Source organism: Styela clava, chromosome 4, assembly GCF_964204865.1.
Source record: "Styela clava chromosome 4, kaStyClav1.hap1.2, whole genome shotgun sequence".
Lineage (NCBI taxonomy): Eukaryota > Metazoa > Chordata > Ascidiacea > Stolidobranchia > Styelidae > Styela > Styela clava.
Window position 1 is genome coordinate 23,930,907 of NC_135253.1, and position 144,179 is coordinate 24,075,085.

General features: G+C 35.5%; 3 protein-coding genes across 3 annotated transcripts; all 3 read right to left on the minus strand.

The window, feature by feature from the left end:
• Positions 1-3,081: 3,081 nt before the first annotated feature.
• LOC120326634 (uncharacterized) lies at positions 3,082-32,424 on the minus strand. The gene is made up of 3 exons (XM_078112286.1): positions 32,311-32,424; positions 15,270-15,434; positions 3,082-3,512 (listed from the first exon to the last, which is right to left on the minus strand). Exons 1-3 carry the CDS (start codon positions 32,374-32,376, stop codon positions 3,321-3,323), a joined length of 423 nt encoding a protein of 140 aa, XP_077968412.1. The 5' UTR covers positions 32,377-32,424; the 3' UTR covers positions 3,082-3,320.
• A 7,138-nt stretch (positions 32,425-39,562) lies between these two features.
• On the minus strand, positions 39,563-69,762 carry LOC144422144 (uncharacterized). The gene is made up of 4 exons (XM_078111980.1): positions 69,610-69,762; positions 61,858-62,022; positions 40,894-41,058; positions 39,563-39,619 (listed from the first exon to the last, which is right to left on the minus strand). The coding sequence occupies exons 1-4, from the start codon at positions 69,760-69,762 to the stop codon at positions 39,563-39,565; spliced, it is 540 nt and encodes a 179-aa protein (XP_077968106.1).
• A 1,590-nt stretch (positions 69,763-71,352) lies between these two features.
• Positions 71,353-79,340, minus strand: LOC120326635 (uncharacterized). Its single transcript, XM_078111981.1, has 11 exons — positions 79,261-79,340; positions 78,652-78,852; positions 78,231-78,314; positions 77,761-77,949; positions 77,575-77,664; positions 77,209-77,325; positions 76,894-76,992; positions 76,508-76,540; positions 72,712-73,022; positions 72,366-72,530; positions 71,353-72,058 (listed from the first exon to the last, which is right to left on the minus strand). Exons 2-11 carry the CDS (start codon positions 78,848-78,850, stop codon positions 71,861-71,863), a joined length of 1,485 nt encoding a protein of 494 aa, XP_077968107.1. The 5' UTR covers positions 78,851-78,852; positions 79,261-79,340; the 3' UTR covers positions 71,353-71,860.
• Between the last annotated feature and the right edge of the window lie 64,839 nt (positions 79,341-144,179).

Below are 144,179 nucleotides of genomic sequence, written 5' to 3' on the forward strand. Positions count from 1 at the left end.
GAAAATTGCTTTGTCAGTCGTTCTAATTATAATTTTGGAAAAATCGAAGTAGGAAGTCTGACCCTATTTTTGGAATTGTGATAATATTTTCAATGTGCCTCTTTACAAGTTGCTTTGTTATTGTTCGCTGTTTGATTCAAGTGAAATTTATGGTTCCTCGGGACGTCGAAATGACACGGGGTTAGCCTGTTACTGTTACACGACTGTTTTAAACCCTTGTAGATTTGAGTCCGGTTTTGATAACGCCCATTTGCGTTGTTTGATGCATTACTTAAATAGCGTTACTTAAATTAAGTTGTTAACATGTGCTTGAGCTGGACGTCTAAACCAGGAATGTGCAATATTTATTGCAGGAGGGCCAGATACAAGTAATTGGGTGAAGCCGCGGGCCATACCTAGAAACTCCATACCTGCGAAAGGTTTTGAATACGAAAAGTTTTCTCGTAAAAATATTGCTACGGCTCACCCGCTAACGTAAGATTTTCTGCATACGAAACGCCGAAAACCTAACAAATGCGTAGCGATATTTGTTTGTTTTTGGTTAACTTAATGCAGTGCTTATAAAGGATGCCCAATTCGAATTTAATATTCAAATACCGCGATGTTTATAAGAATACCGAATATGGCGCACATATCCCAGCGCCACCGTCCACGTTTTGATTCGAAATATTTTACAAATATTACATTTTTTTGTGATCGAAAACAGCCGTTTGCGGTATTATTTGGTATTTCTCCGTTCTTTCCCTATGTGCGTTTTCTAGTTATCATGCTAGTTCCAACATGTAATTTCTACTTCCGGAACGAATTAATTTTGTAGGTTTCTACTGTAGTTGCGAGCACAACATTTTTATTTTCTTGTTATTGATCTTACGGGATTGTTACGGGGTTACGGGGACATTACGCAGAAATGTTGAGTTAAAATGCATATATTAAAATCTGATGTTCTAATTTATTGTCCGACTTTAAACGAATTCAGTGAGAAAAACGATTTTATAACATTGTGTATTTGGCTAGCTGGTTTCGCTAATATGACAGTGGTACTCAGGTACATTGGTATAGGTTTTGCGACGCAAAGAGATTGGAATTGCTTTCACGTGGCAGATTAACTATAAACAAAATCTCATTACGCGGCCACACGATTCAAAATTGGCACTTCTCCGCGATATGCAGTTTGCACACCCCTGTCTAAACAATGCATATGCTCAAATCAGGGGTTCCCAAGATTTTTTAATAAATTCTTTCCTTTGACTATTTTGAATCTCTTTACTTATTACCATTGCTTATTGTAACTCGTCTATAGGGGAAAATAAAAGCACTACCACACTAAACTACTTTTACACTCTGCAAACGTAAAATACGAAACTGGCAGGAGCTATTTCTTGAGGATATATCGTTTTGTAGCCGGAAGCTAAGCGAAAAAGCCAATGTTCAAAAGATACCCATTGATACCATATTATTGTCTTTTTTCACTTTCTTAGTTTTCGCTTTCGATTGAGACTTTCTTCGGACCTCCTGAATTATGCGCACCAAGATGGCGCACTACCTGAACTCGGGTTGTGTATCAGGTCAGGGTTCAGGTTGTGCGACATCTTGGTGCGCATACTTCAGGAGTACCCTTTCTTCTTTGTATCTCTGTACCAAGTAAACATCATTCTTTCATAAAAAAGTGTGTTTTGGTTCCCTATATCAGAGGTCGGCAAACTTTTGTCGTTCGCGGGCCAAAATAAAGGTTGTTAGTCATTGGTGGGCCGCACACATTTTTAAAAAGTTAAAAACCGAACAGTGGGCCGCTGAAACCCATTTTCTTCACACAGATCAGAAACTAGATTTTGAGCAGCCCACGAAGACTGACCATTTGAATATTTTCAGCGTCATTAAACTATTGGCACCTATCATCAACTTTTCTGCGATTTGTTGCCATTTGTCTAATTATAATTAAATTATAAGCTCATTAAGCAAGTAATTGTGAATTATATACTTATTAGGTTATATCAGGGGTGTGCAAAGTGCGGCCCGCGGGCCAAATGCGGCCCGCGGGGGGAAATCGTGCGGCCCGCGTAGAAGTGCAAATTTTGAAGGGTGTGTGGCCAGCCAAACCTTATTTTTAATTTAGTTTGATCTGTTTCCCTTTGCGCTACAAAGCTTATATTTGAGTCCAATTTATTATCTATGTCTATGACTTTACAACGTTCTAACATCGAAGCGAACAACACAATTCACAAAGCTGTCACTTGCCGAGCAGCGAACATTTACACGAAAATACCGAGCAGACGCTAATGAATTTATTACAACGGGCAATTGAAGATTAGGCAACTGGAAAGCAGTTTGAAAAAATTCAATATTAAGAGAAAAATGAGATACAAAAGCTAAATGAGTTTTGGTTTCAGCCTATCAGTTAATTTTGTTTAAATCTAATCTAGAATAAGATTTGACAGCAAAGTATTTGGAAATGAATCTTGGCGTATTAAACCGAAACCATCTCAACCAAGATAACTTTCCACATTTGAAAAAAGTCATGGCTTCAAACATGGCACTTTTGGGTTACATATTTTTTACTAAAATGGACGTTATATCAAGTTGCTAGCACTTACTTTTAAGCAAATTTGGATAAAAGTAGTTGGGAAAAGAATCCAGCAGCAAATTTCTCATTGATTTTGTTTAAATTGGGTGTGACAATATATTTGAATTATAGTTTTAAGAAATTCATGCGTTTTAACTCATTATTTCTGCAAGAACCTTTTATGATGACGACATGAGTTCAATAACAAAAAGACTCTATTTTGTTCATGCAACTAATAGAAAGCCTGTGTTAAGTGAAGGTGCGGCCCGCGGTTTCACCCAGTTATTGATATTTGGCCCGCCTGCGAAAAAGGTTGCACACCCCTGGGTTATATTATAATTTATTCTACACGTGTCTCAAAATAAATTCTGTTACGTAAGGAATATGATCGCCAAAACTGCTGTTTTGTTACTATAATTCAGTGAAGCGTCACGGGCTGGATTATATTGCGCCGCGGGCCGTAGTTTGCGACCCCTGCCCTATATTTTGCGCCAAGCCGTATATAAATCACACACTCTGTATCTAATTAATTTATGTTAATCAAAATTTCACATCTATTTTAAATGATATGTTTATATGCAAAACAACATTAAGATTTTACACTTATTTCAAATGCAATTCAACTAGAATTTTCATTTAGGACAACGTTTCCACGTTGTCGCTATATAAAAAAGTTGACAACAAAAAAATGTTTCTACGCTAAGATTACCACAAAATCAGCATAAGTAAGTAAAACTCTGAGCAGTCATTCAGAAAAAATTTATCCCAATTCGAGATCAGCACCGGCTTCTGCAATCACTTTTTTGAACCCTTCCAACATATTGTGTTCGAAATTATGAATATTCACCACCAACGTTTTAACCTGACATTGACGAACGATTTCAGTTATTGTTGATATTTCTTCGTCTCCCCAAGTAATAGAAGAATGGTCACATAGATTCAGTTTATTTATCTGCAATATATAAAAAAAAAAACATAGTTAACTTTGGGAAACAAATGAATGATGCTAAATAGCCTGAAACACGTTAACAGGGATAAACGCAATTTCTTATTTCATGAATATTTCTGATTAGTCTGATAATTTTAACCACTTTCTTTGGTTTTCATAGAGCACAATTGTGAGTTGCGTACGGTCAATTTGTTTCAAAAATAATTTTCATGCTAATTTATGAATTTAGGCAAAAAGGTATGTATCCTCAATACAATGTAAGTCGAATTTTATTCATATTTTGCATTTTGTCTCGATTGTTAAATCAATTCATATGATTTTCACGTGGGTTGAGTGGACAATACTCAATCGGAAATATTTTGTTTCTTGAAATAATTTTGAGTCTGCTTGAGTACCTGTGTGGCTACGTGTACTTGCATAAAGCCCTGCTCTGGGCGTAATTAGGAGAACACAAGTAAAAAGATCGCTGCCAGACATTATTACATAGGTCAGACGTTAATTTTTAATCACAAAGCTAATTGATGTAGTGCAGTAGTGCTACTCAACTGGCGGACCGGTCCGAAAACGAACTTTTCGAGTGTTCGAACCGCATGCGCACCTATCTCTTTATTTGAAATCATTGGCCCCACTTTGGATATGTATGTGAATGTTTCCTTTCATTCAATGATCTTATTTTATAATTTGCTCATGATTGCACCTGACTATGGAACGAACTCTAATATACTCTCGTAATAAACCATGTGAATAGTTATAAATTTATTCTAGTGAATAGAATAATCATTAGCCGTCCGAGAAAGGTCGCGTTTATCGTTGTCTAAATATTATTTCTAGAAAGACTGGACCCTAGTAATTTTGAATTTTTTATTCGGATCTTTAGTCCAAAATGGTTGAGTAGCCTTGCCGCAGTAAGCATTAAATTAGCCTAATTCTATTTGGAATAATGTTAATTAAAGAATGATGATCAGTTGTGCTGTAGATTTCATAACTTAGATGCATCTGACAATGTTGATGTCGCAAATTAAAAATCTTGGTCGGGTTTAAATCCAATGTCTTTTTCACCAAAAGTATAATTTAATGACATAGTCAATAACAAACCAACCGATTTCTGGTGGTCAAAAAATAGAAGCTTTTTGAGTATCAGTGGCTCGAATATAATTGACGATTTAATTGGAGTTAAAGCAATATCTGGAACCTAAATAGTTAATAGGTAAAAAGGCGACTCTTGTTTCATGACTTTTGAGTTCAATTTCATTGAAGCGAATCCGAAGTCAGCGGTATTTTGCAGAAAAGAAAAATATTCGTGTTTTTAAATTTTATAGCAAAATTGTCTAATTAGCCATTAACGCAAATTAATATTTTGAAAAATAGAAACCTTATTTCGTGAATTTATAATTATGCTGGACTTAACTATGTTAGCTTCGCGAGTTAAAATTGTCTTGAGTTCTAATCTCATATCAACCACCTCAACTCGGAATGAAATTTAATTAAGCGTGCAATGCTGAGTCAGAAAACACGTATCAGTAATGCTTGTACACTTACAGAGCAGTGCTGCCACTCAGATTACAGTATTTTTAAATGTTAGTATAGTATTTTTAAATTCGAATTGATCAATGGCGCAAAAGACCACTGAAGTTATTAGCGCCATAAAACATAAAACAACAACAACAAGGTATCACCGCTTGAAATATGCTATGTGCGGTTAAATTCCATGATGTAACATTTATTTTAGTACAATGCAATATTGATATTGAGCTTATATATCGGCATTTTCCAATGGAAAATCAAGTGCGGCCTTCTGTACAGGATAGTCTTATGCCACGGAACGTCGTTAAGTAATTTTTTTCTCGCCCGGAACTGCGCCTGAGAACGCCCTATTATGCGATCATTGGCGAAGTGACGGTAATTTAAGAAGTGAATCTGAATCTCAACTTTCCGACTGAAAATAATGAAGAAAATATTACGACTGAAATACGGTGGTTTAAAATACCAAAAATAAACGAAGAACACCTTGAACTTTGACGAGTCTTCGGTAGGTAGAACAAAACTCTAGTTTAATCGCTTTAAATCACTAATTTGATTGATAATTTGGAAGCTCTATCATGGTCCATTGTTAAACGGCAAAATACCGATGTTCTTCCCTTTCTGAATCGTCATCTCACGAAGGAAACAATCGTCGATGCTAAATAAATTAGCTTGTAAAATCGCAGGCCTCTGTTAACTACTTTCTCGATCTAATCAAAATTTAAATATGGGGAGGGGTGATGATCAGGATGATGCACATTAAAGCAGGAATGGGGCAGTTCACTTTGACAGTCTTTTCAATATGCCATGTTTTACTTTTTCTTTCTTACAGAGGGTGAGTAATAAAGTGATTCAAATGGCGCCCCCGTAGTATTCGTACCAAGATGGCGAATAACCTGCTAACCCTAACCTTGTACACATGCTATGTTCAGGTTGTACGTCATCTTGGTACAAATACTACGGGAGCACCATTCAAACATCCATGCAGCATAGCTTTGGCATAGTTAATTTAGTTTAAACGATATTTGGAATGTTTTTTCTGTGGTATTCCAAAACAGTTTAGTATTCGGGAACGGACATCCCAATCATTGACATTTCTCTTTATTAAACCAATCGCTTTTCCTTGCACAACTGCTTCTATGTTTATTATAGATTTTTGATTGCACAGAATAATGCCCCTCGTACAAATAAAACACTGATTAGTCAGAATCGTTTGAATATGCGCTAATCTTTACGATAATATACTGTAGTAAGTCCTAGTATTAAACGAACCGAATCGTACTAATAACAAAATAATTAATTTAAAATGTTGATTTCATAATTGTTTGGGCCTAGCTATGTTGGCATAGCAAGGTAAAAATCCGAATTTTCCGAAACATTAACGCTCTTAAAATAGTTGACAGTTGACATTTATTTGTGATACATGTGATATTATCACGGCCTCTAGTATTTCGCTTGGATTTAGATTGTGTATTTGATATTAAATTCAACTTTGCGACGAATTCATGTTTTTTCACTAAATTTTTAAACTTTTTTAAACAATTGATTACATTTTCCTACACAATAGGTTCTATCTTTAATTGCGCAGAGTTATTCCTATCAAACATATGAAGCGCGCTACGATACGTGACTATTGGAATCGATGGGCGTTGTTTGAGTTTTATCACGTTATTCCATAACTAAGATACCAGTGACGAAAACTGTATATAAACCACAATGAAGATTTTCAAACAACTTTTATTTGATTTATTTTCCGCGAAGAAAGCCATGTACAAGCGGCCACTGATATCTAACAACATGTTAGGGCCACTATTCTAGGAAGGAACGGTTTTTTTCCAATTCAGCCTTGACTGCGCATTTTTAAATAAATGGGATTAAACTCGAGATGTGTATTGGCAGCACAGTCAAGTATTTTAGCTATGATAATGGTTATGGTATTATTTTGTTGGAAAAGAACACAAGAAAACGATGAAATAAAAATGAAATATTAGACGCAATAACATTTAAGATTGATTTCTACAAGTTTTTGGACACACGGTCGCATATTTAGAAAAATATTATATGCGCGTCCTTTAGTGTCACCTCGCGGAAGAGAACTCCAGCAAACGCTTATAAAAAGGCACGAGGGTCGTTTTAGGCCCTAAAATTTAGGGGTTAAATGGTTGACGATATTCAAAAAGAGACCATACGAAATGGCCCCAGGATAATAGGCTAGACAGGGTTTTAACCATCACAAGTTTCACAAATCGAGTTCAAAATCCCATGACCACCATCTCACCAAGGGTGTAACGAATTGGGTAGATTCTTGTTTTTCGAAAAATAGTATTTTCTTATCTACTGTTGGATGTCAGTGGCCGCTTGTACAGAGCCTTGTTAGAAGCAAAAGACACGAGTATGCGTCATATAAAAAACAACTGAGGCACTATAAAATATTTTACCGTAGCCAGGGTGATATGAATATGCTAGTGGTTATCATGCTACTGCTGATAAAAATATAAAGGCATGACAATTATTAAAATGAAGTTACCTTTCAAAATTTGCGATAATCGTGATATTGCCGCGACCTCTAGTATTTTGCGTTGGTATTTTTTGAAGTCACTGTTGCAAATAAATTACGATATTTTTTTTATCTCATGAATATATATTTAAAACTTAGTGACCAGGGATGTTCTTATCGTTTTCGTATAGCATTATATTCGATGTAGCATTATGTGAGTATTCCTCAATTTTGGTTAATCGTAATTTTTGAAGGGCGCATAACATGGGAAGACGCAAATATTTCTGTTCCCCCGCGTAGTTCGAAATCGGTATTTCACATGCAACAGCTTCTGAAACAGGCGTCGCGATCACGCCATTGCCGACATTTGAGTAATGCCAACATTCAAAATGTATTTCTATAATTGTGTTTATCTTAAGTCGTGGTTGAGTCCACTTATAAAATAAGGGCACATTACTTCAATTACTCAATTATACTTCAATTATTCATCTCATATATCATCATATTACAGGTCGAGTGCGGTCCCCTGCATACGAAAAAACTTGTACCACGGCCCGCGGGAACGTCAATAATTAATTTTTATCGCTCGGAACTGTGCGTGAAAACGCACTATTATGCTATCATTGGCGACGTAACGGTAATTAAAGGAGTGAATCTGAAACTCACATTTCCGACTGAAAATGATGAAAAAAATGTTACGATTGAAATACGGTGTTATAAAATACCAAAAATAAACAAAGAACACCATAAACTTTGATGAACCTTCGGTAGGTGAAACAAAACTCTAATTTAAACGCTTTTAATCACTATAATTTGATTGATAACTTGAAAGCTATATCATGGTCCATTCTTAAACGGCAAAATATCTATATTCGTTTCCTGAATCATCATCTCACGAAGAAGGAAACAATCATCGATGCTAAATAAATTAGCTTGTAAAATCGCAGGCCTCTGTTAACGACTTTTTCGATCTAATAAAAATTTAAATAAGGGGTGGTAGAGATGATCAGGATGATACACATTAATTCAGCAATGTGTCAGGAAGCTATATAATAGTACATTCACCCTACCCAGCCGGTCGGGCAAGTGCCATTTTACATGGGTTATTTTTTGTCAGACATTCTTATGCGCGCCGCTATGCGTGAAAATTACCAATAATTTTACGTTTTTTACACGTTTAAAAAATCTCGTTGCAGTCGAAATCATGTTTATCAAAACATCACAGCGCCAGGGATGGTTTGTATGACTGATAATACATGCTAAACCAATAATAAGTCATTATAAAGGAGTTGATGTTATTGATTTCCTGTCGTAGTCGCGTCAACAATTTCACACATATGACAGGCGATTTTGAAATCCACGCTATTTATACGATTCGCACTTTGCGTCACGACTGGAGTCTCTTTTTTCGTGAAATATACGACTCTACTATAGAAAATTGACTGTAAAACACCATTAATACTTTTTAGAGTTGGACTAGGCTAAATAATATTGAGTATATGCCATCCGACGGTGTTGGGTGATTATTGAGTTTGTACGGAGTCCTGCCTGCAAACGGTAGAATACCGATGTTCACTCCCTAAATCGAGAGTCTCCAACTCAAACCATGTCGCGGGCCATTTTTCGGAATTCATTGACCACGCGGGCCGCAAACCAAGAAGTTAGGTACAAAAATGAATATCTAAATGTATCGTGTTAAAACTACACTTGAATCGTACAGCAAACGATACATAAAACATATGCATTTACTTGTGCTGGATATTTGGTTCCGATCTATGGCCTTATTTTGCGTTGTTTTGCTAGTCTTAAGACAGACAGTCTTGCTTTGCAAACTTTTCTTCGGGCACAATAGACTGACCGAAACTCGTTTATTTCGTCACGATGACCATGAGAAATGAATTTAATGTATTTATAATAGGGATGGGCCGAATTTCGGACCCGGACTCGAGTCGAATCCACGCATTTTTTGCACTCGGATACGATTTCGAGTCAACGTTATTTCACCGAGTCTATAATCAATTCTGTTTTCACTAATTTACGCCTATTTTTTGTACTTTTACCTTTATAGATCTCAGTACATACCCTTAAGATTAGATCTGTAACAGTATACTTCGTGTCAGTCGTGTGTATTATAAACACTCCTAATAAAAACGAACACAGATATACAGATAATAGAACGCATGTTGAAAACTATTGATCGCTTATAACACTGATGTCGCCGCCAGTCGTTTTCAAACTATTCATCCTTTTTGGTATACATGCGAACAATAAAATATGTGTTGGCGCAATATTTTTGAGTTTTCGATTCGTGTAAAAATGAAACATGCTCTGGATCAACCCAAGGGGGGATCTCTTTTTTAAATCGAGTATATTACGTGCAATCTTTTCCCTAAAAAGGGAGCCATGGAAAACGTGGAGAATTTGGGAATTTTTACATGCGCTACTAAATTGCAAGCAGATGTTCCAGATTGTATTGATGAGTGGCATCTACCATTTGCGCACGCGACATAGTAAGTTTACGGCCTAGAAGTATCTGGAATTATGGGGAAGCATTGTAGTCAAAAGCTTTTTATTTTTCATATTGACATGTAAGAATTTTGAAGTAGCCGCCTAGAATTAACGGTAGGTGGTGGGCTGGAAATGCAGTTCACAACTAAGGCGCAAAATGACCCACGTTTACGTTTGTATTATGGCCGCCAAATAAGAAGAAAAAAATATATTTCTAAATGGTTCAACAGCTACCTGCGGAATTATTAGGCGAAAAATATGAACTTCGACGTATGTTTGTGAGCGCACGATGCTGTAGCATGGTCAAAAACGTGTTTTTCCGCTTTTCCATTGTGACGTCACGGACTCGGAAAATTCGATTCGAGTCTTTGACCTATTACTCGGATTCGTCGGATCTCTGTAATGCCGGACTCGTCCCATCCCTAATTTATAACTGAATTATAACCATAGAATAAAACATGAACGTGGTAAAGTGGAAAAACAGGGGAAAATTTTTTTGCTTCACTTTTTACAGTTTGTCGGACCGTCCTCTTGATAATAAATGACACGATAAAACTTATTAATAGTTGACATCGTACTATTTTAGTTTTTTGTGGGAAAATCCCAACCATGACGCGGGCCACATGCGGGCCATACATATGGTGCGAAATAAAGTTATTAAAACACCTATGCAGTATAGCTTTGGCTCAGTTAATTATGTTTGAACGATATTTGAAATGTGTTTTCAGTGTTATTCTAGAATAATTAAGTACTCGAGCACGGACATATCTATCATTGACATTTCTCTTCATTGAACCGATCGCTTTTTCCTGTACAACTGGTTCTTATATTAATATTATTTTTATATATCCTGCGCACTTTGCAATGAATGCATTTCGTGCAGCAGAGAGAATAGTAATCACACTTCGTATAATCATAAGTACATTTATCCAGTATATATCACAAATATTAATTGCAATTACAAATGAACCGCATGAGTATGTTTCACCAGAAATTACTAAATAGAGTGTTAAGCATATTAATCAAAACCAATATACTAGTGTTCTTTATTTGGCGTGTGAGTAAAATGTATATTCAGGGAAGCAAGTCTAAAAATAAGAAAATCGTGATACCGGTATGAATAAGCTAAAAAAACAAAAGACTAAAAATTGCGAAATTCATTGCTATTCCGCGCCAAGAATGTGATATTCTTCAAAGTTTGTCGGAAGTGGCACCAGATAGTGATTAGGAAAAGGCAAATCGTGGGTGGGAATGGGCAGCTGACTATCTAAAACGCCATTTAAATCATGAAAACACATTGACGCACTAGATGCATAAACTCAGAAGCGAAACGTGGGTACATAAGAAGTTTCTTCGAACTTTTTCACCCCAATACCGACCCGCTGAAGAGAGTGAAGTCAAGAAAAATAAAGCCCCACATATATAGTGTTCTACCATGTGTTAAGCTGAATTCAGCAATATTGTCAAGCAAAGTCGTATGTCGTACGTAATAAATAGTCGTATGTCAAAATACATTAAATTGCCACATGCATGGTGAAGCAAAAATTTTTGAAGAGCATAGACTTTGGCGCCAAGGAAGAAATCATGCAGAGGATAAGACAAGAAAAATTTCATGCCCTGATTTTATGGAAGCAATGATATTTCAACAACAAAAATGTTGAGATTGTACATTAAGTACAGGAGAAGGTAAACGTGTGGTTTGTTAGCATAATATATGATAGGCTACTATTGTAACTTTTCACAAAGTTTGCAAACAATTTAGGATTCTGCTCAGACTTGCCTTGCTCAGTAAAAACAACATTTGCGCAGTATGAAATTTTCTTAGAGGGAACACTGATTGACATATTTCAATGGAATAGTTAATTTGGTTCTTTCTTTATTATGAATTTTTGATGGTACAAAATAATGCATTTTGTACAAATGAAACACTTAAAGAGTTTGTCTTTAGTCAGAAACGTATAAATATGCGCCAATCGTTACGATATATTACTGTAGAAATTGATATACTTTCTTAGTAATAAGCTTTGTAGGTGTCGATGATATGGCGGTTAGGAATAACAAAAATAATCAATTCAAAATGTTGATTTCATAATTTTATGGGCTCGACTATGTTAGCGTATAGCAAGTTAGAAATCCGAATTTCCCGAAACATTTCAGCTCTCAAAATGAGGCTACCGTAGTATTCGTACCAAAATGGCGCACAACCTGCTTACCCTAACCTGGTACAAATACTATGTTCAGGTTGTGCGCCATCTTGGTACACATACTTCGGGATCATCCTCACAATAGTTGAAATTTATTTGTGATATACGTGGCATTATCACGGCCTGGTTTTTCTCGTCATAGTTTCAGATAATGAAATTTATCGTTTGCGACGAATTCATCCGCTATCTTTTGATATATTTCTCGATGTATTTCGATTGCTTCTCTTTAGACCAGTGGTTCCCAAACTTTTTGTACCATCGCCCCCCTACAGTAGTTTATACAAGTTCATCGCCCCCGGCACTGCGAAAAAAATGTCAAGTCTGAAACGAATATATTACAGACCGAATAACGAGATAAATCATAGTTTATAGTATTTTTTAATGAGATGGATGAGCTTGGTGTTTTTCAGCGAGTTTTTTATAATATCTAAAATTTCCCTGTTTACTGATGGAAAGGCGATTTCGTTGTTTTGATAGCAATGGTAGCACAGCTGAAAACCCCTCATCATATTAGCGGTCGGAAATCTAGGGTTCTATTTCCTCAAAAACCGCCGTGTACTCTTGCCTTATAGCAATTAACTCCCTAAATCCACCCCATTTTACATTTAGGGTTGCCAATCTTTTGCGGATCGCATATACCTTTTGAAAGTTAGAAACGGATCAGCGGGCAAAAACCGCGACCATTCGTGAACTCAACTGAGTCGTCTTATAGAAAAATTATTACAATGACATTTAATGTGACACTGTCTTGGTGCTGCATCACGCTTGATAGCTTTACGACGCCAAGATTGGCAGATTTTCTAAATGGGCATCACTAATCCTAGTTCTAGCTTGATTTTTTGTATTGTTCATTTTCGAAAATAACTGTTCGCACACATATGTATTTACAAACATCGAAATGAATGTTATCGCATGGTTTGTCAAATTTTGATAAAGATTTTTGTTAAGAAGATACACTCTTACAAAAATTAAGCAGTGATGAATCCCTCGAAAAAAATTTTTTTTTTCCTGGGTCAAGCGTCGGGGAACGGTCCATTCAGTGGAGCGTCCCGGTCCTGAATATTTTACTTCGGCCGCCGTATTTTGCCGACCACTGGGATACGGAAACGACCGTATCTTACTGCGAAGACGAGTCCAGCAATCCTTTCGCGTGTGATAATCGCCTACGTGATTCAAACATACGAAAGCACGCACAGTACAGTAATCAAGTGCACGATGCACCGAACAAAAACAGTTTTCTAGAAATCGCGCCCCTCTGTAGCGATATCGCCCACTTTGGGAATCACTGCTTTAGACGACGGGTTGTATGCTCATTGTGAAAGTTCAATTGCGCAAAAAATGCCTATCAAACTAATGCACTGCTTTGTGAATTTCTGACAGTCAGAATTTCGTGAATAAGTGCAAGGTTATCGCAACGCTACGTAACTATAAAATCGCTATGGATGGGCGTAGTTTGGGTTTTATATTGTTATTCCGTAACTAAGATACCTGTGACAAAAATTTTGTAAAAACCACAATAAAGATTTTTATAGGAAACCTATTTAAACCTTTCTCTCCAAACAAAGCCATGTACAAGCAGCCAATGATATCTAACGATATTAAAGGCAACTATTTTAGGAATAAAAACGGGATTCGGCCCAATTCGGTTTAGCCTGCGCATTTATCACCCTGTTTGAGATGGTAGAAATTGGATTTAAACCAGAGATGTGTAACCTGCGTTGGCAACACAGTTGAGTCCCAACACTTTAACTGCTATTCCATCGCGCTTACTTACAAACAAGGGAGGACACCTTGCAGAGCCCGAGTATAATTTGATGGTAAAGATCATCGCTTTTGATACATCGTAACGTTGTTTTTTCGCGAATGATATCGAAACACCGATTAAAATAAAATTTTCAGACCACAGAAACGACCTAAAATACAACTGTTTTAGTGCTCAAGATGTAAAATGATCGCCGACTCCACCACGCATTTTATTGAGTGCAATTCACTAAATTTAATAAAGGTCCTATCAAGTGCTACAACGACCAGGCGTTTCACTGGAATACCGACGTGATTAAAGATCGCTTGGGTGGGGAAAATCAAATATTTTATTATCAACCCGAATAATTCAAATATTTCTATCGATTACCGAATATTTTAAATATATAACAGGAGTCCGTGACGTTAGCCATCCTAATGTTTGTAAGCTACCTTTTCGCCATTTTTTTTCGTACACAAGTACCAATTCTTACGCAACGGCGAATGTCGAAGTTTGGTTTTTATATTTCTGGAAAAATAAGCGTCCACATCGGTGACGTATGTTGAAGACAGTTATCAGGGAGGGAATTCAGGACTCAACTACTTTTATACTGATTTTTATGTTTTGCGTTTGTTGGATCTTTATTATCAGCGTTTGTGAACTAACCGTCCGAATTTTAAGAAGGTTAACAATATTATCTTCACTGGTTCAGGAATGCGGATATTCATGAAGACGATAGTTTACTTTTCTATCTTGTCTGTGTTATTTTTGCATCGAATAACAACAATGCAAAGTCAGCATCGCGTGAATTCTCAATGCTATCTTGAGTCAAAATGCCGGCCAGAATATTATTTCTATCCCTAAGTTTAGCGAAAAATGCAAAGAATATCTTATTATCTTCTTCGACATTTCTTAATCTATGAAACGGCGTCGGCGCGCTTGATGCAAAATTAATATTCAAACGATGGCCAAATAGAACTCCTCAAATTTGACGTTTATGTACGCCAGCAGGAGCAGTAGGTTATTCTGTCGAAATTTAAGGGGTCGTTTCTAAGCAAAGGGGTATAGGTCCCGTGGTACCGGATATTTGAATAGTAAAATTGTAAAAGAATGTAAAAAAGAATATTGTGACGTAACAATGTATCAACACGACACCATGATTCTTGGTTGACAATGCAAGTTCGGCCCCCATATTATGGGGAGTGTCTGCCCCTGCCTACAATTGGTGAATAAAAAAGGCTCATCAGTATAAGACGAAAATAAATAATCGAGATCAATCTCAATTTCACCTTGGCACCACGAGTATTGTTTTTGAATCCTTCCATTGCTTCAGCTGTCAGTCCGCACCAACTCATGTTAACATCTTCGACTTCACATTGTAAAACGACAGATGCGAGATGAGCGACACCTTCCACTCCCAATGTGTCGTTCCAACGGACGTCAAGTTTTTTCAACTGAATATAAATAAGTTTGAAAAATTATGAATAGTTTTGCAGCGATTATAAGGTAGTTGATAGAATATATGTTTCGGAAAAAGATATTATCTCAATTTTTTTCAATTTTATAAATTGTTTTAAATAAACAATTTGAATAACAACCATCCTGGTTTTTGTTCTAATAAGGTAACCGCATCCGTAAAATCAAAATGGTCGAGGGGTGAAATAAATCGCTCTTATGTTGAGTGAAAAACAATTTAATAAAAATCATTCCAAAATAAGACAAATGTCAAAATGAAGTTTTTATTTGCGATATTCATGACATTATATCGGTCTCTTGTATTTTGTTTTGACATATTCAATCTGTAATTGGAAAATATGTCATCTTTTTAGAAATGTGAAGTCAAATGCCTATCAGTTGTTGCTGGATAAGAGCCTTGATTTAAAAATTTTATGACGTAAAAAGTCGTAAGTGAACGTCCGGTGTGAAAATGTTGATAATTTCTTGAAGTCAGAAGTGCTGTGGTTCTGTTTTATCATGATACGACTAGAAAAATTATGGTCGAAAAAAACAAATGGATTATTCATCTAATCATATTGCCGATAGTTATAGCTCTTACAAGCAAAGCAACCCAGCTTTAAAAAATCACGCGAGTTTTACAAATCGGGTTCAAATCCCACGCCCACCATCTCACCCAAGGTGTGACGAATTGGGTAGAGTTTGTCTTTAGTCAGAAACGTATAAATATGCGCCAATCGTTACGATATGTTACATAAGAAATTGATAGACTTTCTCAGTATTAAAAGTTGTCGGCATCGATGACCTAGCGATTAGAGCAGTGGTTCTCAAACTTTTTTTGCTTGCGGCGCACTAAGCAAAAATAAAATAAAATGCGGCACACACACACGGCACAAAATATGCTTTTATACGATGCTTATTTAAACTTTTCGCTTCGAACGAAGTTATGTGACAAGCAGCCACTGATAACGATGTGTGAATTCCAATACTCTAGGATGCAACGGAATCTTTCCAATTCGGCTTTGTCTGCGTATTTTTTCACCTTGAGTGAGATAATAGAAGAATTACAAAAGAGATGTGTAATGGCAACACAGTTGAGTCCAACTCTTTAACTTAGGGGTCGGCAACCCACAGCCCGCGGAGTAAAATAATCCGTCCCGCGATGATTCAAATTTGGCGGCTGCGGATTTTAATCATCATTTAATTTTTTCTACGTTCGAGGATCAGATTTGAGACAAATTTGACAAACCATGTGAAAAAATCTACATCGATGTTTGGAAGTACATATGCGTGGGAACAATTATTTTGAAAACGAACATTACAAAGAACAAGCACAGAACTATTAGTGATGCCAATTTAAAAAATGTTCTAATCTAGGCTTCATCAAATGTGTCACCTGATGTCAAAAATTTATTGAGCGTAATGCAACAAGAAGTGTCACATTAAATGTCATTTTTGTTCTAGTAAAACGACTTGCGTCTTGTACTGTTCGCTCGCTATTTGAAGTATAAAGTTTCAACTTTTGATCTTAGTAAAAAATGTGATTTATCAGACACCCGTTCGATTTTTAAATTTTCCTTTAAAAATATGTTTGGCCCGCCATGAATTGCAACCCGCAATGGTCTGTAGTAAACACAAGCAATGAAACGCTATAGCAGGGGTGTGCAACCTTTTTCGCAGGCGGGCCAAATATCGATAACTGGGTAAACTCGCGGGCCGCACCTTTATTTAACATAGGCTTTCTATAAGTTGCAAGCACAAAATAGTTTCTTTTTGTTATTGATCTCATGTCGTCATCATAGGGGTTCCTTGCAGAAAACGCATAAATATCTTAAAACTGTAATCCAAATATATTGTCACACTCAATTTAAACGAATTCGGTGAGAAATTTGCTGCTTGATTCTTTTTCCGACTACTTTTATCCAAATTTACCTAAATGAAGTGCTAGCAATTTGATATGACGCCCATTTTAGAAAAAAGTATGTAACCGAAAAGTGCCATATTTGAAGCCATGACTTTTTTCAAATTAAAAAAGTTATCTTATTTGAGATGTTTTTGGTATAATACGCCAAGATTCATTCCAAATACTTTGCTGTTAAATATTATTCTAGATTAGATTTCAACAAAATCAACTGATAGGCTGGAACCAAAACTCATTTAACTTTTGTATCTCTTGATATTACATTTTTTCAAACTGCTTTCCAGTTGCCTAATCTTCAATTGTCTGTTCTTACAAATTCATTAGCGTATGCGCCGCATTTTTCTTTCAATTGTTTTCTGCTCGGCAAGTGATAGCTTCTTTGTGAATCGCGTTGTTCCCTTCGCTGTGAAGACGTTATAACGTCATAGGCATAGATGATAAATTGTACTCGAATATAAGCTTTGCAACGCGAAGGGCACCAGATCAAACTAAAAACTAAGTTAGCTTGCCGCACACCATTCAAAATTGGCATTTCTTCGCGGGCCGCACAATTTGTCCTCGCGGGCCGCACTTTGCACACCCCTACGCTATAGCATCGCTAGAAACTGTCCGAAGTATAAATAGCATCGATTTGAAAATGTTGATTCAGACCTCTGAAAAGCTGGTATGAATAACTTGTAACCCAGATAAGAATGACGGCAGATAACACCGTTATAATGACTTTGTGTTGGCTTAGAATGTAATTTTAGTGATCCATTTCATCCATGTTTTGAAAAAAAAAATTCTTGTACCACGCATTGTGGTTCGGTGATAAAATTGTAAACAAGAATAGAACGTAAAAGCATTCGTGAATGTTGCTATGACGACACACATGGGGTTGCTTACGATTTGCTGCGCCAATTGCGGTCGACAATTATTACATTCGCTGCTGTTCGAAGCTTTTATGCAGTAATAATTAGGGAGTGACGTCATCAAATCGTCGAGTGAAGTGTTGAATTGGCAAATTCCGCAAATACATTGTGCTAATGATTTGGTTTCTGCGAGACTAACTACTTATCCTTCTTCTATGCTTTTGTGTCGGCGGATCCGTATGCATATAATGCAAGGATGCTGTAGCAAGAGTACAATTGTGAATTTCTCGGTAACTATTTTAGCTATGATAATGGTTGTGGTATAATTTTGTTGGAAATGAATACAAGAAAACGATCAAATTAAAATGAAATATCAGACGCAATACCATTCAAGGTTGATTTCTACAAGTTTTTGGACACACGGTCGCATATTCTTACATATTGTTAGATGTCAGTAGCTGCTTTTACAGAGCCTTGTTAGAAGCGAAAGACGCGGATAAGACGTGCATGCGTCCTATAAAAAACAACTGAGCGCTTTGAAATATTTTACCGTAGTCAAAATGATATGAATATGCCAGTGGTTATCATGCTACTCCTGATGAAATATAAAGGAATGACAATTATTAAAATGAAGTTACATTTCAAAATTTGCGATAATCGTGATATTGCCACAACCTCCAGTATTTTGCGTTGTTATTTTTTAAAGTCACTGTTGCAAATAATTTACGGTATTTTTTTTATCTCATGAATATATATTTAAAACTTAGTGACCAGGGATGTTCTTATCGTTTTCGTGTAGCGTTATATATTCGATTAGTATTCCTCAATTTTGGTTAATCGTAATTTTTGAAGTGCGCATAACATGCGAAGACGCCAATATTTCTGTAGTCCCCCCCGCGTAGTTCGAAATCGGTATTTCACATGCAACAGCTTTCGAAACAGGCGTCGCGATCACGCCATTGCCGATATTTTCGGCGGACAATGATTTTTTTGTTGCGTCAAGTATTCAACTCATGACCAATACCAACATTCAAAACGTATTTCTATACTTCTATATTTCTATAATTGTGTTTAACTTAATTCGTGGTTGCGTCCACTTATACAATAAGGGCACATTACTTTAATTACTCAATTATACTTTAATTATTCAACTCATATCTTATCATATTCCAGGTCGAGTGCGGTCCCCTGCATACGAGAAAACTCATTCTGCCACTGGAACGTCGATAATTAATTTTTATTGCTCGGAACTGTGCGTGAAAACGCACTATTATGCGATCATTGGCGACGCAACGGTAATTAAAGGAGTGTATCTAAAACTCACATTTCCGACTGAAAATGATGGAAAAAATATTAACACTGAAATACGGTGTTATAAAATACCAAAAATAAACGAAGAACACCATAAACTTTGATGAGCCTTCGGTAGGTGAAACAAAACTCTAGTTGAAACGCTTTAAATCACTATAATTGGATTGATAACTTAAAACTATATCATGGTCCATTCCTAAACGGCAAAATACCAATATTCCCTTCCTGAATCATCATCTCACGAAGAAGGAAACAATCGTCAATGCTAAATAAATTAGCTTGTAAAATCGCAGGCCTCTGTTAACTACTTTTTCGATCTAATCAAAATTTGAATAGGGGGAGGTGGAGATGATCAGGATGATGCACATTAATGTAGGAATGGGCCAGTTTACTTTGACAGACTTTTCAATATGCCATGTTTTACTTTCTCTTACAGAGGGTGTGTAACAGTGTTAACTCTAAGCAAATTATGAGTGCGAAAGTGCTTCGCAGTCGGAAAAAAAAGTGCGAAAGTGCTTTTGCCGATTTTAACAAGTTGGGTGCCCTAGCTTTTCGTATAACCCATTTAAAACCGCATAGATACTCGAAAAAGCGCTCCTCCGGTTAATATTATGAATTAAAGAGAAGCCTTTTCGTTAACCGAGTTCCCTTTAAGCGAATTCATGTTTAATTAATACAAGGGAATTCATCGGCAACGAAATGACATCTGCTAACACCTGCCGCGGACAAAACTTTCATGCAATGTATCACGGTGTCAGTTGCTTACTCGCGTAAACAGCAAAGACTTTCACATTTGTTACTCCTTCCATCTAACAGACACGAGGCAGGCTGGAAACCATAGTAGTTACAGGGTGGATCGTTTGTACAAATCCCCTGCAAAATAATCCCCCCCAAATATAAATAGCAATCAACTAATTAGGGTTAGGTGCGCTGGAAATTCAACTTTTCGATTTATCCCTAAACCTAATCTGATAATTATTAATTTGTGATTTTGAACCACTTTGAAAGTCGCCACCCGCTGTTTTAAAAGATAGGTTAACCTACGTTCCCTCCGAAATATTAGGCAGGATACTCCCCTGTTTTAGGAGATAGGTTGACCTACTTTCCTTTCAAACTTTTTTCTCCGAAGTATTACACAAGATCACTTTGAAAATCCTCCCGTTTCGTGAGCTAGCGTGACCTAATTTCTCATTTACATTTATATTATACTATTTCAGAGCTTACCCAAAGACAAGTAATTTTTAAATGTCGACATGCCTTGGTTGGCGTGTGAGTCAGTTTAAATCGGGCAGAAAACATCATATATTGGCAAAATGTTTAGTAATGTCATGTACTTTCAGCATTCATAAATAGCACTCTTTGTAATGCTGCTGACCTAGTATCAAATATTCGCATCACAACGCCACTTGCGCGAGGTTTCCATATATTTCAATTACACTAATAGGAACGATGACACCAAAGAGTTTTCTTTTGCGAAGGTACACTAAATATAACGAGGGTGATTCTTGAGAAAAACATGAATATAAAAAATAAACGAATGATATGATAGTGGATCCCAAATAATTTTGAGAGTGTATCGAAATACCAATTCATTTGATAAATAATTTTTATTAGACCACATGAACGCTGATATCCTGAAAATTAATGTTGAAAGAGAAATACGCATTCTCAGATATCGGACATCCATTCGCGATATTCAATCGTTCATATGCACAAATCTCACATTGATAGTAATTGCTACCCAAGTTTGTAAAGTTTAGAAACCAACAAACAGAAAATAACTTATCCCGAAACACAATTAAAATTCAGTCAGCAATAAATTCGTCGCCAAGACGATGCCATACAAAACAAAAAGATTTGGTCGCGAGAGTTACGTGAGATGACTGCCGTTGTTTTTTAAGCAGAACGTAAAAAAAATTATAATTAATAAACAGGGGTTAGGACGCCCCTTACACATCGTGTGTATTAAACTTCCCTGGTAAGTACTTTGGTAAGTACTATTATTATCGTACTGTTGGAGTATTTCGGACAATTTCGAATTTAAAATAAATGAAAACCCGACATATAATAAAGGCGCAAAAGGAAAATGAACATTTATTGAAAAAGTTATTATTTAAGAAAAACAACATGATCGTACAATTCTGCCAAAACCTCGATCTTCGCAAGTGAGATGATAAATAAATACTTCCCCGTATTCGATCAATTAACTTTAGCATATCGTTGTTCTGCCAACAATCAGCCGGGTGCAAAATATATTTCCGTCCTGTGATATGCTCACAAATATTCTCGATATTAATATCATACCCTCGCGTATGTACTTTCTATTAGCTCTCTAGTGATCCCTTCTATCCTTGGCCAAGTCATGTTTCGAATATGTGAACATTTTATTCGACCATACATGGCCGGCGGGATGTTAAAATTGTAAACAAGAGAGAGGTAAAATCAATCGCGAATTCCGTTACAATGGCTCGTTTACGAATTGTTGCGCCTGTTATCGTCGAAAATGATTACATTTGTTGTATTTTGAGGCATTTAAGCAGTAATAATTAGGGCATGACATCATCAAAATCGTCAAGTGAGATCTTGAAATTGCAAATTCCGTAAATAAAATTGTGAATTACTCGGTAACGAGTTCAGCTTTAATGAACGTCGGGGTATTGTTTTGTTGAAAATTATTATTAATGTGAGAGCGCCAAAAACATACAGTCCATACCGATGCGAATGCAATTTATATGGTCGCAATTGGTGTGGCGCGGTTATTAATAGTGTAAAATAAATTAAACGAATATCAATTATAACCAAGCCTGTCAGCGTGTTTATTTTCTGTGGGCTGGAATCGTAAAATACCATCTTGAGACAAATTCACTTCTATTATAAAATCTTAATTTTCAGTTATTATCGTTATACAAATAACGTGTGGCAACTTTTTAATTTATCGACCAAAAAACCGCCCCACACTCGTCCAAACGTGTGTCGAGCTTGAACGACAGGATCAGATTTATCGACGACCTTAATTAGGGAAAATATGTATTTTATTGAGTATGCAAAATAAATGTAACAAAACGCATTTTTTGTGATATAACTTTGTATTTTCGGAAACGGGTTGCCGTGAATGGTAAAATTTGATCGAAATTAATCGCAAAAGGTTTTATTTTAAATGTAACAAAACACATTTTGCGATATAACCTTGTATTTTCGAAAACGGGTGTCCTGAAAAGTAAAATATGATCTAAATTAATCGCAAAAATGTTTTATTTTAAATGTAACAAAACACATTTTCGCGATATAACCTTGTATTTTCGGAAACGGGTGTCGTGAAAAGTAAAATATGATTTAAATTAATCGCAAAAATGTTTTATTTTAAATGTAACAAAACACATTTTTCGAGATACAACTGTATTTTCGGATACCGGGTGTCATGAAGAGTAAAATATGATCTGAATTAACCCTAAATAATGTTTCATTCCAAATGTATCATAACGCATTTTTTGCGATATAACTTTGTATTTTCGAAAACGGGGCGTCACGAAAATTATTAATCTAATGTTTTATCTATCGTCTAACTAACGTCTGGAACACATCATTTTTGGAGAGAACTCTAGCCCGCAAACGTCATTTAATTTAAAATAGAGAATGTTTCACGCATTTCAAAACGGAAAATTACCAGTAAGTGGACAGGGATTCAACCCTCTGGATTTAGTATTCTATATCACCGTGTCAGAACTTTCTGAAGATGGAACAAAGAACCCGTCAAACCGCCGCGGAAAAGGGGAGTATTTTTTTGCACTAATAATTAGGGCGTGACAATATCAAAATCGTCAAGAAACTGGTGAATTTGCAAATTCCATAAATAAAATTGTGAATTGCTCGGTAACATTTCAGCTATAATTATCGCCGGGGTATTGTTTTGTTGAAAACACGTTGAAACTTGAGGGAATTAGTTACAATTAGCGCCTGACCTCTATTAGGCACTCATGCACTCGAAAAAAAAAGCACTCGAGCCCAATTTTTTTAGCATTAAGTCGCATACGTAAAATAGCCTGTAAAAGAAGTGCTGTTCATTAACGTCATCTCGTCTTATGACCACCAGAAATGCCTTTATTGCCGAATTATTCAATGACTATTTTAAATCAACATTCAGGATTGGCACAATTTCAGATTTGTGAGTTTATCACCATAGTAAAACATGAGAAAGTTAATTATCGTCCTAATAAATATCTGCATCACGGTATGGACAATAATATTACCATTCGCATAAAATTGGGACGGTAAATTTACAAATCTTGATAGGTAATATTAAAGTCAACGCAAATGTTAATTTGAGTCCTCAATGTCTTCAACAGCTGTTGCCGATGTGAACGAACGGGTAAACCCGAAATATAAAACTTCGATGTCCGCCGACCCACAAGAATCCATATTTGTAAAAAAGAGAGGGCGGGAATATAGATTACCCAAAACCTGGATATCGCCGCCAAAACGATCGGTGACAAGAACAATTAGCGATTACAACCGAATTAACCAGTAAAAAGGCTTTGTTGCCGATTTTTTAATGTTCCACCACGTTTATTCGGTACTCCTTAAAAATATTCGATTCAAAAAAAATATTGAATTTTGCCCACCCGTCCGCATATCAATGAGAAATAGTTGTGTAAATATCGCAAAATTCCGGAAAATGCTACCTCCTTTCAACATTGTGATTACAATAAAATGGTACTTAATGGTATTTTGTGAATTTGGTGATTTTGCAAATCTGTGACATGCTGCTAAAAGTTTCGTCTGATTTGAAAATCGTGCAGTTTGGTCACAATTCATCCAAAGTGACTATAACACGTTACTAACACTTTTATAGTAATTTTGAATTCATCGATATCATTGATAGTCACATGACCACTCTGGTTCAAAGAAACGCACTGCCTAGTATTCCAACATCTGGTACACCCGGGAGCGTTTTTTGCCGGAGAAGCGGAATCAGTGTGCTTGTATAATAATCATATTATAAACAAGAATTTTGCCGTTAATGCAAAAGCTTTATCTCCTATGTCTGCATCTCATAGGTTAGAATTTCGGTAAATAACGTTATGATGTGCAGAATTGAGTTACAAAAGTACTAGTATGTTACTTATTTGTCAACTTAATACTCGAAAATATTTGTTAACTTTGAATTTTTATTCCATTCAAAATCGGAAAAAAGTGCTATTTCTCTTCAAAATCGGAAAAAAGTGCTATTTCGCAGTCCCTAAAAAAAGTTGCGAAAGTGCTTCGCAATTTTCGCAAAAAAGTGCGCTAATAGTGAACACTGGTGTGTAATAAAGTGATTCAAATGGCGCTCCCGTAGTATTCGTACCAAGATGGCGAATAACCTGCTAACCCTAACTTTGTACACATGCTATGTTCAGGTTGTACGTCATCTTGATACAAATACTACGGGAGCACCATTAAAACACCCATGCAGCATAGTTAATTTAGTTAGTTTAAACGATATTCGGAATGTTTTTTCTGTGGTATTTCAGAACAGTTTAGTAGTCGGGAACGGACATCCCTATCATTGACATTTCTCTTTATTAAACCAATCGCTTTTCCTTGCACAACTGCTTCTATGTTTATTATAAATTTTTGATTGCACAGAATAATGCTCCTCATACAAATAAAACACTGATTAGTCAGAATCGTTTGAATATGCGCTAATCTCTACGATATGATACTGTAGTAAGTCCTAGTATTGAACGAACCGAATCGTACTAATAACAAAATAATTAATTCAAAATGTTGATTTCATAATTGTTTGGGCCTAGCTATGTTGGCATAGCAAGGTAAAGATCCGAAGTTTCCGAAACATTACCGCTCTTAAAATAGTTGACAGTTGACATTTATTTGTGATACATGTGATATTATCACGGCCTCTAGTATTTCGCTTGGATTTAGATTGTATATTTGATATTAAATTCAACGTTGCGATGTTTTTTCACTAAATTTTGATAAATTTTTAAATAATTCCATTACATTTTCATACACAATAGGTTTCTATGCCCGATTGAGCATAGTTATTCCTATCAAACATATGAAGCGCGCTACGATACCTGACTATTGGAATCGATGGGCGTTGTTTGAGTTTTATCATGTTATTCCATAACTAAGATACCAGTGACGAAAACTGTATAAAAACCACAATGAAGATTTTCAAACAACTTTTATTTGATTTATTTTCTTCGAAAAAAGCCATGTACAAGCGGCCACTGATATCTAACAACATGTTAGGGCCACTATTCCAGGAAGGAACGGTTTCTTTCCAATTCAGTCTTGACTGCGCATTTTTAAATAAATGGGATTAAACTCGAGATGTGTATTGGCACCACAGTCAAGTGTTTTAGCTATGATAATGGTTGTGGTATTATTTTGTTGGAAAAGAACACAAGAAAACGATCAAATAAAAATGAAATATCAGACGCAATAACATTTAAGATTGATTTCTACAAGTTTTTGGACACACGGTCGCATATTTAGAAAAATATTATATGCGCGTCCTTTAGTGTCACCTCGCGGAAGAGAACTCCAGCAAACGCTTATAAAAAGGCATGAGGGTCGTTTTAGGGCAGTGGTTCTTAAAGTATGGGTCGCGACCCAAACATGGGTCGCGCAAGGTTTAAAAATGGGTTGCGACAAGGTCGTCAATGCAAGGGCAATCTAAGAGGAGAAGGAAGAATTTTCAGCTTTCCCAATATTTCAATTTAGCTTCTAAACTCTGGTATTTAAAAATAATGAAATATAAAATTTCATTCACGGAAAGAACTGTCTTGAGCTCATTGTTACATCACAATTCTGATATGCCAGTCACATGTATTATTTTTATGGTATCGGTAACCATGCACGTCGCTTGTCGTTGTGTTGACCGCGTGGAATGTCGTCTTAGTGGATTAAAATAACCAAAAAAGGGTGTTTTTTGGTAATGTAGATTGTAATAGACGACGCAATGAAAAAGCTCGCTTCTCGACATTAGATTATTCAATATCTAGAGAAAATGTGACTTCATCTCGAGAGATACCAAAGGCCAGCTAGGATGTCGTGTTTGCGATGGACAGCGGGCGCCTTTTCTGCTACAATTCGCGACAAGGCACTTGTGCGAGCGAGGATATTTGGCACTGACGGTTATCAAAACTAAGCTCGCAATCGCCTCGATACCCATGACAACTTGCGTATTGCGTTAAGTAAAATAGAGCTGTGTATTGAAGATATAATGAAAAGGAAATTTTAGTTTCATCAATCTCACTGAGTCAATGGACTGTTTCTAATAAATAGTTGTCTGTATTTGAGTCAAACTGTACTAACATTAAAAACACATTTTGCGTTATTTAGGATTGGGTCGCGAGTATTCATAAAACTCAGATTTGGGTCGCGCTCGGAAAAGTTTAAGAACCACTGTTTTAGGGGTTAAATGGTTGACGATATTCAAAAAGAGACCATACGAAATGGCCCCAGGATAATAGGCTAGACAGGGTTTTAACCATCACAAGTTTCACAAATCGAGTTCAAAATCCCATGACCACCATCTCACCAAGGGTGTAACGAATTGGGTAGATTCTTGTTTTTCGAAAAATAGTATTTTCTTATCTACTGTTGGATGTCAGTGGCCGCTTGTACAGAGCCTTGTTAGAAGCAAAAGACACGAGTATGCGTCATATAAAAAACAACTGAGGCACTATAAAATATTTTACCGTAGCCAGGGTGATATGAATATGCTAGTGGTTATCATGCTACTGCTGATAAAAATATAAAGGCATGACAATTATTAAAATGAAGTTACCTTTCAAAATTTGCGATAATCGTGATATTGCCGCGACCTCTAGTATTTTGCGTTGGTATTTTTTGAAGTCACTGTTGCAAATAAATTACGATATTTTTTTTATCTCATGAATATATATTTAAAACTTAGTGACCAGGGATGTTCTTATCGTTTTCGTATAGCATTATATTCGATGTAGCATTATGTGAGTATTCCTCAATTTTGGTTAATCGTAATTTTTGAAGGGCGCATAACATGGGAAGACGCAAATATTTCTGTTCCCCTGCGTAGTTCGAAATCGGTATTTCACATGCAACAGCTTCTGAAACAGGCGTCGCGATCACGCCATTGCCGACATTTGAGTAATGCCAACATTCAAAATGTATTTCTATAATTATGTTTATCTTAAGTCGTGGTTGAGTCCACTTATAAAATAAGGGCACATTACTTCAATTACTCAATTATACTTCAATTATTCATCTCATATATCATCATATTCCAGGTCGAGTGCGGTCCCCTGCATACGAAAAAACTTGTACCACGGCCCGCGGGAACGTCAATAATTAATTTTTATCGCTCGGAACTGTGCGTGAAAACGCACTATTATGCGATCATTGGCGACGTAACGGTAATTAAAGGAGTGAATCTGAAACTCACATTTCCGACTGAAAATGATGGAAAAAATGTTACGATTGAAATACGGTGTTATAAAATACCAAAAATAAACAAAGAACACCATAAACTTTGATGAGCCTTCGGTAGGTGAAACAAAACTTTAATTTAAACGCTTTTAATCACTATAATTTGATTGATAACTTGAAAGCTATATCATGGTCCATTTTTAAACGGCAAAATATCAATATACGTTTCTTGAATCATCATCTCACGAAGAAGGAAACAATCGTCGATGCTAAATAAATTAGCTTGTAAAATCGCAGGCCTTTGTTAACGACTTTTTCGATCTAATAAAAATTTAAATAAGGGGAGGTGGAGATGATCAGGATGATACACATTAATTCAGCAATGTGTCAGGAAGCTATATAATAGTACATTCACCCTACCCAGCCGGTCGGGCAGGTGCCATTTTACATGGGTTATTTTTTTGTCAGCCCTAAAGTTTCACTCATGGCTTTTTAATAGCGTGTGATAGAGCTCTATTCAGCAATATATGTAAAACGCACTCCTCTGAAAAAAATATTTTTTACGCCAAAATTCCAAAATTTATATTGAACTTGCGAGATTTTGTGTCTAGTAGAAGGTTAATAATTCTTCCTAATAAATTTTTATTTCAACGTTTTCTTGTGTTATTTTCCAACAGAACAACACCAAAATCACTATTATAGCAAGAATGGTTACTCTAAAATTCACGATTGTATTTACAGGATTTTCCAGTTGAAGGCTTCTAATTGACAATTTTGATGACTCACACCTTTATTTATTAGTGCACACGCCCCCCTCAATGCAAAAAATGTTACTTTTTTTGACGGAAATGCGCGTAGAAAGACGTAAACATTCTTATGCGCGCCGCTATGCGTGAAAATTACCAATAATTTTACGTTTTTTACACGTTTAAAAAATCTCGTTGCAGTCGAAATCATGTTTATCAAAACATCACAGTGCCAGGGATGGTTTGTATGACTGATAATACATGCTAATACATGCTACATGCTACATGCTTTTTTTTTTTTTTTTTTTTTTTTGCGGATCAGAGTTTTCCAAAGCTCGGATCAGTGTCTAATGACACGTCATATCCGAGTCATATCGGTATAACGCTTCATAAGCATGCCACTGCGTAAGCAGCAGTCATATGCTTATGGTGGCTTCAGTATTTGCCGCGCCACAGCACGGCACAAACTTCCACCCCGGGGTTCAGTATATGCTGTATGTCACAGCATAACTTTGCCCAGGGCTTCCGTCTGCGCCATGCAGAGCACAGCGCGACTTCCGCCACCACGGCTTCCGTACGTACTGCGTGACGTGCAACACGCACACAGCACGACATCAACCATGAAGCTTCCGATTCATCACATCCGCTAATTGTGAGATGGTATTACGGTTGTTAAAAACGGTCTAAAATGTTGGCATTTGCGGTCAGCAATTATGTTACCGCTCGCGGTGGGTCGAGATTTTTTTCATGGATCAAGACTAAAATTTGCGAAATTCATTGCTATTCCGCGCCAAGAATGTGATATTCTTCAAAGTTTGTCGGAAGTGGCACCAGATAGTGATTAGGAAAAGGCGAATCGTGGGTGGGAATGGGAAGCTGACTATCTAAAACGCCATTTGAATCGTGAAAGCACATTGACGCACTAGATGCATAATCTCAGAAGCAAAACGTGGGTACATAAGAAGGTTCTTCGAACTTTTTCACCCCAATACCGATCGCTGAAGAGAGTGAAGTCAAGAAAAATAAAGCCCCACATATATAGTGTTCTACCATGTGTTAAGCTGAATTCAGCAATATTGTCCCGCAAAGTCGTATGTCGTACGTAATAAATAGTCGTATGCCAAAATACATTAAATTGCCACATGCATGGTGAAGCAAAAATTTTTGAAGAGCATAGACTTTGACGCCAGTGAAGAAATCATGCAGAGGATAAGACAAGAAAAATTTCATGCCCTGATTTTGATGAAAGCAATGATATTTACAGGAGAAGGTAAACGTGTGTTTTGTTAGCATTCCGATAATATATGATAGGCTACTATTGTAACTTTTCACAAAGTTTGCAAACAATTTAGGATTCTGCTCAGACTCAAAATAGCCTTGCTGAGTAAAAACAACATTTGCGCAGTATGAAATTTTCTTAAAGGGAACACTGATTAACATACTTCAAATAAAATAGTTAATTTGGCCCTTTTTTTGTTATTAATTCTTGATTGCGCAGAATAATGCATTTTTTGAAAATGAAACACTTAAAGAATTTGTGTTTAGTTAGAATCGTTTAAAAATGCGCCAATCGTTACGATATGTTACTGCATAAATTGATATACTTTCTTAGTATTAAGCTTTGTCGGTGTCGATGACATAGCGGTTAAGAATAACAAAATGAATTAATTCAAAATGTTCATTTCATAATGTTATGGGCTCAACTATGTTAGCGTATAGCAAGTTAGAAATTCGAATTTCCCGAAACATTACAGCTCTCAAAATGGTGCTACCGTAGTATTCGTACCAAGATGGCGCACAATCTGCTAACCCTAACCTGGTACGAATACTATGTTCAGGTTGTGCGCTATCTTGGTACACATACTTCGGGATCATCCTCACAATAGTTGAAATTTATTTGTGATATACGTGGCATTATCACGGCCTGGTTTTTCTCTTCATAGTCTCAGATAATGAAATTCATCGTTTGCGACGAATTCATGTGTTTATCCACTATCTTTTGATATATTTCTCGATGTATTCCGATTGCTTCTTTTTAGACGACGGGTTGTATGCTCATGGTGAAGGTTCAATTGCGCACAAAAATGCCTATCAAACTGATGCAATGCTTTGTGAATATCAGACATTCAGAATTTCATGAATAAATGCAAAGTTATCGCTACGCTACGTAACTATAAAATCGCTATAGATGGGCGTAGTTTGAGACCACAATAGAGATTTCTATAGGACACCTATTTGAACCTTTCTCTCCGAACAAAGTCATGTACAAGCATCCACTGATATCTAACAATATTTAAAGGTCACTATTTTAGGTAGGAAACGGGATTTTCCCAATTCGACTTTGCCTGCGCATTTTTCACCCTGTTTGAGATGGTTGAAGTTGGATTTAAACCAGATATGTGTAACCTGCGTTGGCAACACAGTTGAACACTTTAACTGCTATTCCATCGCGCTTACTTACAAACAAGGGCGGACACCTTGCAGAGTCCGTAATATGATGGTAAAGATCATCGACTTTACTACATCGTAACGTTTATTTTTCGCGAAAGACATCGAAACACCGATTAAAATAGGATTTTCAGACCACAGAAACAACCTAAAATACAACTGTTTTAGTGCTCAAGATGTAAAATGTTCGCCGACTCCACCACGCATTTTATTGAGTGCAATTCACTAAATTTAATGAAGGTCCTATTAAGTTGCATCAAGAGCTATAACGACCATGCATTTCATCGGAATACCGGAGTGTTTAAAGATAGCTAGGGTGGAGAAAATCAAATATTTTTATCAACCCGAATACTTTCCAAATATTTCTATCGATTACCGAATATTCTAAATATATAACAGGAGATCAGAACGTTAGCCATCCTAATGTTTGTAAGCTAGCTTTCCGTCCGTTTATTTTTTCTTACACAGGTACCAATTCTTACGCAACGGCGGACGTCGAAGTTTGGTTTTTATATTTCTGGCAGAATAGGCGTCCACATCGGTGACGTATGTTGAAGACAATTACCAGGGATGGAATTCAGGATTCAACTACTTTTATTATGATTTTTATGTTTTGCGTTTGTTCGATCTTTATTATCAGCGTTTGTGAAATAACCTTCCGAATTTTGAAAAGGTTAACAATATTATCTTCACTGGCTCAGGAATGCGGATATTCTTGAAGAATGCGTGAATCCTTATTGCTATTTTGAGTCAAAATTTCGGGCAGAATATTATTTCTACCCGTAAGTTTAGCGAAAAATGCAAAGAATATCTTATTATCTTCTTCGACATTTCTCAATCTATGAAACGACGACGATGGCCAAATAGAACTCCTCAAATTTGACGTTTCTGTACGCCAGCAAGAGCAGTAGGTTATTCTGTCGAAATTTATGGGATCGTTTCCATGCAAAGCGGTATAGGTCCCGTGGTACCGGATATTTGAATAGGAAAATTGTAAGAGAATGTCAAAAAGAATATTGTGACGTAACAATGTATCAACACGACACCATGATTCTTGGTTGACAATGCAAGTTCGGCCCCCAAATTATGGGAAGTGTCCGCCCCTGCCTACAATTAGCGAATAAAAAAGGCTCATCAGTATAAGACGAAAATAAATAATCGAGATCAATCTCAATTTCACCTTGGCACCACGAGTATTGTTTTTGAATCCTTCCATTGCTTCAGCTGTCAGTCCGCACCTGCCCATGTTAACATCTTCCACTCCACATTGTAAAACGATAGATGCGAACTGAGAAACACCTTTCACTCCCAATGTGTTGTTCCAACCGACGTCAAGTTTCCTCAACTGAATATAAATTAGTTTGGAAAATCATAAATAGTTTTGCAACGATTATAGGGTAGTTGATAGAATATATGGTTCGGTAAAAGATATTATCTCAATTTTTTCAATTTTATAAATTGATTTAAATAAACAATTCGAATGGCAATCATCCTGGTTTTTGTTCTAAGTAAGTAAGCGCAACCGTAAAATCGAAATGTCACGGGGTTAAATAAATCGTTCTTATGTTGAGTGGGAAACAATTTAACAAAAATCATTCCGAAATAAGACAATTGTCAAAATGAAGTTTTTATTTGCGATATTCATGACATTATATCGGTCTCATGTATTTTGCTTTGACATCTTCAATCTGTAATCGGAAAATATGTCATCTTCTTAGAAATGAGAAGTCAAATGCATATCAGTTGTTGCTGGATAAGAGCCTTGGTTTTGAAATTTTTTATGACGTAAAAAGTCGTAAATGAACGTTTGGTGTGAAAATGTTGTTAATTTCTTGAAGTCAGAAGTGCTGTGGTTCTGTTTGGTCATGAAACGACAAGAAAAAATATGATCGAAAAAAAATAAATCGATTATTCATCTAATCATATTGCCGATAGTTTTAGCTCTCACAAGCAAAGCAACCCAGCTTTACAAAATCACGCGAGTTTTACAAATCGGGTTCAAATCCCACGCCCACCATCTCGCCTAAGGTGTGACGAATTGGGTAGAGTTTGTCTTTAGTCAGAAACGTATAAATATGCGCCAATCGTTACGATATGTTACCTTAGAAAAAATATTATATGCGCGTCCTTTAGTGTCACCTCGCGGAATAGAACTCCAGCAAACGCTTATAAAAAGGCAGGAGGGTCGTTTTAGGGGTTAAATGGTTGACGATATTGAAAAAGAGACCATACGAAATGGCCCCAGGATAATAGGCTAGACAGGGTTTTAACCATCACAAGTTTCACAAATCGAGTTCAAAATCCCATGACCACCATCTCACCGAGGGTGTAACGAATTGGGTGGATTCTTGTTTTTCTAAAAATAGTATCTTCTTACCTATTGTTGGATGTCAGTGGCCGCTTGTACAGAGCCTTGTTAGAAGCAAAAGACACGAGTATGCGTCATATAAAAAACAACTCAGGCACTATAAAATATTTTACCGTAGCCAGGGTGATATGAATATGCCAGTGGTTATCATGCTACTGCTGATAAAAATATAAAGGCATGACAATTATTAAAATGAAGTTACCTTTCAAAATTTGCGATAATCGTGATATTGCCGCGACCTCTAGTATTTTGCGTTGGTATTTTTTGAAGTCACTGTTGCAAATAAATTACGATATTTTTTTTATCTCATGAATATATATTTAAAACTTAGTGACCAGGGATGTTCTTATCGTTTTCGTATAGCATTATATTCGATGTAGCATTATGTAAGTATTCCTCAATTTTGGTTAATCGTAATTTTTGGAGTGCACATAACATGGGAAGACGCAAATATTTCTGTTCCCCTGCGTAGTTCGAAATCGGTATTTCACATGCAACAGCTTCTGAAACAGGCGTCGCGATCACGCCATTGCCGACATTTGAGTAATGCCAACATTCAAAATGTATTTCTATAATTGTGTTTATCTTAAGTCGTGGTTGAGTCCACTTATAAAATAAGGGCACATTACTTCAATTACTCAATTATACTTCAATTATTCATCTCATATATCATCATATTCCAGGTCGAGTGCGGTCCCCTGCATACGAAAAAACTTGTACCACGGCCCGCGGGAACGTCAATAATTAGTTTTTATCGCTCGGAACTGTGCGTGAAAACGCACTATTATGCGATCATTGGCGACGTAACGGTAATTAAAGGAGTGAATCTGAAACTCACATTCCCGACTGAAAATGATGGAAAAAATGTTACGATTGAAATACGATGTTATAAAATACCAAAAATAAACAAAGAACACCATAAACTTTGATGAGCCTTCGGTAGGTGAAACAAAACTCTAATTTAAACGCTTTTAATCACTATAATTTGATTGATAACTTGAAAGCTATATCATGGTCCATTCTTAAACGGCAAAATATCAATATTCGTTTCTTGAATCATCATCTCACGAAGAAGGAAACAATCGTCGATGCTAAATAAATTAGCTTGTAAAATCGCAGGCCTCTGTTAACGACTTTTTCGATCTAATAAAAATTTAAAAAAGGGGAGGTGGAGATGATCAGGATGATACACATTAATTCAGCAATGTGTCAGGAAGCTATATTATAGTACATTCACCCTACCCAGCCGGTCGGGCAAGTGCCATTTTACATGGGTTATTTTTTGTCAGCCCTAAAGTTTCACTCATGGCTTTTTAATAGCGTGTGATAGAGCTCTATTCAGAAATATATGTAAAACGCACTCCTCTGAAAAAAATATTTTTTACGCCAAAATTCCAAAATTTATATTGAACTTGCGAGATTTTGTGTCTAGTAGAAGGTTAATAATTATTCCTAATAAATTCAGAAGAAGCAAGAATGGTTACTCTAAAATTCACGATTGTATTTACAGGATTTTCCAGTTAAAGGCTTCTAATTGACAATTTTGATGACTCACACCTTTATTTATTAGTGCACACGCCCCCCTCAATGCAAAAAATGTTACTTTTTTTGACGGAAATGCGCGTAGAAAGACGTAAACATTCTAATGCGCGCCGCTATGCGTGAAAATTACCAATAATTTTACGTTTTTTACACGTTTAAAAAATCTCGGTGCAGTCGAAATCATGTTTATCAAAACATCACAGCGCCAGGGATGGTTTGTATGACTGATAATACATGCTAAACCAATAATAAGTCATTATAAAGGAGTTAATGTTATTGATTTCCTGTCGTAGTCGCGTCAACAATTTCACACATATGACAGGCGATTTTGAAATCCACGCTATTTATACGATTCGCACTGGAGTCTCTTTTTTCGTGAAATATACGACTCTACTATAGAAAATTGACTGTAAAACACCATTAATACGTTTTAGAGTTGGACTAGGCTAAATAATATTGAGTATATGCCATCCGACGGTGTTGGGTGATTATTGAGTTTGTACGGAGTCCTGCCTGCAAACGGTAAAATACCGATGTTCACTCCCTAAATCGAGGGTCTCCAACTCAAACCATGTCGCGGGCCATTTTTCGGAATTTATTGACCACGCGGGCCGCAAACCAAGAAGTTAAGTACAAAAATGAATATCTAAATGTATCGTGTTAAAATTACACTTGAATCGTACAGCAAACGATACATAAAACATATGCATTTACTTGTGCTGGATATTTGGTTCCGATTTATGGCCTTATTTTGCGTTGTTTTGCTAGTCTTAAGACAGCATGCAAATGCTCGTCCATTAGTCGTGTGCGGATGGCTGACTTGCTAACTTTCATAGTGGAAAAATTACTTGCAAATATAAGAACTGCCAAACATTGCAGGTATGCAACGTGAATGCGCAATTAGCTTTGCGAACCTTTCTTTGGGCACAATGGACTGACCGGAACTCGTTTATTTCGTCACGATGAATATGCAAAATAAAATTAATGTATTTATAATAGGGATGGGCCGAGATTCGGATCCGGACTCGAGTCGAATCCACGAATTTTTTGCCCTCGGATTCGATTTCGAGTCAACGTCATTTCACCGAGTCTATAATCAATTCTGTTTTCACTAATTTACGCCTATTTTTTGTACTTTTATCTCTATAAATCTCAGTACACTAATTGGTTAAAATTTAGGGTTAGATCTGTAACAGTATACTTCGTGTCATTCGTGTGTATTATAAACACTCCTAATAAAAACGACCACAGATATCCAGATAATGGAACGCATGTTGAAAACCAATGATCGCTTATAACACTGATGTCGCCGCAAGTTGTTTCCAAACTATCCATCCTTTTTGGTATACACGCGAACAATAAAATATGTGTTGGCGCAATATTTTTGAGTTTTGGATTCGCGTAAAAATGAAACATGCTTTGGATCAACCCAAGGAGGGATCTCTCTTTTAAATCGAGTTTATTACGTGCAGTCTTTTCTCTAAAAAGGGAGCAATGGAAAACGTGGAGAATTTGGGAATTTTTACATGCGCTACTAAATTGCAAGCAGATGTTCCAAATTGTATTGATGAGTGGCATCTACCATTTGCGCACGCGACATAGTAGAAGTATCTGGAATTATGGGGAAGCATTGTAGTCAAAAGCTTTTTTTTTCATATTGACATGTAAGAATTTCGAAGTAGCCGCCTAGAATTAACGGTAGGTGGTGGGCTGGAAATGCAATCCACAACCAAGGCGCACAATGACCCACGTTTGGTCAAAAACTTGTTTTTCTGCTTTTCTATTGTGACGTCACAGACTCGAAAGGTTACATTCGAGTCTTTGACCTATTACTCGGATTCGTCGAATCTCTGTAATGCAGGACTCGTCCCATCCCTAATTTATAATTGAATTATAACCATAGAATAAAACATGAACGTGGTAAAGTGGAAAAACAGGGGAAAATTTTTTTGCCTCACTTTTTACAGTTTGTCGGACCGTCCTCTTGATGATAAATGACACGATAAAACTTATTAATAGTTGACATCGTACTGTTTTAGTTTTTTGTGGGAAAATCCCAACCATGACGCGGGTCACATGCGGGCCATACATATGGTGCGAAATAAAGTGATTAAAACATCTATGCAGTATAGCTTTGGCTCAGTTAATTATGTTTGAACGATATTCGAAATGTGTTTTTAGTGTTAATCTAGAATAATTAAGTACTCGAGCACGGACATACTTATCATTGACATTTCTCTTCATTGAACCGGTCGCTTTTTCTTGTACAACTGGTTCTTTTTTTAATATTATTTTTATGTATCCCAAGCACTTCGCAATGAATGCATTTCGTGCAGCAGAGAGAATAGTAATCACACTTCGTATAATCGTAAGTTAGTACATTTATCCAGTATTTATCACAAATATTAATTGCAATTACAAATTAACCGCATGAGGATAACTATTGGACTAGGGATACAGGTAATTGAGGCTCGTAGGAAAATCAATGAATTGTGGATCGTTGAATATTCTTTACAATATGGTCTATTTATTCCAAATATACAGCATTGACATCAAGGTTCCCTCTAAGCTGCGCAATAGCGCAGTACCACCAGAACATTTGCGCCGTAAATCTCATTCTCGCGCAGTTGCAACATTCCGTTTTTGAATCGCGGCTCATATTTTCATATGTCATTTTAGTAACGCTTGTCTAAAATTCTTCTATGTTTCACGCGTATTTTGGTGATCATTGATCATTGTGATGTCACACATGTGTCTGTCATGCTCAAGTACCTTGATTTCTGTATGCCAGCGCGGGCCAGTGTCGCATTTTGAAATTTTCATCCCGCGCTATTGATTTCGTGTTGTCGACCCCGCCAAATCCTGTTATTGTCTGCAGTGAAGTTAACACAGATGAAGATAGAATTTTAAATGTATCAAATGTGCCCACTGCTTGTTACAGGAAATTTGCTTGAATCTCAAGATTGGGACATATGAGCTTATACTGAAGGATTATATAATAAGTATGTTTCACCAGAAATTACTAAATAGAGTGTTAAGCATTTTACCCAAAATTTCTTTATTTAGCGCGTGAGTAAAATGTATATTCAAGGAAGCGAGGCTAAAAAAAAGGAAAATCGTGATACTGGTTTGAATGAGCTAAAAAAACAAACTAATAAAATTTGCGAAATTTATTGGTAATCCGCGTCAAGAATGTGATATTCTTCAAAAAGTTTGTCGGAAGTGACACCAAATAGTGATTAGAAAAAGGCAAATCGTGGGTGGGAATGGGAAGCTGACTATCTAAAACGCCATTTAAATCATGAAAGCACATTGACGCACTAGATGCATAAACTCAGAAGCGAAACGTGGGTACATAAGAAGGGTCTTCGAACTTTTTCACCGCATGTCAAAATACAATAAATTGCCACATGCATGGTGAAGCAAAAATTTTTGAAGAGCATAGACTTTGACGCCAAGGAAGAAATCATGCAGAGGATAAGACAAGAAAAATTTCATGCCCTGATTTTGATGGAAGCAATGATATTTCAACAACAAAAATCTTGAGATTGTACATTAAGTACAGGAGAAGGTAAACGCGTGGTTTGTTTGCATTCCGATAATATATGATAGGCTACTATTGTAACTTTTCACAAAGTTTGCAAACAGTTTAGGATTCTGCTCAGCCTTAAAATAGCCTTGCTCAGTAAAAACAACATTTGCGCATTATGAACTTTTCTTAGAGGGAACACTGATTGACATAATTCAATGGAATAGTTAATTTGGTTCTTTCTTTATTATAAACAGAACAATGCATTTTGTACAAATGAAACACTTAAAGAGTTTGTCTTTAGTCAGAAACGTATAAATATGCGCCAATCGTTACGATATGTTACTGTAGAAATTGATATACTTTCTTAGTATTAAGGTTTGTAGGTGTCGGTGACATGGCGGTTAGGAATAACAAAAATAGTCAATTCAAAATGTTGATTTCATAATTTTATGGGCTCGACTATGTTAGCGTATAGCAAGTTGAAATCCGAATTTCCCGAAACATTTCACCTCTCAAAATGGTGCTACCGTGGTATTCGTACCAAAATGGCGCACAATCTGCTTACCCTAACCTGGTACAAATACTATGTTCTGGTTGTGCGCCATCTTGGTACACATACTTCGGGATCATCCTAACAATATTTGAAATTTATTTGTGATATACGTGGCATTATCACGGCCTGGTTTTTCTCTTTATAGAATATCTTTGTGAACTTCTGACAGTCAGAACTTTATGAATAAGTGCAAGGTTATCGCTACGCTACGTAACTATAAAATCGCTATGGATGGGCGTAGTTTGGGTTTTACATTGTTATTCCGTAACTAAGATACCTGTGATGGAAATTTGTAAAAACCACACTGAAGATTTTTATAGGACACTTATTCAAACCTTTCTCTCCGAACAAAGCCATGTACAAGCAGCCAATGATATCTAACGATATTTAATGGCAACTAAATATCTTAACTAAATATCTAAATAACTTATAGGTCACTATTTTAGGAAGAAACGGGATTTTCCCAATTCGGTGTTGCCGGCGCATTTTTCACCCTGTTTGAGATGGTAGAAATTGGATTTAAACCAGAGATGTGTAACCTGCGTTGGCAACACAGTTGAGTCCCACCACTTCAACTGCTATTCCATCGCGCTTACTTACAATCAAGGGCGGACACCTTGCAGAGCCCGAGTATAATTAGATGGTGAAGATCATCGACTTTACTACATCGTAACGTTGTTTTTTCGCGAATGACATCGAAACACCGATTAAAATAAGATTTTCAGACCACAGAAACAACCTAAAATCCAACTGTTTTAGTGCTCAACATGTAAAATGTTCGCCGACTCCACCACGCATTTTGTTGAGTGCAATTTACTAAATTTAATGAAGGTCCTATTAAGTTACATCAAGAGCTATAACGACCATGCATTTCATCGGAATACCGGCGTGTTTGAAGATAGCTAGGGTGGAGAAAATCAAATATTTTTATCAACCCGAATACTTTCCAAATATTTCTATCGATTACCGAATATTCTAAATATATAACAGGAGACCAGAACGTTATCCATCCTAATGTTTGTAAGCTAGCTTTCCGTCCGTTTTCTTTTTCTTACACAGGTACCGATTCTTACGCAACGGCGGATGTCGAAGTTTGGTTTTTAAATTTCTGGCAGAATAGGCGTCCACATCGGTGACGTATGTTGAAGACAATTATCAGGGATGGCATTCAGGATTCAACTACTTTTATTATGATTTTTATGTTTTGCGTTTGTTCGATCTTTATTATCAGCGTTTGTGAAATAACCGTCCGAATTTTGAAAAGGTTAACAATATTATCTTCACTGACTCAGGAATGCGGATATTCATGAAGAATGCGTGAATCGCGTGAATCCTTATTGCTATTTTGAGTCAAAATTCCGGCCAGAAAATTATTTCTACCCGTAAGTTTAGCGAAAAATGCAAAGGATATCTTATTATCTTCTTCGACATTTCTCAATCTATGAAACGGCGACGATGGCCAAATAGAACTCCTCAAATTTGACGTTTCTGTAAGAGCAGTAGGTTATTCTGTCGAAATTTATGGGATCGTTTCCAAGCAAAGCGGTATAGGTCCCGTGGTACCGGATATTTGAATAGTAAACTTGTAAGAGAATGTCAAAAAGAATAGACGTAACAATGTATCAACACGACACCATGATTCTTGGTTGACAATGCAGGTTCGGCCCCCAAACTATGGGAAGTGTCCGCCCCTGCCTACAATTGGTGAATAAAAAAGGCTCATCAGTATAAGACGAAAATAAAAGATCGAGATCAATCTCAATTTCACCTTGGCACCACGAGTATTGTTTTTGAATCCTTCCATTGCTTCAGCTGTCAGTTCGCACTCGCTCATGTTAACATCTTCCACTTCACATTGTAAAACGACAGATGCGAGCTGAGAAACACCTTGCACTCCGAATTCTCTGTTTCCCCCGACGTCAAGTTTCTTCAACTAAATATAAATAAGTTTGGAATATTATAAATAGTTTTGCAGCGATTAGTCAGCGGTAGTTGATAAAATATATGTTTCGGAAAAAGATAATATCTCAATTTTTCAATTTTATAAATTGTTTTAAATAAACAATTTAAAGGGCAATCAACCTGGTTTTTGTTCTAATAAGTAAGCGCATCCGTAAAATCAAAATGGTCACGGGGTTACATGAATCGCTCTTATGTTGAGTGGGAAACAATTTAACAAAAATCATTCTAAAATAAGACAATTGTCAAAATGAAGTTTTTATTCATGACATTATCTCGGTCTCTTGTATTTGACTCTTTGACATCTTCAAACTGTAATCGGAAAATATGCCATCTTCTCAGAAATAAGAAGCCAAATGCATATCAGTTGTTGCTTGATAAGAGCCTTGGTTTGGAAATTTTTTATGACGTGAAAAGTCGTAAGTGAACGTCCGGTGTGAAAATGTTGATCATTTCTAGAAGTTAGAAGGGCTGTGGTTCTGTTTGATCATGATACGACTGGAAAAATTATGGTCGGGAAAAAACAAATCGATTAGTTGTCTAATCATATTGCCGATAGTTTTAGCTCTCACAAGCAAAGCAACCCAGCTTAAAAAATCACTCGAGTTTTACAAATCGGGTTCAAATCCCACGCCCACCATCTCACCTAAGGTGTGACGAATTGGGTAGAGTTTGTCTTTAGTCAGAAACGTATAAATATGCGCCAATCGTTACGATATGTTACGTTAGAAATTGATAGACTTTCTTAGTATTAAAATTTGTCGGCTTCGATGACCTAGCGATTAAAGCAGTGGTTCTCGAACTTTTTTAGCTTGAGGCGCACTAAGCAAAAATATATAAAATACGGCACACTTGTACAAAAAATGCTTTTATACGATGCTTATTTGAACCTTTCGCTCCGAACGAAGTTATGTGATAAGCGGCCACTGATAACGATGTGTGAATTCCAATACTCTAGGATGCAACGAAAGCTTTCCAATTCGGCTTTGTCTGCGCATTTTTTTTACCCTGGGTGAGATGATTGAAGATTTATAAAAGAGATGTATAATGGCAACACAGTTGAACCCCCAACTTAGGGGTCGGCAACCCACGGCCCGCGTAGTAAAATAATCCGGCCCGCGATTATTCAAATTTGGCGGCTGCGGATTTTAATAATAATTTAATTTTTTCTACGTTCGAGGATCAGATTATTGGACACGGAGTGGAATGATATGTGGAGTGGAGTTATGATAGTTTTGTTAAAAAAAATTTTTCTGTAATACGGGAGTTCCAAAACGATTTTTCCTTCTGCTTCGGTGACTTTCGTTCTCTTGAAAACGCGTTCGGTCTGTTTAGTGCTCCGTTTGATGCTAACGTGGAAACGGTTACAGAAAATATTTAAATAGAGTTTCCCAAGATCCAATGCAATGAGGAAATAAAATCCACTTTTTATTCGAATGATGTGTGAATGTTTGATTTGTATAAAAAGTATCTTTTTGAGGGAAATCTCTATCCAAATTTGACAAACCATGCAAAAAAATCTACATCAGTGTTGTACATATGCGTGGGAACAATTATTTTAAAAATGAACATTACAAAGAACAAGCACAGAACTATTAGTGATGCCAATTGAAAAAATGTTCTAATCTAGGCTTCATCAAATGTGTCACCTGATGTCAAACATTTATCGAGCGTAATGCAACAAGAAGTGTCACATTAAATGTCATTTTTGTCCTAGTAAGACGACTTGAGTCTTGTACTGTTCGCTCGCTATTTAAAGTATAAAATTTCAAATTATGATCTTAGTAAAAAATGTGATTTATCAGCCACCCGTTCGATTTTTAAATTTTCTTGAAAAAATATGCGGCCCGCCAAGAATTGCCTCCTTCAATGGTCTGTAGTAAACACAAGCAATGAAACGCTATAGCATCGCCAGAAACTGTCCGAAGTATAAATAGCATCGATTTGAAAATGTTGATTCAGACCTCTGAAAAGCTGGTATGAATAACTTGTGATGAGGAGAATCAGAATAAAAGTATGGCCTAACTCTAACCTGGTACACACACTACGGGAGTACCAAAACCTGAACTGAGATACAAAATGGTTAAAACAAATTTGTCACCTTTTTCGTTTTCTTATATTCTTGAATAACTTGCTTCGAAATAGCTTTATATTGTTCGGTGGAGAAGTATCTCATTAAATATACCACAGAAAAACGGGAAATTCCATATATTAAAGAAGCAGTTAATATGGTTCTTGATAATAATAATTTTTTATTTGACGGAAAGCATTATCTCCAAATCAATGGGACAGCGATGGGAACTAAGATGGCTCCCAAATATGCAAACATATTTATGGCATACTTAGAGTCTGAGATTCTAGAAACAGCGAAGATTAGGCCACAATACTACTATAGATACATCGATGACTGTTTTCTGATCTGGACACACGGCGAAACCGAGCTTATATCTTTTATAAACCATGCGAATTCAATACACCCTTCTATCAAGTTCACATTCGAATACTCAACGGAAAACATTACATTTTTAGACGTAAAAGTCCATATCATAGACAACAAATTGGAAACGGAAATTTACACTAAAGACACGGACTCTCACCAATATCTTTTACCCTCCTCATGCCACCCCAAACATATTACTGCAAACATTCCAAAGGGACTCTTCATAAGAATAAGAAGATCGTGCTCAAATGTCGAATTTTTTGACAAGCATGCCGGAATTATGAAACGCTATCTCATGCAACGAAATTACGAAGAGACTTCTATTGACAAAACAATAAAATTGGTAAAAGAAATGAACAGAGATTACCTTTTAACACCGAAAAGTACAAAACAAGGTCAGCAACTATTGCCATTTATTACCAACTACCACCCAAACCAACCGCACTTTAGAAAAATATTTTCGGACTACCAATATATTCTTGACAACAATGCACGACTAAAAGAGATTTTCCCTCAACCTCCGAAAATTGCATATAGAAAGTGCCCTACATTACGCGATAGACTGGTTAGAGCTAAACTACAACCAGTAATATCACAGAAAGTACAATCTGGTTTTTATAAATGTAATAGAAAAGCATGCACCACCTGTAAATATTCCGAAGAAACAAAAATAAGTACCGGGAACGTGACGGGAGTCCATATAAACATTAACGAAAGGATAAGTTGTAAATCAAATAATGTTATTTATCTAATAAACTGTAAGAAATGTGGGATGCAGTATATCGGCGAGACCGGAAGGTCGTTAAAATATCGTATAACAGAACATCTGAGAAGTATTACGAAAAGGAAATATGATTTAGTAGTGGGAGAACACTTCAACAAACTGGGACATTCAATAAGTGACTTTTCAGTAACTGGAATAAAAAAACTATTCAGAGACCAGGGCTATCGACAAACAGTAGAAGCATACTACATCAACAAATTCGGAACATTGGAACCAAAAGGACTCAATTCACGGGAGAAATAGACTGTAGACTCATCTAAGAATTATTATTTAATAATAATTTTCATTCCAACGTCATATAATATTTAAATTTAACAATCACTCTTTTTCTTAAGTTTATATTATTACTCGCCCCTTGATTGGCGTTTTATTTTACTATTTTCAAGTGTCCCAAGTTTAATTTTAATTATAATTCGAAACCTTGGAGTTATGTGCTTGCGATAATTTTTTTATTTATTTTCTTTTGTCCTACTCGAAATATGCTAGATGGTTAATTTATTCATTTATTATTATGAATTAATATTATATTTTAACGCTATTTAAGATCAAAATTCAGCAATAACTTTTAACCTTTTTTAATTTTGAAATTGGTCCTCACCAGACTAAGCCTTGGTTTATGTTTAAATGTTGGTTTACTTCCTCGTGGTTCTCTAAGTGCCCATAATTTCAATTACATTTAGTTACCCATCATTTTCGTAAATGCAATAATAAAACCCTTTTTTTATTTTATTTTTTTCAATTACATCTGAAATGAGCTCCACTGATATTTGTGGTTCTAATCTTCCCAATCATTACTTCTACGGCTAAATGCAAATTAAATGTTTATGCATTGTTACGTCATACTTGATTTGATATTTCAAATTCATTTAGCAAATTTTCTTTCTTGCCATTGTTGTAAACTGCTTGTCTGAGGAAGTCTGACTCTGGTCGGACGAAACGTTACAGAAATACATTTGTGTTAGTGTGCAGCTGGACTCTTTAATTGAATAGAATAGTCATGTTTATTCCAGCTACAGTATCCTTGCAGTATACGCATACGGATCCACTAGCATAAAGGCATAGGGAAAAGATAGGAAGTTAGTCTCGCGCAACCCAACTCAAATCCAGATAAGAATGACGGCAGATAACACCGTTATAATGACCCTGTATATTGGCTTAGATTTTAGAATGTAATTTTAGTGATCCATTTCATCCATGTTTTAAGAAAAATATTTTCTTGTCACACGCATTGTGGTTGAGTGATAAAATTCTAAATGAAAATAGAACGTAAAAGCATTCATGAAGCTATGATGACACACATGGGGTAACGAATTAGGTAGATTCTTGTCTTTCAGTGGCCGCTTTTACAGAGCCTTCTCAGGAGCGAAAGAACCGAGTAAGCGTCATATAAAAAACAACTGAGGCACCTTGAAATATTTTACCGTAGCCAGGGTGATATGAATATGCCAGTGGTTATCATGCTACTGCCGATAAAATATAAAGGCATGACAATTATTAAAATGAAGTTACATTTCAAAATTTGCGATAATCGTGATATTGCCACGACCTTCAGTATTTTGCGTTGTTAGCTTCTAAATTCACTGTTGCAAATAATTTACGTTATTTTTATATTTCATGAATATATATTTAAAACCCAGTGATCAGGGATGTTCTTATCGTTTTCGTGTAGCGTTATATTCGATTAGTATTCCTCAATTTTAGTTAATCGTAATTTTTGAAGTGCGCATAACATGCGAAGACGCCAATATTTCTGTAGTTCCCCCGCGTAGTTCAAAATCGGTATTTCACATGCAACAGTTTTTGAAACAGGCGTCGCGATCACGCCATTGCCGATATTTTCGGCGGACAATGATTTTTTTGTTGCGTCAAGTATTCAACTCATGACCAATACCAACATTCAAAACGTATTTCTATACTTCTATATTTTAAAAATTGTGTTTAACTTAAATCGTGGTTGCGTCCAATTATAAGATAAAGACACATTACTTTAATTACTCAATTATACTTCAATTCTTCAACTCATATATCATCATATTCCAGGTCGAGTGCGGTACCCTGCATACGAGAAAACTTATTGTGCCACTGGAACGTCGATAATTAATTTTTATCGCTCGGAACTGTGCGTGAAAACGCACTATTATGCGATCATTGGCGACATAACGGTAATTAAAATGAGTGAATCTGAAACTCACATTTCCGACTGAAAATAATGGAGAAAATATTACGACTGAAATACGGTGTTATAAAATACCAAAAATAAACGAAGAACACCATAAACTTTGATGAGCCTTCGGTAGGTGAAACAAAACTCTAGTTTAGACGCTTTAAATAACTATAACTTGATTGATAACTTGAAAGCTATATCATGGTCCATTCTTAAACGGCAAAATACCAATATTCGTTTCTTGAATCATCATCTCACGAAAGAGGAAACAATCGTCGATGCTAAATAACTTAGCTTGTAAAATCGCAGGCCTCTGTTAACGACTTTTTCGATCTAATAAAAATTTAAATAAGGGGAGGGGTGATGATCAGGATGATACACATTAATTCAGCAATGTGTCAGGAAGCTATATTATAGTACATTCACCCTACCCAGCCGGTCGGGCAGGTGCCATTTTACGTGGGTTATTTTTTTTTCAGCCCTAAAGCTTCACTCATGGCTTTTTAATAGCGTGTGATAGAGCTCTATTCAGCAATATATGTAAAACGAAATCCTCTGAAAAATTTTTTTTACGCCAAAATTCCAAAATTTATATTGAACTTGCGAGATTTTGTGTCTAGTAGAAGGTTAATAATTATTCCTATTAAATTATTTTCCAACAGAACAACTGCAGTTTCGATTTATCCGCTCTTGTAACTTGCGCACTGCGCATCGCACACACACACTCGGCGGGTTTCTTGCGCACTGCGCATCGCACACACACACTCGGCGGGTTTCAAAATTCTCTCGCTTTACAAAAATCTAGATCACTATATCAATAATTGATTGATAACTCGCTAATTATACGACATAATTCGCCCAAAATCAATAGGCTTCTGGTCCGAGATAAGATGAATGCACATGCAAAATCTGGAGCAGATTCAATCTCGCTTTCGTGAGATATCGCGTGCATCTAACAGACAGACACACAGACAGACATACATACAGACAAATACCTATCAATATACTTACCGATCTTAAGATCGATAAGTAATAAGTCATTATAAAGGAGTTAATGTTATTGATTTCCTGTCGTAGTCGCGTCAACAATTTCACACATATGACTGGCGATTTTGAAATCCACGCTATTTATACGATTCGCACTTTGCGTCACGGCTGGAGTCTCTTTTTTCGTGAAATATACGACTCTACTATAGAACATTAACTGTAAAACACCATCAATACCTTTTAGAGTTGGACTAGGCTAAATAATACTGAGTATATGCCATCCGACGGTGTTGAGTGATTATTGAGTTTGGACTGTTCTGCCTGCAAACGGTAAAATACCGATGTTCACTCCCTAAATCAAGGGTCTCCAACTCAAACCATGTCTCGGGCCACTTTTTGAAATTTATTGACCACGCGGGCCGCAAACCAAGAAATTAGGTACAAAAATGAATATCTGAATGTATCGTGTTAAAATTACACTTGAATCGTACAGCAAACGATACATAAATATATGCATTTACTTGTGCTGGATATTTGGTTCCGATTTATGGCCTTGTTTTGCGTTGTTTTGCTAGTCTTGAGACAGCATGCGAATGCTCGTCCATTAGTCATGTGCGGAGGGCTGACTTGCTAACTTTCATAGTGGAAAAATTACTTGAAAATATAAGAACTGCCAAACATTGCAGGTATGCAACGTGAATGTGCAAATGTGCTATTAGCTTTGCAAACCTTTCTTCGGGCTCAATGGCCTGACCGAAACTCGTTTATTTCGTCACGATGAACATTCTAAATGAAATTAATGTCGTTATAATTGAATTCTAACCATAGAATAAAACATGAACGTGGTAAAGTGGAATAACAGGGGAAAATTTTTTTGCCTCACTTTTTACAGTTTGTCGGACCGTCCTCTTGATGATAAATGACAGGATACAAATTACTAATAGTTGACATCGTACTATTTTAGTTTTTTTGTGGGAAAATTCCAACCATGACGCGGGCCGCGCGTTGGCGACCCCTGCCCTAAATCATCATCTCACGCAGACGGAAACAATCGTCAATGCTAAATACATTAGCCTCTGAAAATCGCTGGTGAGTTTTTCGATCTTGCGAAAATTTAAATAAAGGAGGGGGGATCAGGGTGGTGCACAATATTTCAGCAGTGTGCATCAGTTCAATTTGACAGACTTCTCATTAGACTTGGCATGTTTTACTTTCACTTACATATGGTGCAAAATGTAGTGATTCAAAAACCCACGCATGCAGTATAGCTTTGGCTCAGTTAATTATGTTTGAACAATATTGGAAATGTGTTTTCAGTGTTATTCTAGAATAATTTAGTATTCGAGCACGGACATAACTATCATTGACATTTCTCTTCATTTAACCGATCGCTTTTTCTTGTACAGAGAGAATAGTAATCACACTTCGTATAATTATAAGTTAGTACATTTATCCAGTATATATCACAAATATTAATTGCAATTACAAATGAACCACATGAGGATAACTATTGGACTAGGCCTAGGGATACAGGTAATTGAGGCTCGTAGGAAAATCAATAAATTGTGGATCGTTAAATATTCTTTACAATATGGACTATTTAGCCCACATTTACAGCATTGACATAATTCAATAGTTAATTTGGTTCTCTCTTTATTATGAATTTTTGATTGCGCAGAATAATGCATTTTGTGCAAATGAAACACTTAAAGAGTTTGTCTTTAGTTAGAATCGTATAAATATGCGCCAATCGTTACGATAGGTTACTGTAGAAATTGATATACTTTCTTAGTATTAAGCTTTGTCGGTGTCGATGACATAGCGGGAATAACAAAAACAATTAATTCACAATGTTGATTTAATGATTTTATCGGCTCAACTATGTTAGCGTGTAGCAAGTTAGAAATCCGAATTTCCCGAAATATTACAGCTCTCAAAATGGTGCTACCGTAGTATTCGTACCAAGATGGCGCACAACCTGCTAATCCCAACCTGGTACAGATGCTATGTTCAGGTTGTGCGTCATCTTGGTACACATACTTCGGGATCACCCCTCAAAATAGTTGAAATTTATTTGTGATATACGTGGCATTATCACGGCCTGGTTTTTTTCTTTATAGTTTCAGATTTTGCATAGTCCCAAAACGACAGATATACAACCAAGGTAAAACAGTAACTATAAATGCAATACAATACGAGCTGTAGACATGCAAATATCATAATGTTATATCTAACGATTCGAAATACAGTATAAAAGAAGACTATTGAATGAATTCAAACTTCAACGTTATAAAGGCGATGTAATCTTAAACTGCCATAACAAGAAATGAAATCCTAAACTGCTACCACCAGAAATGCAATCTTAAACATCTTGCTGAGCTTAGGGGACGATAATAAAATAAATACGTAACACGATAACACGTGAAAGAGAAAATGCGACACGTCGAATACGAGAAAACAACACAGTAATGATGACGACGACGAGATAGCGATAATCATCACGATGACGATGTACAACTGAAGGAATCCTAACTAAACTAAACTTTAGGACCACACGGACTGCCGACAGGCTCTGCAAGGTGTCCGCCCTTGATTGTAAGTAGGCGTAATGGAATAGCAGTTAAAGTGTTGGAATTCGACTGTGTTGCCAACGCAGGTCACACATCTCTGCTTTAAATCCAATTTTTACCATCTCAAACAGGGTGAAAAATGCGCAGGCAAAACCGAATTGGGAAAATCCTGTTTCTTCCTAAAATAGTGACCTTCAAATATCGTTAGATATCATTGCCTGCTTGTACATGGCTTTGTTCGGAGAGAAAGGTTTAAATAAGTGTCCTATAAAAATCTTCAGTGTGCTTTTTACAAAATTTTCGTCACAGGTATCTTAGTTACGAAATAACAATGTAAAATCCAAACTACGGCCATCCATAGCGATTTTATAGTTACGTATCGTAGCGATGACCTCACACTTATTCATGAAATTCTCTGTTTCCCCTGACATCAAGTTTCTTCAACTGAATATAAATTAGTTTGGAAAATTATAAATAGTTTTGCAGCGATTATAGGGTAGTTGATAGAATATATGTTTCGGAAAAAGATAATATCTCGATTTTTTTTATTTTATAAATTGTTTTAAATAAACAATTCAAATGGCAATCATTTTTGTTTTAATTAAGTAAGCGCATCCATAAAATCAAAATGGTCATGGGGTTAAATAAACCGCTTTTATGCTGACAGTGGGAAACAATTTAACAAAAATCATCCTAAAATAAGCCAATTGTCAAAATGAAGTTTTCATTCATGACATTATCTCGGTCTCTTGTATGTTGCTTTGTCATCTCCTTAGAAATAATTGTTGATAACTTCTTAAAGTCAGAAGTGCTTTCTGTTTGATCATATTACGACTAGAAAAATTATGGTTCTTAAAAAAACAAATGGATTATTTGTTTAATCATATTGCCGATAGTTTTGGCTCTCCCAAGCAAAGCAACCCAGCTTTAAAAAATCACGCGAGTTTTACAAATCGGGTTCAAATCCCAAGCCCACCATCTCACCCAAGGTGTGCCAAATTGGGTAGATTCTTGTCTCTCTAAAAAGATTGAAAAGTTTGTCTTTAGTTAGAAACGTATAAATATGCGCCAATCGTTACGACATGTTACGTTAGAAATTGACAGACTTTCTTAGTATCAAACTTTGTCGGTGTCGATGACCTATCGATTAGAGCAGTGGTTCTCAACCTTTTTTTGCTTGCGGCGCACTAAGCAAATAAAAAAATGCGGCACACTTGTACAAAAAATGCTTTTATACGATGCTTATTTAAACCTTTCGCTCCGAACGTTGTGTGACAAGTAGCCACTGATATCTAACGATGTGTGAATTTCAATACTCTAGGATGCAACGGAATCTTTCCAATTCGGCTTTGTCTGCGCATTTTTTTACCCTGGGTGAGATGATAGAAGATTTGAAAAAGAGATGTGTAATGGCAACACAGTTGAGTCCAACTCTCTAACTTAGGGGTCGGCAACCCACGGCCCGCGGAGTAAAATAATCCGGCCCGCGTTTATTCTAATTTAATTGTTTCCACGGTGTGGACTTATAAATGGTTTTGGTATAATGTTGTTGTTGTTCTGTAATACGGGAATTGCAAAACGATTTTTCCTCATGCTTCGCTGACTTTCGTTCTCTTAAAAACGAGTTCAGTCTGTTTAGTACTCCGTTTGATGCTAACGTGGAAACGGTTAAAGAAAATATTCAAATAGAGCTTCTTAAGATCCAATGCAATGAGGAAATAAAATCCACTTTTTATTCGAGATATGTGTGAATGTTTGATTTGTATAAAAATTGTCTTCTTGAGGGAAATCTCTATCCAAATTTGACAAACCAGGCGAAAAAAACTACATCGATGTTTGGAAGCACATATGCGTGGGAACAATTATTTTGAAAATGAACATTACAAAGAACAAGCACAGAACTATTAGTGATGCCAATTGAAAAAATATTTTAATCGAGGCTTCATCAAATGTGTCACCTGATGTCAATAATTTATCGAGCGTAATGCAACAAGAAGTGACACATAAAATTTCATTTTTGTCCTAGTAAGACGAATTGAGTCTTGTACTGTTCGCTCGCTATTTAAAGTATAAAGTAGTTTCAACTTTTGATCTTAGTAAAAATGTGATATATATATCAGTCACCCGTTCGAATTTTATATTTTCCGCAAAAATAGGTTTGGCCCGCCAAGAATTGCAACCCTAAATGGTCTGTAGTAAACACAAGCAATGAAACGCTATAGCATCGCTAGAAACTGCCCAAAGTATGAATAGCATTGGTTTGAAAATGTTGATTCAGACCTCTGAAAAGCTGGTATGATTAACTTGTAACCAAGATAGGAATGAAGGCAGATAACACTGTTATAATGACTTTGTATTGGCTTAGAATGTAATTTTAGTGATTTATTTCATCCATGTTTTAAGAAAAAGATTTTCTTGTCCCACGCCTTGTGGTTGAGTGATAAAATTCTAAATAGGAATAGAACGTAAAAGCATTCATGAAGCTATGACGTCACACATGGGGTGGTTTACGATTTGCTGCGCCGATTGCGGTCGACAATTATTACATTCGCTGCTGTTCGAAGCATTTATGCAGTAATGATTAGGTGGTGACGTCATCAAATCGTCGAGTGAAGTGTTGAATTTGTAAATTCCGCAAATACAATTGTGAATTTCTCTGTAACTATTTAGCTATGATAATGGTTGTGTAATTATTTTGTTGGAAAGGAACACAAGGAAACGATCAAATTAAAATGAAAGATGAGACGCAATAACATTCAAGGTTGATTTCTACAAGTTTTTGGACACACGGTCGTATATTCTCACATATTGTTGGATGTCAGTAGCTGCTTTTACAGAGCCTTGTTAGAAGCGAGAGACACGAGTATGCGTCACATAAAAAACAACTGAGGCACTTTAAAATATTTTGCCGTAGCCAGGGTGATATGAATATACCAGTGGTTATCATGCTACTGCCGATAAAGTATAAAGGCATGACAATTATTAAAATGAAGTTACATTTCAAAATTTGCGATAATCGTGATATTGCCGCGCCCTCTAGTATTCTGCGTTGTTATTTAAGTCACTTTTGCAAATAAATTACGGTATTTTTTTTTTTTATCTCATGAATATATATTTAAAACTTAGTAACCAGGGATGTTCTTATCGTTTTCGTACAGCATTATATCCGATTAGTATTCCTCAATTTTGGTTAATCGTAATTTTTGAAGTGCGCATAACATGCAAAAACGCCAATATTTCTGTTCCCCCGCGTAGTTCGAAATCGGTATTTCACATGCAACAGCTTCTGAAACAGGCGTCACGATCACGCCATTGCTGACATTTTCAGCGGACAATGATTTTTTTGTTGCGTCAAGTATTCAACTCATGAGCAATGCCAACATTCAAAAGGTATTTCTATACTTCTATATTTCTATAATTGTGTTTAACTTAAATCGTGGTTGCGGCCACTTATACAATGAGGGCACATTACTTTAATTACTCAATTATACTTTAATTATTCAACTCATATATCATCTTATTCCAGGTCTTGTGATGCGGTCCCCTGCATACGAAAAACTTATTGTCCCACGGGAACGTCGATAATTAATTTTTATCGCTCGGAACTGTGCGTGAAAACGCAATATTATGCGATCATTGGCGACGTAACGGTAATTAAAGGAGTGAATCTGAAACTCACATTTCCGACTGAAAATGATGGAAAAAATATTACGACTTAAATACGGTGTTATAAAATACCAAAAATAAACGAAGAACACCATAAACTTTGATGAGCCTTCGGTATGTGAAACAAAACTCTAGTTTATACGCTTTAAATCACTATAATTTGATTGATAACTTGAAAGCTATATCATGGTCCATTCTTAACCGGCAAAATATCAATATTCGTTTCCTGAATTGTCATTTCACGAAGAAGGAAACAATCGTCGATGCTAAATAAATTAGCTTGTAAAATCGCAGGCATTTGTTAACGACTTTTCCAATCTAATAAAATTTAAATAAGGGGAGGTGGAGATGATCAGGATGGTACACATTAATGTGTAAGGAAGCTATATTATAGTACATTCACCCTGCCCAGCCGGTCGGTCTAGTGCTATTTTACATGGGATTATTTTTTTGTCAACCATCAGGCCCTAAAGCTTCACTCATGGCTTTTTAATAGCGTGTGATGGAGCTCTATTCAGCAATATATGTAAAACGCACTCCTCTAATAATTATTCCTAATAAATTAATTTTTATTTCAACGTTTTCTTGTGTTATTTTCCAACAGAATAACACCAAAATCACTATTATAGCAAGAATGGTTACTCTAAAATTCACGATTGTATTTACAGAATTTTCAAGTTCAAGGCTTCAATTGACAATTTTGATGACTCACACCTTTAATTATTAGTGCACACGCCCCCCTCAATGCAAAAAAATGTTACTTTTTTTGACGGAAATGCGCGTAGAAAGACGTAAACATTCTAATGCTACGCTACTCGTGAAAATTACCATTAATTTTACGTTTTTTACACGTTTAAAAAATCTCGATACCTCTGTCAAGTATGGTGCAGCCGAAATCATATTTATCAAAGCATCACAGCGCCAAGGATGGTATGTATGACTGAAAATACATGCTAAACCAATAACGATAATATCGGTCAGAGACCGAAGACTTATCGATCGAAAGTTAGGCGATCCCCCAAACAGCGCTCTTACACCATAGTGACACCTTGTGTCCCGTCACTACTCAATTGATAACTCGCTAATTATACGACATAATTCGCCCAAAATCAATAGGCTTCTGGTACGAGATATGATGAATGCACATGCAAAATTTGGAGCGGATTCATTCTCGCTTTTGTGAGATATCGCGTGCATCTAACAGACAGACAAACAAACAAACAAACAGACAAATACCTATCAACATACTTACCGATCTTAAGATCGATAAGTAATAGGAAAATCGTGATACCGGTATGAATAAGCTAAAAAAACAAACTACTAAAATTTGCGAAATTTATTGCTAATCCGCGTCAAGAATGTGATATTCTGCAAAGTTTGTCGAAAGTGACACCAGATAGTGATTAGGAAAAGGCAAATCGTGGGTGGGAATGGGAAGCTGACTATCTAAAATGCCATTTAAATCACGAAAGCACATTGACGCACTAGATGCAATAACTCAGAAGCAAAACGTGGGTACATAAGAAGGTTCTTCACCCCAATACCAACCGCTAAAGAGAGTGAAGTTTTGAAAACCCCGTCAAGAAAAATAAAGTCTCACATAGATAGTGTTCTACCATGTGTTAAGCTGAATTCAGTAATATTGTCCCGCAAAGTAATAAATAGTCGTATGTCAAAGTACATTAAATTGCCGCATGCATGGTGGAAGCAAAAATTTTTGAAGAGCATAGACTTTGACGCCACGGAAGAAATCATGCAGAGGATAAGACAAGCAAAATTTCGTGCCCTGATTTTGATGGAAGCAATGATATTTAAACAACAAAAATGTTAGTATAACGTATAAATATGCGTCAATCGTTACGATATGTTACTGTAGAAATTGATATACTTTCCTAGTATTAAGCTTTGTAGGTGTCGATGATATGGCGGTTAGGAATACCAAAAAAATCAATTCAAAATGTTGATTTCATAATTTTATGGGCTCGACTATGTTAGCGTATAGCAAGTTAGAGATCCAAATTTCCCTAAACATTTCAGCTCTCAAAATGGGGCTACCGTAGTATTCGTACCAAAATGTCACACAACCGGCTTACCCTAACCTGATACAAATACTATGTTCAGGTTGTGCGCCATCTTGGTATACATACTCCGAGATCATCCACACAATAGTTGAAATTTATTTGTGATATACGTGGCATTATCACGGCCTGGTTTTTCTCTTTATAATTTCAGATTTTGTTTTCAGATAATGAAATTCATCGTTCGCGACGAATTCATGTGTTTATCCGTTATCTTTTAATATATTTCTCGATGTATTTCGATTGCTTCTCTTTAGACCAATGGTTCCCAAACTTTTTGTACCATCGCCCCCCTACAGTAGTTTATACAAGTTCATCGCCCCCAAGCACTGCGAAAAAAATGTCAAGTTTGAAACGAATATATTACAGACCGAATAACGAGATAAATCATAGTTTATAGTATTTTTTAATGAGATGGATGAGCTTGGTGTTTTTAGCGAGTTTTTTATAATAACTGAAATTACCCTGTTTACTGATGGAAAGGCGATTTCGTTGTTTTGATAGCAATGGTAGCACAGCTGAAAACCCCTCATCATATTAGCGGTCGGAAATGAAAGAATCTAGGGTTCTATTTCCTCAAAAACCGCCGTGTACTCTTGCCTTATAGCATTTAACTCCCTAAATTCACCCCATTTTACATTTAGGGTTGCCAATCTTTTGCGGGTCGCATATACCTTTTGAAAGTTAAAAACGGAACAGCGGGCAAAAACCGCAACCATTCGTGAACTCAACTCAGTCGTCTTATTAAAAAATTATTACAATGACATTTAATGTGACACTGTCTTGTTGCTGCATCACGCTTGATAGCTTTACGACGCCAAGATTGGCTGATTTTCTAAATGGGCATCACTAATCCTAGTTCTAGCTTGATTTTTTGTATTGTTCATTTTCGAAAATAACTGTTCGCACACATATGTATTTCCAAACATCGAAATGAATGTTATTGCATGGTTTGTCAAATTTTGATAAAGATTTTTGTTAAGAAGATACACTCTTACAAAAATTAAGCAGTGATGAATCCCTCGAAAAAAAAGGAAAAATTTCCCTGGGTCAAGGGTCGGGGAACGGTCCATTCAGTGGAGCGTCCCGGGCCTGATTATTTTACTTCGGCCGCCGTATTTTGCCGACCACTGGAATACGGAAACGACCGTAACTTACTGCGAAGACGAGTCCAGCAATCCTTTCGCGTGTGATAATCGCCTACGTGATTCAAACATACGAAAGCACGCACAGTACAGTAATCAAGTGCACGATGCACCGAACAAAAACAGTTTTCTAGAAATCGCGCCCCTCTGTAGCGTTATTGCCCACCGGGGGGCGATATCGCCCACTTTGGGAATCACTGCTTTAGACGACGGGTTGTATGCTCATTGTGAAGGTTCAGAATTTTTCATAAAATTCTGACAGTCAGAATTTTATGAATAAGTGCAAGGTTATCGCTACGCTACGTAACTATAAAATCGCTATGAATGGGCATAGTTTGGGTTTTACATTGTTATTCCGTAACTAAGATACCAGTGACGAAAATTTTGTAAAGACCACAATAAAAAATTTCTATAGGACACTTATTTAAACCTTTCTCTCCGAACAAAGCCATGTCCAAGCAGTCACTAATATCTAACAATATTTAAAGGTCAGGGAGAAACAGGATTTTCTAAATTCGGTTTTGTCTGCGCATTTTTCAACCTATTTGAGATGGTAGAAATTGGATTTAAACCAGAGATGTGTATGGTGGCCCATCGTTGTCACGCGTAAAATTAAAAAAAAAATGAAAAAATAAAATGAAGAAGCGAAAATAAAAAAATAGTTGTGAAAAAACACAAAAATAATTGAAGAAAAAAGAAATAAAAAAAAAATTAAAAAAAAAAATTAAAAATAAAAATAAAAAAAAAACATGGAAAAAATTAAAAATAAAAACGAAAAAAAAAAAAAAAAATTAAAAAAAAAATGAATAAAAAGAAAATAAAAAGGTTAACAACGATGGTCCGCCTTGTGGCCCATCGTTGTCACGCGTTTTTATTTTTAGAAAATTTGATGCTGCTTGGGACCAACGTTGTCAGGCTTAATCCCACACGCACAAATGTGTTTCCTGGGTTTCTAACTCACTACTGATTTTCATGAGCAATATTCAATAAATTCAACATGAAAGTGTTCTATAAATTCTCCATGCTACAAGTTCAACCATAAGCAATACATTTATAATAATGAAAGAGAATATAGAATTGAATACAAAAATTCGGAAAATTTGTTTTTACGTGTAGAAGGTAATTTAATTGGAAAATGCTGCTTAACTGCTCAGTTGTCTGGACACTCGTTCGATGCCGGTACGGTACCGTCTGACCGTTCCGGTACCCATGCAATCACTCATGAAAGAATGAGAGATACGGATAGTCTCGTAGAATATAGACTACTGAAACACTCTCTGCGCCTGCCCCATACCGTACAGCCGTAACGTACCGATCCAGACAAATGATAAATCGCCCGTGCTCAATCATTTATTTCAATCCATACCTCGACTCACTATATTCTACTAGGATCGAGGTATGGATTGAAATAAATGGTTGAGCACGGGCGATTTATCATTTGTCTTGATCGGTACGTTACGGCTGTACGGTATGGGGCAGGCGCAGAGAGTGTTTCAGTAGTCTATATTCCACGAGACTATCCGTATCTCCCATTCTTCCATACGTGATTGCATGGCTACCGGTATTTGGTAAGACGGTACGGTACCGGCATCGCGAGTGTCCAGACAACTGAGTAGTTAAGCAGCATTCTCCAATTAAATTACCTTCTACACGTAAAAACAAATTTTCCGAATTTTCGTATTCAATTCTATATTCTCTTATCATCATTATAAGTATATTACTTCTTGTTGAATTGTAGCATGGAGAATTTATAGAACATTCATATTAAATATTGCTCAAGAAAATCAGTAGTGAGTTGGAAACCCAGGGAACACATTTGTGCGCGTATGATTATGCCTGACAACGTTGGTCCCAAGCAGAAGCAAATTTTCTAAAAATAAAAACGCGTGACAACGATGGGCCACGAGGCGGACCATCGTTGTCAACCTTTTTATTTTCTTTTTATTCAATTTTTTTTTTTTTTTTTCAATTTTTTTTTATCATTTTTTTTTCAATTATTCTTATGTTTTTTCACACCTATTTTTTTATTTTCGGTTTTTTATTTTTTATTTTTATTTTTAATTTTACGCGTGACAACGATGGGCCACCATAGATGTGTAACCTGCGTTGGCAACACAGTTGAGTCCCACCACTTCAACTGCTATTCCATCGCGCTTACTTACGAACAAGGTCGGACACCTTGCAGAGCCCGAGTATATTTGATGGTAAAGATCATCGCTTTACTACATCGTAACGTTGTTTTTTCGCGAATGACATCGAAACACCGATTAAAATAAGATTTTCAGACCACAGAAACGACCTAAAATATAACCGTTTCAGTGCTCAAGATGTAAAATGATTGCCGACACAACCACGCATTTTATTGAGTGCAATTTACTAAATTTAATAAAGGTCCTATTAAGTTGCATCAAGAGCTACAACGACCATGCGTTTCACCTCAATACCGGCGTGATTAAAGATCGCTAGGGTGGGGAAAATCAAATATTTTTATCAACCCATATAATTCAAATATTTCTATCGATTACCAAATATTTCAAATAAATAACAAGAGTCCAGAACGTTAGCCGCCCTAATGTTTGTAAGCTAGCTTTCCGTCCGTTTTCTTTTTTTTTACACAAGTACCAATTCTTACGCAACGGTGGATGTCAAAGTTTTTGGTTTTTATATTTCTGGCAGAATAAGCGTCCACATCATGTTAAAGACAATTATCAGGAAGGGAATGTAGAGCTCAACTACTTTTATTCTGATTTTTATGTTTTGCGTTTGTTTGATCTGTATTATCAGCGTTTGTGAACTAACCGTCCGAATTTTTAAAAGGCTAACAATATTAGCTTCACTGGCTCAGGAATGCGGATATTCATGAAGACGATAGTTTACTTTTCTATCTTGTCTGAGTTATTTTTGCATTGAATAAAAACTATGCAAAGTCGGCATCGCGTGAATCCTGAATGCTATTTTGAGACTAAATGCTAGCCAGAATAATATTTATATCCCTAAATTTAGCGAAAAATGAATAGAATATCTTATTATCTTCTTCGACATTCCTCAGTCTAGGACAGTGGTTCCCAACCAGGGTCCGCGACACATTAGTGTGCTGCGAAAAGATTTTGGTGTGTCGCAAAAAGATTTCCTTTTTGGATTTATTTCAAGTGATTCCAATTTCCAATCCCTTGGATTCCACAAGAATTACTCATGGCTCTTGCTAACAAACAGAAACGTCAAATTTGAGGAGTCATATTTCAGATATTGTTTTAATTCTAAGTTTTGCATAATGCGCGCCAAGACCGTTTCGTAAAATTGGAAATGTCAACCAAGGTAACAAATTATTGTGCGAAATTTTTCCCAAATTTGACTAGTAGAATTGCCATTATTGCCTATTTATTTAATTATTACTTGAACTCAAAATAACATTTAGGATTCACGCAATGACTTTGCAGGGTTTATATTCACCATTCAATACGAAAATAAAACAGACACAATAAATAGGAAAGTAAAATTATGAGAAGGTCAACTATCGTCTTTATAATTATACGCATTCCGACGTCGGAAATGATAATATTGTTAGCTTAAAATAGGGACAGTTAATTTACAATCGGTGGGGAGAAAGATCAAAACCGGCGTAAAAGATAAAAATCAAAATAAAAATTCACCCTCTAATAGCCGTCTTTAACATATGTCGCCCAGATGAACGCATAGTTAGAAATATAAAACCAAACGTTGCGTAAGAATTAATCCTAATTCTTTTAAAAAAAGACAGGACGAGCGGAAATAGCTCACCAACATTAGAATGCCTATCATTTTGGATGTCCATTGTATTTGTATTAAAAATATCCGATATTCGATAATTCGTTAAAAATATTTGAATTATTCGATTCGGTCAAAATATTTTGCCCATCCTTGCGATCTGTAATCATGCCAGTAATCAGGCAAAACGAGTGGTAGCACAAACACTGACGCAATGAAACTTAATAATAAAACCTTTGTTAAATTTATAGTAAATTGAACTACTTCACGAACGCGTGGTGGAATTGACGATTATTTCATATCTCGAACACAGAAGCGGTTATTTTTCGGATAGTTTCTGCGGTCTGAAAAGTCGAATAAGCGTTTCGACATAGTAAATGCTACGATCTTTGCCATCAAATTATGCTCGGGCCTTGCACGAAATTCATAACGTGAAGAGATTAGTTCATCGGTGAAAATTGTTTATAACAACTTTAAACCTATTTAGTGTTTTTAGCGATAATAATTAATTGTTGTAATGAAATACGGGTTGTTTTCCTCTTTCATTTCCTTTGCTAGTGCTGATAATTACACCATTGAATGATTTTGGCAATGGGAAAAAACATTAAATTGTAACAAAAATAAATTAGGGTGTGCAAAAGTGAGAATACCTGTGATAATAATAAGGCTACACCCAAGGCGAAGGACGAGAAAAAACCAAAGCGTATCGCGTCAAGTATTACCCGTGCGCCGCGCATCTTTCACAATAATGTGAGGTGCTCCGAAGGTGGGTCTCGTGTACATTATTGTAAGAAAACATTGGTGGTATCGGTAACTATTAACCATCCATTTAACATGCAGGATATGTTATATTACCAAGAATAGAATTCCCCTTATCCGATCTTCTATGCTCTTTATTATTTTATAGCTAAATGGCTTCAAGAGTAGGAAATGTTCCTGTTTTGTGATAGGTGTGCCGCGAATATTTAAATAGCTCAATAGTATGCCGCGACATAAAAAGCAAAGCAAAGCGGCATAGGTCCCGTGGTACCCGATATTTGAATAGTAAAATTGTAAGAGATTTACAAAAAAGATTATTGTGACGTAACAATGTATCAACACGACACCATGATTCTTGGTTGACAATGCAAGTTCGGCCCCGAGGGCTTATCAGTATGAGACGAAAATAAATAATCGAGATCAATCTCAATTTCACCTTGGCACCACGAGTATTGTTTTTGAATCCTTCCATTGCTTCAGCTGTCAGTTTGCACCTGCTCATGTTAACATCTTCCACTTCACATTGTAAAACGACAGATGCGAGCTGAGAAACACCTTGCACTCCTAAAGTACTGTTTCCCCCGACGTAAAGTTTTTTCAACTAAATATAAATTAGTTTGAATAATTAAAAAAAGTTTTGCAGCGATTATAGGGTAGTTGATAGAATATATGTTTCGGAAAAAGAGAATATTTCAATTTTTTAAATTGTATAAACAATTCGAATGGCAATCATCCTGGTTTTTGTTCTGATTAAGTAAGCGCATCCGTAAAATCAAAATGGTCACGGGGTTAAATAAATCGCTCTTATGTTGAGTGGGAAACAATTTAACAAAAATCATTAGAAAATAAGACAATCGTCAAAATGAAGTTTTTATTTGCAAAATTCATGACATTATCTCGGTCTCATGTATTTTGCTTTGACATCTTCAATCTGTAATCGGAAAATATGCCATCTTCTTAGAAATAAGAAGTCAAATGCATATCAGTTTTTGCTGAATAAAAGCCTTGGTTTGGAAATTTTTTATGACGTAAAAAGTCGTAAGTGAACGTTTGGTGTGAAATTGTTGATAATTTCTTGAAGTCCGAAGTGATGTGGTTCAGTTTGATCATGATACGACTAGAAAAATTATGGTAAAAAAAAACAAATGGATAATTTGTCTAATCATATTGCCTAATCGATAGTTTTAGCTCTCACAAGCAAAGCAACCCAGCTTTAAAAAATCACTCGAGTTTTACAAATCGGGTTCAAATCCCACGCCCACCATCTCACCTAAGGTGGGACGAATTGGGTAGAGTTTGTCTTTAGTCAGAAACGTATAAATATGCGCCAATCGTTACGATATGTTACCTTAGAAATTGATAGACTTTCTCAGTATTAAAAGTTGTCGGCATCGATGACCTAGCGATTAGAGCAGTGGCTCCCAAACTTTTTTTGCTTGCGGCGCACTATGCAAATAAAAAAAATGCGGCACACTTGTACAAAAAATGCTTTTATACGATGCTTATTTGAACCTTTCGCTCCGAACGTTGTGTGATAAGCAGCCACTGATATTTAACGATGTGTGAATTCCAATACTCTAGGATGCAACGGAATCTTTCCAATTTAGCTTTGTCTGCGCCTTTTTTTACTATGGCTGAGATGATAGAAAATTAAAAAAAAAGAGATGTGTAATGGCAACACAGTTGAGTCCAACTCTCTAACTTAGGGGTCGGCAACCCACGGCCCGCGGAGTAAAATAATCCGGCCCGCGTTTATTCTAATTTAATTTTTTCCACGGTGTGGACTTATAAATGGTTTTGTTATAATGTTGTTGTTATTCCGTATTACGGGAATTGCAAAACGATTTTTCCTCCTGCTTCGCTGACTTTAGTTCTCTTAAAACGAGTTCAGTCTGTTTAGTACTCCGTTTGATGCTAACGTGGAAACGGTTACAGAAAATATTTAAATAGAGCTTCCTAAGATCCAATGCAATGAGGAAATAAAATCCACTTTTTATTCGAGAGATGTGTGAATGTTTGATTTGTATAAAAAGTATCTTTTTGAGGGAAATCTCTATATAAATTTGACAAACCATGCAAAAAAATCCACATCAATGTTTGAAAGTACATATGCGTGGGAACAATTATTTTGAAAACGAACATTACAAAGAACAAGCACAGAACTATTAGTGATGCCAATTTAAAAAATGTTTTAATCTAGGCTTCATCAAATGTGTCACCTGATGTCAAAAATTTATCGAGCGTAATGCAACAAGGAGTGTCAAATTAAATTTGATTTTTGTCTTATTAAGACGACTTGAGTCTTGTACTGTTCGCTCGCTATTCAAAGTATATAGTTTCAACTTATGATCTTGGTAAAAAGTGTGATTTATCAGTCACCCGTTCGATTTTTAGATTTTCTTGAAAATATATGTTCGTCCCGCCAAGAATTGCAACCCTCAATGGTCTGTAGTAAACACAAGCAACGAAACGCTATAGCATCGCCAGAAACTGTCCGAAATATAAATAGCATCGATTTGAAAATGTTGATTCAGACCTCTGAAAACTTGTAACCCAGATAAGAATAACGACAGATAACACCGTTATAATGACTTTGTGTTGGCTTAGCAGGTATTTTAGTGATCCATTTCATTCACGTTTTCAGAAAAAGATTTTCTTGTACAACGCATTGTGGTTGGGTTGTAAAATTGTAAATAGGAATAGAACGTAAAACCATTCGTGAATGTCGCTGTGACGACACTCATTACTTATCGATCTTAAGGTATTTGTCTGTTTGTTTGTCTGTCTGTTAGGTAAACGCGATATCTCACGAAAGCGAGGTTGAATCTTCAAATTTTGCATGTGCATTCATCATATTTCGGATCAGAAGCCAATTGATTTTGGATGAATTTTGTTGTATATTTAGCGAGTTATTAACTAATTAGTGATGAAGATATCTGGATTTTTGCAAAGCGAGAGATTTTTGAGACGCGCTGAATGTGTGTGTGCCAGCGCAAGTTTTCACGCTAGGGAATCAGAGCGAAGGATACACACCACTAGATCGTATCTCGTGATTAATCTTCAAGTATTGTCCATATCCCTCTTGTAACTTTGACGTCGTCGCGATGCGCAAGTTTCCTTCGAGAAATTTTCCACGCTATTGAGTCTAGAGACATACCCATCTATCGGTATCGGCAATATCAGCCAATTTTTCGGTATCGGTAGTGTATCAGTATCGGCTAAATTTAAACCGATATTTCCGATATATTTAGCTTCTGAATATGATCTAGAATGTTTTGAAAATTAGGTTGGAATACTGATCTTGAAATTATTTTTTCTTGGATGGATCTTGAACTATGAGCCATGCATGTCCCCACCCCCGCTAATAGAGACGGGGATCCTATTTCGGCCTATTTCTAACCATTTATCAGCCAAACTGGCTCAATCAATTTGAGTATTTTTGCTGCCAAATTTTTACATTCAAATTTTTAATATTAGATGGTAATTATGGAAAAATATATCAATCGAATATTAGTGGATGTTCCGATGTGTAAAATATAAAATACGACGCTATATTGGTCCACAATCCTGCGCGCGTAACTCAATGTATCAGTTTCATACGATAAGTAGGCTAAACATTTATTTATTTTACCACCAACAGCAGCCAAATCCTATTAGTTTTCTAATTGAACACGAGATTACTAGCGCCACTGCTCAATGCATCTGAATCAATTACCGCATTTGGATCCCAAACATCTACTTCCTAATAAATATATATGTGTGTGATATGTCATTTTTTATTCGGAAATAATGTGCACTATTAATAATGCTCAAAGAGTATTGTTTTAAACCGTCTGTATTGCACACTCGAGGTAATATTTACATAGTATCGGAATATCGGCAATATCAGTCATTTCCGAATATCGGTGTATCGGTATCGGCGTTTTTATGGTATCGGATCGGTATCGGCGACAAAAGTGGTATCGGTACATCTCTAATTGAGTCAGAGCGAAGGATACACGCCGCGAGATCGTATCTCGTTGATTATAATTACTTTTTAAGCAATGTCCATAATCCTCTATCAGGTTCGGGGTTGCAGAATTCCTCACCAAAATATGGCTGTGTTTGGATAGCCGTCGCAACCCGGGTTAGCGCCGTTGTATTTGACACAAAATATAGGATTGGTAAATAGGCGATTGGCTAGAAACTAATCAAAACAATCAAGTTCGGATTTGCAGAATTTTTCGAATCGAAACCGCAGTTTCTGTTTTGGGGATCCCCTAACTTTCGATCGATAAGTCTTCGGTCTAAGACTGATATATTCGTTGGGTTGTTTACGACTTGCTGCGCCAATTACTGTCGACAATTATTACATTCGCTGCTGTTCGAATCTTTTATGCAGTAATAATTAGAGAGTGACGTCATCAAATCGTCGAGTGAAGTGTTGAATTTGCAAATTCCGCAAATGCAGTTGTGAATTTCTCGGTAACTATTTTAGCTATGATAATGGTTGTGTTATTGTTTGTTGGAAAATAACACAAGAAAACGATCAAACTAAAATGAAATATCGGACGCAATAACATTCAAGGTTGATTTCTACAAGTTTTTGAACATAGGTCGCATATTTAGAAAAATTTATACGAGCGTCCTTTAGTGTCACCTCGCGGAATAGAACTCCAGCAAACGCTTTTAAAAGGGCATGAGGGTCGTTTTAGGGGTTAAATGGTTAAACGATAATGAAAAAGAGACCATACGAAATGGCCCCAGTATACTAGGCTAGACAGGTTATTTAACCGTCTCGAGTTTACAAATCGAGTTCAAAATCCCATGCCCACCATCTCACCGAGGGTGTAACGAATTGGGTAGATTATTGTTTTTCTAAAAATAGTATCTTCTTAAATATTGTTGGATGTCAGTGGCCGCTTATTCAGTGCCTTGTTAGCAACAAACGACACAAGTATGCGTCATATAAAAAACAACTGAGGCGCATAATTTGATGACAAAGATCATAGCATTCACTATGCCGAAGCGATTATTGGACTTTTCAGAAAGCAGCAACTATGTAAAAAAGATAACCGTTATTGTGTTCGAGATATGAAATAATCGTCAATTCCACCACGCTTTCTTGAAGTTGAGCAATTTACTAAAGTTAATAAAAGTTTTATTAAATTTCATTGCGTTAGTGTTTTGACAACCACGTGTTTCGCCAGATTACTGATATGTTACTGTAGAAATTGAACTATTTTCTTAGTATTAAAATTTGTCGATGGCGATGACCTAGAGAGGTTGGAGCAACGTACGAATAACAAAAATAATGAATTTGAAATGTTGACTAAAGATGTTGGCGTCACGGGTTAAAGGCCTCAGATGAAAACTCAATGAATGATCTCCACCTCACACAGGGTGTTATTTAATTGAATAATCAGTGTCGAGTCGGGAGAAATGTATCACTTGAAAAATGAAACTCTTTATGTATTATGGGATGCTTGTACACAGCCTTGTTTGCGGAGGTTGTGTTTGAGAATTCTTGAGATCGGCAACGGTAAAAACCTTTCATAAAATAATTACATTTTCGTGCAGTGATGTTACTAATCCTGTCAAATCAACATGGTCGATAAGCCAAAATACAAGTTTTTACGTTGATTGAGAAAGATTTTGATCGTACCATTACAGATCTCACAATAGTTCATATGTTCATGATACACTATGTATAATCACGGCCTCCAATTTTTCACTCTAATAAATTTATATTTTGATTTAGGTATAAAATTGCGTCGAATCCATGTTTTTCTCCACTAAATGTTGATATATTTCTCAAATAATTCGATTACTTTTTCTTACACAATAGGTTCTATGTTTATTGTGAAGGTTCAATTGCGCAGAATAATTCTTATCAAACTAATGCAATCCTTTCACAGTCAGAATTTCATGAATATGTCTGTGGTTATCGCTACGATTCGTTTCCCTTGAAGCATAGCGTCTTCAACTGGATATAAATACATTATGAATAGCTTTGCTGCAAATATACCGCGAATAATAAAAAAGTATTTCGTAGACAAAAAAAAAATGTCGGAATGAAAATACATTTGATGGGTAAAGTGTATAACCAATGTAGATTTAAATATTCATTTGGCAATGGCAATCATTTGAGTCGTATACTTCTATAGTCAGGACTACGAGAAGTTTAAGATGCAATGGCCCCAAGATCGAGCAAACTGTGTTCAGGTTGCAGACCGAAGGGGATCTAGATTTCAAATACACCTCCCACCACTTCACTCGTGGTGTACAATGCGAACTTGAAATGTTCTGCCGATTCAGAAAGATATTTTTTGTAATAATACACAAGAAATACAGTTTAAAAAGTCAAAATATTACAATCAGACAGCCTTTTTAGATTAATTAATTTGATTATTAATTCTAACGCGAACAAAAATTGAATAGTCTTATAATCACGTTTGTAAAAAAGTCTTTGATGCGATGCGAATCCGGAGTTGGCACCAAAGTTATGTTGTAGACCAGGATCGGACACCTGGAGGGCAGTCGCAGTAATCTGGTCTACATTTAAACATAGTTGTTTCCACCTTACAAAATTATCATTTCCGGAAAGTGAGGTAATCAAGCGCGAACAAACGGTTAATAGTTATCGATATTATAACTGTTTTCTTACAATAATGTACACTACAGCGGCTTCCGAGAACCTGCATTATTGTAAAAGATGCGCGGCCACTCAAACGCATGGCCGATGACGCGCTTCGATTTTGCTCGCCTTTCCCCGTTCCACGCCACGCTTTTAAATTAATCACTGGTATTCTCACTTTTGCACAACTTTCGGTAATTCATATTTGGTACAACTTGATATGTTTTACCCATTGCCAAGATCATTTAATAGTGTTATTGTCGGCACTTGCGAGAGAAGGCAAACAAACTGTATTTCATTACAACAATTAATTATCGCTTAAACACTAAATAGGTTCAAAGTTGTTACAAACAATTTTCACCGCTGGACGTATCTTTCCAAGATATGAATTTCGTCCAAGGCCCGAGCATAATTTGATGACAAAGATCATAGGATTTACTATGTCGAAGCGATTTCTGTGTGCTAGCAAAAGCCGTGGGGTAATTCTCGCAAAATTAAAGTGATCGGTTTGGTGACGCGCGAGTTCGTTGTTCAACCAAAGCGGCTAGCTACTGGAAAGATAGTATATTGACATGCTAATACCAAAGAGAATGACCAAAGAGACGGCGCAGTGTTTTTTGGTTGGCAATCCGAGTTCGTCCCAAAAATTATGGAAAGTGTCCGCCTCTGCTGAAGACAAATAAAAATATTCGCGTCCTTAATTTTATGGCAAAAATTTACTGAATAACGTAAAATAATTATTTTGTAAAATAGATCATTATGCGGTAGATTTGGTAGTTTTGCTGGGCCTAACTATGTGGGCTTCGCGAGTTAAAATTATCTCGAGTTCTAATTCCATAGCAACCACCTCGAAGGGTAATTGAATGGAGTGTGAAGGGCCAAATCATAACGTAGCACTGAGTAAGTATCAGTGTTGCTTGTACTCTTGCAAAGCCCTATTATGAGTGGAAGTGAAAAAAAGTCTCGTTCGGAGATGTCGATAATCCGGAGAAGACAAAAGATGGCTGCCAGGCAGAACATATTATATTAGCAATTAATTTTTTTTCACAATGCGAATAGAAACATTACGGCCTTAAAATAAATGTTGATAACACAGTAAGGAATAAATAACCGATGCACTACAAGGCCGGTTATTGACACTTACTCCAAATAAATATTGCAAAATTAGCATAAAACATCAGCCTATTTTCTTCCATATGGAACGTCCTCGCCCCTAGCTGTCGAATTCCGGTTCTGGAAGTCTTGATAGCGGCTAATATTAACGGAATTGGTTACATTCGTTGCATTTATAAGTTTTGTACAGTAATAAATAGAGCGTGAGCAGCGTGAAACCTTCAACATCACCCGGTGCCAAATGATGTATATTATATATACGTCGGTGTCACGGAGAGTGTAAAAAGTCATCGAATTGTATTTGCAATCGTATTAATTGCGAATGCAGGTACATAAAAAAGTAAACTTAGACAATAAAGTTGATCATTTGTATCGTAAATTTCTTTGATAATTTTGTTTGGCTTAACTATGCTGGCGTCGCAAGTTGGAAATCCTGGGTACAAATCCAGTATCCCTCACCTCCCCCAAGTTGTAATTCAACCGAACAGTCAATGTTGAACCCGAAAAATATCTCTGCAGTTTCTTAGTCCGAATGGTATGAATACGCCGGTGGTTATTGTTACGAATTGTGACCTTGGAAAGCGTACGAAGCTTTTGGATTGTTATGCACATTTTGGATCATATGGATTGATGAAAGCTATTTAAATTAATTTACGTTCTTCTGCAAAATAATTCGACGGAAAATAGTAAGCTATTTTTATATTAATCAGAAATTGGGTATTTCTTCGGCTCAATTAAATTATGTCAAAATCAAAATAATTTGTTATTACAGCAGAACCTATTGTATTAGTGTTGTAACTGAAAAGTAGTTTTGCAATAATTATCTTTCTGACGTAGACTTCATAAGCTGAAGCTGTAAAGTGTGTAGATTCGATAAAGGTTGTCATGAGCGTTACAGCTAACTATGTTGCAAGGTAAAAATCGATCGAGTAACCTATGCTGAACTAGATAGATTACGGTTCCTCCCAAAAATGTTGCTCATAACGTATCGATGTCTGCTTGCACCGAGCCTTCTTTAGAGTGAAGATGGGAAAACCCCGCTTGGAGATAATTTGAGTGTAAAAAGATTATTACCTAATATTTTAAATATATTACCGAAGGAACCATTTGACTTTCATAAGAAAAAGCTGATTAGCCGTTAGATTATATTTGCGATTACAGTAGTTCTCACAATCGAAATAAGACAAAGATAGTCACGGACTCTTGTATTTTAATATATTTTACATGATCCAACAGGTCTTAGGGTTCATATACAAGCCTAATACCAACACGGGTCTTTAAACGCGGTTCAGCGATTGAAACGCAATGCATAACTATTGCAGAACAGACAAAACCATTTGCTAAATACTGACAGCGATATATTTTCAGCATTTGAGCAGTCATTATTAAATTGATTACTCGACGCCATTTATAAATAAATTGAAATACAAAATAACTTGGAGCCACATCGTGCTTGATTCATTTTGAACTGAAATGTTTTAGGCATGAAGATAGGAAACAATGCAGAAAATATGTTGATGGTCAAATAATATTGCTTATCTACTCACTCTGCTGTTTCCAGCGTGTTTTTTGAAAATCCTCAAGTGATTTGCTTCCAAATGGCTGTCGGCAAAATTGCACTCCCAAACGTCGTATATCGAACAAACATCGCCATATTGAGAGGAGAGAGTATCTGACATTTTGACCCGTACCTCGAGTTCATGAATCGCCATCTATGAACAATTTACAAAATAGCGAATTAGCATTCAGTCCAAATATTTTTGATTATTCTAAATGTTTCATCAGGAAATGTTTGGCTGGGCTATTAGAAATGTTCAAGTCATATTCAAATTATGCATACGACTACATATCAATGTATATTGTTTGGATTGTTCTCACACTTGCATCCCGAACAGAAATGTGTACTTCAATCACGGATACTCAAAAATACATTTCACTTATCCAAATGAGATATCTATTGTATATACGGTGAAGTATGTCTATCCATTAAAAGTATCTACTGTGTGAAGTATTGAAATATCTTTTATAATGAAGCATGAAATGGCCTTTCGCAACTGGGTGTCGAAACCTTCGCTCTTGCTTTCGCGTGATGGCGGCCTTCAAGCGCTCATATTTGAATTGACACCTTTGAATCTCAGCTGATTTACAATAGCTTCCACTATTTTGTCATAAACTTTGTATATAAGCAAGAAAGTACACGTATTCGCCATTTTGAACATCAATTTTAATATGATCAATTATCAAGATATCCATGACAATTCAATATTAAGATTTAACTGACGTTTGCTCAGTGCCCTCGAAAACTATGATAAAATACATGGTTTTTGGAATGGGCGTTAATTTGTCATTTTTAGAATCTCCTTATCACAATTGCCTATTCCAGCGAAAGCTATGTCCTCTAAGCTAAGCCCGTTTCATTTTACAGGGAAAAACTATTTAAAAGCTTGCAAAAACGTGCAAAACAGTAAAAAACAACTACAAAAATTGAAAATAGGGATAAAACATTCTGGAAATGGGCCTTAATTTGTCATTATCAAAATACCCATCACAGTGGCTTTTTTCAATGAAAACTACGTCATTTATATAACTAAACCAGCATCAGATACTATTCAAGGTAAAACATTGTATGTTGAAGGGCGGAGTGTATATTGCACTAAACCCTTAACAGTAATTCAAATATTTATCTGCCCAGTATAATAAACTTGCTAGATTAACTTGCTCTCATAATTACTTTCTTGCATACCTTTTTTGATCCTTTGCTCCTACTGAGGATTCCGATGTCATACTCATCAAATGAATTTCGATTGTTTGTTACGAACTTATCAACATGAGATTCAACAAACGCAGAAATACCAACAAATACTTTTGCGCTTATCATGCTTGAAAGCTTCCAAGTGAAGTTGTTGATCTGAAGGAAAATTTGAAACATTGATTTTTCAAATCATTCGATTGTCTCATAACATTCTCAACGAAATATAAAAACGACACACAATTATATAAAACTCCAATACGCTTAGTATGATCCTGAAAATATTAAATTAACTAGTTTTTTGGGAGGTTTATATAATTCAAGGAAGTTAGAAGATCCCTATCTATTATTGCTATTGTCAAAAGTTTAGCAAGTCTACTCAACTACTCGGTTTACGTCAATTTCTCTGTTTCATTATGAGAGCACGCAAATCGTTTTGATTATATAAAATTTAAAATCGTAATACCGTTCCGCGTTTGTAAGTATCTGCAAATGCCAGCAAAGCGTCATCACTGCAGTAGCAATGAATATTGACTGATGCAGCAGCAAACGATTGCAGAAGAGAGCTCAATTCTTTCATTCCGTCGCGTGATATTTCGACTTCTGTTTGGGTGAATTCAAAACTTGAAATCTGAAAAATACATTTATTTTAAAATGCTACTACAATCAAGACTAGTGGGCTTAATGGTTCCATTTTTATCAAGAAATACGAGCGCCACATGCGTTGCTTGAAGGTTGGCAGAAAACTTAATTAATAAAAGAAAATATTTGTACGGACAAATTAGAAAGAGCATAAACATAACGAAACAAACCTCCAGCTGAGTATTATTGACATTCTTTCCCAAAATTCCGATTAACTCGCTATCTAGATTGCAACGGGAAAAACGCACGAGATCTAGCTTTTCGCTACGTCGCATTACCGATGCAATCGCTAGCATTCCACTGGGGTTGATTGATGTATTTTCGAAATTGATAACTTTGACGTGATCCTTGATTAAATCAGCATCATTTGCTTCGTATAGAGATGCAAACATTTCCATCAAAGAAAACGAATCCTGTGTTTTTTTGAGTTCCTCGTCCATGCTACGTCTCAAAATGTCCCGTTTTTCGTTTTTTTGGTCAACTGCAAAAAAAAAGGTAAATTTATTTTCTATCCGTTTTGTGCAAATATTTAAATACTCATGTACAAAATTTGGGTGCTTGGATAGATGCTGTCAAAATATATATCAAAAATAGTCAAAAATCATGACAGAGCTTGAAAATTTATTAAATTAGGTTTGATAAAAAAAAAATGAAAGAAACTCACTTTTGAGCAATTGACCAAATTCATCCCTCGCTAGAGTGTCGTTGAGTAGACTTCCACAGTTGAACCTTCGCACTACCGACCAGTGATCAAGATGAAGAGATTGATGCACGAAATCTCCAAACTCTGGTAAATTCATCTCACAAACGTAAAGAGCAGCGAGTATCTCTTGAATCGTCTGGTGACTGAAGAAGAAACGATATTGCCCGTCAAGTAAATTTTGTCTAAACATCGAATTGCCTGGAACTTTAATAACAATGTCTCTGATGGTTTTCGTATCGATGCCACTGTCTTGCAATTCTTTACTTTCAAATACGACGCGTTTTTCTCTCGTACCAGTGAATGCGACTTTTTTCAGTTGGTGAAGGATTTCTGCGATTTTTACCTTCTCGCGTATATGCTCAGATTCGATTAAAATTTGAAGAATGTTCATCATGACACTGGTCATGGTATCCGGTGTGTTGTCAGGATCGTATGACTGAACGATTGCGTTGAACACCAAGAAAACAGGAACAGAAAAGAGAGGGATTAGAAATGGGGCAGTTGAGCTAATCTTATTCCACTGTCGTGGGCCGATATCGCCGAGCAAGGCTACGAATAAATCCTTTGCATCATCAGGGCTTAGTCCTATCAAAGCGTAAATTAGATCAGGTCGAAGTTTCCCAGTTAGTGGGGCAATGCAATGCTCGCGGGAAGACATGACAATTTTAATTCTGGGTAAGAGATGGCCAGAGATTACGTTGGACATCACGGTTGATGTGCTAGCTTTTTCGCCGTGCTTTATTTTTTGATAGGATTTTGGAAGAGTCCACGGTGCCTGATCCAATCCATCAAAGAAGAAAATGACATCTTCTTGATTATCGATGACCCATTGATAACCATACAGAATGGTATTGTCATCCAAGTCAGTAATTAAGTTGCCAAACAGTAGTTCTTGGGCACTGATTGCATCGGAGTCAACAAGATCACGAATATTGACAAAATGAACAAGTTTAAATCGTTTCTTGAACCACTTTTTGAAAAGGCCAGATGCTGAATACCACTTAACAATTAAGCCACTAGAACTGATTACGTCGCGGACCATTCTATTCGTCAAGGTGGTCTTACCGCTGCCTGCTTGACCGACTAGCTCAATATGTCGCACTGTTTTATCATTGAAAGTTTCAATCAGTTCTTGCAATGAAACTCCTACTCCCTCCGTGACATGTTCTTGCAGAGCACTAAACCCAGCTTCCTTCCTGTACTCTGTTTCTTTTGGTGCCATTTCTCCATGGTAAAAACGAGTTATTCTTTTTATTTTTGGATAGACCTCAAACGTCGGTTCCCTGAGATTCTGTTCTTTGTATGCTTCAGTAACTCGTCCAATTGATTGCTTCCAAGCCCTTTTGCAGACAATGTTTTGGAACTTCGATACATGTTTACCTATTAATAATTGGTTGTTTCAATTTCAATATATATCTTGATTTCTAAATTTTCATCGTTATTTTTTAATGTAACCATTACCTACTTTAACTGAACTTGAACAATCTCAATCACAAACTTGAATCACTCAATGGCAAAGAGAATAATTAATTATGAAAATAATATATTTTTCGTATTATCAATCCCGTAAAATGGTTTATACAAAATTAAATTCATGCTTGCATAGTGATAATGCTAAAATACTTGCTATTGAGCAATCGTACGTGTATAAACGTAATACAGAGTGAATTTGCTAAACTTTTGACATAAAATTCACACCTAAAATTATTATATGCAAATGTATCCTCCATATAAAACAGATTTTTTTGCTGTTCTTATGTATAATAATATCTAATCTAGAAGCTCAACACCTAAATTACTTCGCTTACCCTAGTTGAAACCCATTTTTGTATTTTAAAAAAATGAACTTTTCAAATTGAAAATGGTTATAATATGTATTTATTTAACGGGGATGTTGTTTTAATCAAGGCTTAGAGTAAAAATTGTAATTGATAGAGAAGTATGGTATTCCTAGTTATTGTAGCAGGATTTGTATTTGATAGAGGAGTATGGTGTTCTGAGTTATTGTAGCAGGATTTGTATTTGATATGGAAGTATGATGTTCTGAGTTATTGTAGCAGGATTTGCATTTGATAGAGGAGTACGGTGTTCCTAGTTATTGTAGCAGGATTTGTATTTGATAGAGGAGTGCGGTGTTCTGAGTTATTGTAGCAGGATTTGTATTTGATAGGGAGTACGGTGTTCTGCGTTATTGTAGCAGGAACTGTATTTGACAGAGGAGTACGGTGTTCTGCGTTATTGTAGCAGGATATGTATTTGATACAGGATTATGGCGTTTCTAATTATTATAGCAGAATTTTTACTTAATATTGAAAAGATTTCTGAGTTGGGATTAGTGAAAGTGGTATTTGTTAGAGGGGTACGGTGTTATGAGTTATTGTAGCAGGATTTGTATTTGATAGAGGAGTATGGTGTACTGAGTTATTGTAGCAGGATTTGTATTTGATAGAGGAGTATGGTGTACTGAGTTATTGTAGCGGGATTTGTATTTGATAGAGGAGTATGGTGTTTTGAGTTATTGTAGCAGGATTTGCATTCGATAGAGGAGTATGGTGTTTTGAGTTATTGTAGCAGGATTTGTATTTGATAGAGGAGTATGGTGTACTGAGTTATTGTAGCGGGATTTGTATTTGATAGAGGAGTACGGTGTTCTGAGGTATTGAAGCAGGATTTTTACTTAATATTAAAGGGTTTTCTTGGTTGGGATTAGTGAAAGTGGTATTTGATAGAGGAGTATGGTGTTCTTAGTTATTGTAGCAGGATTTGCATTTGATAGAGGAGTATTATGTTCTTAGGTATTGTAGCAGGATTTGTATTCGATAGAGGAGTATGATGTTCTGAGTTATTGTAGCAGGATTTGTATTTGATAGAGGAGTAAGATGTTCTTAGTTATTGTAGCAGGATTTGTATTTGATAGAGGAGTACGGTGTTCTGAGGTATTGAAGCACTATTTCTACTTAATACTGAGGGGTTTTGTGGGTCGGGGTGGGTACAATTTGAACTTGACTAGGGAGCTTTTGTAGCGCAAATAAAATTTAGTTTGATATCAAAAATTAGGGGGCTGTTATAAATGAGCTAAGAATGAGTAAACTTTGATAATGGAAGAAAGAGAGAGGCGGTCTAGTTTGAGGTATTAAACTGAAATTCTGTATACAAAATTTAATCTAGAGGTTCTAAGGATTCCAGTTATAAGTTTGTAACTTTCGTGATAATAAAATTTTACTTTATTATTCAATTATAAAACTTCAGAACGCAATACTCACGTGCTCTGAAAATGCCGAATAAACCTCCAGAGCCTGAAATAAAATATTGATGAATTTCAATTTATATTGACAAATATGACAATGATATGTTTTTAACAAGCTGGTATGTCTTTATTTTTTTATGACATGATTGAGTATATTTATTTAAAGTTTGCATAATTATTCTACTGATTGACTTTCAATTTGAACCAAGGCCGGGAACTTTAAGCCGGTTTTGAGTGAAAGAATTCGAACCTAGGTTTTTATATGTAGTTGATCTGTTTTCCCCCTTTATTGAAACAAAGCGTAAACAAATATGATACCCTCATTCACGAATTACTGCCGGTCGAAAATTGTTGGAAGCGGTATTCATTAATTTACCGTAGCAAAATATGCAAATAACTCACTTGTTTTTTGTTTGCTTCCATGGGTGGAATCCCCCTTATCTTTGGGATACTGATTTATTTCTCTTTTATCGCCATCATCGTCTCTCGGCCCGTCTTGACCTGAATATTACAATTACAATTTATATTTTAAAATATGTTTTTTTAAACTTGAATCGTAATTGAACAAATATAGGTACATTTTAGATTTCAAATTGAGGAAAGCAGAAAATAAAAATAATACCAACTGTCAAAGTTTAGTAGAACTCACAATTATGTTTAAAGTTATACAATAATTCAGAGCATAAGATAAAAGTCCTAACAACTAATATGTATTACATGTTTCGTCATGGTGTCTTGTGCCAGATTTCCTTCTAGTATCATCATGATATTCTTGACTCTGCTGATTTCGGGCCATTTGTTGACTTGTAGATGCTGGGCTCGAATATTCAGCACCTATAGAGGTATAGTACATAGTGATATACTAGGATTAGAATATTTTAACTGACTTAACTACAAGTGAATACTTCAGAAAATAAACACAATACAAAGAAAGTAACTTGAAAGAATACGACTGGAAAGTGCACTGATAGGCAAATGGAATTCTTGTTTTGATACATGACCTCGATTTGATTGGTAATTTGCATTTTTACATGAAATGTAAACAAAAGCATGAAAGTCAAAAAACAATGACGTCATTCTTACCTTCTGGCTCAAATTCTTCATCTTTTTCAAAAAAATAGTCATCAACCAATTTTTCTATTTTTGCAGATAAATTTGACTTTTCAAAAAAATCTGAAATTATAGAAACAATGAATAATTTTTATATTTTGTTTTTTATATTTTTTTTTAACAATCGCTGAAACATAAGAATAAAAAAAAATAGTTCACCAGTTTTTAGTTTCCAAGTATGCAACATTTCAATGCATTTATCTTCAGACGAGTTGTTAGATTCGTCAATGGAACGAACTTTGCTGTGATCTAGGGAGAGACCACTCTTAGATCGAGCAAAACGTTTGAATTGCCTGATATCTGCAAATCTTTCAACGATCGCCTGAAAAACGTCTTCAAGTCTTTCGGCTAATGGAAAATAATTAAAAGTGTTAATTGGCATAAGCTGTATTGTAGTTAATTGCTGATAACACAATCATAGAAATAGTGGTGACACATGCTATAACAAAATTTTTTTTGTTAGCATGACTGTGATAAGAATTGGCTCTACCATGAATTAGTGTACACATTGCGTGGTCATGATATGATTTTTGTGAAATTTTTTCAAGGCTTGTTTAATGATATTTCAAGCCGACAAATATTACAATTTTAATCTGGTTTCAAATTTAGATTTTTTTCGAAGTACCTACCAGGTTCATAAGTTTCCTTTTTCTCCCCCATCTTGAAGTAGTCGATAACAAGTTGTTTTAGCTTCTCATTTGTTGCTCTTGTTCCTGCAAATGTTATTACAACATTGAAATTCGATACAGGATTAAAAATGACCTCAATTAGTGAATTTTTATTTTTTTTGTTTGCGGCCTCTAAATGATCTTACAGAATATTAATAGGCAACGGTAATATTTTATCGAGATTTTATTTAATCGAAATTCCCGAAGGATTTTGAGCAACATGCTCAGTGGTAATCGGGTTCACAATTCTAAGTTATGCAATGTATGAATTTTCAATATTCTTAAATTTAGAAGTATGTCGTTTTGTAGCAAGCGGTCCAAAATTCGAATATAGCAATAAAACAAAGAATTCGGTTTATTGTAAGAAACATTTGTATCAAACCATTTTTCTCTGCCCAATGATGAAGAATTTGAACTTTTTGTTCCTCGTCTGATTCGTAGTTGTTGCTCACAATAATCGATACGACGTCATTGTGATCAAGGACAAGACCAATCTCAGATTTGGCAAATTTTTTGAATTCCCTCATTGGGAATTTTTTTGCGACTTCTGAGAACACATCTTCCCGCCGTTCCTTCTCCATCTCTGTGGTTATAATAAAGTCAACATTCAATTTATAAGAAATTCGAAACGCGATAAGGACCCAAGTATATTTTTTAATATTAATTATAAAATATCTATCAATACCAACTAACATGAATAATGAAAAACATTGTTTATCGTGGTTCCTCTGTGGCAATTAGCGGATTTAATGAAATATCTTAGCGCATCATTCAAAAAATCAAAACAAGTTTTTTGCATGCTTTGATAGATTACAAAAATAAATAAAACGGCGAAGCCTAGAATTTGTTGTCGGTCGTAACAATCAAAGAAAAGAATACAATAAATAATAAAAAATGTAATAAAAAAAAATGGAAATTTTACTTTTAAATTAGTGACTGTTAATATAAACCTGAAGAAATTCCATAATACCACTTTATAAAATATACTCACTAGAGAATATCTTTTTCAGAGAAATATTTCAGTCTCAGCTGTTCTTAGTAATAAGTTTCTATCTAAATTATGAAATTAATTTCTGTAAAATGCAAAATTGGTCGGTGTTAAATAGGGGTCTGTTGGTCGATTGATCGTTATCAATACATTATATAACATTAGTTTAATTGGGATAATGCGATATTGATATATCGTATATTGCCTATCGCAACACATACTTTTTTACTATGGCTTGCTATAACTGTGTGAGCAAACTGCAATTTGAAGTATGGGGAGCAACCATTGAGTAAATAATACTGTGTCGACAGTTCAAATTTTAATAAAATCAAACTTATTTTGTTTCATCGCTGATATTGAATACAAAGCAATATATTACTAAAACACCTTCAATAAAAGATGAGATATTTTCTATATTTGTCCCATGATACTAAATTTGTTTCACAGGGTTTATGTTTGTAGCATTTCTTGCTGTTCTTAGTGCTCATTGATGGAAGTTTTGAAAAACACACAATATTTCGCCAATCTGAAAAGTTGTAACAGGAACATAAAATTGACTTAATTCAACTACAAGCGTCCCGTAATAATATCCACATTGAAACTTACGAACTAAGGAATGTATACAATAAGCATTTCAAAAAACAAAAACATACACGGGAAACAAATTATAAAATCAATTAAACGAGGATTTTCTTTTACGAATCCGTTTGGATATGAGCGTTCCAATGAAAAAAACATTTGCAATAATTGTCACTATAAATCAGGGATGTGGCGTTAGAAATTGGGTCGAAATAGCAATTTAAACAAATCCGAAGCCATGCCCATTTAAGTTCGTATAGCTTAATAGAATCTAACTTGATTCTTTTGAAACATTTTTTGCAAAAATTTCAGAAATATTTTCATATTATTCCTTTTATAAGTCATATGTCGATTAAAAATAAATTATATGGTTGAAAACAACTTTGATACAATTTTAATGGTATAAACCCTATTTGAAAATTCAATATCATTATTACAGGCATAAAATTGACAACAAAGACATAAAACTGATTAAAAATTAAAAGGCGGAGTTGTACGGGCATTTGGAGCTTTTCTTATTGGCTTTGCATTCAAGTGAAATGCAGGTAAAAGCGATGAAATTTATTGCAGTCATTCTGTCTGCGTTGTTACGAAATACTCGAGTAAAACTCAAACAAAGTGTCGTGGTGGTGTTTGCGAAGCAATTAGACTTTGGACATTTACAAGAATTACGATTAATATTGGGCCGCCAGAATGAATGAACGGTACTATGCAAGCACATCAATAATCCAATGATATTTACTAGTAATTATATTGATTTCACCAGTTGCATTTCCAACTCAAATGGGTGCTCAATACAATAAGGTATTCAATATTTCCATACAATGACTTCACAGAAGTCAGCTTGTGGCAAACAAAGTGAAAGATACTACTCGAAAATCCACGTATACTTGTTAAAAGCGGCATGCATGCGACTCTGTGCTGTTGGGAAAAACGTCTTTTACTTGATGTTCTCGGTTTAGACATTAAGAAAACAATGTCGCACCAGTTTCAAAATTTCCGTTCATTTTGCGTTGATCATTCATGAACTAGAGAAATAGTGACCCAAATAGGTACGATTGAATATCTGACAATGCTTGAGTTTATTCAATAAGCGCCGTAGCCAACATTGCAAATATTGTTCAAAAAGACATGGAAATACAAAACAAAGATCAATTTTGCAGTATCGCGTACAATGGGTCATGTATCTCCATATCCACTTATAAATGATGCTATGATCTAATGGCGTGAGTTGACAACTTCTGACTTTTAGAATTTCAATATGTAATGAGAGAACGGATGTGATTGCAATGTGTATATATATATGAATCCAATATTTGCTATGTAAAATTACGAATGTGTATATTATAATATGATATAATATGTATACCAAAATCTAATAAATCTGTCAGAAGTCGAATTAATCAAACATTTGCCGTCAAAAACTAAATTCGCAGGGTAATGAAAAATACTCAAACAAAGTCGAATTGTTACAAAGTCGTTCTTTTCAGAAGATGAAGCTTGAAATTTTTGTAAGATTGTATTGATCTGCCCCGAAACATCCATACAAAGAAACTGCTTACAACTGTATATAAGCAATAGATCTGGAAAATATTTGAACAACGGAATGAAATGTCTGTCTACGTTTCCGTTTCCAGGACCTATCCTCGATGTGACGTTATTTAAATTTTCGTTCACTATTTTAATATATATCTATCATACCTAACGTACCCTTACATACGTACACGTGGTCTGAATGCAATCAAGTAGGTTCCTTGGCAAAGACATTCCTAAACCACACAAGAAGTCAGAAATAAAACAAAATACCATCCTTGAAAATTAAACAAAGTCGACTGAAAAAACATTTGAATTCAATTTATATTCATGCTTCATTAAACATAAAAATTGTTTTTATTTGTATTTTAAAAATAAAATTTCTTCAATATTCAGCCCCATTTATATATAATAGATATTCAGTATTCAATTTTGTTGCTGAGATGTTTCAATGGGATATATGTTAAGCGCTTTTGGGTAATTAAATTTCGTATGAACGGAATCTCATGGAGTCATTTTTGTATTTAAATTTAGCCCAACAAATTCAACGACTTTGAGGGTGAAAATATTCAAAGTTAATTTATATTCTCGTATCACTAAAATTGAAGTTTTTTTGTTTTGTTACAATCATTATGATAAAAACACAATATAATCGTCAAGGGATTCAAAAAAGGTTAATATTATCAACCTTTTCATTACAAGTACACCCATTTAAATATATATATATTAAGTATATATTATCAACAATTTAAGTACAGTCATTCATCAATTTTTGCTTTTACGAAAATATAAAGTGAATATGTACAATTATCATTCGCATTAATATCTAAAAAAGTTAGGACGGAGCTGCTAAACTCACAAACCTCAACAAAAACAGCCAGAAATTAACTTGCGATACGATCCGCATGTGTTTGATACCCACGATCTTTTTCAGTATGACGAGAGCAATAGCTCATTTGTGCCTCAGTTGTGATATGTGCATAGCATGCCTAATAAGAATCTGTCTGCATGAGCAGTGTGCATCTTAAGCATCTTACCATCTACCTGAAGTTAAAAATAAGCACGGGTGTGAATTTTTTTTTTTTGTGGGGAGGGACTTGTCAACGACGGAAACGTAGAATGAAAATGAGAAAGTAATCATACACAAGTTTCTTTCGCACTCTCAATTTTTATTATTAAAAATCGCTTCGAACACGGTTGTATGCGGCCCCGATACCGCCAAAAGACGTGGGAAGATACGAAGTCACAGCCACACGCAACCCCAGCAGGGGTCGGCAACCTTTTGTCGCTCACGGGCCAAAATCAAGGGTTACAAATCTTGGCGGGCCGCACATATTTTTGCAAGAAAGATAAAAACTGAACGGGTGGCCGATGAACCACATTATTTACACAGATCAGAATTGGAAATTTCAGACTTTAAATATCGAACGAACACTGCGACAACTCGTGGACTCAAGAGGTCTTACCATGCATAAGATTCACAACTACCATTAATTGTGACACTGTTTGTTGCATTACGCCTGATAACTTTTCGAAATCAGGTGACACACTGGTTGAAGCCAAAATTTGAACATTTTCTAAATGGGTATCACTAATTCTAGTTCTCCGCACTCAAAATAGGAATAAGAATTATTATTGCAGAACAAGAACAACATAATAACGATCCATAGGTCCACTCTGTGTCCAATAATATGCTCTTCAAGCGCATTATTTTTTACTCCGCGGACCGGATATGGCCCGCGGGCCGTAGTTTGCTGATACCTCTAAACGCAGGCCTGCCCAACCTTTTTCGTCTCGCGGACCACTTTCAAGTGACGAAATTCGTTGCGGGCCGCAGACGTTTGTACCAGCTAAGTCCTGATTTCGGTGTAGGTAATTTACATAATAAATAAAAGGCAAGTTTATTAACATCAAATCAATCAATTTCTTTAATGTTTTCTGGTCACTGAGTAGGGCTGGCAAATTATTCGAATATCTAGTCGAATATTAGAATAGAATATCTGGTAACACGGGGCGTGGACAATGTTTAAATGAGAGTAATGTGCGCCACTGTTGCGGGAATATCAAGTTTAAGTGGGCCGTTTAGTAAAATTTGAAACACCAAAACAATTATTTAACGAAGTAACATTACAAAGATTTTTGGGCGAACAGCCTATATATACTGATTCGGGACCAATATGCAGCAATGCCGTTAAGTCAATTCTATCAGAATTATTGACGGATACGCAGTGACGATATTTCCGAAATCTTATTTGCTTTAAAGTCTTCATACTTTGGTTTCTCGCAATGATTTTTGTGTTTTGTGGTAGTATTGTGGACAGTGGACACTAATTGCTGTTCTCCCCTTTTTTCGCAGCAATGAGCATAGCTCTTACCCTTTCGACTTAATTTGACATTAGCAAATACCTTTTCAAGTTCAAAATGGAACTCTTGCTTACGCTCACTCATTGTCTAAATTGTGGTATGTCCATAAAAACAATATTTCTAAAAACTAGCAGAAACTATTGTAACTGCGTCACAATTTGTCTGGAAATACCGCAAACCCCACCGTTAACAGAAACAGTTCGCACTGAGAGTGAGCGAGTCCGCGACACGAGGTCACGGTGGAACGTAGCTAATTGATACGTCCCAGTAATAACACAGCGAATCGCGAATAATGATAAACATCGTCCCTCCTTTCTTTGTACGCAAAACAAAAACGAATCATTCACGTTTCTATAACAAAATAAGCATGCAACTCAAAAATAAGCACGTTTTTTAGAAATAAGCACATCGTTACTTTATAAGACACGGACTAGAAAATAACCACAAATCTTAGAAATGAGCACGATATGGTAACCTTGATCCTAAGTAATATAATCAAAAACGCGTATATGAAGCGAGATGGGTCAAATTTAGTAATGTCTCAACTCACCACAACATGCATTACTAATTGATCTCCCTAATTTAAAAGTAAGTGAACAAGATATCATGGAATGGTACGGCATCACTTAACAATTGAATTTTTGTTTCAATGTAAAATCCTAAACAATTTGACTCCATGTTTAAAACAAATATTGGTTTGAACTTGCTCTCAGGGGAATTCCCCTAGTACCAAAATAAGATATAAACGTCTGGAAATATATTGCGTGGAACATTTTATAATAGTTCTGAATCCGGGGTATGTAGTATATATTTGGTCATAAACCAAGAATGTAATACACTTGAAAAGATATTGAATACTTTCGAACTGCGCCATTTGAGGGGTAACCATCAAGCCCACAATGTCGCGCCTATTTTTAAATAATTTCAGAACTCGCGATCATAAGATAGATTGGACCCAATAACCATGATTGATTATTTTCTTGAGTTGACTATAAACACAAAAGTATAATAAATCAACGTTTTTATATTTCAGACTCACGGAGAAGTGGAAGTATTCCCTTTTGAATATGAATTTTTCAAAATATGAGCCTCAATTTTTAATCGGAAATATTGTATTTATTTGGTCTTGTTGCAAATTTGTTTTCATGAGATGTCTTATTTTATTTTGGTTTGTCTGAGCTCAGCCTAAATGCTCCCGGTGTATGGAGTATGAAGTTACAATTTATAAATAGTACATAAATCTATTATTAAAAATATACTAGGCTTACGGATAGGGATTTGTTCAAAAAGAATTGTTTTAAAACAATTGTTTTAAATCAAGTTTTTTTGCCTGTTTTGTTCTAAATGGCTGTACTATTTGATTTTTTTGTATTAAATAGGTTGAAGAAAAATGGATGTAAAAACTTGCCAAGCGCTTCTTATTTGCAATAAATCTTTCAAAACGCCACAAATATCGATAGAGGCTCATGCACACCTTCTCAAGCTGTAGTTCAGTGGTTGGCGCAGTAAGACGCAACCGATAAGCCATTACGTGAACGACCCAGCTGCGATGAAACCACGTTGCGAAAATTGAAATGCGATCGAATAAATGAGTTTGTATAACCTTGAAAAACTCACTTCAACCTTAAAAAACGAGGTATATGCTAAGCATAAACTAACCGAACAGTATTAACCGTAACAATGACTTCATTTTATGAGAAAAATGTCAATACATGGCGTCGAAATCCATACTATGGCGTCATAACAGTTTAGTTGTGGCGTCTTTGCATCAGAGGACTCTTACAATTAACATAGGCTTAACATAGGTTTGGGGTCTCTCATCATTCATATCAGTAGATTATCGCCGATATAAGCATATTCTTCATTATTCCAACCCACTCGTTTTGCCGAAAGGCTGCACTTGATCGAAATGCTTTTGTAGTAGGCTCGTGAGCTAATTTTCAGGATTTTCTTACTCAAAACGTCTCTCTGATATCTCGGCTAAACATTCCGGGTAAAATCTTATGACTTTGGTGGAGATATAAAGTGGCGATAAATGTACGCAATAGTGGTAAAAGTGAAAATAAAAAATTTTACTCTCATTTTTGAAATTATAATTCCGGCTGCGTGTGCAGCTGCCAGAATGCAACGTTTTGGCGTAGTTTTGCGGCGATGCAAGAGGTATTTCAATAAACAAATACAAAAAATACAGAAAAAGTTTGATTTAAAACAAGCCCTTGATTTAAAACACGATGTTTTTCAGAATAGATGAAAAACAAAACCCTACTTACGGACGCGTGTAAAAATCACATTGGCCCTGAATGGTGCCTGATGTCATAAGGTAACAATGAAAAATAGAATTCAGCCAATATTTTGTTTTTAACACGATGCTGAGTTGTTTTTATCAGGTCAGCGAGAACGATATGTGTGCAGTACTTTCTACGTTCTACCTTCTACGAGGGACGAAATGTCGGTTCGTTGTAAACTAACAACGTTTTTCAAACTCAAGCAATTATGACCAAAATAGGAAATGAAGAAATAGATTCGATTTATCAATATTCATGGCTGCCAATCATAAACGGCACCATAGATCAGTATAGTTTTTGTGGAATTTACTCGGCGGTTTGACGTAAACACTTTTTATCGGAGACACAAATCAAATTTAGTGAAAGTTCGAAGTTCTCGGTTTCGAAGGGCACCATAAAGACATAGAAAGTTCAAAACGGTATATGACGTTGAAATTCACAAAATAAAACGAATCAAAGCAAATTTGAAATTCATCGAAATTGTTTATTTTTTTTGTGTCCATCTATTCAAATGGAATATTCTATGTTGATTTGAATGAGTCCCGACTAGTAATTGATAACGCACCAAAGCATACATGTCGCTATCTTATTCAACTCTCACTGTGGTCGACGTTAAGACATTAATACACGTATTAAATACTACACTCCGCGTCAAATTTCGTGATTTCACAAACTGTACACCAGTACAATTAAATTAAAATACAGGAACAAATAAAATAAAAGCAAAAATTCCTAAAATAATTCTTGAATCATACTTACAATGTACCAATATAATGATAGGAACGCAAAACACCTCAGCAATCACTTATTCAGTACAATATATAAAAAGTTTACATAAATTTGAAATATTTGATAACATTCCTCTCTCTATTAACACAAATATGGTAATCACTTATTCTAATGGAATCATAAGCTAGAAATCTTTGTCCATCGATTTTAAAATGACTTTGGGAAGCCGACGACAGCATTACAATATGAATACAGAATGTTTTTAAAAACACAAAATATCAGATACCGATAACTACATAAAGTTACATCTACCATTAAGGTAATAAAAATAATATAAATAAACAAGAGAGCTATGCTCAAATATATGGACACGTAGAGTCACATAATTTTGATGACGTCATAGCGAAAAAAGAAGTAATAGCCTTCTGGAGAAAATTTTTATCTTTAACCACTAAAAATTTCAAAGCAATTGGTCCAGTATTCGAAGAGAAAAGCGACTTTTTAAAAACGTGTCAAGCGGTACTGAGTTAGCAGTCAGGCAGCATCTTACCTGTACACTGTAGGCCATATACGGTAATTGATCACAGAACAGTTGTTCCCTTGCAAATTTTATGTTGTTTACACTTTAGGACAGATAATTGATCACAGAACAATTCTTCCCTTTCAAATTTTATGTTGTTTCCAGTAGACTCTCATCAAAATAAACAAATATAGTAGGCTACAAGTGCTACAACGCTTGCATTACTGCACTGGTAGGACCGTGAAAGAATAAGTTACGGTAATTTCATTGTGGTAAGACACCGGTACCGGCACCAGTACCAGTATCGTACTTGCGTACTGAGCTACCAGTGCCGGTTAGCAGTCAGCCAGCATCTTACCTGTACACTGTAGGCCATATACGGTAATTGATCACAGAACAGTTGTTCCCTTGCAAATTTTATGTTATTTACACTTTAGGACAGATAATTGATCACAGAACAATTCTTCCCTTTCAAATTTTATGTTGTTTCCAGTAGACTCTCATCAAAATAAACAAATATAGTAGGCTACAAGTGCTACAACGCTTGCATTACTGCACTGGTAGGACCGTGAAAGAATAGGTTACGGTAATTTCATTGTGGTAAGACACCGGCACCAGTACCAGTATCGTACTTACGTACTGAGCTACGGTACCAGTACTGGTACCGAACCTGTAGGTCTGATATTCCGTTCCGCATACGATAGGCTATAAAACTTGCATTGCAGCATTAGTAATACCGCGGAAGGAATAAGTCAATTTCACTGCGTTACGGCACCGGTATGGCAACTTACCAGTACCGACCTACAGTAGCTGTAGTACTGAGCAAGACAATCGATCGCGAAACCGCTTGAAATAAGTGTAAAACAGTGTTCCCATGAGTAAAAATAAATACCGCGAAATTTTGTATGAAATATCATATCTCATAGGATTCATATGAAATTTAAGAATAAACAAAAGTAATAGCCTTCTAGCGAAAAAATTAATCTTCAACCACTGAAAATTTCAAAGCAATTGGTCCAGTATTCGAAGAGAAAAGCGACTTTTTAAAAACGTGTCAAAGAACAAGAACAACAACAAGAACAACAAGAACAACAACAACATAATATTGAAACGATCGTTATGTCCACTACGTGTCCAACACTACGTGTCCAAAAATAAATGAATTATCCACAGTGAGAAAATGTCAAAAATTTGTACGGTTTGAAATACCTGACATAGAATTTTTATTTCCTACTTGCGTTTGACACCAATGTTACACTTCGGTGTCTTGACATAGTAGCTGCTTCTTAGCACTATTCGTGGTACGTTTCCAGATACAGCCACAAACCTGCAAATGTATTGTGGATTTGACCATCGCATTGAATGAACGTTCTAAGTGGATTTTCTTCTTTAATTGAAAAGGTTTTGAGCGTTCGAATGAAAAATAACGTACAAAATTATATTATAACTCATCGATATGGAGATTCGGTCATGATTTGCAAATTTAAATACATTGACTTGTGAAACAAGTTTGGTGAGTTTGAATAGCATTACACTCGGAAAAATTCTGTAGTCGTGCATCTATCTATAATTATAAACGACATTGCGTAGAATTTAAATGTAACCGTGACTGCTAACAGTTGTCAGCTGAATGTAGCGGAATTAAACGATTTGGACTAATATTTCAGTAACCTTTTCAGTTGATTTTATTTATATGCTCAGCTTCTGGTGATAAGCATATCATTTTAAAATTTAGCTTTTTTTTGGTGGAAAAAAAACTGAGCACAAGGAAAAATTTTGATGAGTTTGACAAAGTCAAAAATGGATATAGATTCACCTAAGATAATTATTTTATCGGAATGAATGATGTTTAATTATTGTTTTTTACTCAACGCATTCTACCAGTAAAGACAGGAACGTGATGTGTTGTATATACATTTGCAGATTTGCTTATAGAATTTTCATACCAAACAAATACAAGTAAATACAATGGAATTTATAACAGTAACTAATGCTGGCGATATTATGAAATACTCGAGCAAAGCTCAAACAAAGTATCGTGGTGGTGTTTGCTTAGTGATTTACTAGAAATATGGTTCACATGGGGCCGTCAGAATAGTAGCGCGATACTATGCAAACACATCAGTAATTCAATAAGATTTTCTGGTAATTAAACACAATATTTCTATAGGATTTCCAACAAAATGTGGTGATACAAACAATATGCCCAAATTATTCGAGACAGTCGCATATTGGCAATGTTTTGATAAATGTCAGCTAATATAAAACATTGGCGATTAAAAAAACACGCTACTGGAAGATCTATGTATACCCTACAACTACGTCATATGATAAATGTGTAATCAAGATAGGTGTCGTCGGTACAAAGGGCGCGGCGTGAAACCTATGTAACAAGTTTGCGTAATTTTTGTTGGTCACTCGTAAATCAGAGATTAAACCGACCTCATTGCCGCAATGAACACGTGGCCATGATTGAGTTAATATAAAGACTGCGATCCACAATCAATTATTTGATAATTCAAAAATCGCAAAACAAAGGCTTCATTCCTTTTAAAATCGCTTACATTTTCGACAATGATATGATGTTATATTTGGCATTGTCGACGTAAATATTGTATAATTATAAATCTTGAAATGTAATTGCAAATTTATATATCGACATCTATAGCTAAATCGGTTATTATCCAATCAATCAACTGCCTGGGTACATCATCAGTTGTATTAAAAAAAATTGCGAATTACATCTATCCAACCTCAAAATATGCAGAAGTCGCAATCACATAAGCGATAATCATACGCCGACGTGTTGAGTGAGCATCATACTTATTTACCGAACAAAAAATAACAGTTTTCGGATATTAGTTCCTAATAAAAAGTCCAATGCACGAAAACTGTATTCAACATTGTTTGACAAGCTAATATTTTTGACAAAGAAGTTTGGGTTTTGACTATTTCCTACGGGAGGATACATTGAACAGGTAAAAGACTTATATAGTAATCTACTTTATGTCCACAAATAAGAAATAACGTTTCATTACAAAACGTAACTCATGTTGCAAATAGCAGAGGAAATTAAAAAATTAAAATGTTAACAAACTCCTTGTGACAATTACAAATATCTGCAATTTTTTTCTTGTGTGAAAGCAAATATTTAGTAACATCAACATCAAACATCAAAAGCACAAACATCAAAAGCACAAACATTTCACTCCATCAATTGCATGTTGAAATTTTAATTAATCTAATAATATAAACATTCTAAAGTATCAAATATAACAATTGTACAATTTCATATACAGCTTATAACCGTGTTTACTGGAGACAATACATAACCTCCAGTTTGTGTAAACTGGAAAACATATTTTGAGTTCGATAAACGGAGTAGTTGAACGACGTTGCTTTGCAGTCAATTACCCAGTCATGCACCCTGTAATAATATCCACACTCACAAACCAAACCTTCTGAACCAGTGGTTATCAAAGGGTGCTTAAAATCTATCTGTCAGCATATACAGTGTGCATCTTGAGCAATATCATGGAAGACACAAAATAGAAGCGGCGTGGGTCAAATTCATAATTGTCAAGTTTTTAAATTGCTCCTGATAACTTTGAAATTCACTAAAAATAAGATATCGGGGAAATGTTTCTGTTATCCATTATAGGCATCGCTCTATTGTTTAACGATTGCCCACATGGACGCTTACACATATAGGCCCAGAGTGAAGTTTACGGGGGCAAATGCACGTGGGTGGAAATGTGCTGTCACCATTCCAAGCAATTTATCGAGAAACCATGTGAAGTACTTGTGTCAAAATCAAGCACAATATGCCGTGCATACATCTTTAGACTTGATTATGCGACTGTTGATACTAATCAACACATTTATATAGAAGAAATTTACAACACTACAACTCTGTATACAATATTACAAAATATCGGGTAATATAAACCTAAAATGCCGTAGCGTGATGCTGTTTGCGTAGCAATTAGACTATGGATATTTAAAAGAATTATGGGTCACATTGGGACACCAAAATACGGGCATGATAATATGTGAACAATCAAAAAATAACTATGCATTGGGCTTTTTTGTGTTTCTATGTTTTCCATTATTGTTTCCTAAAATGGAAACGTGTTTGCAATCGTATATATTGATAATAATACATAAATCTACCCTTTCTGTCAAAAGCCAATAAACTGCTTCGGTAAAATTTTAATGGGAAAATTGGTCTAAACATAAAAATTGCAGATCACGTTTACTCGTCATAACTCTTATAAAATCTTGCAAAGCCAAGATGGCAATAATTAAACGCCGATATGTCAAGTGGAAAGCCATGACATGAGGTATTTTTCACCACATCTGTATAATAAAATAACTACATTACAATATGTAATACAAAGTAACTTTATACTCTTTCAACCCCTCAACAAACTATCCTCAGTTTTATCATATTACTGAGCCGATATATGAATCTGGATGAACAAATTTTGTATTCATTATATAAATTAAAGTTATAGAGATACGAAGAAGGTCGTAAGTTAAAGTCGAATCGTTGTTGGTCAAAGGCCGCATATATTAGCATAATCAAAGATATCATGAAAAAATAATGTTCCATCACATCCCATTATGGAATCGAATACAGGGAGTCTTTGACCCACGACGTTGTTTCGTTTTCGAGACGCAGTGTAACCCAAATTTCAGTGTAAATCGGAACATTATACTGTACAGTACATAAATTACTCTATACATACCGTACTGTATTGTAAAGTATGGTACTGTAATAAAATGTAAAAATAATGCAAAAGTGTACTTTTATTAGAAAAAAACAGAAAACAATTCCATATCACATGATAAAAGCAAATACAGTACAGTATTATCTTTTATATTTTTTATGGAGTGCGTTCGTAACCTCGAAACAGCGTTATGGAGTGCGCGTTCGTAACCTCGAAACAGCGTAAGTCGCGACCGTCGTAACCCGAGGACTCCCTGTATTAATTCGTAAATATGCCAAACGGTGTAAAACACAAATGATCGTATCCCAAACTGTCTCATCGGAGTGTTTTTTTTTTATCAATTTCTAGATATATTTCAGTTTGATACTAGAACATGACCAATCAGAGAGCGTTTTTATACTACCAAAAAATTGAAGTAATTGCTACGATGTGAACGCTTATCGCTGCTTCATTTCCTACTGCCAGCTAAGCGAATAACTTATCGCTGACATTAAATTCCTCTTTCGACATATTCAGCTTCATACACCGTATGAATACATATATGCATGGTCGATATACGACAAATTGAGGCTCGTAGTACATAATATTCGAGAGCCACACAAAAAGTAAAAAATTTTACAAAAGTTTAATGAAACAAAGTTAATTTCTATTTTCCTCTGACTGAACAGTGAAATTATTTCAGTTTTGAAAAAGAGTTCAGGTTAGGGTTAGGCCATAATTTCAAGTACGAATACTACGGGAGTCATTTGGCTGGTCTCCGATATTGTAATAAAACTAAAATGAGGAAAATTTGAATAAATTTATGGCCTAATACACTATGTTCAGGTGTCCCCACATACTACGCCTTTAGACAGCATCACGTAGATTTGTTCAAAGACGTTTTTATGGAGTATTTAGGTTCATCCCAGCTTCTCACGAATAAGGTATGAGAATTTGGACTATCAGACAGGCGTATACTGGCGAAGGTAAAATATTACACATACACAAAGTATGCTTAGAAAACAAGTATTTGAAGAGCATATTTAAAAATAGATTTGTGTTTCTGTCTGTGTTTTATATGGGATATTTTATTATGCTCTAACTGGCTTCAGGCCAAATGTCCCGGAAAATTTATGAACATTTCAAACTTGGCCCCACATGCGTATGACACCGACAAGCCAATTATGTTTAAAGACGACAGTAGCTCATTAGCGCCATTTGTGGAAATATGAGGTTTGTGGGATTTTCTCCTGAGATTTTAAGATATGAGCACCTAAATGAAAAAGAAGCTTTTAGTTCGGTTTAAATTTACTCATAACGTTATAAAACATGCTGCATATACATCTTTGGACTGGCTTATATGCCGATTAATACTAAGAAAATCCATTTATACGCAAAAAAATTACAACAGTTTACTCTGTGTCGGTGATATTACAGGTTATATTAACTCGGCAAAGTGGCGTGATGCTGTTTGCGTAGCATTTAGACTTTGGATATTTACGAGAAGTCTGGGTCACATTAGGACACCAAAGTATGGGTAGGATTACTGTGCAAAGATATCAGTAATTAAATGAGATTTCATGCTATTTAAATCATAGTGTTTTATAGTATTTATTTAACAACAAAATTTCCACGATTATTGTGGAAAACCCACGCCAATAATGCACAAAAGGGACATTTGAAGAAAACACCCCGCCACGTTTTTAAATAAAATAGTAGTAATTACACAGTTAGGGTTAGCAATGATTTGAAAACTCGAATTTAAAGCGAAATCTGCATTCCGAACTCTTTCCCAAACCCTAATTGGATACCTACCAAATTTTTCATTTTGAGCGTTGCAGGGAACGTTTTTTGGCGGGAGGTTTGTACATAAAATCTGATTTCGAACCAGTTTCCTCCTTGAATATCTATTGGTGCTTGAGATTATTCGAAAGATTATAATCCACAACAACTATTCACAACATCAATCTCAACTCCAAGGTTTCCCAGCATGGTTTGCACTGGGCTCTCCAAATATTTTTTTATATGGTCGAAACGTAGGTGGTGGATAGATATATATCAGTTTGATACTAAAACATGACCAATCAGAGAGCGTTTTTATACAACCAAAAAATTGAAGTAATTGCTACGATGTGAACGCTTATCGCTGCTTCATTTCCTACTGGCAACTAAGCGGATAACTTATCGCTGAAATTAAATTCTTCTTTCGACATATTCAGCTTCATACACCGTACGAATACATATATGCATGGTCGATATACGACAAACTGAGGCTCGTAGTACATTATATTCGAGAGCCACACGAAAAGTAAAAAATTTAACAAAAGTATAATGAAACAAAGTTAATTCGTATTTTCCTCTGACTGAACAGTGAAAATATTTCAGTTTTGAAAAATAGTTCAGGTTAGGGTTAAGCTATAATTTCAGGTACAAATACTACGGGAGTCACTTGGATGGTCCCCGATATTGTAATAGAACTAAAATTGGGTAAATTTGAATAAAATTATGGCCTGACATTAACCTGGTGAACATACTATGTTCAGGTGTCCGCACCTACTACGCCTTTAAATAGCATGATATCATGTAGATTTGTTTAAAGCCGTTTTTATGGAGTATTTAGGTTCATCCCGGCTTCTCACGAATAAGGTAAAAGAATTTGGGCTATCAGACAGGCGTATACTGCCGAAGTTAAAATATTACGCATACACGAAGTATGCTTGAAAAACAAGTTTTTAAATAGCATATTTAAAAATAGATTTGTGCTTCTGTCTGTGTTTTAAATGAGATATTTTATTATGCTCTAACTGGCTTCAGGTCAAATGTCCCGGAAAATTTATGAACATCTCAAACTTGGCCCCACATGCGTATGACACCAACAAGCCCATTATGTTTAAAGACGGCAGTAGCTCATTAGCGCCATTTTTGGAAATATGCGATTTGTGGGATTTTCTCCTGTGATTTTAAGATATGAGTACCAAAATGAAGAAGAAGCTTTTTATTAGATTGAAATTTACTCATAACGTTATGAAAATATGCTGCATATACATCTTCGGACTGGCTTATATGCCGATTAATACTAAGCAAATCCATTTATACGCAAAAAAATTACAACAGTATACTGTGTAAGTGTGTCGGTGATATTACAGGTTATATTAACTCGGCAAAGTGGCGTGATGCTGTTTGCGTAGCAATTAGACTTTGAATATTTACGAGAATTCTGGGTCACATTAGGACACCAAAGTATGGGTAAGATTACTGTGCAAATATATCAGTAATTAAATGAGATTTCATGGTATTTAAATCATAGTGTTTTAGAGTATTTATTCAACAACGAAATTTCCAGGATTATTGAAGAAAACCCGCGCATATAATGCAAAAATGTGAGATTTGAAAAAAACACCCCACCACGTGTTTAAATAAAATAGTAGTAATTACACGGTTAGGGTTAGCAATGATTTGAAAACTCGAATTTACAGCAAAATCTGCATTCCGAACTCTTTCCCAAACCCTAGTTGGATAACTACCAATTTTTTTTTATTTTGAGCGTTGCCGGGAACGTTTTTTGGCGGGAGCTTTATACATAAAATCTGATTTCGAACCAGTTCCCTCACTGAATATCTAGCGGTGCTTGATTAATATGAGCATGGTTTGCACTGGGCTCTCCAAATATTTTTTATATGGTTGAAGACGTAGGTGGTAGATAGATATATATCAGTTTGATACTAAAACATGACCAATCAGAGAGCGTTTTTATACAACCAAAAAATTGAAGTAATTGCTACGATGTGAACGCTTATCGCTGCTTCATTTCCTACTGGCAACTAAGCGGATAACTTATCGCTGAAATTAAATTCCTCTTTCGACATATTCAGCTTCATACACCGTACGAATACATATAAGCATGGTGGATATACGACAAACTGAGGCTCGTAGTACATTATATTCGAGAGCCACACGAAAAGTAAAAAATTTAACAAAAGTATAATGAAACAAAGTTAATTCGTATTTCCCTCTGACTGAACAGTGAAAATATTTCAGTTTTGAAAAAGAGTTCAGGTTAGGGTTAAGCCATAATTTCAGGTACAAATACTACGGGAGTCACTTGGCTGGTCCCCGATATTGTAATAGAACTAAAATTGGGTAAATTTGAATAAAATTATGGCCTGACATTAACCTGGTGAACATACTATGTTCAGGTGTCCGCACCTACTACGCCTTTAAATGGCATGATATCATGTAGATTTGTTTAAAGACGTTTTTATGGGGTATTTAGGTTCATCCCAGCTTCTCACGAATAAGGTAAAAGAATTTGGGCTATCAGACAGGCGTATACTGCCGAAGTTAAAATATTACGCATACACGAAGTATGCTTGAAAAACAAGTTTTTAAATAGCATATTTAAAAATAGATTTGTGCTTCTGTCTGTGTTTTAAATGGGATATTTTATTATGCTCTAACTGGCTTCAGGCCAAATGTCCCGGAAAATTTATGAACATCTCAAACTTGGCCCCACATGCGTATGACACCAACAAGCCCATTATGTTTAAAGACGACAGTAGCTCATTAGCGCCATTTTTGGAAATATGCGGTTTGTGGGATTTTCTCCTGTGATTTTAAGATATGAGTACCAAAATGAAGAAGAAGCTTTTTATTAGGTTGAAATTTACTCATAACGTTATAAAAATATGCTGCATATACATCTTTGGACTGACTTATATGCCGATTAATACTAAGCAAATCCATTTATACGCAAAAAAATTGCAACAGTATACTGTGTAAGTGTGTCGGTGATATTACAGGTTATATTAACTCGGCAAAGTGGCGTGATGCTGTTTGCGTAGCAATTAGACTTTGAATATTTACGAGAAGTCTGGGTCACATTAGGACACCAAAGTATGGGTAAGATTACTGTGCAAAGATATCAGTAATTAAATGAGATTTCATGGTATTTAAATCATAGTGTTTTAGAGTATTTATTCAACAACGAAATTTCCAGGATTATTGAAGAAAACCCGCGCCAATAATGCAAAAATGTGAGATTTGAAAAAAACACCCCGCCACGTTTTTAAATAAAATAGTAGTAATTACACAGTTAGGGTTAGCAATGATTTGAAAACTCGAATTTACCGCAAAATCTGCATTCCGAACTCTTTCCCAAACCCTAGTTGGATAACTACCAACTTTTTTTTATTTTGAGCGTTGCCGGGAACGTTTTTTGGCGGGAGCTTTATACATAAAATCTGATTTCGAACCAGTTCCCTCACTGAGGATCTAGCGGTGCTTGATTAATATTAGCATGGTTTGCACTGGGCTCCCCAAATATTTTTTATATGGTTGAAGACGTAGGTGGTCGGATGTTTTTCAATACAGATGTCTTGTTTTTGTAGTTTTATTGTTTCGTAAACGTGTTGATCCCATATATTGATATTTATTCATAAATCTACTTTATCTGTCGAAAGACATAGCAAATATAGCAAAACAAAGACAGCAACGACCGCTAACATGAAAGATTTTTAATTCATATATATGTGTATAAAAAATTATCCACTTTAAAATATTTATTATAAAGTAACTCAATACTCCCCTGAGCTTTATATTCACAACTAATCTTTCTTTAGAAAACGAGAGCAATGAAAATTCAATGAGGCAATAGCAATCTGCCAAAGTTATCAACATTTACATTGAAAGTACATTAAGTCAAAAATGACGAATTTATTGTGCTGTACCATTCTTAAGGGTATCCAAAAAGACAAAGTATTCATCCCATCAAGTATCAATTTATATTTGCTTATTAATCAGAAACTTGAAAATAAATACCTAAATACTTGTCCAGCATACCATAAGTGACCAATAAGCTTGTTAAAACTACAAAATATTGTGTTTGAAATTTACAGCCTAGCAATCTGAATAAACCATACATTCCATCAAGTATTTCGTAATTGCAAATCAAATTGAATTCCTGTCAACAATTGTTTAGCATTCGATGAGTGTCTTTTTTATCAGTTACGTCATATGGTTTGTTTGTGAATAATAATGTTACTATCCCCAACCTAACGCTATATTCTATTTGACTATTACAAGAATATTTTTGGAAAATGTTAAGTTTGTCTCGCAATTTACCTTAAAGATATTTCTAGCCTCTCAAGTTAACTAATTTGTCCGAGTCAATTTTAAAATTGCTGCATTTTTTGAACTTTCGAGCCCTTAATAATACTCTGTAATAATATTCAGACTGAAACTCACAAAACATATCTTCTGAGCAAAAAAAAAATCGAACTAACTCGGAACATGCTCCACTTACGATTGACACCCGTTTTAGTTTATAGTTGGTAGCTGTTCAACAGCGCTAATTGTGGTAATAATATGAGGAACTTTAGGAATATAATCCACATCCAAGACACATAAATCGATTAAGTTCAGGTGACAAATTAGGAATCTATGTTTCAAACCGAATTAGGGAAGATGGAGTCATCATTACAAAAATGAAAAAAAAGAATAAATCGTCAAAATATTACAGGGCATTGTGTGCATATGAATTATTACTTATCGATTTTAATCGGTAAGTATGTTGATAGGTATTTGTCCGTCTGTCTGTCTGTTAGATGCACGCGATATCTTACAAAAACAAGATTGAATCTGCTCCAGATTTTTCATGTGCATTCATCATATCTCGGACCAGTAGCCTATTGATTTTGGGCGAATTATATTGTATAATTAGCGAGTTATTAATTAATTAGTGATGGAACACAAGGTGTCACTATGGAGTAAGAGCGCTGTTTTGGGGTATCCCCTAACTTTTGATCGATAAGTCCTCGGTCTCTGACCGATATTCTAGTTATTGTCTTGTTGAAAAAATGTCTCGTTGAACAATTTTGCACGACTAATATTTCAAATAAAATTTAAAAATTACCATTCATGAAGATGTTAGCATATTAAGTTTTTCGATGGGTTTTATTTTGGTTGATATTTATATCACAACAACAGCATCATTCAGTACGCCGTACTTGTGAATCCTGATTAATAAATTATTGATATTTAGAATCGTTTTATAGTCACTTTTTTGCATTTTTTATCACTCAAATATAAGGAAGATAGATCGCTCTTAAACGGTTGCGCCATGGGTTTGTATAAACATTAATGATACTATTCCGACACCCAATACCACATTCTATTACTCAAATAATTTGGAAAAAAGTTGGTAGGTTTACCCTATATGAATTCAATACTTCTAGAATGTGTGTATTGGGACAGAGCCAAAAACTAATTTGTACTATAATCCAGTAATTACACATACTCCATGTATAATCTAAATCATATCTTCTGAAAAATCAACTCAAAATATGCTCCACATGCGCTTGACATTTACGGTGCATTTTGATTTAGTAGCTCATTATTTATTATTCACAGTGATAAAAAGTCATAAAATAGTACGCTTTAATTTTTTTTGTAAATTACTAAGAATCTATGCTCCTGTTTTCAACACAAATATAGTTTTCTAAAACAGTTTGAATTGAATTAAAAAATTTCAAAACAATTGCTTAAAAAAATTTTTTTATTCTTATTAATAAAGTTCACATTTTTGGCATTTTCAAGCACGAGTTGTCTATTCGTCTTAGACACATTTTCAAAATTTTCACACATTTTAAAAATAGGAAACCTAACAAAGATGAGCAGACTCGTAAACAATATCTTTCACTGCCACACATGCACGCTGTAATACTTCACACTGAAACTCGCAAACTTAAAAACTGTAAGCTATTAATATTCTGTAACTATAGCAAAATATGCCCTACCTTCTTTCGACACCTGCGGTACATTTTAGTAGCTTGACGTCGTATCAGCTCGCTAGTGCTATACGTGGCGATCTATGCACAAATTACAATCCTCTATACATAGCTAAAAGTAGGCAGTGAGTTCATCTGAATATAATATTGTAAGGTCACATCTATATCAATGGATATCATTAAATCATGGTGTAAAGATTAAATTTGTTAAACCACGCGCAATCTTCAATGAAAATATAGTTTCGCGTCCCATCGCGTTGTATAGATGTTGTAAGCGGATTTTCACCTCCAATACAATTGGGATTCGAGCGTGGGAATGGAGAAAAATTCGTAATAGTTCATATACTGTAAATCAGGAATGGAGATTGGGTCATTTATGAGAAAGTTAAGTTCTTTAATTTTGAAACGAATTGATAGACTTGTTAAAAAGCAATAAATTATAAAGAAATAGGTACTTCTGAGCCTGTCCACACTTATAAAAAACACTGAGTAGAATCAAAAATGTTATCTTAACTGTTGGCGATTGTCAGCTGAATACAGTGGAATCACATTAATATGGAACAATATTTCAGTAACCTATTCAGTTATTATTGTCAAGCGTCACTTTTTCCTTTTAAAAAATAAGTTTTCATCACATCCCATTATGGAATCGATAATAGCTTCGTAAATATGCCAAACGGTATAGAACACAAATGATCGTATCCCAAACTGTCTCATCGGATTATTTTTTTTATCAATTTCTAGATATATTTCAGTTTGATACCAAAACATGACCAATCAGAGAGCGTTTCTATACAACCAAAAAATTGAAGTAATTGCTACGATGTGAACGCTCATCGCAGCTTCACTTCCTACTGGCAACTGAGCGGATAACTCATCGCTGAAATTAAATTCCTCTTTCGACATATTCATCTTTATACACCGTACGAGAAAATATATGCATGGTTGATATACGACAAATTGAGGCTCGTAGTACATAATATTCGAGAGCCACACAAAAAGTAAAAAATTTAACAAAAGTTTAATGAAACAAAGTTAATTTGTATTTCCCTCTGACTGAACAGTGAAATTATTTCAGTTTCGAAAAAGAGTTCAGGTTAGGGTTAGGCCATAATTTCAGATACAAATACTACGGGAGTCACTTGGCTGGTCCCCGATATTGTAATAGAACTAAAATGAGGAAACTTTGAATAGGATTATGGCCTGGTACCTGGTAAACATACTATGTTCAGGTGTCCGCACATACTACGCCTTTGAAGAGCATGATATCATGTAGATTTGTCCAAAGACGTTTTATGGAGTATTTAGGTTCATCCCAGCTTCTCACGAATAAGGTATAAATATTTAGGCTATCAGACAGGCGTATACTGCCGAAGTTGAAATATTACACATACACAAATTATGCTTGAAAAACAGGTTTTTGAATATTTTATTGTGCTCTAACTGGCTTCAGGCCAAATGGCCCGGAAAAGGTATGAACATCTCAAAGTTGGCCCCACATGCGTATGAAACCAACAAGCCCATTTCGTTTAAAGACTGAATTAGCTCATTAGCGCCATTTGTGGAAATATGAGGTTTGTGGAATTCTCACTTGTGATTTTAAGATATGAGCACCTAAATGAGGAAGAAGCTTTTAATTAGGTTTAAATTTACTCATAACTTTATAAAAATATGCTGCATATACATCTTTGGACTGGCTTATATGCCGAATAAAACTAAGCAAATCCATTTATACGCGAGAAAATTACAACAATATATTCTGAGTCGGTGATATTACAGGTTATATTAACTCGGCAAAGTGGCGTGATGCTGTTTGCGTAGCAATTAGACTTTGGATATTTACGAAAAGTCTGGGTCACATTAGGACATCAAAGTATGGGTAGGATTACTGTGCAAAATATCAGTAATTAAATGAGATTTCATGGTATTTAAATCAAAGTGTTTTATAGTATTCATTTAGCAACGAAATTTCCAGGATTATTGAAAAAAACCGCGCCAATAATGCAAAAATGTGAGATTTGAAGAAAACACCTCGCCACGTTTTTAAATAAAATAGTAGTAATTACACAGTTAGGGTTAGCAATGAATTGAAAATTCGAATCTACAGCGAAATCTGCATTCCGAACTCTTTCCCTAACCTTATTGGATACCTACAAAATTTTTCATTTTGAGCGTTGCCGGGAACGTTTTTTTGGCGGGAGCTTTGTACATAAAATCTGCTTTCGAACCAGTTCCCACATTGAATATCTAGCGGTGCTTGAGAATATTAGAAAGATTATAGTCCACAATCCACAACAACTATTCACAACATCAATCTCAACTCCAAGGTTTCCCATGGTTTGCACTGGGCTCTCCAAATAAAATTTTATATGGTCGAAGACGTAGGTGGTAGAATGTTTTTCAATACAGATGTCTTGTTTTTGTAGTTTTAATGTTTCATAAACGTGTTGACGATCCCATATATTGATATTTATTCACTAATCTACCCTATTTGTCGGAAACCAATTGACTGTCTAGCGATATTTTGGAAGGGAAAATAACGAAAACGAGGCCTAAATATCAAAAATTTCAGATCACGTTTTCCCGCCTTATTACATTTGAAATATAGCAAAACAAAAACAGCAATGACTGCTAACATGAAAAATTTATAATTCATATAATGTGTATAAAAAATTATCCACTTTCGAATATTTATTACAAAGTAACTTAATACTCCCCTGAACTCCATTTACACAACTAACATTTCTTTAGAAAACGAGAGCAATGAGAATCCAATAGAGCAATAGCAATCTGCCAATGTTATCAACATTTACATTGAAAGTACAATACTAAAGTAAAAAATGACAAATTTATTGTGCTGTACCATTCTTACGGGTATCCAAAAAGACAAAGTATTCATCCCATCAAGTATCAATTTATATTTGCTTATTAATCAGAAACTTGAAAATAAATACCTAAATACTTGTCCAGCATACCATAAGTGACCAATAAGCTTGTTAAAACTACAAAATCTTGCGTTTGAAATTTACAGCCTAACAATCTGAATAAACCATACATTCCATTTAGTATTTCGTAATTGCAAATCGAAATGAATTCCTGTCAACAATTGTTCAGCATTCGATGAGTGTCTTTTTATCAGTTACGTCATATGATTTGTTTGTGAATAATAATGTTACCATCCTTAACCTACCGCTATATTCTATTTATCTATCACAAGAATATTTTTGGCAAATGTTAAGTTTGTTTCGCAATTTACCTTAAAGTTATTTCTAGCCTTTCAAGTTAACTAATTTGTCCGAGTCAATTTTAAAATTGCTGCAATTTTTGAACTTCCGAGCCCATAATTGTACTCTGTAATATTATTCACACTGAAACTCACAAATCATATCTTCTGAGCAAAAAAAAATCAAACTAACTCGGAACATGCACCACTTATGTTTGACACCCGTTTTAGTTTACAGTTGGTAGCTGCTCAACATCGCTACTTGTGGTAATAATATGAGGTATAATAGGAATATAATCCACATCCGAGACACATAAATCGATTAAGTAAAGTTCAGGTGACAAATTAGGAATCTATTTAAAGATGTTTCAAACCGAATTAGGGAAGATGGAGTCATCATTACGAATAAAAAAAAATAAGTCGTCAAAATAATACAGGGCATTGTGTGCAGATGAATTATTATTGTCTTGTTGAAAAAATGTCTCGTTGAACAATTTTGCACGATTAATATTTCGAATAAAATTTAAAAATTATTATTCATGAAGATGTTAGCATATCAAGTTTTTCGATTGGTTTCATTTTGGATGACATTTATATCACAACAACGGCAACATTCAGTACGCCGTACTCCTGATTATTGAATTATTGATATTTAGAATCGTTTTATAGTCACTTTTTGGCTTTGTTTATCACTCAAATATAAGGAAGATAGAATGCCCTATAACGTTTGCGTCATAGGTTTGTATAAACATTAATGATACTATTCCGACACCCAACACCATATTCTATTACTCAAATATTTTGGAAAAAAAGTTTAGTAGGTTTACCCTATATGAAGGTAATACTTCTAGAATGTTTGTATTGGGACAGAGCCGAAAACTGATTTGTACTGTAATCAAGTAATCACACATACTCCATATCATAATATTCACATTAAAGCTAAATCATATCTTTTGAAAAATCAGCTCAAAATATGCTCCACGTGCGTTTGACATTTACGGTGCATTCTGATTCATTAGCTCATTACCGCCATTCGTGGTGATATTTGTTTAACATGTCTGTAATGAATCTTCTTTTATACAGTATGAATATTGAGCAATGTTTTAGGCAAAGATATTAACTTATTCCTAAAAATTTTTTTAGAAAATCCACACTCCTATCATGTTACTAGTTTTAGATTATCTATTCTGATTGAGAAGTGGAAACTTCTGCAAAGAAAAAAAAAAATTGGAATAGATTAGTAAAAAAAACATTCAACTATCTTGTACTGCCATACTTGCATCCATACTTAATTAACACCGGAACTCACAAACTAACCCCAATAAAATATACCCTACTTTCGTTTGACATCTGCGTTGCATTTCGTTGGCTTTACATAGTAGAAGTTCACTTCCGCCACCCTTGGTGATATATGTATAACATGCTTAAAATAATTCTTTCTACATGAACAGTATGGATATGAGCACTTTTTTTAAAAACACACAAATTTCGATAACACAACATATATAGGGTCATACCTAATATAAAAATAATAAAATAAAAACTATAATTATCAAAGTGAAATTCTTCAAAGTGAGAAAAAGTCATAAAATAGTACGGTCAAGGTTTTGTTCTAAATTACTAAAATTTTATGCTTCTGTTTTCAAAAAAATATAGTTATATAAAACAGTTGCATAAAAGGATATTTTAATTTTTTTTATTTTTCAGAATTCCACATTTTTGCCAGTTTTATGTCCGAGTTATCTATTCATCTTAGGCCCATGTTTCAAATTTCCGCACACTTTAAAAATAGGAAACCTAACAAAGTTGGCCTTGGGTGGTAAAACAACATCCTTCACTGCTATACATGCATATTTTGATAATTCACACTAAAACTTGCAAACTAAAAAAAATTAAACAAGTAATATTCTGTATCTACAGCAAGATATCCCCTACTTGCTTTCGACACTCGTGGTACGTTTCAGCTGCCTAACGTAGCAGCTCGTTAGCGCTATGCGTGGTGATATATGAACAAGTAACACTCCTACTTACTTAGCCTAATGACTACGCACCCAGTTCATCTGAGCATAGCATAAAACTATACTCATAACAAATAAACCATTCACATTAAAAATCTATTTATGCAAAGTATAAAATTTGTTATAGAGCAAACATTGAAACCAATCTCAATCTTCGTTGGAAATATGGTTTTAGACCCATTGGGCTGCATAGATGTTCTAAACGGATTTTCACCTTCAATTCGGACGGGATTCGAGCTTGGGAATACAGAAAAATTCGTAATATTTTATAATACAAATCAGGGATGTGGAGTTGGAGATTGAGTCATTCATTAAAAATTCAAGTCCAGTAATTTTGAAACGAATTGAGAGAGTTGTTGAAATCATTACAATGTGAAGAAATAGGTAGTTCTGCGCCTGTCTAGAATTATAAACAACAGTGAGTAGAAAGAAAATGTTTTTTAACTGTTGGCAATTGTCAGCTGAATAAAGTGGAATCAAATCAATCCAATATTTTAGTAACCTATTCAGTTGATTAAATTCATGTGCTCAGTTGATATCAACACGCGTCACGTTTTCAATTTAGCTTTATTTTGAATAAAGTTTGTTATGAACAACTCGACATAAAAGTGGAAATACCTCAGCAGCAGGTAATCAAAACCTCAAAAGACTTTAGCAAAGTTGGATGAAGATTCAACTAAGATTATTGTTTCATAGCGATAAATTATATTTAATTATTGTTAATTATCCTAATCATTCTATTAATCAAGGACGTGAACTTATTTTAAAATCAAAAGGATGTTCTGTATATACATTTGCAGATTTGATTATATGTCAAAGGTAAGTTAGGTTGATGAAATTTTTCAACAGCACATTATACCTGCGATATTACAAAATACTCGAGTAAAACTCAAACAGAGCGTCTTGGTGGTGCTTGCATAGCAATTAGTCTTTGGATATTTACGAGAATAAGGGTTTACTTGGGGCCGCCGGGTAACGAATGCGATACTATGCAAACATCCCAGTAATTTATATGACATTTTACGGTAATTAAACCCAATTAGTTATACTATTCCACCAACAAATTGGTACTTTATTCGATCTGATAGAATTATTCGAGAATGTCGCATATAAACTATGTTCTGATAAAAGTTAGCTAATATAAACAATGGCGACTACTGAAATAAACTACTAGAAAATCTATCAATACTTTACGACTACGTCATACGCTAACTGTGTAACTAAGATAAGCGTCGTCGGTAAAAAGGGCGCGGAGTGAAAAGGTTAAAAGTGCCAGATTTAAAAATGCACGATTTATTAGATCATCCATACACCAGAGATAAATACGACTTAATCACCGTCATGAATTTATGGCTATGCTTTAGTTCATATAAAGACGGTAATATACGATAAATTATTCCAAATATCATAAAACAAAGGCTTTTGTTTATTGAACAGGAAACATTAGATTAGATCGTGTTCCCGAATGTTCATTTTCAAATATCATTTGGAGCTATGTTCACATTGGCGACCCAAATATTGTATAACAATAGAAGAGAGCTATGCTCAAATATATGGACACGTCACAAGGTGTTGCTATTTTCGAGATTCTGACACATAAAAAACGAATCTCTCGAAGTCCACAGACATTTTATAAATAGGTAAAATAATAGCCTTCTGGGAAAAAAATCAATCTTTAACAACTAAAAATTTCAAAGTAATTGGTCCAGTATTCGAAGAGAAAAGCGATTTCGTCATGACGAAGGAGAAGAATAATAACAAGAACAACAACATAATATTGAAACGATCGTTATGTACACTGACATGTCCAATAAGTTAAAATTACGAATGTGCCTGCAATTGCATTCATAAATATCTATATAAATCGACTTTTTCTGTTATTCCGGCGGTCTGGTCAGTCTATTGGGACATCTGGTAATTGTAAAACATTTTATTGCATGGTAGACGTAGAGACATCTGTATTGAAAAACATTCTACCACCTACGTCTACATTGCTATAAAAAATGAGAATCACGCCCACCTAATAACTTTCCCACATTCAGGATTTGCAAAAAAAAATACTAACGCACAGTCATACACAGGTGACAATCATACGCCGACATGTTGGGCAGTCAGGTCATAAATATCTATTCCACCACATCAGTACAATATCAACCGTTTCCAAATATGAAATCCTAATCAAGTGATCAATGCGCAGAAATACTTCATAGTCACTAACATGTCAAAGGCATTTTTTTTGACAAAGCAGGTTTGGATTCTGAACAGTTCATAACGGAAATTATATTATTATTATAGCTTGTATACTGAGGTGTTTTATAACACAATTAACAACACTTAGTAAGTAATTGAAGTAGCAGAAAGCAGCGGAAATAGAAAAGGTAAATCTTCTAAACTAAACTTTATGTGACAAGCATAGATAATTATATAAATTTTCTTTCGAGAGGAAACAATGTTTTGTTGACTATTATTCAAAATGTTATCAAAGATACAAGAAAATTTATTCCACCGATATCCAGTTCACATTTTGTTTACTCAATTAAACAATTTCATATAAAGCTTAAACCAATGGTTCTCAACCTTTGTGTCTTTGCGTACCCTTCTAATGCTCTCAAAGCGGTCGCGGACCCCTCAAAAGTTTTTTATTTAGTTTATAGCTTAAACAGCAACCTAATATTTCATACAGATTTAACCTAGTCAAAAATAACACCAAACTAGTGGACATTTTTATTTTTTTGTCAAATCAAATACACTTAATGGGATTCCTGCTGTTGTATATCAGAAGCAAGTCTTGAAATACGTCGTCTTGTTTTTGATAACGATAGACGCATATTGTCTTCGACGTTTAGTTGGTTACGAGCCTTGGATTTGATATGAACGAGAGCAGAAAATCCACTTCCACAAAAGTATGTGGAGGCGAATGGAACAATAACATGTAATGCTTCCATCGATACTTTTGGGCACGACGGCAAAATGGCGCACCAAAACTGAGAAAGTGATCACTGTAATGCGTTCTCGTATTTATCATTGTCATGTCATAACTCGTATTTGTCACAATAGGTCTACGGGAGATAAATCCAAATAGTTTTTGTAGGTTATTGTCACATTGTCATAGGCATCAATTGTTCGATCGTATTACAAACAAACAAAAAACGATATTAAACTGCAAATAATTTCTTAAAATCCTAATTTATTCGCGGACCCCTGGAAATGCTTCGCGGACCCCCGGTTGAGAACCACTGGCTTAAACCATCAAATTTGTACAACCATGTTCGCCGTAGTCAATTCTTTTTTTCAGCTTGTCTCAACTTCAAAACAGATTTTGTTTTGGATTTTACCATCATAGCCGTTCAAATTCCAGATAATAATTGAAATACAGTCAAGAGATTATATATTCAATATTATAAAATCTATTTAGTATTCCGCACTTGTAAATTTGAATAAGTTAGCCGTGTTGATAGTCGTTGTATATTCCATGTCAACGATTATCTCCACTAAAATACAAACAATGATATTTTTCCATACCTTACGTTCTATATTATATTTACCGTGGATTTTCTAAAACTGCCGAAACAAAGCATCCTGTAATAATATTCACATTGGAATTCACAAAACAAAGACTCCATTCTAAACAATACCTCAAAATATGTGGCGCACAATCTGAACATAGTATGAGTATCAGTTTAGGGTACAGGTTGTGCCCCATCTTAGTGCACATACTTCGGGAGCGCTTCAAAATCTAACTCAAACTATGTTTCATCCGACAATTTATTTCCCTTTGAAGACATAGCAGCTCTTTAGCGCTATGCGTGGAGATATATGCTTAAATAGCATTTGCCTAAATGAACAGTATACATCTCATACAAACATAGAATAACTACTTATTTGACCTCCCTGTTTTATTTTTAAATTTAGTGAGATCCCATAAAAACTATTAGGTAAAAACTATACCCATCAAAAATTAGGTATTCATGGTAAAAAAATTATTAACTGAAAAAGTTTTTTCAAGTACGGTTGCATATTACAGTGAAATATATATATTTTCTTAAATATTCTGAAACAATATTCCTGTATCTTCAACACAAATATGATTTTAGTTTGTCCCATGGGGATTTTCTCCTATGACTCAACTAAGATATTATAGTCTGCTCGTAAAAAAATTATGAAAAGAATGTATGGTATATGTAAGGGTTATACAATTTGTGATTGGGCAATAAATCTCTGTCCGGTAATTTTAAACCAGGTGGCATCCGATTCGAATTCAGAGAATATCTCAGAATCATGAGCCAGTTATTTTATTGAAACAATTATCACTCAAACACATTTTTGGGATATTCAGCTCATGTGTTCTACTGTTATCAGTGGGCATATTACGTTTTTATTGCTGAAGTTAATAGTTGTTGAGAGCTAAAAGGTACCAGTTGATTTCTGAGGAGCTAAATGAGTTTTGGTAATTTCTTTGGTAACAATTGTAGACTGTTTCATGTGTTCTTTGCCAGCAAGCATATTACGCTTCTGATTTCGTTTAATGTAAAATAAAAATTTATTTTCTGCTTCTGTGATGAAAATTTTATACAAATTATTGTTGAACTTCTCGAATTGGGGTTCTTAATATTAAAATGCGAATAAAAACAGGCCAATATAATTTAAGATTCAATTCACAATAAAAGTATGTGCCAATAATTGAGGCAAGCATGATAAATAGGAAAAATATTTTGATTGACATTCCATATGAACTTCATGCCTAATCATTGACAATTCTCGCTGGTATTTTATCAAGAAAACATGTGCCTTAAAAATAAAGAACGACAAGCAGTATATACATCTGATGATTGGCTTATACGCCGATCGCCAGAAGACAAAGCCTTCATTCAATCAATCATCCTTTACATTTGCTTGCCATGAATTCCAAAGCCTAATACATGATCAATGAGAGAACTTGGAAATAAAAACTGTAATCAGCTTGTTGAAATCAAAAAATCTTGTGTTTGAAATTTACAGCATAACTATTGAAACGTGTCATACATTCCATTTAGTATGTCGTTCCATATGTGATTGCAAATCGCAATGAAATATTTGTATTGATGTTTGTCACATAATCTTCAACCTTTAGCCATTACGTCATACGGTTGAGTTAGTCTCGCTATTTATCCTATATATTTGCTATAGATGGTAGCAGCTCACTGGCGCCACATGTGGTAATATATGCATAAACGATTATTATGATTCTATCTTCATCACATGAATGAAACTGTTAGGAATAACATTAAAAACAGATTACGTGGCATTAACATTATTACAAACTAAAAAAAATTGCACGAATATTATTTCAATCACAATTTGAAAATGATGAGAATGTTAGCTTATCAAGTTTTTAATCGGTTTTATTCTGGTTGAAATTAACAATACAATAATCTCAACATTTAGTACCCCGTACTTGTAAATCCCGATTATTAAATTATTAGGCTTCCCGCTGCTTGTCAGCAGGGAACCTATTGTATTCCTGTGTTTTATTATTATTATTATTATTTATTTATTATTATTTATTTATTAATATTATTTATTATTATTATTATTTATTTTTATTATTTTTTTTTCAAATTGGTCCTACAGACTTGAAATTCACCTCAAATGTGCAGAAGTTCTCAGCTAGCAATAAAATGCAAATTTTATGCATGACTGACCACGCTTTCACGCTCCAGTGAGCAAAACGCGTCTTCGGTTTTTTTGCGATTTCTCAAAATTGATACATGCTATTGGGTTGCAATTCATAACAATGATTAATGGACATGTTCCGGATACGATATGTCAAGGATACGCATGAGTGACCTCGGCGATACGCTCCAGTGAGCAATATAGGATTTTACTTTCTCATCTTCTTCTCGAGAACGACACCACTCAGAGACTTGAAATTTACATCACATGCAGATAATAAGTCCCCCGTCATAAATTGCAAATTTTATGCATGACTGACCACGCTTTCACGCTCCAGTGAGCAAAACGCGTCTTCAGTTTTTTTGCGATATCTCAAAATTGATACATGCTATTGGGTTGAAATTCATAACAATGATTAATGGACAGGTTCCGGATACGATATGTCAAGGATACGAATGAGTTACCTCGGTGATACGCTCCAGTGAGCAATATAGGATTTTACATTTTCATCTTCTTCTCGAGAACGACACTACTTAGAGACTTGAAATTTACATCACATGCAGATAATAAGTCCCCCGTCATAAATTGCAAATTTTATGCATGACTGACCACGCTTTCACGCTCCAGTGAGCAAAACGCGTCTTAAGTTTTTTGCGATTTCTCAAAATTGATACAGGCTATTGGGTTGAAATTCATAACAATGATTAATGGACATGTTCCGGATACGATATGTCAAAGATACGCATGAGTGACCTCGGCGATACGCTCCAGTGAGCAATATAGGATTTTACATTTTCATCTACTTCTCGAGAACGACACTACTTAGGGACTTGAAATTTACATCACATGCAGATAATAAGTCCCCCGTCATAAATTGCAAATTTTATGCATGACTGACCACGCTTTCACGCTCCAGTGAGCAAAACGCGTCTTCAGTTTTTTTGCGATATCTCAAAATTGATACATGCTATTGGGTTGAAATTCATAACAATGATTAATGGACAGGTTCCGGATACGATATGTCAAGGATACGAATGAGTGACCTCGGTGATACGCTCCAGTGAGCAATATAGGATTTTACATTTTCATCTTCTTCTCGAGAACGACACTACTTAGAGACTTGAAATTTACATCACATGCAGATAATAAGTCCCCCGTCATAAATTGCAAATTTTATGCATGACTGACCACGCTTTCACGCTCCAGTGAGCAAAACGCGTCTTCATTTTTTTTTCACGCGGGAAGCCTGTTAAAGCTGCACGCAGCTCTAGTGTTTATTATTATTAGGCTTCCCGCTGCTTGTCAGCAGGGAACCTATTGTATTCCTGTGTTTTATTATTATTATTATTATTTATTTATTATTATTTATTTATTATTATTTATTTATTATTATTTATTTTTATTATTTTTTTTTCAAATTGGTCCTACAGACTTGAAATTCACCTCAAATGTGCAGAAGTTCTCAGCTAGCAATAAAATGCAAATTTTATGCATGACTGACCACGCTTTCACGCTCCAGTGAGCAAAACGCGTCTTCGGTTTTTTTGCGATTTCTCAAAATTGATACATGGTATTGGGTTGCAATTCATAACAATGATTAATGGACATGTTCCGGATACGATATGTCAAGGATACGCATGAGTGACCTCGGCGATACGCTCCAGTGAGCAATATAGGATTTTACATTTTCATCTTCTTCTCCAGAACGACACTACTTAGAGACTTGAAATTTACATCACACGCAGATAATAAGTCCCCCATCATAAATTGCAAATTTTATGCATGACTGACCACGCTTTCACGCTCCAGTGAACAAAACGCGTTTTCAGTTTTTTTGCGATTTCTCAAAATTGATACATGCTATTGGGTTGAAATTCATAACAATGATTAATGGACATGTTCCGGATACGACATATCAAGGATACGCATGAGTGACCTCGGCAATACGCTCCAGTGAGCAATATAGGATTTTACATTTTCATCTACTTCTCGAGAACGACACTACTTAGAGACTTGAAATTTACATCACATGCAGATAATGAATCCCCCATCATAAACTGCAAATTTTGTGCATGACTGACCACGCTTTCACGCCCCAGTGAGCAAAACGCGTCTTCAGCTTTTTTTACGCGGGAAGCCTGTTAAAGCTGCACGCAGCTCTAGTTATTATTTTTTTTTCAAATTGGTTCTACAAACTTGAAATTCACCTCAAATGTGCAGAAGTTCTCAGCTAGCAATAAGACGCAAATTTTATGCATAACTGACCACGCTTTCACGCTCCAGTGAGCAAAACGCGTATTCAGTTTTTTTGCGATTTCTCAAAATTGATACATGGTATTGGGTTGAAATTCATAACAATGATTAATGGACATGTTCCGGATACAATATGTCAAGGATACGCATGAGTGAGCTGGGCGATACGCTCCAGTGAGCAATATAGGATTTTACATTTTCATCTTCTTCTCGAGAACGACACTACTCAGAGACTTGAAATTCACATCACATGCAGACAATAGGTCCCTCATCATAATTTGCAAATTTTATGCATGACTGACCACGCTTTCACGCTCCAGTGAGCAAAACGCGTCTTCGGTTTTTTTTTTTACGCGGGAAGCCTGTTAAAGCTGCACGCAGCTCTAGTTTATTAATATTTTTATTTTATTTTTTCCCAAATTGGTCCTACAATCTTGAAATTTACCTCAAATGTGCAGAAGTTCTCAGCTAGCAATAAAATGCAAATTTTATGCATGACTGACCACGCTTTCACGCTCCAGTGAGCAAAACGCGTCTTCAGTTTTTTTGCGATTTCTCAAAATTGATACATGCTATTGGGTTGAAATTCATAACAATGATTAATGGACATGTTCCGGATACAATATGTCAAGGATACGCATGAGTGATCTCGGCGGTACGCTCCAGTGAGCAATATAGGATTTAACATTTTCATCTTCTCCTCGAGAACGACACTACTTAGAGACTTGAAATTTACATCACATGCAGACAATAAGTCCACCATCAAAGTTTGCAAATTTTATGCATGACTGAACACGCTTTCACGCTCCAGTGAGCAAAACGCGTTTTCAGTTTTTTTGCGATTTCTCAAAATTGATACATGCTATTGGGTTGAAATTCATAACAATGATTAATGGACATGTTTCGGATACGATATGTCAAGGATACGCATGAGTGACCTCGGCGATACGCTCCAGTGAGCAATATAGGATTTCACATTTTCATCTTCTTCTCGAGAACGACACTACTTAGACACTTGAAATTTGAATCACATCCAGATAATAAGTCCCCCATCATAAATTGCAAATTTTATGCATGACTGATCACGTTTTCACGCTCCAGTGAGCAAAACGCGTCTTCAGTTTTTTTGCGATTTCTCAAAATTGATACATGCTATCAAGTTGAAATTCATAACAATGATTAATGGACATGTTCCGGATACGATATGTCAAGGAGACGCATGAGTGACCTCGGCGATACGCTCCAGTGAGCAATATAAGATTTTACATTTTCATCTTCTTCTCGAGAACGACACTACTTAGAGACTTGAAATTTACATCACATGCAGATAATGAATCCCCCATCATAAACTGCAAATTTTGTGCATGACTGACCACGCTTTCACGCCCCAGTGAGCAAAACGCGTCTTCAGCTTTTTTTACGCGGGAAGCCTGTTAAAGCTGCACGCAGCTCTAGTTATTATTTTTTTTTCAAATTGGTCCTACAAACTTGAAATTCACCTCAAATGTGCAGAAGTTCTCAGCTAGCAATAAGATGCAAATTTTATGCATGACTGACCACGCTTTCACGCTCCAGTGAGCAAAACGCGTATTCAGTTTTTTTGCGATTTCTCAAAATTGATACATGGTATTGGGTTGAAATTCATAACAATGATTAATGGACATGTTCCGGATACAATATGTCAAGGATACGCATGAGTGAGCTGGGCGATACGCTCCAGTGAGCAATATAGGATTTTACATTTTCATCTACTTCTCGAGAACGAAACTACTCAGAGACTTAAAATTCACATCACATGCAGACAATAGGTCCCTCATCATAATTTGCAAATTTTATGCATGACTGACCACGCTTTCACGCTCCAGTGAGCAAAACGCGTCTTCGGTTTTTTTTTTACGCGGGAAGCCTGTTAAAGCTGCACGCAGCTCTAGTTTATTAATATTTTTATTTTATTTTTTCCCAAATTGGTCCTACAATCTTGAAATTTACCTCAAATGTGCAGAAGTTCTCAGCTAGCAATAAAATGCAAATTTTATGCATGACTGACCACGCTTTCACGCTCCAGTGAGCAAAACGCGTCTTCAGTTTTTTTGCGATTTCTCAAAATTGATACATGCTATTGGGTTGAAATTCATAACAATGATTAATGGACATGTTCCGGATACAATATGTCAAGGATACGCATGAGTGATCTCGGCGGTACGCTCCAGTGAGCAATATAGGATTTAACATTTTCATCTTCTCCTCGAGAACGACACTACTTAGAGACTTGAAATTTACATCACATGCAGACAATAAGTCCACCATCAAAGTTTGCAAATTTTATGCATGACTGAACACGCTTTCACGCTCCAGTGAGCAAAACGCGTTTTCAGTTTTTTTGCGATTTCTCAAAATTGATACATGCTATTGGGTTGAAATTCATAACAATGATTAATGGACATGTTTCGGATACGATATGTCAAGGATACGCATGAGTGACCTCGGCGATACGCTCCAGTGAGCAATATAGGATTTCACATTTTCATCTTCTTCTCGAGAACGACACTACTTAGACACTTGAAATTTGAATCACATCCAGATAATAAGTCCCCCATCATAAATTGCAAATTTTATGCATGACTGATCACGCTTTCACGTTCCAGTGAGCAAAACGCGTCTTCAGTTTTTTTTGCGATTTCTCAAAATTGATACATGCTATCAAGTTGAAATTCATAACAATGATTAATGGACATGTTCCGGATACGATATGTCAAGGAGACGCATGAGTGACCTCGGCGATACGCTCCAGTGAGCAATATAAGATTTTACATTTTCATCTTCTTCTCGAGAACGACACTACTTAGAGACTTGAAATTTACATCACATGCAGATAATAAGTCCCCCATCATAAATTGCAAATTTTATGCATGACTGACCACGCTTTCACGCTCCAGTGAGCAAAACGCGTATTCAGTTTTCTTTACGCGGGAAGCCTGTTAAAGCTGCACGCAGCTCTAGTTATTTTTTTTTCAAATTGGTCCTACAAACTTTAAATTCACCTCAAATGTGCAGAAGTTCTCAGCTAGCAATAAATTGCAAATTTTATGCATGACTGACCACGCTTTCACGCTCCAGTGAGCAAAACGCGTATTCAGTTTTTTTGCGATTTCTCAAAATTGATACATGGTATTGAGTTGAATATTTTTTATACATAACAGGGATCCATAACGTCGGAGGTCGATACTCCAGAATGCTGCTCAACTAGCACAGACTTGAACTAATAGAAAAGGACTGTGTGTCCGTCGGCTCTAGCCACTACTGTCTGATCGTACAACCACGAGGCTAGAAGGCAAATATAGTTAGACCTGATTTCAATGGAATGTGCATGTCGGCATGTGCATACGGTATGGCCTACCGTACAGCCGTAACGTACCGATTCAGACGAATGATAAATCGCGCGGACTCAACCGCGATCAACTCAACCTCAACCAAATAGTCTACTAGCAGTGGTTCTCAACCTTTTTTTTTGTGGCCCACTTTGGTTGCATGAAAATTCTGTGGCCCACTAACTTTCTCATGCAAGAAAAAAACTACAAGAAAAACAAGACTCTTTTTGCGAAAATAAATCTTCACTTTCATAATTAAAATAAAAAGCAGCAACATCACTCATTGCTACTACAATAAAAATTCGACTATAATGGCACAAATGAAATTGAACTTTTCAATAACCATAATAATTTTTAATAGGCTTGGGGCCCATCTTAAATTGTTTCTATGGCCCAGCAGTGGGCCATGGCCCACTGGTTAAGAACCAGTGTACTAGACTATCCGTTTCTCCTACTCGTTTCATGAGTGACTGTATGCTGGGTACCGGGTACGATCAGACGGTATCGCACAAGTGACGGACAACTGAACATTTAAGCAGCATTCTCCAATTCAATTACCTTCTACACGTAAAAAAACGAATTTCTCGAATTTTCGTATTCAATTCTATATTCTCTTCTCAATATTTTAAATATATATATTACTTCTAATTGAACTTGTATCATGGAGAATTTATAGAACATTTGCATATTGAATATTGCTCAAGAGAATCAGTAATGAATTAGAAATCCAGGGAACATTGTTTGTGCGCGTAGGATTATGCATGACAATGTTGGTCCCAAGCCGAAGCAAATTTTCTTTTCATTCACGTTTTTTTTTTTTTTCAATTTTTTTTTATTCTGTTTTTATTTTATTTTTAATTTTACTTTTATTTCAAGTTTTTATTTTATTTTTATTTTTTCAATTTAACGCGTGACAACGATGGGCCACCATACATAAGTGACTAATAAGCTTGTTAAAACTACAAAATCTCGCGTTTGAAATTTACAGCCTAACAATCTGAATAAACCATACAATCCATTTAGTATTTCGTAATTGCAAATCGGAATGAATTCCTGTCAACAATTGTTTAGCATTCGATGAGTGTCTTTTTATCAGTTACCTCATATGGTTTGTTTGTGAATAATAATGTTACTATCACCCAACCTAACGCTATATCCTATTTATCTATTACTAGAATATTTTTGGCAAATGTTAAGTTTGTCTCGCAATTTACCTTCTAGACATTTCTAGTCTCTCAAGTTAACAAATTTGTCCGAGTCAATTTTAAAATTGCTGCATTTTTTTTAACTTTCGAGCCATAATTGTACTCTGTAATAATATTCACACTGAAACTCACAAAACATATCTTCTGAGCAAAAAAATTCAAACTAACTCGGAACATGCTCCACTTACGTTTGACACCCGTTTTAGCTTATAGGTGGTAGCTGCTCAACAGCGCTAATTGTGGTAATAATATGAAGAACTTTAGAAATATAATCGACATCCAAGACACATAAATCGATTAAATAAAGTTCAGGTGACAAATTAGGAATCTATTTAATGATGTTAAGTCGTCAAAATAACAAAGGGCATTGTGTGCATATGAATTATTATTGTCTTGTTGAAAGAATGTCTCGTTGAACAATTTTGCACGATTAATATTTCAAATAACATTTAAAAATTATCATTCATGAAAATGTTAGCATTTCAAGTTTTTCGATTGGTTTCATTTTGGTTGATATTTATATCACAACAACGGCAACATTCAGTACGCCGTACTTGTGAATCCTGATTATTAAATTATTGATATTTAGAATCGTTTTATAGTCACTTTTTTGCTTTGTTCATCACTCAAATATAATGAAGATAGATCATCCTTCAACGGTTGCGCCATAGGTTTGTATAAACATTAATGATACTATTCCGACACCCAACACCACATTCTATTACTTAAATAATTTCGAAAAAAGTTTAGGTTTTACCCTATATGAATTTATTACTTCTAGAACAGTGGTTCTTGAACTGGGGCGCAAGATGCTTTCAGGGGGATTTCAGATGCTTTTTCTTTTTATTCAATCTATGTCTCTCTATTTTATTTAATTTGTGTTCAAGGTAACTTGCGGTGGCGGCGACGACAAAAAACTCACTACCGATCTAAAACACCACGCCAATTTGCAGACATAATATTGTGATAATGATAATATTCAATCAATCAGTAATAATCAATTGCTCGATTATATGTAGTTTTGATATATATTGCGCAAATGCGAATTCGTTATCGTCGTTAGAAAGATCTGGTGTAAAATCCCTGAAAGTATATTTAATTTAGTACAATGAGAATACATGTAAAGTTTATTAGTAAATCAAAAATATATATTTATCTCCCGGAAATCCCGCGATACGGCTCTTGGGCCAGTCGTTCAGATTACGCCACTCGTTAGAAGAGACGACTTTTTCAACGGATATGTAATGGTTTTTGTGATGGTTGAATAAAATATAAGATCCATGACCGATATCCATATTAAAAATGGTTGCTTTATTTATTTGATTGTAAATAATTAACTTGTTATTGCTTTGCTAAAATAAAAGCACCCCTACCCCAAAATACCACGGACACTAAAATGTGTTGTAAACTGCCAGATTACATTTTGTTTTGATTCATATTCTTGCAAACTAGACCAGTATGAGCTTTCGCTGCAACTCTTACTCCGCGCCATTGCAATGCTGCCACTCGATTAAATTTCAGATATTATTGTTAGAAAAATTCCCAGGTTTGTGATAATATCCCACAGAGAAAAAGTTATTTCAAGTCGGTAGTTTTAAGAACACTACAAATGCGCCGCTGGCACAAGGAATTTATGGGGTTTGCAACGTCTAAGAAAGTGTTTTTAATCTGTCGCGGCTGACAAAAACAATCCAATATTTAAACAAAATGCAATCGCAAACGTCATGCTACTTTATTTTTCTGCGGTCAAGGTCGGGGAATCGTCTACAATCTACATGCATAATAACTTTCAAAAAAAGGACCTCTTTTATTTTTGCTAAAAAAGTACATAAATTTATTTACACTTCTACATTTTGTAAGCTGTTTTTTTGAACCTGGTGGTTGTCCAAAGGTATTGGTAGTGAATTTTGGAGACGTTAGGCAAGCCAAGAAGTCTGTTATTATTGTTTGTTTTTAACACAGAGTAGATAGTTTTTGCATTGCTCAATAGTGATGAAATAAACATTTGAATGAAATCTCACGTGTCGTAATGAACGTTCGAGCAGAAAATACATACGTACGTACGCATACGTTTGTTGCGTGCTTAGTTTCACGTGAAACTTAGTTTAACTTTACCAGGTATTGCAAACTGAGCGGAAAACGGAGAATGTATGATGATCACTATTTGAGTATGGCTTTACACCTATGAATGGCGAAGTTGTACTCCGATGCGTTTCATGCCTAAACAATCAGAGCAATGACGCTATGAGACCAACACTCTCACAGCGCCATCTTAATATAAAGCAACCAGCCCATCACAAAAGCAGATTTTCCAAAACAAAAGGGAGGGGGGGGGGCGAAGTTTAAAAAAATTTTCAAAGGGGGGCGCGACTCAAAAAGTTTAAGAACCCCTGTTATAGAATGTGTGTATTGGGACAGAGCCGAAAACTAATTTGTGGTATAATCAAGTAATCATACATACTCCATGTAATATTATTAACATTAAAGCTAAATCATGTCTTCTGAGAAATCAACTCAAAATATGCTCCACATGCGTTTGACATTTACGGTGCATTTCGATTTAGTAGCTCCTCACCGCCATTTGTGGTGATATATAATCATCAAGTTACAACGGTTTCGCCAACCAGTGAAATATTTAGTTTGTAAATTACTAAAATAGTATGCTTCTGTTTTTAACACAAATTTGATTTTATAAACTTATTTCCAAAATAATTTCTTAGAAAAACCACATTTCTATCATGTTAGTAGTTTTAGGATAACTATTCTGCTTGAGACGTAGTGGAAACTGCTGCAAAAAAAAGTGGAACAGATTAATGAAAAAGGCATTGAACTATTTTGTACTGCCATACATGTACCCTCTAATAATTAACATCGGAACTCACAAAATGACCACAATAAAATCTTCCCTACTTTCGTTTGACATCTGCGGTGCATTTCGGTGGCTTTACATAGTAGCAGCTCACTTGCGCCACCCATGGTGATATATGTATAACATGCCCAAAATGAATCTTTCTACATGAACAATATGAATATGAGCACTTTTTTAAAAACACACAAGTTCTGAAAACACAACATAGATAAGATCATACATAACCTAAAAATAATAAAATAAAAACTATGATTATCAAAGTGAAATTCTTCAAGGTGAGAAAAAGTCATAAAATAGTACGGTTAAGGTTCTGTTATAAATTACTAAAATTCTATTATAATTCTATAAAACAAATGCATAAAAGGATGTTTTGAATTTTTTTTAGAATTTCACATTTTTGCCATGTTTTATGTCCGAGTTATCTATTCATCTTAGGCCCATGTTTCAAATTTCCGCACACTTTAAAAATAGGAAACCTAACAAAGATGAGCTTGGGTGGTAAAACAACATCCTTCACTGCTATAAATGCATATTTTGATAATTCACACTGAGACTCGCAAACTAAAAACAAAGTAATCAAGTAATAATCTGTAACTATAGCAAGATATTCCCTACTTGCTTTTGCCACTCGTGGTACGTTTTAGCAGCCTGACGTAGCAGCTCGTTAGCGCTATCCGTGGTGATCTATGAATAAGTGACATTCCTACTTACTTAACTAAAGGACTACGCACTCAGTTCATCTGAGCATAGCATAAAACTATACTCATAATAAATAAAGCATTCGCATTAAAAATATATTTATGCAAAGTATAAAGTATAGTGCAAACATTGAAACCACTCTCAATCTTTATTGAAAATATGGTTTTAGACTCATTGGGTTGCATAGATGTTCTAAACGGATTTTCACTTTCAATTCGAATGGGATTCAAGCTTGGGAATACAGAAAAATTCGTAATAGTTTATTATATAAATCAGGGATTCGGAGTTGGAGAATGAGTCATTCAATAAAAATTCAAGTCCAGTAATTTTGAAACGAGTTGTTGAAATCATTATTGTGAAGAAATAGGTAGTTCTGCACCTGTCTAAAATTATAAACAACAGTGAGTAGAATAGAAAATGTTTTTTTAACTGTTGGCAATTGTCAGCTGAATAAATCAAATCAATTCAATATTTCAGTAAGGTATTCAGTTGAATAAATTTATGTGCTCAGTTGATATCGACACACGTCACGTTTTTAATTTAGCTTCATTTCGAATAAAGTTTGCTATGACATAAAAGTGGAAATACCTCAGCAGCAGGAAAGCAATACATTAAAAGACTTTAGCAAAGTTGGATGAAGATTCAACAAAGATTACTGTTTCATAGCGATAAATCATATTTAATTATCGTTAAATATCTTAATCATTCTATTAATCAAGGACGTGAACTTTATTTAAAATCAAAAGGATGATCTGTATATACATTTGCAGATTTGATTATATGTCAAATGTAAGTTAGGTTGATGAAATTTGCAACAGCACATTATCTCTGCGATATTACAAAATACTCGAGTAAAACTCAAACAGAGCGTCGTGGTGGTGTTTGCATAGCGATTAGACTTTGGATATTTACGAGAATTATGGGTTTACTTGGGGCCGCCGGATAACGAGTGCGATACTATGCAAACATCCAAGTAATTTATATGACATTTTACGGTAATTAAATCCAATTAGCTATACTATTTCACCAACAAATTGATACTTTATTCGATCTGATAGAATTATTCGAGAATGTCTCATATAGACAATGTTCTGATAAAAGTTAGCTAATATAAACAATGGCGATTACTTAAATAAACTACTAGAAAATCTATCAATACTTTACGACTAAGTCATACGTTGTTAACTGTGTAATTAAGATAAGCGTCGTCGGTGAAATGGGCGCGGAGTGAAAAGGTTAAAAGTGACAGATTTAAAACTGCTAATTTATTAGATCATACACCATAAATAAATATGACTTAATCACTGTCATGAATTTATGGCTATGCTTTAGTTCATATAGAGACGATAAATTATTCGCAAATTCCAAATATCATAGAACAAAGGCTTTTGTTTATTGAACAGGAAACATTTGATCGTGTTCTCGAATGTCCATTTTCAAATATCATTTGGAGCTATGTTTGACATTGGCGACCTAAATATTGTATAATAATATAAGTTAAAATTACGAATGTGACTGCAATTGCATTCATAAATATCTATATAAATAGACTTTTTCTGCTATTGATCTGGTCAGTTTATTGGGACATATGGTAATTGAAAAATCTGAACAAGGCATCCTGTAATAATATTCACATTGAAATTCACAAAACAAAGACTCCAATCTAAACAATAACTCAAAATATGTTTAATCCGACAAATCAAAACAATCAAAATCGGAGCTCCCGAAGTATGTGCAACAAGATGGCGCACAATCTGGACATAGTATGGGCATCAGGTTAGAGTCCAGGGTGTGCCCCATCTTGGTGCACATACTTCGGGAGAGCTCCGAAATCTAACTCAAACTATGTTTCATTCGACAATTTATTTCCGTTCGAAGACATAGTAGCTCTTTAGCGCTATGCGTGGAGATATCGCATTTGCCTGAATGGACAGTATACATCTTAAGTAATATACTCGATAGCGCACATGTAGAGCCATCACACAAACATAGAATAACTACTTATTTGACCTCCCTGTTTTATTTTTAAATTTAGTGAGATCCCATCTGAGGTAAAAACTATACCCATCAAAAATTAGGTATTCATGGTAAAAAAATTGTTAATTGAAAAAGTTTTTCAAGTAAGGTTGCATATTACAGTGAAATATATATATATTTCTAAATGTTCTGAAACAATATTCCTGTATCTTCAACACAAATATGATTTTAGTTTGTTCAATGGGGATTTTCTCCTATGATTCAACTAAGATATTATAGTCTGCTCGTAAAAAAATGATGAAAAGAATGCATGGTATATATAAGGGTTATACAATTTGTGATTGGGCAATAAATCTTTGTCCGGTAATTTTAAACCAGGTGGCATCCGATTCAAATTCAGAGAAAATCTCAAAATTACCAACCTGTTCAATCCTGTTATTTTATTGAAACAATTATCACTAAAACACATTTTCAGAATATTCAGCTAATGTACTCAACTGTTATCAATGGGCATATTAAGTTTTTATTGCTGAAATTAATAGTTGTTGAAGGCTAAAGGGTACTAGTTGATTTCTGAGGAGCTAAATGAGTTTTGGTAATTGCTTTGGTAACAATTGTAGACTGTTTCATGTGTTCTTTGCCAGCAAGCATATTACACTTCTGATTTCGTTTAATGTGGGATAAAAATTTATCTTCTGCTTCTATGATGATAATTTCATACAAATTATTGTTGAACTTCTCGAATTGGGGTTCTTAATAATAAAATGCGAATGAAAACAGGCCAAAATAATTCAAGAGTCAATTTAAGACAAAAGTATGTGCCAATAAGTGAGGCAAGCATGATAAATAAGAAACAACTTGATTGACGTTCCATATAGGCTACATGCCTAATCATTGACAATTCTTGCTAGTATTTTATTGAAAAGAAAACCTGTGCCTGAAAAATAAAGAACGACAAGCAGTATATACACTTGATGATTGACAACCCAGGTTTTAAAAATTTAGGTTTTTCCTTGATATTCCACAATTGTAGCATGATGCTAGATTTAGGTTATCTATTTTGCTTGACAAGATCTGAAAATTGCTGCATTTTTGGATCTTGAACAACTAAAAACCACAAAAGTAAAAAAGATCAGTAAAAAAACATCGAACTATCTTGTACTGCCATACATACACTCTCTAATAATCGCAAAACCGGAACTCACAAAGAATCACAATAAAATATGCTCCACTTGCGTTTGACACTTGGGGTTTATTTCGGTAGCTACATAGTAGCAGCTCCTTAGCGCTACCCGTGGTGATATATGTTTAACATGCTCGAAATAAATTTTTCCACATGAACAATATGTATATAGACAATGTTTTCTAAAATACACAAATCCAGGTCATATCTAACATAACAATAATATAAAAATTAGATTTATCAAAAATAAATTATTCACAGTGATAAAAAATCATAAAATAGTACGCTTCATTTTTTTTTGTAAATTACTAAGAATCTATGCTCCTGTTTTCAACACAAATATAGTTTTCTAAAACAGGTTAAATTGAATTAAATAATTTCAAAACAATTGCCTAAAAAAATTTTTGTAAATTTTTTTCATCATTATGAAGTTCACATTTTCAAGCACGAGTTATCTATTCATCTTAGACACATTTTCTAAATTTCCACATTTTGAAAAAAAAAACCTAACAAAGATGGTCAGAGTCGTAAACAATATTTTTCACTGCCACTCATTCTAGCTGTAATACTTCACACTGAAACTCGCAAACTTAAAAACTGTAAGCAATTAATATTCTGTAACTATAGCAAAATATGCCCTACCTTCTTTCGACACCTGTGGTACACTTTAGTAGCTTGACGTCGTATCAGCTCGCTAGCGCTATACGTGGCGATCTATGCACAAATTACAATCCTCTATACATAGCTAAAAGTACGCAGTGAGTTCATCTGAATACAATATTGTAAGGTCACATCTATATCAATGAATAGCATCATAGTGTAAATATTAAATTTGTTAAACCTCGCGCAATCTTCAATGAAAATATGGTTTCGGGTCACATCGCGTTGTATAGATGTTGTAAGCGAATTTTCACCTCCAATTCAATTGGGATTCGAGCGTGGGAAGGAAGAAAAATTCGTAATAGTTCATATACTGTAAATCAGGGTTGGAGATTGGGTCATTTATGTTAAAGTCAAGTCCATTAATTTTGAAACGAATTGATAGACTTGTTGAATAAAGGAATATTTAGTTCTGAGCCTGTCTACAATTATGAAAAACACTGAGTAGAATAAAAATTGTTATCTTAACTGTTGGCGATTGTCAGCTGAATACACTGGAATCAAATCAATATGGAACAATATTTCAGTAACCTATTCAGGTATTATTGTCAAGCGTCACTTTTTCAATTTAGCTTCAGTTTAGATGAAATTTGCTATAAACTCGACATACAAGTGAAAATAGAACATTAAAACAGAACATTAAAAGACTTTAACAAATTTGGATGTATATTATTGCTTCATATCAATAAATCATGTTTAAATATTGCTATCATTTCAAACATTCTATTAACAAGGACGTGAACTTGATTTTAATCAATAGGATGTTGTCTGGCTGTATAGGCTGTATATACCTTTGCAAATTTGATTATAGGTTATTTATACTACGCAAATGTAAGTTGAGTCGATGAAATTTGCAACAGCACATTCTACCTGCGATATTACAAAATACTCGGCTAAAAATCAAACAAAGCGTCGTAGTTGTGTTTGCATAGCAATTAGACTTTGGACATTTCCGAGAATTATGGGTTTACTTGGGGCCGCCAGGTAACGAGTGCGTTACTGTGAAAAATATCAGTAATTCTATGATATTTTACAATAATTAAATCTAATCAGCTACACTATTTCAACACAAAAGGTAATTTATTTTATCTGATTGAATTATTCAAGGCAAATTCGCACATAGACAATGTTTTGATAAAAGTCAGCTAATATAAAACATTAGCGCGATTACTGATATACACTACTTGGAATACTTTACAACTACGTCATACGATAACTGTGTAATAAAGATAGGCGTCGTCGGTATAATTTACGTGAGGTAGAAACAAAGTGAAAATTTTTCGCCGGATAAAGTTGTTCAATTTTTGTTGATAATTCATACACCAAAATTAAATCGATTTTAATCACCGTGATTAAATATCGGGTAATTTACCATGAAATATTAGCAAATTTCAAATATCACAAAACAAAGGCTTCAATTTATTGGACCGAGAACATTAAATCGTTTTCCTGCATATTCATTTTCAACGATCATATGAATATATGTTTGGCATTGGCGACTTAAATATTATATAGTAATGCTTGTTAAAATTACGAATACGATTGCAATTGCATGTATATATATATATATATATATATATATATATGAATCGACTTTTTCTGTATTTGCCTATTTCGGTCTGGTTAAATCGATAGTAATTGTTGAGAGTTTTATTCATATAATATGTGTGATAAAAAATTAAGGATCACGCCTACCAACTTTATGAACTTCAAAATTTCCAAGACAAGTTACAAACGCACAAGAGGGTGACAATCATAAGCCGACATGTTGATCAGCCGGGGCCATAGATATCCACCTATTCAACCACATCAGTACAAAAATTAATCATTTTTAGCCAAGCATCTAATGGTGGGCCGCGAACTTGTTGCCAAATTATACGTATTTTTCCATATATTCTGTGCTGGAATCATTTCGACTTGTTAAATATAAGATAGCAATACTTTCTAATGAGGATAACAATCGATTCCCTGAATTGAGGCGCTCGAACGTAACTATTGGATGCGTCTGCGGCCATCCATTTCATTTATACAATGGGGGTATTTGTAATGTTTTCGTTCCGTAAGTATGGAATACGAATAAAAAATTAATGATAATTGAGCAGTTTACCACACATTATATTTCCACAGATTGCCACGGTATATTAGAGCAGTAATGCTTTCATTTTTCCGCAAGTACGAAAATACGAATCAAAATTAATAAATATAATCGCGCAGCTACGTTTCATCGTCATTAAAATATGTGAAAAAATGCAGAAAATCATTTGAAGATTTTCCTTGAATACGGAACACACAGCTGACAACCCAGCCCTGACGTATTTTAGCCTCTAAAAAAACCTAATAAAGCCGCGAGTAAAACTCGTCGTAAAAGTGGGCCGCGATATAAAGAAGGTTGAGAAGCAATGAGCATAAAATTATTAAATTGGTACAATCATGTTCACCGGACAAGATACACTTCCTTTAGGTTGTCTCAACTTAACATCATAGCCGTCCAAATTCGTGACAATAATTGAAACACAGTCCATAGATTATATATCCAATATTATAAAATCCAATCAGTGTGCCGCACTTGTAATTCCAAATATATTATCCGTATTGATGCTCGTTGTATATTCCACGTCAACGATTATCTCCACTCAAATAAAGAGGAATGATACGTTTTCAATAACTTGCGCTATATTATATTAATAACACTACTAAGTCGTGCACCCTGTATAAATATTCACACTGAAATTCACAAAACAAAGACTCTAAACATAAAATATCTTACTCATATACAACTCATACACTGTAGCAGCTCATTAGCGCCATACGTGGTGATGTATGCTCAAAACGCTTTTGTCCGAATAAACAGTATTCATGTTAAGCAATATACTCGATAACGCACATGTAGAGCCATCACACAAACATAGCATAACTACTTATTTGACCTCCCTAGTTTTTTATTAATTTAGTGAGATCACATCTGACATAAAAACTATACCCATCAAAAGTTAGCTATTCATGATCAGAAAAAATATTACTTTTTAAAAATATTACCTTTTAAAAGTTTTTCGAATACGGTTGCAATTTACAGTGAAAATTGGTTTTTTAAATGTTCTGAAACAATATTCCTGTCTCTCCAAAACAAATATGGTTCAGCGTGTCCCGGGGGCACTTTCTCCTATGACTCAACTAAAATATCAGAGTCTGCTTGAGAAAAATTATGAAAAATGTATGATATATATATATAAGAGGTATACTGTCCGAGATCTTATTCCGGTGATTTTAACCCATATTTAGTATTTTTCACATCAGGCATGCATGCAAAATTTCAACATCAGAACTATAACTTATTTATTAAAATATTCTGGATCATATTGTAAAGCTGAATATGTCGAAAATATCGGTCTACATTTCGACGACACCGATACATACATGCTGATTATTGAAAAGTATTCACCAAGAAAACATGTGCCTTGAAAATAAAGAACTACATACGTTTAATGATTGGCTCAGACGCAACATCGTCGATATTACAAAATACTCAAAGCAAACAAACGACGCGTCGTGATAATGTTTGTAGAACAATCAGACTTTGGATATTTACTTGAGTTATGGTACGCACGGGACCAACGGGGTATGCTTTTACAATACTATGCAAACACATCAGCAATTCAATAATATTTTCTTGTAAATGAATCTAATATATCTACGATATTTCCCTTATAAATTGATATACAGTTGAGTCGGATTAAATTCTCACGGCTACTACTTAAGCAATGATTCGATAAAAGTCAACTGATAAACATCAGCGCTAGGAAATCACATTGGAAACGTATGTTACGACAAATGCACAGTGGTCAAGTGGCTCAACCTTTTTCAGTTCGCGGACCGCGGACCGGCGGACCTTCAAAATTAACCAAAAATGTCACGAACACAAAACATAATTCCAATGATGCAATTACGACAAAAGTATATAGGCGGTACAAAGGAAGACAATCCAATTTAATTAGAAATTTGCTGCTATCTTTTTGATATTATACGCGTCAAACGCGGTTCTAATGAAATTTCTGCAAGGCGAAGTAGAACGTTGACTAAATTATAGGCCTACTGTCCAATTACGGAACGTGCGAACTTCTCAGTCAGGTACCGTACTATCACTAGCGTGCGCTATCAAACTCCTCCGTTATTACACTAGCCAGTGATTTCGCTACACCTCCCTATAGGAGGTAAACATCACAAGATTAACGGCACCGGTCCGCAGACTGGCGGTTGAGAACCACTGCTCTAGCGGTATAAATTGTGCTGGCAAAGGTACAGGAAGAATTGTTTCTAAATCAATCCGACTATAGAGAAGAGAATTTTCGCTTTGGCTGATCCTAAAAATGAACTTTGGGATGAACCGATAAATTGAAAATCGTATACAGTAAGTACAATTGCTATCAGCGCCCAATGTATTAAAATTACGATTACCAATTAATACCAATAAGTTGATTCATTTTGCGGGCACGATGTATTGGAGTCATAAAATGCGTCACAGTTATTTCGTGCATCACGCCTTAAAAAATTTCATCCATCAGATTAAGAGATACCAACGCTACATAAATGCATAAAATCGAAAAGCAATCGAAATGCATGAAAACAGACAAATTCGATACATTTTCCATAAAAAGTTATTTCGAGTTTCCAATATTTCGATGTTTGGTCGTTACGATTAAAGAAAGTGGCACTAAAAGAGCTGTTCAAGTTACTGACAAAAATCAAGCACCAGTGGAATCAATAATATGCTTCATAACTTGCCTTGACTATGCTTCTATAAAAATAAAATTCGTACGTGATAACTAATTCACTTCATAGTTAAGCTCATCCTTTTTTTGAAAAGCACTTATATTTATTGATTTCACGCAAGTACCCTCAATTGTCTTTTATAGTTTTGAATAATTTTTTTATTTAATTCTGAATAACTAAATAAAAAGACCAATCTGTCACATACGTATAAATGAGAGATTCGTCGGTTGCGATACAGGAACATTAGGATAAGTAAACTAATAGGCCAAACACCCAAGCAAACGAACTGAAATTATGACATAACGTAGAGCAGAAAGAAAATATTTCAACTTTATAACTCCCACTTCATGTACCGCACATACAACGGTGTATAGTTCTAATCGTGTCGAAAAAGCACTAAAAAATTCACACATTGTACCTCAGTTGCATTAGGCTTACATCAAGTGAATTCTAAAGGGCTTCCAACTCAATTTGCTTGTCAATGCAAACGGGTCAGCTAGTGGGACTGCAAATACTAAAATATACTGGTGAAAAAAACATTTACATATATTTTCCGGTCCTACGACTCCAATATGATTAAGATAAGAATCTTGGATTAAAAGTTGGGAACTAACAAGTAAATACTGTTGCGACGGTTTCTAAATTACTTTTTTGTTGATCACTCGCGGACCAGACATATTTCCGGCCTTTTAGGCGCGATAAGTATTTGACCATGCTTGAATTTATTCTTAAGGAGACAGTTCGTAATTAACGAGCAGCAAACAAATAAGAAAATAGATCCCGATTTGTTGTTTTGGGTCGCTTTACCGACTTTTTAACGTTAATGTGACGCAACATTTTTTTATCGAAGACATCTAATTTTATTTCATCTAAAGATCACGACTGTTGTTACAATCGCATATATTAATATCTTAAACAGAAATCGACTCTGTCTATAATAGGCCAAAGAATGGACTGTCTGGGTACATTAAAGAAGCAAAACGACGCCGGAATATATATATAGGCTATATATATAAAATGCCAACTACGTTTACCGCCTTCTTAAATGATCAAAATAATTTTAACCAGGATTTCCCAAATTGGGCGGTTCTTCAAGGTTGAATTAAATAATTTAGCCGCCACACTTTGTTGAAAAATTCAATAAAAGTTGTTAAAAAGTCGGATACGAGTGGAATAACGGATATGCTACAGTTACTCAATATTAATATATACATATAGTTTCTCTCTTTAATTGTGCGTATGCTGCTTCTAGAAGCAAAAATCAAAGTAAATAAAAACACAAAAACTTATCCACCTTCATTAGGTATAAATTAACAATATAAATAGTTCTTTTCAATAACTATAGTTCATAATTCTCTCATCTCGACGAACTATACTAAACAGTCAAGTAAACTGACTGATCTGAATAAAAGCAATCGGTAGTGTATGTAGATGATATAATAAAAATATTGTGTATTATTGCTGGTATTTCAAATAGGGCTTTGTTTCCATAAGGCAGGAAAGACAAGTCAAGAGAAAGCTAAGCTTGCAGACTTATAGTTACAATTGCTCCCTAAAAACAAATCCAGGCAAAACATTGCAATACAATTTGAACACCAAATTTAACATAAAAAATAAAAAAATTCTAATCTCATACCCGTTTGGAGTCGGACAATGCTGTATAATAATATATAATTAGGCACGCAGGTTTGTGTTTTCATAGTTATCATTTCGGTGACCGTACATTTGAACCACGCACATTTGAACCCACGTACTTTTGAACCATGTAGATTTGAACCCATGTGTATATCCGCGGGTTCATTTTATATGCGGGTGCTAAAACCCATGGGTTAGAGTTAGTATGGGTTCACATATCCGTAAAACTCAAAAAATTTCCATAGGTACAATAGTATGCAGGTGCAATTGTCGTGGGTTCAGATGTACGTGGTTCAAATGTAATGGAACCATCATTTCTAATATTAATTTTCAAATAGCGAGATTTATACTGACTCAACAAACTACATATCAAAAAAGTCAACTGAATTTTTATAGAGACTTAATCTGTGGTAATCCTTAGTTGTGATGACAACTACAATATGTCGAATAATAGGTAAACCACGGCTTCGCACAAGCAGTTGAAACATTTGGCATAGCGTTAACCGACTAAATCATTTTATATTTCAGTCGTATTCCTATCATTCCGTAAGCGCATTTGGAAATCTAAGTAAATTAACAATAGCGCTGTAAACACGTATCACTGTCTACGTTTATACAATACTTATAGCCGAGTAGGTAGTTTACCTCGTATAGTCGATGTTACGTCATTTAAATGCCTTTGTCAATACTTTGATTTCTTTCATCTCTTCAGCGTCATCTAACGCACGAATTACATGTATGCCAGGTTGAAATACGACCTTTTGAGGTCATTATCACATAATATTCCGGAGCCAAACATAAGTTAATAAATAAAACAGCAATTGGCGTTCCAAGCTGTCTCACTAAACATTGGATGTTTCACATGACGGATTTTTTTTATCAATTCCTTTAGCTCCCAACAAGGCCTCGTATTCACTTCTAATGATATCAAAAAATTTAAATTCTAGCATTTAAACTTCGAACCCAAAATCAAATTCGTATAGTTTTGACTAACAGCCTCACGTGCTTGAGACAGCAATCAACGTTTCGAAACCGCTATATGCATGACATCACATTTATAGTGTCTTTCTACTCTAAAGTCATGCGACACTAGTTTTGCCTGCTTGTAAAAAAGACGACTTCGTATAACGACTAGCGGAAATGATTTTAAATAGTTTGTCTCAGCTCGATTAATTGAACAGCGCGGCGACACTACCAATGAGAAATTTACCTTCAGCATTTGGTTGATAAAAATAGCCCAACATTGTATGAATATTATAGATTATAAATACAAACTACAATTAACATTCATTTGACAGCTCATGATGAAGAGGCTTATTTTTACAGAAAACTGCTGGCATAAATTTAGTACAGGTATGTACAAATAATATAATATAGAGCAGGGCTTCCCAAACTAGGGGCCGCGGAACGAATTCTAGGGGCCGCAAAAAGAACACCAATTTTACACAAAGTACTATATCTATGGTACTTTTTCGGACTCTTGATTCGAAATACAATTATTAAAAATAGTTTAAAACAATAATTTCACGATTCCGATTGAATGCATCATCATACCGTGTCTCCCGGAAATAAGAAATTGTCTTCAATTTTCTTTCGAACACTAGGGCTCATTGTTGGGGAATGTAGAGAATAACGAGATTTTTTTAAAAATACCGATTTTCATTTACTAATTTAATAGCACGTTTTCATTTAAAATAAATTAACCATTTAAAAAGTAGAAAAGATTTCTTTCTATCGATTAGAACTTAGTGGTTCTCGAATTTCATTGTATTATGACGCCTCCCAAAAATATGCTCAGGTTTCGACTTCCCGTGAAAAATACGTATTGATACATTGCGTGCGTGCAGTTATCTGTATTCGTTTTTTTTCCATGACTTTATTACCGATTAGTGGATCGCGAGCTATTTTGACGATTTTAGTCGATCGCGGTCGAAAGCAGGTTGGCCACCCGACCACCTCTTAATTATGAATGAACAAACAAAATCTAACAACAGTCAGTGAAATCACAATTAATGGGCCATGGTAGGAAAGCCTGCTTTATCACTTTCGATGCCACGATCAGTTTTTTCTTAATTTCACAGTTCCGTGCCAAGGTGAAATGAGAGAGTTCTCTCCTATTTAGTTTTTAATTGATCGGGAAAGGCGCGAACCGGGTGGGTCATCAGTTTTCGTTCATTCCGACACATCAGTCGTAGGTGAATGGACTCACCTACGCCTGCGTATCTTGCCGGAATTGCTCTCTTATGCTAAATTTTCTCGGAGCCCTATCAATAATTAATGATACAACAAATATTTTGAATATAATTTTTTACATTGCGTGACATTTAAAATAAAATAGAATGTTATCGTGCATTCAGATATAGTTTACATTACATAGCCACATATTCAATTGATAATATAGATGGATGATTTAAATGTCTTTCCATGAACACTTTCGTAACGATTGTATGATAAGCCATTCAAATTTTATAGCCAAATATATTTGATTTTTTGTAGCTTTGACTGCGTCGCTACGTCAATTTTTTTTTTTTTTTTTTTTTTAATTTTTCACGGATCAGGACGACAAGTCTGGAATTAAGCCCAAAGCCTTCATACCCGGGCTATGTCGACGGAAGCTTTATGGATCATTTTTCTCTTCAAGAGATCACCATTTCTTATACCATGTGTTGTGGTAGACTTCCTTTCATCACTTCCGTTACTCACTAGATGGTATTACCGGGATTGAAATTTAACGTCATCAACTGGGCGTTTGATTGGGGAAATTTATTTGAAGGCCAAAATGTAATATGTCATGCCCGAAATGAAAAGACGAGAATGAGAATTTTGATGATTCGTGGTCGAAACTAAGGTTGAGGCACTCACTGTTATTATTTTTTTTGCCTACTGCTCTCTTGTTGCTAGTTTTGGATGTTGACGAGTCTGTAGATGTTGTGTCCTCTCTGCTACGTTTGCTGGTCAGATCGACAATTGGCTCGATGTTGTGAATCTTCACTTTAACGTACGCTTTCCCCATTAAAGGCGGGTTGAACGGGGTGTTGCCGATGGTGGATGTTTCTTTGAATCGGAACAGTTGCCTGGCCGGTCTCGATGGTGGTGGTGTTTTGAGCGGGCTGATCTTTTCGACGTCCTCGCATTCTGACCAGTCTTTGATCTTTTGCAGACAGTTGGATTCTGATTCAGAGGTCGATACTTCAGTCGCATCAGCAACTATGTTGGCAGGTTGTGCGACGTTCTGTGAGGCTGTTTGCACAGGTCTTTTTCGTCGAGGATTGGTCCAGTCGTTCGCAGTGAGAGTGATTGGTGGAAAAATTTTCTTCCTCTGGAGACATTCTTTTTGTAGATGACTCAGTGCTTTGCAGTATTTGCAGACAGCTTCGTTTGTGCATTCCAAGTACCTATGCCCTGATTGTAGGCATTTCCCACATGTCGGCGTGTAAAGTTCCCTTGGAAGGAAGGTTTTACACCACATGCCATCGATTAGTACGTCCCCGGGCAGACGGTCTTTTTTAAATTCGTCGATGAGGAACGAGGTGTGCCCATTGTAGATCGTGGTGCCACGGTACCAGTTCTTTATCGCACTTCAAACTTTTCCACAGCCGAGCTGGTTGATCTTGGAGACGGCTTTGGCATATGAAGTCTCCGCGGGAATTCCTCTTAAGGAAATCCGTATTGGAACCTTTTCGGGCAGTGATACAACGATTGTACTCTTAGTGGTTTGTATTTGCCCGCCTGTAGCTGTGAGAAAACTTTTCCGGCAACTTGCATCTGGGTTGCCATTTGCAGCAGAAAATGTCAAGATCCAGGTGCCCTTGCGACCTTCAAAGAGCCCCACAATGTTCTTGCCAGGGATGGCCATTTCCGAATACTAAACTATTCCGAATACATTCTGAAATAATGTTATCGAATCTGGAATTCCGAATACATTTTAAAATCAAAAATAACACATTTTTGTTTAGTTCATTAAAACCCAGTAAATTAGGAAATAAGCTTCAATAAAAATATCAGAATAAAGCCACAAACCAATAATATATGTACACAAGATAATTGATAGTTTATAGTTATCAATAAAAAATAATAGCAACTTGTGACACAGTCAGTTCATTAAAATTATTCACTTTGTACAAATGACCATATGAAAAGATAGCCAAGGAGTTGTCTGACGCTTTCTATCATTGGTACCATGATATTATGATAATAGTCAAGTCTGTTGACAAAAATACTACTTGTATTCAGATAATTGTGTATATTTTCTCAGAGTAATAAAATTTATTGGCAATACAGGCAACTGAAACAAGCAGCAACAATCGAAAATCTATTATGCCTTTAAAAATTCTAATATTTAAGCATAGAGTATTCTACTACCTACCAGTATTTTTGTATATTAATTTATGTGAACCATATTGTTAATATGTGTAACATATTGTTGTGTTTGAAATTAGAAATAAGTTAGTAGAGGATAGATGACCACCACTGCCAGCGACGCAGCCAGGATTTTCGAAATCGGAAATTCCCATTGCCGCCTGTAACACCCAAAGTGACTTTGGTAACACCCACCGCGATTCCGCGTTCGTTAAAAGAGCCGTCTTTTCAGCGTATAATGATCATCCTGTTACGTAAAATATTCAATCCATGACAACTACGAGTTTCTAAAATATCTTTATATATTAATTTAATGTGTCCAACGTAACTCGCGGCTGCTTCTTCTTACGTCAAAAAAAAAACATTACTATTCGGTCCACGGCGATCTGTGACCTAAAAGTACGAGATAAACTGCCTGATGTATTTAATTTTAATACGTATTTTTGCAATCTTGCCAACTCGTTATCGCCGTTAGAAAAATCTCAAATAATGATATAAAATCCTGTTAAGTGTAGAGTATAATTCATTTCATACGATGAATAGAAATATAAAGTTTAGCAGTAAATTGAAAATACGTATTCATTGCCGCGATTATGCCACCTGTTAAAAGAGTCGACTTTTACAACAAATAATATAACAATATATTTTTCTGTTGTGCAAAGTGATGAATTCGTGACCGATACGGGCATATTTAAAATGTCTTGCTTCATTATTAATTTAATTGTCTTCAATTTAACCTGCGGTTGCGTCGACAAAATAAAATCCTCTTATATACCATTGCAATCCGCGGTCATAAAAATAAAAACGTGTGGTAAACTGCCCGATTAAATAATGTTTTGATCCGTATTTTGCGAATTCGGCAAATATTTAGATGTACTTGCTAACAGTGTCTCCGCCCAATCGAAATGCTGCCACTCTGATTATTTTTAGATAAAACCGTTCGAAAAATCCGTAAATCTTCTGTAACATCTCGGAGTGAAATTTATTTCATCAAAATAAAATTGATTAAATATACTTTGAAAATATTTGACGGCAATTTATTTAATGGATAATCAGGCGTTTACGGCCTAAATAACACGTTACGCTGATGAGTGATGAAAACAATCACGCGCAAGTTTCTATCGAGAATGTTTTCATTCAACGGAAACGTCTTGAGAGCGGCGTCGAAAATGTGTGACGTCACACAAATATCCGATATTCTTATGAACGCTAATTCCGATATTCGAATGACGAGATATTCGAATACTTTATTCGAATTGGCCATCCCTGCTTATAACATATATCTAACGTATAGAAATGATAGACTTATCTTTGTTAGCCATAGCCATCGATTATATAATAACTACAGCCCGTGAGTGAGTCCGATGCGACCAACAGATATGGTGAAACCGCAGCAAAACGCTAGGAACTCGAGTGGGCGTTAACGAATCAAGTTGCCGTAATGGAGCGTATCGCGTCAGACACTCCTCATTGGTCAAGGCTTTAGTTGCGCATCATGGTATGTTAGTCGTTGGGTCAGACCGACTTATCCGCTCCTGATACGCCTCGGAGGAGCGCGAAAGAAAGACGCCGACCCCAACAATTTATTGAAAACTAATGAAGACTGCATTGCAAATCTAGAATTATTAGAATGTAGTCTCGAAAAAGGGAAGTTGGTAGATATTCATGCGCATAGTCTTGTATATAGCATATTGTGACGTCAGGGGATTTCCATGTCTATTACTTTTTCTAGTGCTTTCTGTTAAGCTTGCTGGCTGCTTTTTATTTGATCTTATACTGTTCGCCGTTTCCTTCGTATATATTGTGTAATATACTTCGTTACTTCAAACAGTAGACTTCTTGCATTGTCAGGACATAACAAAAGCCGACTCACACACAGAGCGACCAATTCGACCGAGCGACAAATCGTTTCGACATCAGCCATCGTCACGTTCACACACACATCCACTGATCGACAAACCTGTCGATGAGGCAACACGGTTAGTCAGTCGGTTTGCATTCACACGTTTGCTGTCACACAGCCGCAGTGCAGGTTGCGCTCGCGTGTTTTGCCGTGTTCTGTAATTGCAATGTAAGTTGCTAGCTAGCTTATTACCCGTATCCTACTGCATAAGTTACTGAACGATTTGTTTCCTTATTCAATTTTTATACTATACGGTACCCTAGAAATTGCTTATTGGCGAGACTGCTGAAATAAGTCACAGAAACGATGGAACTGAAGGAGTGAGTTTCTCATATTTTTTATTAAATTAAATCACTACGGTTATTGCGGGCTCAGACAATTCACAGCTATTGCTGTATGGTTATCTGGTGTTAATTACACAGGCTGACATGCCCAATATTCTGATATTTATCTACCGTTACCGGTAAGTCTGTAAGTTGAGAAAACTGGGAACTAGTGGACTATAGGATGGGATTTGCATATTTATCTTGGGGAGTGAAAATCCAATAACACAGCTTAATCGTATTACGAACCGGTTACCTGTTATTAGGTAACCAGTTATCTGAGTTTGGTTGAATGGACGTGATGACCAAAATAAGGACTCTTTCTATAACTCTCATACGGCTTTACGATATATCACTACCTTCAGACCTTTTTTATATTTTTACTGCTTACTACAGTACTAGGAATTCATGTATCTGGAATAGCTCTTGAATAATTAACAAGACACCTTATTAATATTGTAATACCGATCATTCATTTTGCAGTCAGATCACCAAAGTTCTAGATGAGGGCATGCATATAGGCCTTGTCGAGCAACATCCACATTTATATGACTCATCAATAAAAAGCTATAGGAACAGCAACCTCTGAGATATAACTTGGAGATCTATCGCATCGGCAATAAACACTAATGATAGGCCGCGAGCCGAGGCCCTGGAAAACGCCTAGAAAGTGAGTTTCGTAGCGCAGGTAACTACCTGAAAATGATTATAAAATGTTTCTTAAAAATTTAGTAACAAATATTGCCTTGTTCCCACTTCCAAAAGCTGCACGTTTTACGGAAAAGACGCTTTTGCTACAAGAAATATGTGCTACGATCTGTCCTATATTCTCTACATTTTCGGCGATGAACAATGACTTCTGCATGACGTAACAATTGAATCAGCTGTTAGCGAGCGGATGAATATAAGTTATTACTGCTTGCGTTGAGTTGGGCAGCCTTTCCATAGTCCTGTTTAGTTATTATTAGTTAAGTTATGCTAAGACGTTGAAAAATGTATAAGTAAGTTATTAAACACTTGTAGATCCTTCGTGAGACGTAGCCTTGAAAACGCCCAAAAAATGAGTTTCGTAGCATCTGGCATCTAGCATTTCATCACATCTGGTAACTAAATAAATTCTTCAGTTTTGTGTGAAAATGAACATACTGAACGCATTACAGCTTGTTTCACAATCCTGATGCAAAAATGAATGTAAGAGGTTCCCGGAAATTCAATAACCATAAGTTTACAACACATACATAAGAACTATGCAATTCGAGAGCACACTAGCACAAATGTATTCCTGTAATGTTTTGCCTGACCAAAATCGGACTTCCTCAGTCAATCATAATTTATTAGGTAGATTACGAAAAATATGGCATACATGTAACCAACAACAAAAAATACTTTAATTGTGTGACAGGAGTCGCGAGTGACCTCGAAAGCAGCTACACCAACAACGCTGATTCACATTAGCGAATAAATTTTATGTAATAACCACAAGCAGTTTACAACAAGAACAGCAAAAAAAGCTACATCCATTTTATAGAAGCTATCAAACGTATTTATTTTTAAGCAATGAAGTCACAAATCAACATCGTGAGCACGAAAACACAAATAAATCAGGTATTTCTCACTTAGAAATTTACCGGAAAAGTCAAGAAAATTAAATGGATGTACAATATGTACATAACATAGTGAACAGAAATATTACAATTAGTCTTTTTTTAGTTTATGTGGTTACGTATTTGAACAAAGGCAATATTATTTCTAGAAACAGGACTACGACACTAACAAATGTCCGAAAAACAAACAAATAAATGATACTTATTAAATCAACAGCAATATCTAATTCACTTTCTTCTGAATTGTTTTCGAAATCCACTATCTCGAAAATCGACTTTTCCTCTATAAGTGTACTGTGATTTTTGCAGTCAATACAAAAACAAAAATCTGTACAGTTTAAGTGGATTTTGGCACACTTGCATAAATTATTTTGACTATTTTTCTTACACTTGTAGTTCAAGAACTGATTTGAGGGCCACATGCTTCTTAAGTGAATCATTGTTGGTTGAAACAGTACAATCCTTATGTTTGCCAGTGTTAAATAGTGGTTTACATTTACATTCTTCATATCCTCTTCATACAGTGAACAAACAAATTCCTCAGCTTTATTTATTAATGCCTCGTTAACCTCAAAAGATCTTCATAGTTGAGAAAAAAATGAATTGAAAACCTAAATGAAGTCTTCAACATGAGTTTGATGGGCAGTTCCAATTGAAAAGCAGTGGCGGCGCGTGGTCATTTTGACAATCGGGGCAAGCTACTGCGGGACCAAGTCACCCCCATCTACGGGGACAGGATGAGCGCTGTAAGTTCTCCCATCATATATAGAGTATAAAAACCATTCCATCGGTAACAACCAATCGGCAAAAGCGATAATTTTTAACGATAAGAAAGTGTCATTAAAACCGGTCCAAGTCAAGGGATTAATAAATATAGACATAGTTTATTTTGAAACCTCTTTCAAAAGGAAAGGCAATATTTAACCAGATAAATACAATGACATATTAACAGAAACTTCGGGAAAGCAGACAAAACCTAAAATAAGGTTTAAAACGTTACTATGAAAAAAGGAAAGGTAATGCAAAAATAAGGACATGCGTCGCTCACTCATAGATATATATGCTGCTACACTTCTACTGCTTGAACATATATGCAACACGCCGCGGTTTCTTGGAAGCAAAATGCTCAATGATTAAAGTCATGTATCCCAGAAATAACGTCTCTGTGAATGGATAAAACAGCCAAGGAATTTAATCTATCTTGCTTCATTGTGTTCCTGAGATACGTTTTAATACACTTCGGCGTGCTGAATGTTCGCTCTGCGTCGGCGGAAGAAATAGGCGTCGTCAAAATGATGTCCAGAAATTTTGCAGACGCCGCAAAGGCAGTTACTATAGTGTTATCTATGAGGAACCCATAGAGCGCGCAAGTTGATGTGATGTTCAAAAAAGTTTGATTGGTGTATATACATCGCAATTCATTTTCCAATTTACCCACGTTTATCATGGGGTGAAATTTGGAGACAGTAGCCAACAAATGGATGGGAAATTGACGTGCAAATTTTGAAAATTTTTTGGGGTTTATCAAAGAGAACGCGGCAAGGTGTTCAGTGCGCAGACGATCGCCTATTTGATTCACCAGAATGTCACAGCATTCCTTTGCAGACAAAATCAAACGCTGCGTTGTTTGCCCGCGGCGTAAAGAAGCACTCCATGTGTCGTCGTATTTTATTGTTTACCAGATACGAGATACAGCATTGCAGAAGTCTGGAATACACGACTGCACAGACGCTCCATCCATTAGCCTTGACTGCAATGCGCCGTATAATACATCCACGTGATAGAATATTGTGGAAAAAAATAAAAACTCACCATCTTCTAGCAAACGCTTTAGACCTGCCGCCTCCCTCACAGAGCGTTCGTCCCAAACCGGAGAGCTCTGAATGCCATTGAAACACTCAATGAGCTCAGACCTAATTTCGGACACGCCCTGCAATACGCGTGATTGGAAGTTCCAACGTGTTGGTGCACAAGCTGGGAGACGGCGGCTACATATTTGGCGAAGCAGGTCAGAGCGCTTCGGCGAAACGGAAAAAAATGAAGAAAACCCCGAAACATTTGCAAAAAATATACGGACGAGAGGGGTATCAAGACACATATTTTTAATAACGAGGTTAAATTGGTGTGCATAACAATGTAAAAAATGCGCATGAGAAAATCTTCTTTTATATAAACTTGAACACCATGTTTCGACCCACTCATGACTGCCGCGCCGTCATAAGTTTGAGCTATCAATTTTGACTTCGCGTTGTAAGGCTGTAACACTTCTTTCAGTACAGCCGATATCCCGCAAGCCGTGCGATCAACGATTGGTACAAAGCTGTGAAATCTCTCGGTAGGTTTACCATCTTTCACAAACCGAAAAATCACAGCCAGTTGGGAAACGCACGTGATGTCAGTTGTCTCGTCAGACTGAATCGAAAGGAACTGGCAATTCTCAATTTCCAGAGCCAAATGTTGTGAATAAATTTTATACATTGAGTCGAGCAAATCATTTTGGATATCCTTAGATGTCCCTTTCGAAACAGTTGCGGCATCAAGATGATCTCTCAATACTGTATCTAGGGATGCGGTGTATTCCACCATATCCGAAAATACCCCTCTATTAGAAGAGCCAGCCCGTTCATCGTGCCCACGGAGGGACAGCTCGTGACAACCAATGAACTTCAAAACATCTATCAATCGACCGAGAACATGGCGGTTTTTCTCGACGTTTTGGTTGTGCCGACGAATAGAAACCGCGCGTCCTTCATCCAACTGTGCTGCAATATTAACATTTCCAAATGTTCGGTATTTTACTGCATTGTCCAGATGCTCCATAGAAGATTGATGATCCCTGGCACGCTCGGAAAGATGTTTAAGATCTCTAAAACCAAATTTACACCAACGTGAGTCACGGGCAGTAGCAAAAAGTAGGCAATAAAAACAAAAAAGTGCATTTTTGTCCTCGCTGTAACACAACCATTCGTGTTTTTTATACCAAGTTTCTGCGCAGAATGTACGCCGACGCTTTCCTCCGTCATGGGATTGTTTCAGTGAACAATTTTCTGGTTGATAAGGCCCAAGACGTTGTACCTCTAATTTTTGTTCCAGCGGCAGCTGCGAAAACGGAGTGCGAAGTAGTTCATCAAAGTGAGGAGCTCAAAAGAAATGTGGAAAATCGAAAGCAAATGGACTAAAGGTCTCTAACTGATTCAAATAGCGAAACAAGCGACGAAGGCGAGGAAACTATCAACTCTTCAAGCAACCAACGAACGAGAAGGAATGCGTGAATATGTCAACACGTTGTTGTAAGAAACGTCGGCATTGTGTCGTCATAATGTCGGGGCTAGCCCCGATGATTTAGTAAAAGAAACAGAAAACAAACGAGACAAACGCGGCTAGTGGAAGATAAAAGAGAGAATACGATATACAATGAGCAACCGGGGCAAAATCGGCGTCGCCCCGTCGGCGTTCGGCGAAGGCTTTGCGAGCGAAAAATGAACCATGTCGGGAGAATATGGCTAGTGTAGACAGTCTGTGCAACCGATATTGAGATATTTTTCGAATATTTTTTATTGTACCGAAAAACAACCGGGGCATTGCCCCGGTTGGCCCTATTGACGCGCCGCCACTGCAGAAAAGTGCTAAAGTATTTCAATATGAATAGCCCATCTAAGCTGTTTGCAACTATTATGATTCTCATATACCTTTACGCTTCAAGACTTCTTGTTTAATCCATTTTATAGCACTGGTAGCAGCAGGGATTAGAGCCTGCGTTAGGTCGGATTGATTGGAACATTGCCGTTTTCTTTTGTAGTACAGTATCTAAAATGAGGAAGAAAATCATATTTGGAACAGCATAAGTGTAAAAATACCACTAAATACTAACTAATACCTTGAATACATAATGCATTTTATCTGATGTACTCAATGAGCGTATATATGCTCATTGCATGTACTACAGTCCAGCAGTGTTTGCATACCATTACTAGACTATATCTACACTAAATTTTGATATATCACAGTCTGAAATGCCCTATGACATTATGAGTATGGACTTTCAAAACATCATCTGTCTGTCTACAACTTGATTTCTCACCTCTCAATCGTTTCCAATGCTACTTTCTTTCCACTCCGGCGTAACTTATCATTGCTTCCCAGGTTCTTGTCGATTTAGATTTAGACCAACCGACATTAGTAAAATTGATTATTTTCTTCTCTTGCACACAATCGTGCATTACAGAAACAGCCATTAATTTATATTTCCAAATATGCTGTGGCCTATATAGTAGTATAAGTATAGAGGGTTAACATAGAGATGCCACTCTGTGTGACGTCATTGGCTCCGCATGAGTAACGAGGTATGGACTTCTCAGCTTTCCCTTTGCCACCAAATATTTAAGCCGAACGTTTGTTTGTTGCGACAAGCTACGTGTATTTCTAAGTTATTTATGGTTAGCTTAGCACTCTAAAATCAAGCTAGCCCTCGTTTAGATGCGATATTTATGTCACAGACTGTGAACTCGGTACCTGACACAGTACCGGTACCGTAAGTTACTGACAGTAGAGTACGGTAATAATCATATTCAGGGATTCCATTACATTTGAACCCACAACAATTGCACCTATGGAATTTTTTTTTTACGGATATTTGAACCCATACTAACCCTAATTCACGGATTTTATTACCGTATTATAGGATCGGTATAGATCTGGGGTTCCTTCCCTTATCCACT

What these genes read in the sequence shown, in the direction of transcription:
- LOC120326634 (XM_078112286.1), bottom strand. Translation starts at nt 32,376, where the DNA reads ATGGGCAGGTGCGGACTGACAGCTGAAGCAATGGAAGGATTCAAAAAC. An exon ending in ACAATACTCGTGGTGCCAAG is followed by an intron (nt 15,435 to 32,310) that starts GTGAAATTGAGA and finishes ATTTATATTCAG; the next exon opens with TTGAAAAAACTTGACGTCCG. An exon ending in ACAATACTCGTGGTGCCAAG is followed by an intron (nt 3,513 to 15,269) that starts GTGAAATTGAGA and finishes TATATATTGCAG; the next exon opens with ATAAATAAACTGAATCTATG.
- LOC144422144 (XM_078111980.1), bottom strand. Translation starts at nt 69,762, where the DNA reads ATGTGCATAACAATCCAAAAGCTTCGTACGCTTTCCAAGGTCACAATT. An exon ending in TGAATTACAACTTGGGGGAG is followed by an intron (nt 62,023 to 69,609) that starts GTGAGGGATACT and finishes ATTTATATTTAG; the next exon opens with TTGAAAAAACTTTACGTCGG. An exon ending in ACAATACTCGTGGTGCCAAG is followed by an intron (nt 39,620 to 40,893) that starts GTGAAATTGAGA and finishes CATCTCAAACAG; the next exon opens with GGTGAAAAATGCGCCGGCAA.
- LOC120326635 (XM_078111981.1), bottom strand. Translation starts at nt 78,850, where the DNA reads ATGGAGAAGGAACGGCGGGAAGATGTGTTCTCAGAAGTCGCAAAAAAA. An exon ending in TACTTGGAAACTAAAAACTG is followed by an intron (nt 77,665 to 77,760) that starts GTGAACTATTTT and finishes CTATAATTTCAG; the next exon opens with ATTTTTTTGAAAAGTCAAAT. An exon ending in TCAATAATACTCAGCTGGAG is followed by an intron (nt 72,531 to 72,711) that starts GTTTGTTTCGTT and finishes TGTATTTTTCAG; the next exon opens with ATTTCAAGTTTTGAATTCAC.